This window comes from Mytilus edulis, chromosome 10 (assembly GCF_963676685.1).
Source record: "Mytilus edulis chromosome 10, xbMytEdul2.2, whole genome shotgun sequence".
In the NCBI taxonomy this organism is placed as follows: domain Eukaryota; kingdom Metazoa; phylum Mollusca; class Bivalvia; order Mytilida; family Mytilidae; genus Mytilus; species Mytilus edulis.
In genome coordinates, this window is record NC_092353.1 from 29,723,050 (window position 1) to 29,867,228 (window position 144,179).

At 32.1% G+C, this 144,179-nt stretch overlaps 7 protein-coding genes and 2 long non-coding RNA genes across 10 annotated transcripts; 3 read left to right on the plus strand and 6 right to left on the minus strand.

Moving 5' to 3' along the window:
- The first annotated feature begins 1,226 nt into the window (after nucleotides 1-1,226).
- LOC139490829 (mucin-2-like) lies at nucleotides 1,227-27,940 on the plus strand. The gene is made up of 17 exons (XM_071277867.1): nucleotides 1,227-1,328; nucleotides 4,173-4,259; nucleotides 5,721-5,831; nucleotides 6,805-6,930; nucleotides 10,470-10,520; nucleotides 11,012-11,113; nucleotides 11,678-11,788; nucleotides 12,125-12,250; nucleotides 14,078-14,128; nucleotides 15,621-15,680; nucleotides 16,431-16,541; nucleotides 16,984-17,106; nucleotides 17,768-17,953; nucleotides 18,876-18,986; nucleotides 19,273-19,392; nucleotides 24,427-26,781; nucleotides 27,425-27,940. Exons 1-17 carry the CDS (start codon nucleotides 1,307-1,309, stop codon nucleotides 27,778-27,780), a joined length of 4,209 nt encoding a protein of 1,402 aa, XP_071133968.1. The 5' UTR covers nucleotides 1,227-1,306; the 3' UTR covers nucleotides 27,781-27,940.
- LOC139490830 (uncharacterized) lies at nucleotides 20,024-22,013 on the plus strand. Its single transcript, XM_071277868.1, has 2 exons — nucleotides 20,024-20,178; nucleotides 20,580-22,013. Exon 2 carries the CDS (start codon nucleotides 20,614-20,616, stop codon nucleotides 21,997-21,999), a length of 1,386 nt encoding a protein of 461 aa, XP_071133969.1. The 5' UTR covers nucleotides 20,024-20,178; nucleotides 20,580-20,613; the 3' UTR covers nucleotides 22,000-22,013.
- Nucleotides 27,941-34,912: 6,972 nt separating the features above from the next.
- Nucleotides 34,913-66,251, minus strand: LOC139490831 (X-linked retinitis pigmentosa GTPase regulator-like). Of its 2 annotated transcripts, XM_071277869.1 has the most exons (23): nucleotides 66,140-66,251; nucleotides 64,510-64,635; nucleotides 63,232-63,324; nucleotides 59,774-59,836; nucleotides 57,956-58,111; nucleotides 57,360-57,509; nucleotides 56,672-56,824; nucleotides 55,294-55,446; nucleotides 54,356-54,480; nucleotides 53,233-53,439; nucleotides 52,670-52,802; nucleotides 51,802-51,923; nucleotides 48,306-48,386; nucleotides 47,213-47,290; nucleotides 46,790-46,882; nucleotides 46,114-46,200; nucleotides 43,705-43,807; nucleotides 42,041-42,256; nucleotides 41,526-41,629; nucleotides 40,745-40,864; nucleotides 39,478-39,651; nucleotides 37,375-38,353; nucleotides 34,913-37,117 (listed from the first exon to the last, which is right to left on the minus strand). In XM_071277869.1, the coding sequence occupies exons 1-22, from the start codon at nucleotides 66,168-66,170 to the stop codon at nucleotides 38,330-38,332; spliced, it is 2,592 nt and encodes an 863-aa protein (XP_071133970.1). In that variant the 5' UTR covers nucleotides 66,171-66,251; the 3' UTR covers nucleotides 34,913-37,117; nucleotides 37,375-38,329. The 2 variants fall into 2 exon arrangements, with proteins under 2 accessions (XP_071133970.1, XP_071133971.1); XM_071277870.1 differs by lacking the exon at nucleotides 48,306-48,386.
- A 16,277-nt stretch (nucleotides 66,252-82,528) lies between these two features.
- LOC139492693 (52 kDa repressor of the inhibitor of the protein kinase-like) lies at nucleotides 82,529-83,872 on the minus strand. Its single transcript, XM_071280844.1, has one exon. It carries the CDS (start codon nucleotides 83,870-83,872, stop codon nucleotides 82,529-82,531), a length of 1,344 nt encoding a protein of 447 aa, XP_071136945.1.
- Nucleotides 83,873-89,187: 5,315 nt separating this feature from the next.
- Nucleotides 89,188-98,716, minus strand: LOC139490853 (uncharacterized). Its single transcript, XM_071277931.1, has 4 exons — nucleotides 98,581-98,716; nucleotides 94,238-94,519; nucleotides 90,053-91,908; nucleotides 89,188-89,838 (listed from the first exon to the last, which is right to left on the minus strand). Exons 2-3 carry the CDS (start codon nucleotides 94,511-94,513, stop codon nucleotides 91,615-91,617), a joined length of 570 nt encoding a protein of 189 aa, XP_071134032.1. The 5' UTR covers nucleotides 94,514-94,519; nucleotides 98,581-98,716; the 3' UTR covers nucleotides 89,188-89,838; nucleotides 90,053-91,614.
- A 5,043-nt stretch (nucleotides 98,717-103,759) lies between these two features.
- LOC139492694 (uncharacterized) lies at nucleotides 103,760-105,932 on the minus strand. The gene is made up of 2 exons (XM_071280846.1): nucleotides 104,681-105,932; nucleotides 103,760-104,163 (listed from the first exon to the last, which is right to left on the minus strand). Exons 1-2 carry the CDS (start codon nucleotides 105,930-105,932, stop codon nucleotides 103,760-103,762), a joined length of 1,656 nt encoding a protein of 551 aa, XP_071136947.1.
- Nucleotides 105,933-108,361: 2,429 nt separating this feature from the next.
- LOC139490833 (protein toll-like) lies at nucleotides 108,362-110,813 on the minus strand. The gene has a single exon (XM_071277871.1). It carries the CDS (start codon nucleotides 110,759-110,761, stop codon nucleotides 108,464-108,466), a length of 2,298 nt encoding a protein of 765 aa, XP_071133972.1. The 5' UTR covers nucleotides 110,762-110,813; the 3' UTR covers nucleotides 108,362-108,463.
- Nucleotides 110,814-119,388: 8,575 nt separating this feature from the next.
- LOC139490854 (uncharacterized) lies at nucleotides 119,389-120,674 on the minus strand. The gene is made up of 2 exons (XR_011656427.1): nucleotides 120,528-120,674; nucleotides 119,389-119,497 (listed from the first exon to the last, which is right to left on the minus strand). It is a non-coding gene; the product is annotated as an uncharacterized lncRNA (long non-coding RNA).
- Nucleotides 120,675-135,675: 15,001 nt separating this feature from the next.
- On the plus strand, nucleotides 135,676-137,485 carry LOC139490855 (uncharacterized). The gene is made up of 2 exons (XR_011656428.1): nucleotides 135,676-136,795; nucleotides 137,332-137,485. It is a non-coding gene; the product is annotated as an uncharacterized lncRNA (long non-coding RNA).
- The last annotated feature ends 6,694 nt before the right edge of the window (nucleotides 137,486-144,179 follow it).

Consider the following 144,179-nt stretch of genomic DNA (forward strand, 5'->3'; position numbering starts at 1 on the left):
GTCGGTTGCAGCTTTGTTACATAATTGTTTTCCAGTAATTTTTTTGTTCATCTTTAGACCGTTGGTTTTCTCGTTTGAAATGTTTAACATTTTTTCATTTCGGTGCCTTTGACAGCTGACTTTACGTTATGTGCTTCGCTTATTGTAGGCCGTACGGTGACCTATTATTGTTAATTACTGTGTCATTTGGTCTCTTGTGAAGAGTTTTCTCATTGGCAATCATACCACGTCTTCTTTTTATACAACACACACACATTTAGACGTCTTGTAGAGGAAACGTTTCAAAAGGCAAAGTTAGGTATAAAACACAACGTGTCGTGTCTGGAGGGAAAATGGAAACCTTTTGCAAATATGCATATGATGAACTTAAAGATATAGACAGTTTGAAAATTGTGAATACCGGATATTGTTTTTTTTTAGAAGGAAATCGTATATTGAATTATGAAGAATATTTTTTTCGAAGAATGGTTGGTTTCATAACTTATTGAGACTTTAGAGTATTATTATAGATACAGGGACCAAATCAAAAAGTATAAATTGAAAGGTCTTCTTTGCTATTATAACAACTATGAGTTTCTGTCTTTGAAATTTAAATATATTGTCTATTGAAAAGGCAGGTCAATAAGATATGATAGTGCATACGAAGAGATGCAGCTAGAACTAAACTCTTTTCTACATGATGTGAATAATTTTTATAACAGAATTTGATTATACAAATCATGTTATCATCCCATTTTTTCATTCTCCTGTACATACATTTTTGATATTTTATTTGTATGTACATTGTATTGCAATGCCTTGATTTTCTGTCGTTGCTATATATGGTAAAGAGGCTTTTGACGCATGCGCATCTAGTTACCCTAAATTTCAAAAGTATTATGGGTTTGACATGTTAGTGTCGAGACGAAACTTTCCGGAAGAGGGTGTGTGTGTGCCACCGTTTATATGTATTCAAAATATTTCGCTCCATTCATTAAGAAATAAATGTCATTAGTGTTTTCAGTTTAATATGTTTCACATCATAATCATATTTCATATTCATATGCTTATTCCACTTGACAATTGAACGCACATAGTTTTGCGCTGCGTATTTAGAAACAGACTATAGCTTTGTATGTTATGTTTGGCCATTAGTACCGAACATTTAAATCAAATCATAGTATTTAAATCAGTACTATTGAAATTGAATTCGATACTAAATTAACATTTAAATGATATACATGTATATTCGAATGGCATGCGCTAAGCATGAACTCAAAGCGCGGCAATACTCACCATATACATTATATACTAATAAGCACGTTTTATGATGAGAGTCTCGGCTACAGGTACTTGTAAATCTATTTATTCTTTTGTTATATCTCTATGTTTCCATTAAAGGATATACCTATTTTCGTATTTCAAATATAGTATTCAGTTTGGCTCGAAAGCCGCATTTTCAAATTTGGTAAATATATATCAGGAAATGTCGGATTCAAGCACCGTTGCATGTGAATATTTAGTGACTCTATATCTTCACCCAGTTGGTAATAGATTTGGTGTCCAAATTTCCTGCGACAGTGAATATGGATCAAAATATTAACTTTGCAGGTCTCTCAGTGTCTATCTTGTCTACCGCATTTCTAAATTGACCATTGCTTGGTTTAACAAAGACTGACGGACAATCATTAATTTGTAGTGTTAAGTTTGATTTAACATTATCTGCAATTAATTCGGACTATTTTATGTTGCACCACTATATCATATTTTTGTAATGCCCCGCATCCCTAGCGATTTGATCCAAAAACAAATGAAAAAATAGTGCAAAAGTAGGCGATGACGCGGTATCTTGAATGGTTGGATATGGTTTCCTTCCTATAATTAACGACAAGATTAAATAGCAATCATTGTTTAAAGATAAGATGTATAGAGTCTTTTTAAATCATAAGGTTCTTATTTCTGAAACAAACAGTTTCATAAATAGACGATATTTTGTTGCGATGACAGATATGTTTGTCGATGCTTATCGGTCATTAGACCGTTGGTTTTCCCGTTTGAATGGTTTTACACTAGTAATTTTGGGGCCCTTTATAGCTTGTTGTTCGGTGTGAGCCAAGGCTCCGTGTTGAAGGCCGTACTTTAACCTATAATGGTTTACTTTTCAAATTGTTATTTGTATGGAGAGTTGTCTCATTGGCACTCACACCACATCTTCCTATATCTATTCAATTTGCATGTTCCATAACTTGTAGTAATGAAACACTGTAAATAAATATAATGTTTCAAGTAAAGTGGTCGTTATTTAAGAATAGAAGGCTTCTTTTTGTAAATGTATTAGGTGTAAAAGCATTGACCGAAGTACGTTTCATTCTAAGATGTGCGCACAGTTAACACTTTTACAACCATATAAAATTACTATAAGAAGCATGCAATACTAATAATAACATTTTTTTGTTAAGATCATGATTTTCAAAACACGATTTATATCAAGGTTTTCTTTTATTTACCTGTGCACTTTATTGTGGAAGTTTGTGTTATCACGAATGTTACATTTCATTTTGAAATGAAGGTCAATTTCTAAAAGACACGAGATTACTGTTAACCAATCAAAATAACGTATCATAATGAAACATACATGTAATGTAATTATATGGATATGATGACGAGATATAGATATAAACCCTGCTTTTGTACATAACAGACACACTGAACCGGACTTTAAACTTTCTATATAGTTCACAAGATATCTGTCTTTGACTCTGAGTTAACCAATCTTTTCTCCTACTCTATTTTACGCGTTCTAAGCGGAAGAGCAGATTTAAATTTTCCAATCTTTGTTTCGAACTAGCGACCTTACACTAAAACAAAGAACCCTACTATGAGATATAACAATGAGTCAACATCAAATGTCAAACTCTAAATCAGTCAATTCTAGAAAACAAAATAAAGGAATTTAGCATAGAAACTACCACAGGTCTTTTACTCAAAGACCACAACTTTGTTTCTCAACATATTCAACTACATGAAAAGGTACAGAAAATCCATTTATTTCATACGAAATCAGTAAATGGTAATAAGAATTTCTAAATTTCATAGGTCCGAAGCGGTTTCTGTGCTCACCTTCATCAAGAACGCTATAATATTAATCAAAAGTTTGAAAACCAGTCATGTTTAAAATTCGAAAAGCTTTAGGATCAAAAGTAACCTAAAAATGAAAGACGAAATCATCTATGATCAACTTTGCCTCTTAGTTTCTAAAAAACTACAACATTTCGCAATCAAAACTTTAAGAATATATATTTATACCATGACATTTGTTTTTCAATGAAAAAATGTGACAATTGTTAACCTTTTAGTTTTTGTATAAATACCTTAGCAATGGTCCTAAGATATAATTAAGGGTACAGGAACAAATGGAGTTCGGTGTAATTGTCAATAACACAGACAGTTCGTTTGAGTACAGTTCAGAATATGTTTCTGTACTTGCTGCTTATTATTGTATCTTACATATCAGCATTTCCCTTCACAAGTACGTCAGAATATTGGACTCCTACATGTACCTGTATGGTGTTCACGACCAGACCTATTGTTATACAAACAAACTTTACAATATATGTCAATATGTCTTGAGTTCAATAAAGGTAAAATTAGGGCATAATGATAACAATTCAATGTCACACCTCTTCTTCAATAATAATTCAGACAACGGTGAAATTCGTACGTTAAAATGGACGGATTGACACATAGGTCGTGTTTGTCATAGGTGATCTTGCTCGGTGAGGGTACTTCAGTTACAAATTTTATCAAAATATGACTTGTACTAATTCCACTACAATTCCATACCAAACGCATTTGATTGAATTAGAGGCCTTAAATGGGGGTTAACTGGATTAAATACTGTCCGATTAGTCGACGTTAAACATAAAACCCATTAGTTTATAATTGAATGAAATCAATTTACTTTAACTTCGATATGTTACTAATTTAAGACAACAGTAACGTTAATTCATGCACACAGACCCCTATGGTCACTATTTTCTTTAATCTTTGTTTATTGGTTATAAAAGATCGATGCACTATCTTTCACATTAATACAGTTCATGATCCCAATACAGAACAGTGCAGTTCCTCCAATATAAGGTCTCTGTAAGCAGCTCATGGTTCATGGTTTAAAATGTTTTCGATTATTTTAGTATTGCTTGCAGCGGTATCGTTAGTTAATGGAGCTACTATAGGTGTTTCGGATGCTACTACTGAAATGTATGCTAGTACTATGCCAGGTTTGTATAGATATGATTATATAGTGTGAACAGTTAATGACAGTCAGGCAACCAAATTATGTGGTTCATGTTTTACTATATTTTTTGGCTCACAAAGTCAAATATAAAACTTGTAATTTCACAGAACCAAATCCAAAAGTTGTAATCCCCTGTCGATAACTTGAGAAAATGTTTAGAAAAGTTTAACTAAAGTTTCATTTACCTCGGGAATAGATAACCTTACATTTTGACTATTATATATTGGACACTTTTTGTCATATAGCTCTCAACGTTTTTACGAAGTTTTACATCCTTGGCTTTCGAATGCTTAGGTCTGAGCGTTCAGATAAAGTACTACTTTAATCGTAAAACCTGCAATGGATTTAAATATCGAGAGTCTATATAATAAAATTAACATAAATTTGGGAGTTTTAGATACTTCAATTAAATACAAATGTTATTTAGCTAGAATCTTTTGGTAAAATTTTGCAACGACGGACATCTTTATTTCAAATAAATTTACCTATATTCGTTAAACAATAATATTTTAACTTCGAGTAGATTTTTGAATTTGGTAACAAATGTTTTCTTATAAACTCAAAATTTGGCAAAGTGGTGGTATTGGTCTGTCTTTGGGTTTTAATAAGTTCGCCATGAATCTGTGATACTGTAAATACTTCAGTAAAAGATAAAAAAAAAAAAAAAAAAAAAAACCTGGAAGCAGGTAAAAATACACCTTCCCGTACCGACCTGTTTGTGTTCAATATATTAAAGCTACAAGATATATGAAAAATTTAAATCATGATTTTTTTTTGTTTGTTCAGTCATTAATGAAAGTGAAATAAAGAAATAATAATTCGCTTTTAGCATCTAGTATGGTTCAATTTGATCAAAATAAGCTAAGAAACATCGATGATAAATTATTCACTCGCAAGCGAATAATCGACCTCATTGAATCTGTATTCATGCGAACTTCAATTTAACTACCCTTAGCTAGAGATGGATTACGCATGATTCTTGCGTGTTCGGTTAGTAAAAGAAAAGAACGTCAAAATTAAAAGTGAAACAAAGATAAATCATATTATTGACTGATTCATTCCACAAAAGAATCATCCTTATTCAGGTAAAATCGAAAATAAACTTATGATTTAACCTAAAACAGGGAATTAAACAGACATAGAAAAATCTAATTGCAAAAGGTTGCTATCTATTTGTATTAATGTTTATGTTTATCTCGATAGTTAACTAGATGACGTCTGGACTAGAACACACATGAAATTCTGATGTATTTTATATAGTATATGCAATTTGTGATTATCTAAAACTTATTATAATTTGGATCTGTGTTTTAGTAGGTTATAAATCAAATATGAGAATTTGAGTTAAATCGGTGAACACGATTTTGACAGCTAGTTTTATTAGTACTATGTCTTTAACCTTTCAACAGTTGCTATGAGATAATTTATGTTTTTTTGTCTTCAGAATGCAGCGACAAATTAGACAGCTGCTTTGATTTCAGCGATGGATCTTGTGTAGGAAGATATGCACCATGGGCCAGAGAAAATTGTGCTTACAGATGTGGTTATTGTCCAGGTATAAACTTACGTGAAAGAAAAATTTGTTTGTTCGATATAATTGTTGAATATTGGCCTTCTAGGCCTTTTTTTCTTTTTAATATTTAAGATAGTTAGGCAATGAAATCCTAACATAGGAATTTAGACAATGACATCCTAACATAGGAATTCCAGTTACAAGTATTTGCATTTTCTTTATTGTTCCACTTAGGTTACCACCCAGTAAGCCAACGTTTTTGTATCTTCTTTATTTAAAAGATTCTTTTTGTCTGCTTATTTGCAGATCATTAAGACACCAACAGGGATAGATGGTGGTTTTGAGAGCTTTTTTTAAATTTTTGTTTTTGTATTCTCCGTCGTTTATAATATATGTCCTTGTCCATAGTTTATGTCTCGAGCGTACTGGATGGGGCTAATTCCAGAGACGCAAATAATGCATAGGTTATCACGCTATATATTTGTAATACCAATGTTCATTGTTGATGCTAGATTGTCGTATAAGTATTCCAACATCATACTACAATGCTGTACGAATCTCAGAATTTATTGGATAATGATGGTGACAAACAAGTAACCAGTGATTTTTCAATCGATCTCTATGTCAAACTATAGCTTTTTTCTATTTGAATGGTTTTACACTAGTCATTTTGGGCCCCTTATAGCTTGATGTTCGGTGTGAGCCAAGGCTCCGTGTTGAAGGCCGTACTTTAAATGATGGTTTACTTTTTCTACAAATTGTAACGTGGATAGAGAGTTGTCTCATTAGCACTCATACCAAATCTTCTAATATCTGTTAAGTTAATAGGAGGTAAACTGCATCTGACATAGAAGAAGCTTGTCTGTATCCTCATATACTAAGCATCTACATTGAACATACAATCCAATTGTACCTGGCTACAACGCTCTTTATATTTTTTTTTATTTTTTCAAGTGCAAAGTTCATAACTAAATGAACACTATCAACGTTATAATTTTTTATATTTAAAATACAGACAATTATCCACCCTGCCAAGATCAGATAACTTATTGTAAAGAACTTGGCAGTGAAGTTTGTAACCAGAAGCAGTATGCTGGATACGTTCGTCTGAACTGCAGGGAAACTTGCAATAAATGTGAAAGTAAGTCTGACATACCGACGGTTCTACATATAAGACTAAAGTTTTACATAGAAAGAAATCATATCATCAACTGTTACAACACATATCAGCCATTATTATTAGAAAACTTTTCGTTAGTTGAAACAAATAGAATGAAATCGCAGTAAAAAGTTCTAGTAACAAAAACCTAAATACATCATATTCACTTACACAATATTACGAAAGGTAATTTGTAAAACTTGTACCTTGGTATAACCGGAGGATATATCTATTTTACAACATGGTATCTAATCTGATTTTGTTTTTTGTTTTAGTATTTGACCCTATTTTAAGATAATTCATGACAAAGTACATGTAATAACACCACGGTCTATGTTTTAAAAAAATATAGAAAATATAACATAATCAACTGTAACAAACTAAGGATAGAACAAAAAATATCAACATTAATTGTTTGGTCAGCTAGAACAGTTACAGCATCTACACTTGAGTGTGTGAAATGGACAATGAAATAAAGTTTGCTTGCTTGTTAAGTAAATCTTGAAATCCATATTACGTCTTTGGATAGATCTAATCACATTTTATAGCAAATAGAAGTATACTAAGAATAGTGCAGTGTTTTTGATATACCATTTAAACTGATATCATTTTTCAATTTAAGAACTGAATGCTTCTTTTTGTAAATTTATTGGGGTGTAAAAGCGTTGACCGAAGTACATTTTGTATCAAGATTCAAGATTCAAGATTCTTTATTTCTTAAACACCATAAAGATACAATGGTACAAAGAAGTTCATCAAAAGTCATATAACATAACACAAACACACATGACAAGATGAGATGAAAATATCAAATAATACATGATAAACAGTATAGTAAAGAAGAGTGGTGATTAACCAGGAAGACTCACTTGAAAAGTTATAACCCTGATAAATTTGCACAGCTTTTTCAACTTATTTTTAATTTTTAACTGAAATAGTTTTTCAAATTTTAGTATGTTACATCTGTGCAAGAAAAAAGTATCCAAATATTGTGCTCGAAAATTTGCCAAAGAACTACACTGCAAAGTGTAATGAAATTCATCACCAATCTCGTTACAATGACATAAGTTACAATATCTAAGGTTTCGCTCAATCTTATTCCATCTACCAGTTTCGATGGGTAACTTATGGTTACCCGTACGAAATCTACAATATGTTATTCTATCTTTATCATTTAAAATATTCAGATATTCCTCAAATTCAAAATTTTGTTTATACAATTTGTAGGCCAAACCTTTTGGCGAACAGTCAATATCAGCTCTCCATTTCTGTTGAAACTGATCAAATAACTTTTGTTTTAAACTAATACCCAACCACTTAGAATTAAAATTTCCTTGTGACAACCATATATTGCTGTATCCACATTTATCTAATATATCTTTAATGCATTTCAACCAATCTGACCTAAATTGGTTGTCCGAATTTTTCAAGAACACGTATTTGTATAGTATTTTAGCAATCCTGTTATCATCCCCATTAACCATTTTTGACCAAAAATTAACCATACGCAGCTGTATATATAAAGACATGGGATAAATACCAAGTTCACCATAAATCATAAAATTGGGTGTCGACTTCTTAAGGTTTAATAATAATTTACAAAATTTTAGGTGCACTTTTTCTATAATATCAGTATTACTGAAACCCCAAATCTCACACCCATACAGGAGAATTGGCTTCACAATTTTATCAAAAAGATCATATTGTGATTTCACTGACAAGTTGTGCAACCTCCCCTTTTTCAATACTTCATACATTGCTTTATTTGCTTTTCTAAAACTAAAATCTTCTTAGCACTCATAAAGCTACCTGTTCTTGAAAAATTCAACCCAAGATATGTCAATTCATTGACTATCTCCAATGCATTTCCGTCATATATAAAGTTAATATTTTGGGGTAATCTACCACCAGAAAAAATTATAATCTTAGTTTTACTTGTGTTAACTTTTAATTTCCAGGTACTGCAATATTCAAAGAATATATCTAATTGCAACTGCAGATCGGATGCATTATCCGAAAATAACACTGTATCATCTGCGTATAATAACACAAACAGTTTTAAGTAGATATCAAACTCATTCTCTATTTCATCAGTAATACAATTTAAGCCACATACATTTTTTTCTTCAATAAACTGTTGAAGGTCGTTCAAATACAATGAAAATAAAAAAGGAGATATATTTTCACCCTGTCTTACACCGATATTGCATGAAAAGTATTCTGACATTTCACCATTATACATAATACGAGATTTAATACCAGTGTACATATTAAAAATTACATTATACATTTTACCGTTAATATCATTCACAAGTAATTTATGCCAAAGACCCTTTCTCCAAACAGTATCAAAGGCTTTAGCAAAATCTACGAATGCACAGAATAGTTTCTTTTTCTTATTTTTCATGATACTAATAAGCATGTAGATAACAAATAAATTATCTGTAGTAGAATAACCTTCTCTGAAACCAGCTTGATTCTGACATAGTAAACAAAAATCATCAGAAAATTTATTCAAACGTGAATTCAAAATAGAAGTAAATAATTTCCCAAAGCAGCTTATAACTGTTATAGGTCTAAAATTGCTAGGATCATGTTTGTTACCTTTATTCTTAAATAAAGGTATAATATTTCCAGAAAGCCAATTTTCAGGGATAGTTCCACTGTCAAATATAATATTAAAAAGGTTCACAAACACCTGTGACATAACACTAAAAGAGTGTTTTAAATATTCATTTACAATCATATCATCACCAGAGGATTTATTATTTTTTAACTTTCTCAAAGATTTTTCAATTTCCTCTTCTGTAATAGGTGAATTTAATATAACATTTAAATCTTTTACATTGTTCTGATTTTCTAAAACAATCTCTTCATCTTCAGAATTTCCTAAATTTAAGTTCTTAAAATAATCAAACAAAATATTAATAGGTACACATGGATTGTTTCCCCTTTTACCACCGTTCAAAATCTTCCAGTATTCTTTCGGGTTAATCGATCTTAAGTTTTCTATCTTGTGTCTAATTTTCTTTCTACGTTTACGAATGCTCTTATCCATTACTCGCTTATAACTCTTTTCTAGTTTCTTTGTTTCATTCACTCTGTGGTCAGTATGGTTTCGCTTAAGTTTTCGTCTACTAGACCGAAACTTTTTTCTAGCTTCCTTACATTCGCTATCGAACCATGGTTTTGATTTTTTTATATTTTGTGTATGCAGCGCGGAAGTGCTTCATTCTAAAAATGTACGCACGGTCAACGCTTTTACAACCCTATAAAGTTACAAAAAGAAGCATTCAATACTTATAATTACATTTTTTAGCTATGATCATGAAAACACGAATTTTATATGTTTTATTATTTAATTCACCTGTGCACTTTATTGTTGGAGCACGTGTTATCATGAGTGAAAAGTTGTATTGAGCAATGCAACTGCTTACGGAATAACACGTGATGTGCAGTTAGCCAATAAGAATAAAATATTATAATGAAACATACATCTAATGTAATTATTTATCTTTTAGTTCCTGCTTTAACCTACGTGCCTGGAAACGATACTGATGTTTTACCAACAGGTTTGTTTAAAAAAACCATTTTAGAAATTGATTATCGAATGACATATATGACTTTGAAAAGTTCTAGATGCAAAATTTTCGATAACGCGACCTGTTAAAAACTGTGGTACTTAATTAAGTTACAGCTGTTGAACTGCCAACACTTTCGGAAGAGCTAGTAGTGCACAAAATTTATTATATCATAAACTATTGCGGTTGAAATCAGCTAGTTCTTGTTTTTGTCAATTTATATTCTATTCCATATAGAAATGTTAAACTTAGATATTGAATGCAACTGTCAATGCACTTAGAAAACAAGTTAATACTTTTTTTCTACAAAACGTAGAAGTATTTATTTATATTCAGTTATTACTATTGATGTATTTGTATTGCATTGTTATCTTGTATACGAAGATTAGAAAATTTGAATTGACTGATTCTAAATCAAATGTAGAACTTTGTTACAGTCAATCACACAAATGCATCATACATTTATATATAACGTTTTTCAGATCTGGTTCCTACAAAGCCAACAGGCATCAAGCCCACGGTTATTCTAACGAATGAAACCATGAATGAAACAACAGGGGAACAGACTACAGTAGGAACACCTGGTATGCATTTCGGTTACTTTAGTTACGCATATTTACGTCCTTTGGTATCTGTTAGATGGTTGTTTCTTTAGCAATCTTACCACTTTTTCTTATACTTATGTTCGTTATAGGTAGGTATAATGAAAGACAAAAAAACAGACAAACGGTAGACTTGGAACTATAAAAAAAACAACGAACTGTATTGAAGTATACAGAGGCGGATTAGGGAGGGCAGACCCCCCCCCCCCCCACCCTTTTTGGAAAAAAAATTGGTTGCTTATATAGGGAATCACTGAAGCGTGACTGGAACGGACCCACTCTTAGGTCAGTCAGTGGGCCCCCACTTATGAAAATTTCTGGATCCGCCACTGGTATAAACACTTGAATTACCGAACATCTGTCTCCGAATAACCTTCTAGCGGAATGCAGCAATAATCACTTTTTAGTTAACACGTTGATTATTTTAAATGGTCTATATAAATACAATATTGCATCACGATATTTTTCTTTTAACAGTTTATGGAGCAAGTTGATTGCTAATTGCTTGAATAATGAAAATGATTTACACGTCATTCTTTTCTTCAGAATGTGGTGATAATCGTGATAACTGTTTTAACTATGCTGATGAACAATGTATAGGGAGATATGCACCATGGGCCAAAGATAACTGTGCTTATAGATGTGGTTATTGCCCAGGTATGCATTAAAAATTAAAAAAAATCAGTTTGTTTGATATTTTACATACAGCTTTAATTAAATGAATTTAATGCAAAAGTTTAAAAGAAGGCTGACAAATGGAGTATAAGACTTATGACTATTGTGAATTTTTTATTTAATAACAGTGTTCTTTTCGTAATGAAAATGAATGCAGATAAGAGTTACATTATACAATTGTTAAGTTATACTTTTTCTTCTTCCTTGTCTCGTCTTAAAATAACATGTAGAGTATTAAATGCTTTAAACTGTGTAATTGTCAAAAGAGAGATCATGCGTTTCTGTAGTCGTACCTCACTTATTTTTTTTTTATGGCAGGACATTACCCACCTTGTGAAGACAAAATAGATTACTGTCAACAGCTTGGAAGTGATGCCTGTACCAATAACCAGTATGCTGGATTTGTCCGTCTTAATTGTAGAAAGACTTGTGATAAATGCACAGGTAGGTTGAGGTACCAGGTAGGACAACACCCAACTTACGATAACAAAAATATAAAGTGGGTGTATATTGAGCAAATAACTATATTGAATATGATCATTTATCGTCTTTAAACAAACATTTTTGATATATATTTTTTGTTTACTCCTAGTTGCAAAGATAGAAATACGGCATGTTTAAGGACTAATTTATTTTTAAAAAGCAGGTAAAATCATAAGTTACCCAACATGCCTGTACAGGAAAAAGACCGTCCTTGATTTGATACATTGTACTGTAATTCTTTTTTTTTTTTTTTAAGATTAAAGAATGTGTTTATCGTCTCATCTAATAAATCTATTCAAACATCGCTTTTTTTGTTATGACTAAGAGTACGCTACAGTATATCATTTTTTATTATTCTTTGCGGTTATAGTATGGTTACTGTCTCTTGACGTTTGCTGTTAATTAAGAATTGAAGGCTTCTTTTTGTTAGCTCATTGGGGTGTGAAGGCGTTGACAAAAGTACAGTTTACAAAAAGATTTATTCAATACTTATAATTACAATTTTTAGCAAGGATCATGAAAACACGATTTTTATCAAGTTATTATTTAATTTACTTGTGAAAAATTTGGGACCTCGTGTCATCATGGATGATAAATTTTATGCACTTTTATATAATACATCAATAACAAATAATTTAAAAACAGATCGTGTTTATCTTTTCAACCATAAAGTTATGTATTTCTATCGAAAGGAAAAATACGTCCACAAATCCGTATTTTGAGGAAACATCTGAAATTTGAACCTCAATTTACTCAAAAAGTAGCACATGAAGGTATATTATTGATTACATATTTGATTTAATCAGGGAAAAAATAGCCTACATGCAAATTTTCATAAAAATTTAAATACGGGACCAAAACTGTATCGTATACCCTGAAGGAATAACGCGAGATTGCAGTGTAGCCAATCAGAATAACGTAATACTAGAACACACCCGTGATATCGCGGGTCCGTGACTGAATTAAAGTATATAACTATGTGCAAGCCTTATCTTAGTATAAGTACTGTCATCTGATAAAGTCATGCCGATTATAAGATGCACAATTTTCTCTGCTTTCAAATCTTTCTGTTTGAACCCGTCGAACTGGAACTTATCAATTATTGGTAATATTAATGATTTGGAAAACAAAAGGTCCTGGAATGGAGTATTTTTTAATCAACAGCATTGTCCTATATTAGTTATAAATAAAGTTGAATTCTTTGATTCGCTGTTTTACGTCATGCCCGCTAACAAATTGAAACTTATTTTTAGTCCAGATTTTTAGTATTCGTATTGTTATCTTAGAAAGTCTTACGGATTAAAATACTACAATAGGTAACAATTTGACAATTTAGTAGTGTCAACTCTGTGATTATAACCCGTGTATATAGCATATTAATCCTGAAAACACCGTTTGGTGGTGCGCCTGTCAGATGCGGAACGTACAGATAAGGTAATAGGTAACAGGTGATTATACTATTGGTCTCGGTATCGGACTCGACCCGGAACTTCCTAATTATTGACAATATTAATTACGTGGAAAACAAAAGGGCCTGGAGTGGTGTTATTTTCAATCTACACCTTTGTACTATATTAGTTGTATATAAAGTTGAATTCTTTGATTCGTCGTTTTTACGTGATGACGGCTGATAAATTGGACCTCGTAATTTTAGTATTATAGATAATAAAACATAACATCTATAATTCAATTTTATCGGAATTTTCTCTTGTTAAAATTTTTTAAACTGATTTACTAATCAAGACAATATCTCCATATTTTTAATTTCATTGTCATATATTTTTTCAGTTCCTGCCTTGAATTATGTAACCCCAAACACCACAGCAGTTCAAACAACAGGTTTGTAATATACAGGATCAATGTAGCATATTCCATAGTTTGAGTTATCACATACCATTGAAAATGATAGCTAATAATAAAAAAGCACGACACAGTATCTTGATGAAATAACATTTATTATGAGTACACCGAACATAGAACATAGCGAATTTCGGACAATCAAATCCTTTCTACGTATTTTTTTTTATAGTGTTGTTGCCAGTGTTTTTTTTTCCATTGTCTTAAACACCACATCTCGTAGTATCCTATTTGATATTTAAATCATCTTTTGTCTAGTTGTTGCATTACCCAACTGTTCCATAAGCAGATAACTACGAAGAGCTGTCAAATGTCGTTATTATTATCAAGATAAAATAACTTTTTGTTGAAAACTTAAATTGAAACCCGCTACGATGATCAATTACAAGGAAAGTACGGATGCAGGATTTCAAATTGTTTCTATTAAAACATGTAAAATGATAACGTATATAAATTCCTTTAATAATCTTAATTTAACTAACGAGTGAAGGCTGTGTTAGTGAGCCTAGACAAGACTTTGGGGTTAAATTCGATCTGATAATTGTCCCAGATCATGAGTATTCGAACCTTACCCGTATGGTCATGACCATATGGGTACTCATAGGATGTGACCAAATGAGTATATACTCGTTTGGTTATTGACGGATTGCATCATATGAGTATGTACACCATATAATAGATTCAAACTTCCTTAGCATACACAGCTCGTTCTCTGGGCCAAAATCGGCACAAGTTATTAACGGAAATATTTTATCTTTTGCACATATTGTCTATATTTGGTATATTTTTTGTCTTGTCTTCGCTATCTAATGTCAATTTCAAGTACTTCTATCCTGTCAACAGTTTCGTTCGTACGTGAAACCACATGTGTTTTGGGCCATTGGAAATATTTTCTCCGACATTTGGATTTAAAAAAAATACAATTCTAATTTCCACTAATATTCACTGAACTGATGAGTTAATACTGATCACTTAACTCATACGATCTTACCATGGCAGTGGCTATTGCATAAGAGTGAGACAGCATGCATAAACCACTGCATGTCGTATACTGAGGAGCATGCATACATTAAATATTTAAAATAGTTTCAAAATTTAAAAGATTTAACCCCCCCCCCCCCCCAAAAAAAAAAAAAGAAACGCCAAAATAAAGAAAAAACACGCCTTCAATTATCTAATTGTTAATGAGTAAAACCGTTGATTTCTAGATTTATCAACAGTTCCCTCAGTTTTTTCTGAGTCGACATTTTGTGTTTTGTTAAAGCAAATCACTAATGACTGCAAACATTTTTCTACTATATTTTTTTATTAATTCATTTTATATTTGATCAATCACGTATCAAAGATTACCAAATCACTATCTTTAGTCAAAACTCCATTTAAAATGACTCTTAATTAATGACACCGGAAGGGCTTTTACGCAATTTGTATTGTCCGGAATAGAATCATTAGACAGAAACTTTAATCGTTACAGCATTGGTGCCAACAAAGCCAAATGAGACTAAACCACCAGTGGTACAGACTAATGAAACAGGTATAGTAATACTGTATGTAACAAAAGTCAGTTTCATAGATTCTTATTCAAAGATTTTATGCATAAAAAATAAGTAACTAAAAGCAGCTTAAATAAAACCACTGAAACGAAAAGAAACTGTCATTGCACCAATTCTTTTCACAGTTAAATGTTCATTTTGTATTCAAAAAGAGCCTTTTCATAGCGGATATTCCGACTCGTAACCGTAGCGAGATTCAAAATCCGAGGAGCAATTAATTATAAATGTGTAACGGTGGGAAAATAAAATCTTGATATGATCCCACGGAGAATTATGGGATCCGGATCCAGATTTTACTTATTCACTTTACATTTTTTTTTTCATTTTTTCTCGGGATTCGGATCCCTCCGCTAATTTTTAATTCGATCAAATTGTAAAGTGAATAGGTAAAATCTTTTTTCAACGAAGAATCATAATCCACAGTACATAAATTAGAATAAGTGAAGAAAATCAATAAAAAAAAATAGAAACATGTCAAACAAAGCATTCGTAAGTATATAATACTTTTATATTCTAGGATAGATTATATTATAAACAAAGTACATTTTATTGTCAAGACTATAAGGGCCCCATTGGAAATAACCTTGTTTGCTTTCCTGGGTCATCCTTGGGTTAAGGCATTAGTGGTACCTATGAAACAACCATTGATATATTTTAAGGTTGTATCATGTATTATGTAATATATTACCTTTACCTGAATAAATATTATTATTATTATACTCATATTTCAGGGTGTAGAGACCTAAAAGATAACTGTTGGAACTATGGTGACGAGAAATGCTTGGGAATCTATTCCCCTTGGGCAAAAGCTAACTGTCCATATAGATGCGGATATTGTCCTAGTATGTACACATTAACAACTTTTACCTTGAAATCCGAAAAACACCAAAAAAAAGTTTCTTCTTCATGTTATATGATTTTTATATATTTACATCAATACATGGTACGCATACTCTAAATATTCTAAAACAGTATTAAACGAGATTTCATTTTCGAGTGAACCAACCCATGTAAAGTATTTGTTGACAAATTTATAATCATCACCCATAATTTCCTTGACCATCGGTTTTTTACCTTTTTATGTTTAATCGTTTAATACACTTTTTTTTTTCGCGAAAGACGCCAATGACCAGCATGACGGTAATTTCGATTTCATGCTATATCAAGAATGTCACAATAAGAATCTATAAGATTTATGTAAAATGGTACCTGTCTTCAGTGAAGCATTAATTCATTGAAAATATGTTCGTTCCTTGAACAAAACCTTATATCTCTCTGTTTCAGATACACCACCATGTGTAGACAAGCTTCCTAATTGTGACGAATATGGAGACAATGTTTGTACCGACTCATTTTATGCTGGCTGGTCTAGGCTGAACTGTAGAAAATACTGTAATAAATGCGAAGGTATGTTGTATCCAAGGCGATATATAACTCTGGTTAATCGTGTAAATGTGGGGGTATGTATAATATCTGAAAATACGAGGATTTACTCTGATAATTGTCGAGGTATATTTAAAGAGTTTAATTTGATGAGGGATAGCTCTAATGAATGTGAGGCAAGGTATGTCTCGTTGAATGTGTATTAATTCAAAATGCCTGTACCAAGTGAGGAATATGACAATTGTTATCCATTCGTTTGATGTCCTTGAGCTTTTGATTTTACCATATTTGATAAGGGACTTTCCTTATTGAATTTTCCTCGGAGTTCAGTATTTTTGTGATTTTACTTTTTACACCAGTGATATTAATGATGAGAAATAATCTATGTTGTCCATTTGCTATTCACTCCTTTACAGTTCTTTTTATAGGGTATGCCCTATATACATGTAACATAAGACTACATAATATTACAGGTTATCTGTGTGGTACACAAATTGTAACATATATCTATTCTTACAATTTAACTAATTACTTAATTGAATGCGTATTGATTCAAAATCAGACATTTTGAAAATTTGACAAAAGCAAGGATTCAACAACATCTTATAGCTTTAATCTTACGACAGTAAAGATTGAACATTTACCAGTGGTAATGTCTATGAGCAATTGCTTTTTTATATTATAGTGCCTTACCATGCTAATATAACAGAGTCGACAGTAGCAACAACAAATGGAATGACTACACAGGGAACCGGAAATGCTACCATGACGTCACCGTTAACAACAAAACATATTACACCACCAACAGTCCACACAGAGGAGCCAAATAAACTCAATACCACAACGCCAGCAGTGCTTCCTACTGGTGATGGTAGGCATACATTATAATGTTCTTTTTTAATTTGTTTTATGCAGTTAAATGAATTACTAATGTTAAAAAAATGTATTAGAAACATATAATGATTTTGGAGGCAGGTGCTATATGAGTTGCTTGAACGTATGAAAAAAAAAGATTGAAAAACAATGTTGTTAAGATGAATTCGAGCTTATCAATCATGTTTTGAAACCATTTGCTACACTTGGCTTAATCAAAATTTGTATTTCTGTTCCTCCACTTGACATGTGGCATTTAAGGAAATTTAAGTCGGGGATCATAATAATGTTTTTGTGTAGATTGGCATGTCTTCCGTGGACTGTAACATTGAGAACTAGTATGTTCGTGTTGTTTATTCTTTAGTTTTCTATGTTGTGTCGTGTGTACTATTGTTTTTCTGTTTTTCTGTTTGTCTTTTTTATTTTTAGCCATGGCGTTGTCAGTTTGTTTTAGATTTATGAGTTTGACTGTCCCTTTGGTATCTTTCGTCCCTCTTTTAGAACAGTTCAGTGTATAGGACTAGTATAAAACACGGCATACATTCATGTTCTCGTCATAATCTGTATAACCAGGTTCAGACCACTATTTTTTTCTTAAAATGTCCTGTACCAAGTCAGGAATATGACAGTTGTTATCTAATAGTTAGTTTCTATGTATGTTGCATTGTTGTTTGTTTTTTGTTGCACATCAGTGTTCTGTTGTTTCGTTGTATTTCTATTATAGTTGATGTCTTTCCCTCGGTTTTAGTTTGTAACCCAGTTTTTTTTCTCGCAATCGATTTATAACTTTCGAACAGTGGTATACTACTGTTGCCTTTGTTTATCAATGGACGTTTAACACTAATCTATCTGTTTATCAATCCATCGAGCCAAATGATTTATTAACACTTATCATATTCTCATATTTCATATTAATACAGCATGTACAGATACAAGAGATGATTGTGCAAACTATGACGACGAGGCCTGTAATGGGGTTTTTGCAACCTGGGCAATGACCAACTGTGCCCGCAAATGTGGATACTGCACAAGTAAGCTTGCACATTTGAAAACTTTAGTGATACATCATAATAGTTTTTAACTGATTATATAAAAAAAAAATGCAATTTAAACGAAAAAGAAAAAATTGGAGGAAATGCTTTTAGTATTTTGAAATGACAATATACTTTTTGGATGACTTATATAATTTTAGGCTATACAATATTCAATAAAACATATTTTTGTCATTTTTACAATTGATTGAAGATTCAACTAGAACATTTGAACAGACTTATCATGCTACTGTTACAATTATGAAATAATTTAACTTAATTTCAGATGAGCTGCTGTGTAAAGATTTCGTAAAGTGCGGCAATCTACCAAACAATTTATGTACAGCTGAAGAATATAAATGCATAGCAGAAACATCCTGTCGTAAATTCTGTGGACTTTGTTCAGGTAGTATTTTCATTTTGATATTTTCAAAGTATGTTAAAAAAATGTACCCCAAAAAGTTTATATCTAATTTTAAGTTGTCTACAAGTGTGTTTTCTTCAGCAACAATATTTGTAGACTGAATCGACAAATTTAAAAGAAAATCACTTGAATCGATTATTACATTACTTTTTCAGTAGATATAAATTAGAAGGATACATTTTCCAAAATATATTACAAGCTTACTTCTTAATTATTTATCTGCAAGAAAATTTAGATAATTGTTTTAATTCCCGCTATTTTTCAGAAAGTTTAACATGAATTAGCTCCCAGGTATTTTTATGAAAAATTCTATTGTTAAATGGTCATAACATGTGCATGGATCTGCTGTCTTTTCCCGTAATTTTTATATGTCATACATTTTTTTAAATGAAAATGTTGGGTTTTTTTTTAATTTAGCAGCAAATACATCCCTATATACAAATAAAACATTGCGGAATCTTTATTTATATACATGTATGTTTTGATTGACTTCATTGTATTTATGTTATTTTCTTTACGTTCGAAAGAAATATTAATTCATAAAAATTACAACGAGCTATATACCTAAATATATATATATATCATGTTCAATCGAGACGTGATATTTCGTTGTAACAATTTTGTCATTTTGGGGTTGATAAAGAGGAAGTACATGTCCTAGGAATGCCATCCGTTACCTTAGGGCCTTAATCGTATCACTTCTACCGAATACGTAGGGAGTCGCAGGTGACATGGATAGAAATAAGAGCATCCTTTGAAATAAAAATGGTAAGATATTCTAGATTTTTTTATTATGATTTATTTTTTTTAAACTTTTATCTATGTATGCTTCTGTTAATTTATTTACTTATTGAAATGCTATTATAAAAATAATATTTCATTTTTACTTTTTATGATAATAATAATAATAATAATAATAATAATAATAATAATAATAATAATAATAATAATAATAATATGATAGTACTTATAATAATATAAAAATGATAAAAATGAAGAAGAAAAAAAATATAGTCATCCCAGTATTTAAAATATAATAATAATAAGAAATATCAGTAATGTGATAATACAAATAATTGTTATATTAGAACCAATAAACAATATTCATCACTGAAGAATGAATGGCCACTTATTTACATCTATATAATAAATATTCAATCTTTTTGCAGAACTACGAATCCAGAACATAAATGAAAAAGAGAAATGCTGTGTTTGTATCTTTCCATACTTGCAATATGGAAGGGCATTTTGTGCATTCGAAGAAGGAGGCGCTCAAAAAAAGATATCGAGATTGAAACTATCTGCGAAAAGGATGCCATTGAAAACGACGAAAAGCCAGACAAGAAAAAATGTTCAGGAAAACATTTGATACTTGGTCTTGTACAGTTCATCCTAATCACTGGAACAATGACATTTTTTATTTACATGGTGAACGAACGAACGGAAAAGTCATGTGGACAACTTGAAATACCAGATAAATGGAAGTGCCAGTTTAACCATTTTTTCAATACTAACCACGAAGTGAAAGTTTATCAACATTTTAACTGTCAAAGCGTGACCAATAAAACATTTGAAGAAAACTTGAATGTTATTCATGGATACGCTAGTAATATGTCCGACAAAATAACGAAAGTGTTAAATGTAAGGGTTTCCCATTCTCCTTTTCTTAATCTGTTCGAAAATAAAACTAAAACTAAATTAGAACTGAATTCTCAATTATCTAAAAACGAATCGCGCGAAGAGGACAATACACAGTTACCAAAACTGATCCAAAACGAGGTTAAAAGTTTCCTGTATATCATCCATAAAATTGGCAAATCTGCCCACAAACCAGATTATGGAAAACAACCGAATAAACCGGCATCACCAGCTATTATCACTGCCATGTCTGATGAAAACATTAACGAGGGGAAAGCATTTTTGAAGAACGTAGTACGTAAAATATATCCTTTGCAAGACATACAGAGATTAGTGATTTACGATTTTGGATTATCAAAAGACCACATTAATTATCTTGCAATCAGATGTTCCTTCTGTGAAATAAGGCCATTTCCTTTTGAAAAATTCGGAAATCTGACTATTCATTATGCGTTAAAGCCACTGATGATAGGACTTTCACTTGAGGAATTTAAGACCGTTATTTGGGCGGATCCCTATATTCGGTTCCAACCCGTGTATTTGAGTAATGTTGTAAAATCTGCACAGAAATATGGTATCCAAGCTGCTAAGAACTATGAAAATGTACGAATTACTAATAAAGATGTCCGACGGAACGTTATAAAATATTTGGGAGAGGAAACCTGCATGGATACTTTTGATGAGATACAGTCAAAATTCTTAGTTTTCAGTCGAGACAGCTCAGCGTATGATATAGTATTGCCATGGATACAATCTTCAGTTGGATATGGAGAAATGTTGAAAGGAAATTTTAATCAAAGTGTAACTTCTATTTATAATCCCGTGGAAGAAACTATTTTAGATATAATACTCAACCGTTTGTACAACAGAAATATGTCCAGTATCCTAATGGATATGAATGATTACGTTTATATTGATAAACATGTTATATACAATGCCATTAGTCATTAAAACAGTGTGTTTCATTTTGTCATTTGATTTGATTAAAGAAAAGAAGTTTTGTGATTTAAAAAATTGTCATAAGTTCAATAGATAATTTGTTTTCATATGTCAAAAAACTTTTAATTTTCGGTTCCTCTAACGAATCTTTTGTAAACAAAGCCCGTCTGGTGTGCAAATTTTAAACCTTGTATCTTTGGTTAGTTTATTTACTAAAAAAGTGATACTCATATTCGGGGCTTTCCTTTGCTTGTGTTTCAGGAAACAATAGAGACGCTTTTAATCCTATATTACACAAATTGATAATAACACTACTAAACGCATGTTCCATGAAACACTAGAGACGCTTAAACTTACTGTCTCTATTGTTTTACTTTTAGAAATACTAAGGGTTTTCTACCTCAGGAATATATTACCTAAGCTGATTTAGCAAAACTTTTAGGAATTTTTGGTCCTCAATGCTCTTCAAACTTCATACTTTATCTGGCCTTTTTAACCTTTTCTTTATTCGAGCGTCACTAATGAGTTGTTTTATAGACGAAATGCGCGTCTGACGCAAATACAAAATTCCAATCCTGGTATCTATGATGAGTTTATTTTCAATCGTTTAACGCACATAAATTCATTTCGTCGACATTTAGAATTCCAAGCAGCCATATTTTATAATGTACCATACGTCAAATAATAATATTTTTATCAATTGTCACAAATTTATCTAGATTCGCGCGAAGGCATGTTTTCGCCTATTTTCTTTGGATCACCTCGAGTTTTAAACGCGAAGACCAAAACAAACCTACAACCCCTTTTCTGTTAATACACATCAGTTCGTGGATCAAACATGAAATATATCAAAAATACCGAACTGCAAGGGAAATTAAAATCGGAATATCCCTATCAAATGGCAAAAGCACTAGGTCAAACACGATAAACATGTACTGTAATTACACTATTATACTTACATTTAACAAACATATTCTTTCAATTGGTCAAAATCATTAATTAGTTAAAGCTTATTTTATTTGCTTCAAATGAAATTGATTAGGTTTAATCATATAGAGCATCCAATATTTCGTATTTATACAATAACGTTGTTGATACGAAATAAAATTACAGCACTAGAAACAGACTAATAGAAAAACCCAAAAAAAATTGAAACTAATTCATGTTTTCACTTGCATATGTAAACTGAATATCAAAAGACACTTTCGATCTGTTTATAAAGTAAAACGTTAGACACTGACTGTTTGCACGTTATTACCATGTTAAAATGTCTTTTGTCCACTGGTCAATAGTAAAACCACCAGAAAGTACTGAGATAATTATATCTTGTTGACTGTTTATTAATGAGAAAAAGATCGACTCAAACAAAATTTCACTAATAGTCAGTATCCAATTCACATCGACAAGTTGACATATTTAATATTAGCCCCGAAGAAGTCATGGTTCAATAATGAACACAAAGTATCAACCTGAAATATGTTGACGGGATATATTTGGTAATATTTAATTAATCAATGTATTACACATGAACATTTGATATAAATATATATTTGGATAAATTTGGCAAATAGCAAAGTGTCCGTTGTGAGCATAACATCAAGCTGGGCGATTTGTCTCCAAATAATGCTCATTGAGTTTCAGTTTAATAAATAAATATCCTTTATGACAGTCCTGAATGAAGGTACAGAATGATGTTAGTTAATCTTAAATAGTCAAACACCAAACGTGCGTCTGGTGTATACATTTTTTATCTATTGCTGGTCGATATTTCCTCTCCGATTTTTTCACCGATCAGCAACCATCGCTTTTGTGTAAACATGAATAATCATTGATATGGTCATAATCACAAATTGATTTTTTACAGAATGTTATTTTTATTCAAATTCAAAGTATTTTTTACCCCATGAATAAATTACCACATATGTATTTGGCCAAAAACCTTAATAACTTTGGGTCCTCGGTGATCTTCAATGGCGATATCTCTCTTTGGTCTTTTCAGCAATCGTCACTGTTTCATCTTTTGTCGACAAAACGCGCGTCTGACGAACACATTTGTTATAGTATCTTTGATGATCTTATTTCCAGCAAATTCTATTAGTACGAACTGTACATGACTTATAATTCAATGTAGGCTCTAGGAAGGGTTAGGGCTTGATGTTTCTATAAAGCTTCAGCTCATAATTTATTGTATTATCGATTTTTTTATTATTATATTAGTTTCTGGTAAAAGAAAATTATTAATGGAAATGAGTTGTCTGCAAAATGTTTAAATATCGTTTTGGTAATAAATGTAGATATGAGTTTATTTCACTCATGTGATTTAAAATTGAACAGAGAGGGCTTAAGAAATAACACAAGACGAACTTAGACATGATATATGCGATGTTTATTAACACTAAACACAAATATGTATATAAAGATTTATATTTTTTTCTTTAGAAAAGACAACTAGTTATACAACAGTTGTAACAACCGAAGAACCGACTACCTCCATTCAAACTTCAACTGTTTCGGAATTACCAACTACAATGCAACCGAAGACCCCACAGCCAGTTATTTCAACAACGTTAGCAACCACTATGATAACACAAGTACCAACCAGCCAATCTACGACTTTTTCCACTCAAGCTGTTACAAAATCTGTTTCAACGACTGAATCGATCACTCTATCTACCGCTATGAGAATCCCAACTAAGCCTTCTACATCAGCTTCGTCATCTGTTCAAACGACAATTCTGAGAACAAATCCACCAACTAATCCCCAAACACCAGAATTAACCAGTGAACAAACAAAAGTACCTATAACTGAACAAAAAACATCAGAACCAACCAAACCATCTACACAAGTACCAACAAAACTATCTACACCAGAGCCTTCTAAGTTAACCACACCATCTACACCAGAACAAACCCAATCATCTACACAGGAAATAACTAAAACATCAACGGCAGCACCAACTAAGCCATCGACACCAGAACCAACCAAACTAACAACACCAGAACCTACTAAGTTGTCAACTTCACAACCTACAAAACCATCAACACCAGAACCAACTAAACCAACAACACCAGTGCCAACTAAATTAACTACTCCAGAACCTACAATACAATCCACAGCAGAACCAACAAAACTAACAACACCAGTACCAACTAAATCAACTACTCCAGAACCTACCAAACAATCCACACCAGAACCCACTAAACTAACCACACCAGTACCAACTAAATCAACTACTCCAGAACCTACCAAACAATCCACACCAGAACCCACTAAACTAACCACACCAGTACCAATTAAATCAACTACTCCAGAACCTACCAAACAATCCACACCAGAACCAACAAAACTAACCACACCAGTACCAATTAAATCAACTACTCCAGAACCTTCTAAACAATCCACACCAGAACCCACTAAACTATCGACACTGTTGCCAACACAATCATCCACGCTAGAACCAAAAAAACCTTCAACACCAGAACAAACACAATCATTTACATCAGAACAAACCACACCAGAACCAATCAATGTATCTACTCCTGAACCTACTAAACCATCAACACCAGAACCAACAAAACCATATACACCTGAACCAACCAAGGCATCTACTCCTGAACCTACTAGACCATCTACACCAGAACCAACAAAACCATCAACGCAAGAACCAAATATATCATCAACACCAGAACCAACTAAACCATCTACACCTGAGCCAACCAATGCATCTACTCCCGAACCTACCAGACAATCTACACCAGAACCAACAAAATCATCAACACCTGAACCAACTAAACCATCTACACTTGAACCAACAAAACCATCTACACCTGAGCCAACTAAACCATCAACAGCAGAACCAACTAAACCATCAACACCTGAACCAACAAAACCATCTACACCTGAACCAACCAATGCATCTACTCCTGAACCTACTAGACCATCTACACCAGAACCAAAAAAACCATCAACACCAGAACCAACAAAACCATCTACCCCTGAACCAACAAATGCATCTACCCCTGAACCTACTAGACCATCTACATCAGAACCAACAAAACCATTAACACCAGAACCAACCAAACCATCTACACCTGTACCAATGAATGCATCTACCCCTGAACCTACTAGACCATCAACACCAGAACCAACCAAACCATCTACACCTGAACCAATGAATGCATCTACCCCTGAACCGACTAGACCATCTACACCAGAACCAACAAAACCATCAACACCAGAACCAACAAAACCATCTACACCTGAACCAACCAATGCATCTACTCCTGAACCGACTAGACCATCTACACCAGAACCAACAAAACCATCAACACCAGAACCAACAAAACCATCAACACCAGAACCAACAAAACCATCTACACCTGAACCAACTAATGCATCTACTCCTGAACCTACTAGACCATCTACACCAGAGCCAACAAAACCATCAACACCAGAACCAACAAAACCATCAACACCAGAACCAACTAAATCATCTACACCTGAACCAACCAATTCATCTACACCTGAACCTACCAGACCATCAACACCAGAACCAACAAAACCATCAACACCAGAACCAACAAGACAGTCTACACCCGAACCAACCAAGCCATCTACACCAGAACCAACGAATGCATCTACTCCTGAACCTACTAGACCGTCTACACCTGAACCAACAACACCGAAACCAAAGAAACCCACGCCATCACCAATAAACCCAGATTACTCAAAAGAACAACCAACACCATCCCCAACACTTCCAACATTAAGTCTGTCATCGTCTGGTCCAAAAGGTAAACAGTTTTTTGATGTTATTTCAAAGTATTGCTCTATCTTTGTGTGACATGATATCAATCACAATACTGACAAAACAAACTATACTAAAATAACTAGATGTAACACAATATGTGCTAATAAAAAATGATTTGACATTGACATCATAGGATTCATAAGTGAAAAGAGACAGTTTCAAAGAAAAAAATAACATATAGGAATACTAGTACAATGAAGTAAAATAAACCAAATCTGCCAATGAATGTCTGCGGTAACAATAAAAAAAAGTCTTTTCAGTGAGGACACAAAATTCTAAGGAAAATGAAACAAAACAGATTTTTCATCTGACATAATATTTCTGCAAACTAGACATTTTTCGATGTATATGAACATCTACGGTAATAATAGAAAAATGTCTATCAAATTAGTGAGAACACAAAAGTACTGATAAAAGAGGACAGAAAACACTCACTTGTCAATGTGGGTGAGAAGTTATTAATCAAACGACTTTTGTCAATGTATGTTTTATATTCAAACAACAAATACATATGGTCATATTTGAATTATTTTTGTTCAGATCTTGTTGACGGTCAAACGGATAATCACTATGTTTGAATATAAACGTTCCTGTATACTTAATCTAATTTACTTGCTTCTTTACAGTATGTAGTACAAATTTTGTGGAACCTGTTCCAACGTGTTGTAAAGTGTGCGCATGTCCAGGTGCACAGGTGTTTGGACGAGTAATAAATGAACTCGGTGAACCCATTCCTAATGCTGAAATCTCGTTCTCGGGTTGTGAATGTGTACGATATTTAACAGATCCATCTGGAAATTATGAAATCCTTAACATTTGTGTTGAAGGACATGAAATGTTATATGAACATCCGGGTTATATGGCCTCAAAAGTTTTACCAGTGCCTGTAGTACCAGGTGGAAAATTCTGGAAAGCAGATAACATTCTAAGAACAAAACCGGTTGTTCCCGGACTTAATGTAACACAAACAGTTACTGGTTGAAATATATATGGACGGACAAGTTTATACGTGTAGTAAACAATTGATGTAGCGATATCTGTGATAACAAACTTAGTGAAAGTCGTTTTTTCATCTGTTTCATCATGTAGACATATTCATTTGATAATATTTCATTAGATTGAAAGTCTTTGACTTATAGAGACCTGTAGTTGTTACTATTTCCTTGTCCTATAAAGGATCGTTCTCCAATCAAAATCATACCTATGTCGTTTTTACTAAACTATACTAAAAAGACTATGGTTGACAATTACATCTATAAAATGACACGAAAGGTTATGGAATTTAAAATGTATTCCCCTATACTTTTATCCATATTAAATTTGATCCGGTAATAAATGTCAAGTATTATTGTGGGTTAGAAGCGATTATAAAAAAAATGTCAGCAAGAGCAAACGCAAAGATAGAGGTCACATAAATGTTTGCCATTCAACTATCGTGAGTTTGTCATTCTATTACTGTAACATGTTATGTGCAGTTGTTTGATTCCATCGAAAGTGTTATCATTATTTCCACCGAATATAACAATTAAATGTGTTTATTCTTTTCAAACATCTTGATTCAAGTTTTTAAGCAAATAACCGGCACTCTATGGAAACACATTGTGATCCTCTTCTTGTCTACATGTTTACGTATTCCATAATTCACACACACAGGAGCTTTCAATGAAAACTATCTAGCTTTTCACATTCCTCTACGTTATTGGTATCCATTTACCTCAATACTGTTTCAGTATCGGTGTCGGCTTATGGTGAACATAATTCAATAATTTCAACAATAAGTATATCGCTATAATTAGTTATCAAAGGTACCAGGATTATAATTTAGTACGCCGAAAGCGCGTTTCGTTTACATAAGACTCATCAATGACGCTCATATCAAAATATTTATAAAGCCAAACAAGTACAAAGTTGAAGAGCATTGAGGATTCCAAATTCCGAAAAGTTGTGCCAAATACGGCTAAGGTATATTCTATGCCTGGGCTAAGAAAATCTTTAGTTTTTCGAAAAATTCAAAGATTGTAAACAGGAAATTTATATATATAAAAAAAAACCACATAAATGATATTCATGTCAACACCGAAGTGCTGACTACTGTGCAGTAGATACCCTCGGGGACGAAACGTCCACCAGCAATGGTATCGACCAAGTGGTGTAAATAGTTATCAAAGGTACCAGGATTATAATTTAGTACGCCAGACGCGCGTTTCGTCTACATAAGACTCATCAGTGACGCTCATATCAAAATATTTATAAAGCCAAACAAGTACAAAGTTGAAGAACATTGAGAATCCAAAATTCCGAAAAGTTGTGCCAAATACGGCTAAGGTATTTTCTATGCCTGGGATAAGAAAATCCTTAGTTTTTCGAAAAATTCAAAGTTTTGTAAACAGAAAATTTATAAAAAAAAAAAATGCAACATGATATAATTTGAAATAACTCAAACAAAAAACTAACGACCAGGTATTTGACAAATCATAAATGGAAATCAAATATGATACATAAATTAGTATATTGACAAAATAGCTATAAAACTGAACCTGTATAAGGAGAAAGGCGGATAAACTGTATGATGTATATAAACCATGTTGAACGTACGGAAGACTACGCACTTTTTTGCCACGTGTATTGCTCTATCTGCCATTTGTATCAACACAATCCTGCTGTTAGCCATGTGTATTGCTCTATCTGCACAATCCCTATGCACATATATCGCTTGAATTATTTTGTTAATTAATTTCAAATATAGTTAATTTGTTTATAAAAATAATTTTTTAACATAGTTTTGATAAAATCATTGGCATTTCAGTACTACACAATTTCAAAAGATTTTCAAATTCACATTTACCAAGTACAAGTGTAAAATGAACCCCTTTTATTGGTTATACACACTTTCATGAGATGGGTATGATTGCAATTAGAAAACTGTATAAATTCTATTGTTTCTGAAGTAGTCTTTAGAACACAAAAAAGAGATCCTAGTATCTATAATGAGTTTATTTATAAATTAAAGGACAAAAATGTGATCAACTACAGGTCACCATCAGGTACTGTCTTTAAAGATGAGCAAAACCCAAACATTATAATAGTAAGCTTTAAAACGCCCCAGAATGAAAAACAGATGAAACCATTAATAGTAATCAAAATCATCTGGCGGTCAATATATAGTCTTCAAAAACACATTGGTTTTACATATGTTCTCCTTTCCGGTATGTTTATTTACCGGGATCGATTCGGAGGTGCTTGTCTTATAAAGTCTATACAAACAAATGCTAGTGTTCTGTGAGAATTGCACGCAATACATACTCCCTTATCGGTTACAAAACTTGACATTAGAAAACTATATAGCAAATATTAAATCAATATCTTCAAGAATGACAAAAAAAGGGTGGACAACTGATTATTTTAGTCAAAAGGACCATAACTCTGCACAAAATCATCAGACCACAACTTGGTCTTTTACTGGTAATGATGAAACAATACGCCAAATATCAAATCAATATCGTCATGCTTGAAGGAAAAAAGTGTGAAAAACGGATTTGCTGGACTGACGTATGGACAGACAGACGGAGTGCAAACCTAAAGTCCCCTACGACTTCGTCTGTAATAACTTGACAAAGAATTCCCCTCAATTCGGTACTAAAGACCGTCTTAATCTAGCAATGAAGTGATGTTGGTTTTTTTGTTGCTCTATGTTGAAGTCCTCACTGTCATGCACTTTGTGGTAAATCCTTTGATTTTTATTGTGGATGTACTGATTTTGTGTAATGGATGGATACCCCACATCATTTGTTTTTTCTATGATAGAAAAATGTGTATACAATGTATAAGAAAAACGTTCCCTTTTTGAAACTAATAGAGAGAGAGGTGATATTATTTAAATGAAATTTCTAAATCCAAGGACAATAACTCTGCACATAGTCATCAGACCTGAACAAAATTCGGAAACTATATACCAATTATTAAATCAATATCTTCAAGAATGACAACTAGAAGCTCTAAAGAGTCTGTGTCGCTCACCTTGGTCTATATACATAGTAACAAAGGACACTGATGGATTCTTGACAAAATTGTGTTTTAGTGTTGGTGATGTGTTTGTAGCTCTTACTATACTGAACACTCTTATTGCTTACAATAATCGTTATCTAAAATGAACTAGCCCAGAAGTGACAGAGGAAAACATTTTGAAAAAAATTATTAAATTTTACAAAATTTACAAAAATTGTTAAAAATTGACTATCAAGGGCAATAACTCCTTAAGGGGTTAATTGGACACTTTAGTCATGTTGACTTATTTGTAGCTCTTTACATTATTGCTGTTTAGTTTATCTCTATCTATCATAATATTCAAGATAATAACCAAAAGCTGCAAAATTTTCTTAAAATTACCAATTCAGGGGCAGCAACCCAACAAGTTGCCAGAATGGTCTGAAATTTTCAGAGCAGATAGATCTTGACCTAATGAACCATTTTATCCACAGCATATTTGCTCTCAATGCTTTTGTATCAGAAACATCAGCCAAAAACTGCATTTTACCCTATGTACTATTTCTAGCCATGGCGGCCATCTTGGTTCGTGGGCGGGGTCATCGGACAAATTGTTTAAACTAGATACACTAATGATAATTGTTGACAAGTTTGGTTAAATTTGTCTTAGTAGCTTGAGGGGAGAAGATTTTTGTAAAAGATTACAAAAATTTACAAAACTAGAGGCTCTAAAGAGCCTGTGTGGCTCACCTTGGTCTATGTGAATATGAAACAAAGGACACAGATGGATTCATGACAAAATTGTGTTTTGGTGATGGTGATGTGTTTGTACATCTTACTTTACTGAACATTCTTGCTGCTTACAATTATTTCTATCTTTAACAAACTTGGACCAGTAGTTTCAGTGGAAAATGTTAGTAAAAATTAACAAATTTTATGAAAATTGTTAAAAATTGACTATAAAGGACAATAACTCCTAAAGAGGTCAACTGACCATTTTGGTCATGTGACTTATTTGTAAATCTTACTTTGCTGAATATTATTGCTGTTTACAGTTTATCTCTATCTATAATAATCTTCAAGATAATGACAAAAAACAGCAAAATTTCCCTAAAATTACCAATTCAGAGGCAGCAACCTAACAACGGGTTGTCCGATCCATCTGAAAATTCCAGAGCAGATAGATCTTGACCTGATAAACAATTTTACATGATGTCAGATTTGCTCTAAATGCTTTCGTTTTTTAGTTTTAAGCCAAAAACTACATTTTACGCCTATGTTCTATGTTTAGCCATATCAGCCATCTTGGTTGGATGGCCGGGTCATCAGAAATATTTATAAACTAGATACCCCAAAGATGATCGTGGCCAAGTTTGGATTAATTTGGCCCAGTAGTTTCAGAGGAGAAGATTTTTGTAAAAGATTAATAAGATTTACGAAAAATTGTTAAAAATTGACTGTAAAGGGCAATAACTCCTAAAGAGGTCAACTGACCATTTTGGTCATGTGACTTATTTGTAAATCTTACTTTGCTGAATATTATTGCTGTTTAAAGTTTATCTCTATCTATAATAATCTTCAAGATAATGACAAAAAACAGCAAAATTTCCCTAAAATTACCAATTCAGAGGCAGCAACCTAACAACAGGTTGTCCGATCCATCTGAAAATTCCAGAGCAGATAGATCTTGACCTGATAAACAATTTTACATGATGTCAAATTTGCTCTTAATGCTTTCGTTTTTTAGTTATAAGCCAAAAACTACATTTTACTCCTATGTTCTATGTTTAGCCATATCAGCCATCTTGGTTGGATGGCCGGGTCATCAGACACATTTTTTAAACTAGATACCCCAAAGATGATCGTGGCCAAGTTTGGATTAATTTGGCCCAGTAGTTTCAGAGGAGAAGATTTTTGTAAAAGATTAATAAGATTTTCGAAAAATTGTTAAAAATTGACTATAAAGGGCAATAACTCCTAAAGAGGTCAACTGACCATTTTGGTCATGTGGCTTATTTGTAAATCTTACTTTGCTGAATATTATTGCTGTTTACAGTTCATCTCTATCTATAATAATCTTCAAGATAATGACCAAAAACAGCAAAATTTCCCTAAAATCACCTACTCAGGGACAGCAACCCAACAACGGGTCGTTAGATTCATCTGAAAATTACAGGGCAGATAGATCTTGACCTGATAAACAATTTTACTGATGTCAGATATGCTCTAAATGTTTTGGTTTTTGAGTTATAAGCCAAAAACTGCATTTTACCCCTATGTTGTATTTTTAGCCATGGCGGCCATCTTGGTTGGTAAACGGGGTCACCGGACACATTTTTTAAACTAAATACCCCAATAATGATTGTGGCCAAGTTTGGTTAAATTTGGCCCAGTAGTTTAAGAGGAGAAGATTTTTGTAAAAGTTATTGACAGATGACGACGACGGACGCCAAGTAATGAGAAAAGCTCACTTGGCCCTTTGGGCCAGGTGAGATTAAAATGTTAAAAATTGACCATTTTGGTCATGTCGACTTATTTGTAGATCTTACTTTGCTGAATAAAGGCAACAGTAGCATACCGCTGTTCAAAACTCATAAATCTATGGACAAAAAACAAAATCGGGGTAACAAACTTAAACTGAGGGAAACGCATTAAATATAAGAGGAGAACAACGACACAACATTAAAATGTAACACACACAGAAATGGACTAAGCAATAGACAAAATCCTAATAACAAATATAACATCAAAACCAAATACATGAATTTGGGATAGAAAAGTACTGTGACACGTCTTATAGTAATGTAAATTCACACTCAAATATAAGAGAAAACAAACGACACAACAGAAACACAACGTAAAAATGTCACAAACACAGAAACGAACTATTATATAACAATGGCCATTTGAACATTATAGCTGTTTACAGTTTTGCTCTAAATGCTTTGGTTTCAGAGATATACGCCAAAATCTACATTTTACTCCCGTGTTCTATTTTAAGCCATAGAGCCATATTGGTTTGTTGGCCGGGTCACCGGACACATTTTTTAAACAACATGCCCCAATGATGATAGTGGCAAAGTTTGGTTTAATTTGGCCCAGTAGTTTCAGAGGAGAAGATTTTTGTAAAGTTAACAACAACGACAGATGACTACAGACGCCCAAGTGATGAGAAAAGCTCACTTGGCTGTTGGTGTGGAAAACTGATTATTTTAGTGAAATTTTTAAGACCACAACTCTGTACAAAATCATCAGTCCAAAACAAAATTCAAACTTAAAAGATCTGTAACTTGTCATGATAAAACACCATACCAAATTTCAAATCAATTTCTTTAAGCATGAAGAAAAAAAGTATGGTATGGAAAACTGATTTGCCTGACTGACAGATGGACAGACAGACAGACAGAAGGACAGAGTACAAACCTAAAGACCCCTTCAACTTAGTTGGTAGGGGACTAAAAACAATTAAAGTAAATGTTATATCCGTGTATATCTTTGTCATTTATAGTTCCAGCATCATACTGTAATTAACTTAATGTCTAGCACTACTTAAAAAGATATTATCAATTATCAAGTATATTTCAACAAGGAAAACTATTCTGATGTAAAAATATTCGTTACTTATCATTAAAAAGAAATATATAATCAAATTTAAGCAAAACACTTTTAAGAATAGTGTAGTGACGGACAGGAAACCAACATAGTAGTGTGTGAGCTCTACTGACCACATCATTTAAGAGAGCAATATCAATGTAGTAACTATCAAAACAAGAATGTGTCCCAAGTACACGAATGCCCCACTCACACTATCATTTTCTATCTTCAGTTGACCGTGAAATTGGGTAAAAAAAACTTTAATTTGGCATTATGATTAGAAAGATTATATCATAGGGAACATGTGTACTAAATTTCAAGTTGATTAGACTACAACTTCATCAAAAACTACCTTGACCAAAATTTTTAACCTGAAACAGGAAAGAGGGAAGAAGGGGCAGACAAACAAACGCACAAACACGAAAACATAATGCCCCTCTACTATCGTAGGTGGGGCATAAAACCTCCCTGTAAATAATTCTACTTCAATTGCAGACCATTTCCTTGATATCATAAAGCATAAAATGAACAAAAAGTTATAAGTTTGCTTATAATTTATTATAAAAGGTAGCATTTGAATGTACTGTACATAATCTACATATTATACATTTGTACAATTATTTACATTTCATTCATACCTACATGTACTACTGATCCTTTTCCTCCCTTCTAATCTATACAGTAAAATCTAACTTTACTTGATTTATAAATATTATGTTTAAAAATGTCAATAAATAATCTGAATAACTCTACAAAAGAACAAATTGTTAAATATACTTTGATATGCATTATGTGGATTGGCTGATATTTTGGAGTACTAATTTTCATAGATTGAGGAAAATTTGTATTTTCATGGTTACTTTATCTTTTGTTGTTAATAACAAAGTCTGAATATCAGCCTAAAGAAACTTCTTTTTTTGTTGAAAACACGAATCTGTGGTTCACCTAAACCTTAAAAAAACCATGAAAATTGGTTCTTCACCAATAATGAGTTCTCACTATTCAGTTAATAAATTGCTATAAACTTTGATGTTTGAGGATAATTGTGTATAAAAGAGATGTGGTATACATGCCAATGAAACAACAACACAAATAACCAAATAAAATTAAGAGGTCATTATACTAGACAGTCTTGCAACAATTGAATAACATAGAAATAGCCCCTCAACAGCTGTGAATAAATTTAAGAGGCTATCTAAGCTATGCCAATCATTAATAATAAAATGCTAATTTTTAGGTAATATATCAACATGAAAAGAGAATGGATTGTGTTTACAGAAAATAATAGTTAAAATTTGTTAAACATATGAAAATGTTAACATCAAAATGATCCTGTGTAAATGATTTAAATTTTAAGTTAAGGTGACCATAACTTCATCCTCATCAACAATAAACCAAACCTTTAACCTGATATAGGAAAGATGAAGGGACGAACTAATGAATAGACAGACAAACAGACAAGAAAATATCAAAAGGGGGCATATAAACTTATTATATCTCTGATTAACTTATTTCAATGTGGAAATGTTACCTCTGTATTACAGGTACACAACTGGCCAGGTTTGAAAATATGATTGATCTAAATTTGATAAGATAATGTTTCTCAATTCATATATTCATTCACTGAAGAGTCTTCACAAATCTGCTTTAAACCTATTACCTTTTAGCAAATATTCCTACATTTCTTAAGTTTTTATAACAAATTAATAACAAGTATCTTTAACAAATGCTCATATATAATTAAACACCCCTTTTCATGTTTCCAATCGAACTAACATACATATAAAATGTATACTTCAAACATGTATTAGTTAGTAAGGATTAAATAATTCCAAAATAATAAAAGTATATTGGTAAAATTGCAAAAATTCAAATGACATAATTGCCAAGTTGTAATGAAAAAATCACTGATAAGATTTAACAAATAATTTGAGTAATATGAATTTGTCTTTTTGGTTTATTTGAATACACAAAACAATTAATTAATTCTTAAATAGTAGATATTAGTTAATACGTGATGATCTACAAAAAGCTTTATGTTTTTAAAAAAAAATTGGTAATTGTGCTTTTAAATTTCTAATCAAAAGAAGACTGAACTACATTTCAATAATTTCTTATTTTCGATTTGATATTCAAAAACAATATTATGAATGTTCTATTAATTGATTCAGACATTGATGAAAAAACACACATAATTTGCACCCTTGTATGTCTTAATACCTGAAAATGAATATCTTACAATATAATGACTAAATGCATTATCAACATCATGTACAGAGCTATAAACGTTGTATTTAATTTTACATAGAACTTATTTCTTCTATTGCCAAAGTATATGATGTTTTTATAGAATTTGTGAAGAACATAAAAAGGAGTATGTGTATGCAAAAAAACAGGATAATGTTGCTTCCATTTTTCAAAAATACAATTTATCTTATAAAGCTTTTAAAATTCTAAAGAAAAAACAATTGTCACTGAGTGTCTTTATAGGCAATAATATGCAAATTTTGACCTCAAAAGTGAAATATAGCTTTCGGTAAAATCAATTAATTTGATGGGACAAACTGGATTTCACCAATTAATTAAAGGACTCCATTATTTTAAAATAAGTTATTTGATCATTTAACTACAAATTATTTATTTATAAATTCAATTTTATATCTTCAGGGTTGAAAGAAGATTTGCTTTACATAAAAGTCAGTTTGGTTTAAAATGACAGATGATTGGCATGAGCAATAATACTATTAGGCAGCAACCATTTGATTTTCTGGGGGGGGCTATGGTTTTTTTTTCTGGACAAATTTTTTTTTTCGCGACAAGTCGAAAACAATTTTTTTCTTTCAATTTTAGCATTACATATAGTGGCAGCTGAGGGTGAAACAAACAATTTTTTTTTCTCAGAATCAAAAACAAATTATTTTTTTCTCCAAAAACTGGAAACAAACTTTTTTTTCCAAAAAAAACCATAGCCCCCCCCAGAAAATCAAATGGTTGCTGCCTTACCATGGCATAGAATTTTAACTAAAATATGTCACCGTGATAATTTTCTTCCTACATATTGAATTAGGCTGACCAATGTAAAATGAAATGAATTTATACATCTTCACATATAAAGCAATTTCTATACATATATTTTTTCAATGTTGCATTATACCAAGTTTTCTATACAAGTTAAAAACAAATTGAGGATAAAATAATACAATATCTAACAGTAAGCATAAACTTTTTAATCAATTTGCATGCAAACAATTATCACATTCCCATAAGAAAACATTCAGCTATACCTAGTTTACTGCAAAAAGGCTTATTTTTGTAAATATCTATAACAATCATTTGAGGGGGGAAATCACCACTACAAAAAGTGCATTTAAAAATGTCTAATATTATTAAATCATTCGAAAATCATAGAAAGAAAATTGAAAACAACACATTTAATAATTTCATGCGATGGAAGCATTTTTCTGGATTCACCTTCATCAGAAACGCCCAAAGCAAAAACATTTGAAATCCAAGGATGAAATAATAACTATTACATAACCTTAACTATCCTTCTTGGTATAAATTCTATATTCAATTAAAAGAATATTTCTTCTTACAATAAGGTGTACATAACATGGATATGAACTCATCTACTTTTAAAGCATGATTACAGAATACTGATCCTAATTATAATCACATTTGACACTTAACTATGCACTAAATATTGACCTTACAGTTACAAAACATAAATATCACATGAAATAAACAGTAACCAAGGTAACAGATTATAAATATTTAACAATATACTAAAATCTGGACGGAAAACAACAAGCACTAACAACAAACAATTAATCACAGATAAATAGGCTGCCATAGTTTTATAAAGGATTTCTAGTCTCTTCTCCTTAGTAATTATCCTCTAGTCTCTGGAGAGCGGCAACGGTTCTTCATTTGCAAGACATTCTCTCCTTGTATCATAATATCGTACATGAAAATGACTGAAAAATATAGACATGTTTAGCTGATTCATATGTAAAGGCATTTCCTTACCATTTTATTTTGAATACATTCATATTTGTACACACCTTTAACATTTTCATATTATATAAAACATTAAAAAGAGGAAGTGGTTGGTCTTTGAAAAAGAACTAGTTTAATCCCATTATGTTCATGTACCTAGTCTTATACCTGATTCTGTTACTGTTTTTTTGTTTGTTATGGTCTTTATTTCATTTTTTTTTTAATTTGGGAATTAAGCCAATCTTTGTTAGTGTTAACTTGTATATGGAGAGTTGTCTCATTAGCAATCATACCACATCTTCTTATATCTGTTTGTTAAATTTATTCAAAACTTTTTTGTAGCAATTAATAGTTTGAACTGTTTTTGGGATTCCTGCTTGTTTTTAAAAACCATGTGTTGCCCTCTGAATGTCTTTACTTATTTGTACTGTTGTGTTTTTGTCTCATTCATGTGTATACAACACATACCTTATTTATGTTATTTTATAACAGACATTTATCAAATATATTTCTTATGCAGCATACTGACATCTAAAAGTAACTCAATTTAAAGTGTTAGGTGTTAAATCTCAATCTATGAAACAACTATTTTTTATATGCTTGTATTGCCATGCAAGGATTTACATTCACAATGCTATGTATATATTTAAACACCTTAAATATCTAAGTGAATCCTATTATATATTGATTTTCTTTTGAAAATTTATCCTTTCTCTTTTACTTTGCAGTATCAATCACTTACAAGAATGTGTACAAAGTACATGGATGTCCCACTCACACTATCATTTTCTATGTTCAGTGAACCTTAAAATTGGGGTAAAAACTCAAATTTGGCATTAAAATTAGAAAGATCACACCATGGGGAACATGTGTACTAAGTTTTGAGTTGATTGTACTTTAACTTCATCAACAACTATTGACTAAAAACTTTAACCCAAAGCTGGACAAACAGATGGATGAACAGATGGATGGATGCACAAACCGAAAAAAAACTTAATGCCAATTATAGTTATCAAAGGTACCAGGATTATAATTTAGTACCCCAGACCCATAAATGGGGCATAAAAAGAAATCAAATTATTTGGCTATCAAGTTAAAATACCTTTTTCTGATTTGTGGCCTTTGGTTCCTCTTTTTTGTCTTCTTTCTTCTCTCCCTCTTTTTCACTGTCCTTTCCATCTTCCTTTTCATCTTCTTTGTCACCCTTCTTGTCTTTATCCTTCTTTTTATCTTTTTTGTCCTTTTCTTTCTTCTTATCTTTTTTCTTGCCTTTGTTCTGAAATCCAAATAAGTAAAAACATGAAAAAGTGCAGCCAAAATATAGTTTACCTGTTCCTTATTGTAACTGAAAAGATGAGGTGGCCATTGTACTACAAAAACAAGGACAAGAATAAGGAATATTTGACAGGAGAAAATGCAAGAGCATGAGGCATGTGTTATCACAAATTTTTCTTTAGCAATTTTAAGAGTTTGACCTGTTGTAGAGAGATCCCTGCATTATGTTGAAAACTATAAGTTGACCTCTGATATCTAAGATATTGATCAGCAAGCCTTCTTCAGCCTTTTGATATTTCAAACTTCTTACAAGTATAAAGGATAAGATAACAATCTTTTGTGTCGTGCAATCTGCGAAATGCATCCAAAGTGAGACAAACAAGAATGTGTCTATATAGTACACAGATGCACCACCCACACTATCATGTTCAGTGGTTCATGAAATTGGGGACAAAACTTTAATCTGTTTTAAGATTAGAAAAATCATATCATTGGGAACATGTGTACTAATATTCAAGTTCAACTTCATCAAAAACTACTTTGACCAAAAACTTTAACCTGAAGCAAGACAGACTGACAAACTAATGGAAGATAGGAAGCACAAACCGAAAAACATAACCCCCCAAAGTGAGGGGGGGTTGGACCTTTCTCAGAACTCCAGGGTCAGGTGTTTTTAAGCTCGGGATTTCATTTTCTTTCGGATCTGGGCATTCTTTTTCGATTTTCAGGATTTTGGGATTTAAATTTTTTTAAGCTTGGGATTTTGAGATTAAGACCCCTACAACCCCCCTCACCCTTCCTAAGTGGAACCTCTGGATTTCATGTTTTTAAGCTTGGGATTTTAGGATCAAGACCCCTACAACCCCCCTCACCCTTCCTAAGTGGGACCTCTGGATTTCATGTTTTTAAGCTTGGGATTTTAGGATCAAGACCCCTACAACCCCCCTCACACTATCTAAGTGGGACCTCTGGATTTCATATTTTTTAAGCTTGGGATTTTGGGATCAAGACCCCTACAACCCCCCCCCCCCCCCCCCCCCCCCCCTTCACCCTTCCTGATTGGGGCATTTAAATTAAATCTTTCATTCATTTACCTCATCATCATCTTCTTCCTCATCATCTTTTTCATCTTCATCTTCATTCTTATCTTTTTTCTTGTCTTTCTTTTTATCTTTTTTATCTTTCTTCTTGTTCTTGTCTTTTTTGTCTTTTTCCTAACATTTTTAACATTTAAAACATTATTCTAAATTTCATTAAGACTTGTGTAAAATGATATTACAAATTTAGTTGGTAAACTGATCCTAAGCCAATTTTAAGCCAGAATATTATCCCCTTTTATGAATCCCTATAAAACTTTACAATTTTAAAACTTAAGAATTTCTTTTTTTAAAGTTATCAACCTGTAGACATGATAGAATAGAAAATTCAAATGCTATTAATGCTTTAGCATACCATTTATCGATGGTGTTATATAAATAATTCAGTAAAATTTTTAAAAATTAGTCACTGAAGTGTAACCAAATGAAATAAATCCTTAACAGCCTTGACACCATTGTTGATAATGATAAACTAACAACTAGCTGCATGACAAAAGTGGTTACAGTTTAAATTTGAAGAGTAAAATTGAGAATGGAAATGCGGAATGTGTCAAAGAGACAATAACTTGACAAAAGATCTAATAACAGCCCAAGGTCACCATTGGGTAAGTTAGTTTCCATACAAATATAAATCTCTTACAGTAAAAATAAAATAACTTATAACTATCAATTAAAATGAAATCTGTACTTAGGGTTTTGCTTCATTATCTGATTAGGCAGTGAAGAAAATTTCATGCAATATTGAATCAACTTTCTAAATTTAATGAACAATAAAAACCTTTTCTTCTTTTTCAGATTTTACTCCTTCCTCTTCTTCTTTGTCCTCATCCTCTTCTTCATCTTCATCTTTCTTCCCTTTTTTCTTCTTTTTATCTTTTTTATCTAAAAAAAAAAAATCTATAAAATACTCAGCATCAAAAGAAAGAATTTAAATTTACTGAATTATAAAATTTAATTTTAAATAATTCATTTCGGTCTCTTAAAAACAAATGGACTTATATTTATTAGCATAGTTTCTACTAATGACTTACACAAAGCAAAAACATTTTAATTACCTTGAAAAAATGAAGAAAAAAAAATGTATTAAACAGAATTGTGTAAAGATTCAAGCTGTCGATAGGCCCAAAACAATTTGTAAATTGGTAATTTTATGTTAAATGTAAATTTTACCAAGCTTATCAAATAACAATTGTAGCAATACCTCCTCCCCTAAATTAACTTAATACCGAACTATTCAACCAAAAAACCTGAACATTCAACAAAACTATTTCCCACACAGTTTCAGATGGCTACCTTTCTTTTTATCTTTTTTTCCCTTCTTGTCTTCTTTATCTTTTCCTTTCTTTTTGTCTTTCTTTTTCTTTCCATCATCTTCTTCTTCCTCTGACATTTCTTTTTTCTTTGTTTCTTCATCTTCTTCTTCTTCATCGTCTCCTTCATCTTCATCTGACAAACCAGTTGATGTACCAAATATCTTAGTTTTAGAGGATTTCTTTCCTTTCTTTTTATCTATAACAGAATTCGAATATTACAATGAAGCAACATGCCTATTTTTCACTTCAGAATCATTACCTGTGAAAGTTTTCATTAGTGAAGAAATTTCTTCAATCCATAAACATAAGAAAGAATGTATATATTAATGTCTAAATTCATCTATAAAGGAGTAGGGGCAATAAAACCCTTATTTGGCCCAAAAATTACTGCAAATTTTAAAGTTATCATACATATTCATAAATTACTGAAAACTTGTCTAAGGTATAAGGTACTAAAAATTAAAAAAAATTGACATAGAGCAAGTAAAAACATATGGCAAGAAATCATAACCTAATTTGCATATTTTGTTAAATTTCGTGATTTTCCTTGTTCTTTCATCAAATTTTAAGTATATTTTAGACTGAAAAAGTATGTTCGCACCCAAGAAACAACTTTATATTTGGTGAGATAATGCAAATAGTTATAATAAAGCTTTTGTTAAATTATTTGGTATTTTCTCGGCTGCGCAGGATGTTTCCACAACGGAAATAAAGTCAGAAAATTGCATAAATTCTGTATTTTTCATTGTTTTTGTGAAAACAGTACATATTATGACGTAGTTGTGACGTCATCAGATAAAAATCTTAATGTTTTTCATTTATATTTCTTAATCCTATGCATTTCTAAACATAATGTGCCAATTTGAATTAGTTATCAAACATTTCATTTTCTTAAGCCCAAACTAGGCCTTAATGCCCCTACTCCTTTATCATATACATAAGATGACAAGTTTTCCAAGTTCTGTTGACATTTACTTTGAAAAGAAAAGAAGATTCTAAACACCTTTCTCAATCTCTGTCTGGTGTCATAAAAATTCTTCATATCTGATTTCAATGTTATTATTTTTGTGTTTTTTTTTAAATGATTTAATTAATTTTATAATGATGAACCTCTTTTCATTTAAAAACACCCAAGGACTGTATATTTGACAATGACCAAAAAGAGGAATGAATAAAAAGCTACGACAGAGACTTTGAAGACAAGATGTATATTAAATAGAAAATATGTTAAAGAAAAATTACAAAATTAAACCTGTGAAAATTCTGCCTAAAATGATTGATAAATCTGGATATTTTTCTTCTCACAACTAGGTTCCTAGCATTGTCCATGAATTTACATAAGACAAACTTTAGTCAGAGTGCAGTTATGAAAATTGTACATATGGAAGGAAGGTCGAGGGTAAAACTAATACCCTTGTAGCCTATGGCATGAGGATAAAAATATATAACATGAAAGAATCATTTAAACACAATCCACTCTTACTACCCTCAAGTTTTATTCATAAAATTCTTACAAAACTGTATATGAAACTTTAAACATAACTGAATGTTTGAATCTCAATTTACATTTTTATACAGCAACACTTGCAACTTCTGTACAGGATATGTTGAATCAGGTCAAATTGTAAATAATATCAATCTAACCTTTCTTCTTTTTATCATCTTTCTCTTCATCTGTTTCTTCGTCCTCCTCATCTTTCTCATGTTTACCTTTTCTTGGTTGAGGAACAGGTACTGTTGGCAAGGTCTGTAAAAATACTTTCTTAATAAATAAACTTTTTTTTCTATTTTGTCAAATAATTTACAAAACATTATCAAAAAAATATTAACTTTAAGATATCTACTTCTTTAGAAACTTAGCTAGTTGCAATCCTTTTGTAATTTACATTAAATCTTTTTGTATATTTGCACAATGTGAAAATTCTAGAATTACTGGGATTCCTAATGTACAGCCTGGTTCATGAAATACATAAATGGTAATGTTACTAATGTAACAATTTACCGTATATTTTCGAATTTAAAGCGCATCGTTTTATAAGCCGCACGGCCGTTTTTTGGGGGGAAGATTGTTTTTGTCCTTACATAAAACGCACCTGAATATTAAGCGCACACTGAAGAAAACGTATATTTATTCTACTGACCTGATAGTGTCATGAATATTTTCTCCTTTTGTAACTCACACCGTAATTTGTTTCATTTCTATTTTCAGATTGGTGAGAAAGTTGAGAGTATTTTTGAATATATTTATTTGTGTCATATTAAAATAAAAAATCGTAATAAAATAATTATACTTTTCTCATTGTTTTAATTATGCCAGTTTCGTTTGATGTTTTTTGTCAACAATGGCCATGTGTTGACAGCTTGGGTGTCCATTGAACCTTGTTGTTTTGATTAAAATTAGTATGGTATTGATTGCTTGTTTATTGTTTGAATTGGCATTAAGGATTTAAATTAATCTTAAAAATGTATGCATGAAAGGTCACCCAAGCCATAAAACTGCCATTGTTTACCTTGATTATGACCTACTTACCTGTACCCACGTGTGAAAACTGTTCACCCAAAAGTCAAGATTTTTTTTTAATTAAATCAATCTAAAGAATTTTATTGTTGTCTATAAAATAAAAGTTGAAGTTCTGAACGTAACAAACATTTTTCAATTTTAATTTTGTGGATAAATACAACAAACAAAACAATTTACTTTTTGCAAGTCATTGTCTATTTTGAAATGAAAGTGTTATGAGCAATGACAAGGGGGATTAAAAGAAGACGGCAATAAATAAATGTTTTAACAGATTAAATTATAAAAATTAGTATTCTTTTTTTTTTAGTTAAACATCCAATAATATTTCGTAAAGATATTTCGTTTTGAAACACAATAAAACGACAAACAGTTACTCTTCAGTATTTTATCCTGTTTGGTACCTCTTCTCAAACACGATTATCTCTCTTTGTTTATGAAGCACTTTAAAGTGTCGATTTAAGCACATGCATCACCATCGTCATTTAAAGAAACTTGTAATATTGGCAAGACACACAATCACTTTCTTTATTATTTCATTAGAAAATTTTATATTAAAACACATTAAATCAACTAACAACTACATATTTATGATAAATACACAATTAATATCCTGTATGGACACAGTTATCTTTCTTTGTTTACGAAATGAACACTAAACACATGGTTATCGACTTCCTGTAAACCAACAATGATTGAATGAAATAAAAACAAACGATTTAGTTAATATATTTATTTATTCATAACAAAATATGCAACATTAACAATTTATCAAGTCACTGCAAGCACTTGACAATCTGACTGTCTCCAGAAAACAAATCCAGATATTTTTTTCTTTCACCGTCGTCCTGAAAACAGAAAATAATACTTACATAACACGCACCCGAGTATAACACGCAGGGACAAAGACAGAGAAAAAAACCTGCGGCTTATTTAACGATTTATACGGTACCCAAAATGCAACGTTTTAGAGGAATGTTGTGTGTATATACACTTTTGTCTTGTAAAACTTATTGTTAACTTTCTGTGGATTGGTTCATTTTGTATTTAGTACCAATTTTAATGGATTGAGGAAAAAAGTTAATTTGGGGGTATATTTGATTTCATGGATTTTTAAAGTCTTCATACAAGCCATTAGGAGACGGTGGTAAAGGGTTATTTTCGTGCAACGTGTTTTTCCATTTTTATTTCAAATGCAGCCGTGAAAAAGGTTCGTTATTCGCCGTGTTTCATAAAATCCGTATAAAGATCAACGTGCAAGACGTTTTCAATTGTTCGTTCATCGTAAAATGGTAATGTTATTTCGCGTTCTTACATGTACGTGCATATACCCCCCTTCACGCCCCTCTTAGAACATAATTACCTTGTTGAAAAATCTAAAGGTTCACCTTTCCCCAAGAACCCCACAAATAATAATTAACCCACACTACTTTTAAATTAATTTTTATATCTTTCCCATAACATTGATGATCATTAATTTAAAACTAAGATGGCTGTTGAACATTATAAAAATCTTCCTAACAAACAATAATTACCCGTAATGTTGATGATGTCGATGCTTTAACTTCTTCCTCCTCAGAGTCTACATGCTTGTCTTCGCCCATCTTTGGTAATGATCTTTTCTGTAAAATAGAAAACAAACTATGAATTTTGTTATAAAAACTGTGTTTGCACAAATTTCGAAATGTAAGGGAAATTCAAAATGGAAAAATGGAAAAATTCAAATCTCATCCCCATCAAATGAATGGAAAACAACTGCCATATTTCTGAATTGGTAACTGCATTTTCTTATGTAGAAGATGGTGGATTAAACCACGTTTTATAGCTAATAAAACCTCTCACTTGATTGACAATCACATTGAATTTGTAAACACAAAATATATATAACAGATACACTTTTTCCCTCTATAAAATTGAAATAATACTTATGGTATATGACTTTTAACCTGATACATTATCTTCACTGAATAAAATACAAACATTGAAAGTCAGTAAAAGTATATTCAACTTCATATGTGAAATACCATTCCCTTATCCGGTTGATATGACCTAATGACAAGCATTTAATATTTAATAAAATGGCTTTCAACAGTAAAACCAACACATGCATTATCTCTATCAGGAGTAGTATTTATATATGCAGGTCCAAGGAAAACTATTTTAGAAGACTGATAAATTCCAATTGAAACACATAAGGTAAAATCCTAATACCGTTGGTGTAGGTTTAGATTTTGACTCCTCCTCCTCAGAGTCATCTTCATCTTCTGATTCTGTTGGTTTGGATAATTTGGATTCAGACTGTTCCTGAAATAAAATATTGACATTCTCAAGGTATACTCTGCAGAACAATCTAGTGTCAAATTAATCAATTTATTATGCAAGTCAAATATTTTCTACAAAACTTAAGAATTTCATTTTGACAAAATGCTTAGAATTGATAATGTTTTAACATGGAACATTATAAAATGATAAAAAGAATTCAAAAGAGCATGACTGACGAACAGAGATATACCATAATACGCCTTGGAAACAGGCGTATAAAATCTTGTCCATATAAGTTTTTGATTTAGCACAACTTGTAATCAATAGTTGGAAATATACCCTTAATTTTAAACAAAACATAGAAATACATACTATGTGAGATGGTTTATCTTCTTCTTCTTCTGTCTCTTCATCTGATTCATCTTCTTTTTCCTTCTTGTCTTCTTTTTTCTATTTTTAAAGTTAATAATAATTTTTCACACATGTTTATTAAATTTACAGTAACAAGTATTTTTTCTAAATACCGGTACTCACTTTTAAGAAAACAACACTATTTGATCAGAAGCTTGACAAAAATTTTGGACCAAAATTTTTTTGCACTACTCTGGTTTGATAGCATTCTATTTGGTCATTTATATTGAGGAATATTTCAATAGCTCTCTTGTTTTATCCACATTCATTCTGATGATTATTTTTATCAGATTGTTTCATTCAAGTTTAGTTTTTTTCTTCCTATTCTTTCTCAATTATATAATCAGTCTTTAAAAGTTCTAATATAATGTCATATACAATGGCTAAAGATTGTTACAAAATAGCTTCATAGAAAATCTGTAAAATTAAATTTAAAGTTTGAAAGAGTGGAAGAGATTTTACGAACTTCAAAAGCTTTCAGAAGAGTTTTGTGACAAAGCTCACAGTAAATACTGTAAATTCAGAAATTATTGTGAGGTTTTTATTTTTGCAAAAAAATGTGACAGGGTTATAATCGCAATAATTTGAACTCGCATTTTGAATTTTTTTTTATATGAATAAAACTGGCTTTTTTTCAATATCACAAAAATTAAAATTGCATTTTAGTCTAAAATGACAAATTCACAATAATAAATGCAAGCAATTATTTCTGAATTTACAGTATACAGCCAACTTTATGAAAAGATCAACTTTAACATGCAAATAATCTAGTGCATATACCAGATTTGTCAGAACTAAAAATGATCCGACCAGCAGCAAATAAGATGTAGACTTAACAATATTTCTTAGAACGAACTGATTGAAACATCATGAGCTGATGACTATGTCCTTTTTGCAGCAAAGAATGTTAGAAATGAAAGAAAATTTAGAAATGTATATAATGCCATGAAAAAAAAATTATTTCTTTGCAAACACACAAATGTGATATTAGAGTAAATATCAGACACCCAACAAATTCATGCATTGCAATAAACATTAATTCATGCAGAAATACCTGTACATCTTCTAATGGTTTCTGCGTAGAGGGGCGGGGCATTGGGCGTGGTACTGACTGAACCCTGTTTGTTTTTACTTCCTGTGTATATAGGCATAGTGTACATTTATTGCAGTAAAAAGTCCATTAGCATTTGTTTACAATAGTTGCACGAGTTTAAACATGTCCAAATACACAACAAACATAAATATCTATGGAAATACATCTGTTTACCCTCAACACAAAATGTTATTGATAAAGTTTTGATAAGTTTATGCTGTTCATCCCACAACCAAAGCAGCATATTTGTCATGTAAGATAGAAATGGTGCACATCTGCCTTTTAAACTGTAATTATAAACTTCACTCAAATGTTTCCAAAAAAATTTCAGAACTTCTTGAAAGGTGTTTCTTTAGCTTTCCTTTCATGTTCTATAAACTTTGTACTACAATAAAACTTATTGCGAACCCTATGATAGTTTTCCATAGATTCACCTGCAAGTTACCTGTCAATTTAAACTTTTGTAAGTTCTATTGTCCCATCTTACAAATACAACAGGTATTATTATACCTTACATATATTTTAAACAATTCTATTGGGTGAAACGTTATCACGTGACATGGAATAATTCAGTTGTTTTTCATTCAATTGCAAGGAAGGACGAATAACCCTAAAAATTTGCACCAGCGGTGAATAACCCTATTATTCACCGGTGAATAACCCTATTATTCACCGGTGAATACCGTATAAATCGTTAAATAAGCCGCAGGTTTTTTTCTCTGTCTTTGTCCCTGCGTGTTATACTCGGGTGCGTGTTATGTAAGTATTATTTTCTGTTTTCAGGACGACGGTGAAAGAAAAAAATATCTGGATTTGTTTTCTGGAGACAGTCAGATTGTCAAGTGCTTGCAGTGACTTGATAAATTGTTAATGTTGCATATTTTGTTATGAATAAATAAATATATTAACTAAATCGTTTGTTTTTATTTCATTCAATCATTGTTGGTTTACAGGAAGTCGATAACCATGTGTTTAGTGTTCATTTCGTAAACAAAGAAAGATAACTGTGTCCATACAGGATATTAATTGTGTATTTATCATAAATATGTAGTTGTTAGTTGATTTAATGTGTTTTAATATAAAATTTTCTAATGAAATAATAAAGAAAGTGATTGTGTGTCTTGCCAATATTACAAGTTTCTTTAAATGACGATGGTGATGCATGTGCTTAAATCGACACTTTAAAGTGCTTCATAAACAAAGAGAGATAATCGTGTTTGAGAAGAGGTACCAAACAGGATAAAATACTGAAGAGTAACTGTTTGTCGTTTTATTGTGTTTCAAAACGAAATATCTTTACGAAATATTATTGGATGTTTAACTAAAAAAAAAAGAATACTAATTTTTATAATTTAATCTGTTAAAACATTTATTTATTGCCGTCTTCTTTTAATCCCCCTTGTCATTGCTCATAACACTTTCATTTCAAAATAGACAATGACTTGCAAAAAGTAAATTGTTTTGTTTGTTGTATTTATCCACAAAATTAAAATTGAAAAATGTTTGTTACGTTCAGAACTTCAACTTTTATTTTATAGACAACAATAAAATTCTTTAGATTGATTTAATTAAAAAAAAATCTTGACTTTTGGGTGAACAGTTTTCACACGTGGGTACAGGTAAGTAGGTCATAATCAAGGTAAACAATGGCAGTTTTATGGCTTGGGTGACCTTTCATGCATACATTTTTAAGATTAATTTAAATCCTTAATGCCAATTCAAACAATAAACAAGCAATCAATACCATACTAATTTTAATCAAAACAACAAGGTTCAATGGACACCCAAGCTGTCAACACATGGCCATTGTTGACAAAAAACATCAAACGAAACTGGCATAATTAAAACAATGAGAAAAGTATAATTATTTTATTACGATTTTTTATTTTAATATGACACAAATAAATATATTCAAAAATACTCTCAACTTTCTCACCAATCTGAAAATAGAAATGAAACAAATTACGGTGTGAGTTACAAAAGGAGAAAATATTCATGACACTATCAGGTCAGTAGAATAAATATACGTTTTCTTCAGTGTGCGCTTAATATTCAGGTGCGTTTTATGTAAGGACAAAAACAATCTTCCCCCCAAAAAACGGCCGTGCGGCTTATAAAACGATGCGCTTTAAATTCGAAAATATACGGTAACCTTTTCAGTTTGTTGATTTGTACTTGAGTTACCTCCCATGAAAATGACGTCACAGACGTAAATAAACAAAATGGCACCGTTCATGTTACACTGGAAGCCCACCGAGAGAAATGGAAATAAGGCAGTGGTCATGAAAAGAGTGCCAGCAGCCGTGTCTCTTATAAACGGTCCTTTTCAGGGCCATCTATATTTTACAAAAAGATTCTACCTTTGTTGTACATTCGAGAAATTCCAGAACACAAAGCCGTTAAATGTATTTTCAGCTTGTGTGTTTGTGTTGACTGTTGTGTAAAGTCCAAAGAAGTGTTCGAAAGGCCTTTCCAATTTTAGTTCGGTATAATAAAACAATTGTGGCCCCTTAGAGTCGATGAATATCCAAAATTGTCAACCCTTAAAAGTTATTTCACTTCGGGCTGCGCCCTCAATGAAATAACCTTCTCGTGTTGACAATTTTGGATATTCACCTCTTCAACGGGCCATAATTGTATATTGTTCTCTGTATAGTTTATTTGATGGGACCTTTAAATTTCTTCTAGGAGAAATATATCACTCATTGATTAATTTACCTGACCAAAAAATTATCTTATTGAAATACTTCTATAAACTCACATAAACTGTATGCAATATTGTATTTATTCAATATATCATTAATATATTTTCAATCTGTTCAATATAAAATCTGGTTTAATAACAAAAAGTTTATTTCAGACACATTTTTTAGTATTTTCCAATGAGTTTGCATGTTTTTGTTGTTTTTCATTTATAGACTTATGTTTATGAAGACCTAGTTAATTTAAAAATAATAATATTCAAATTTTTATTTATCAAACACACAAAAATATTGAATATTTGATCAGAAATCAACTTTCAATTTTTGAATCAGTATTAATATTGAACACATTAAAAACGAGTTATTGGTATTGAATAAATACTACACCACATGCAGTTTTGTGAGTCCTTACTTAGTATTGGTATAAGTATAATTTCATCATTGACAGTTCAATTTTTTGTTCAGGTAAATTAATCAATGAGTGATATATTTCTCTTGGAAGAAATTTAAAGGTCCCAGTGAATAAACTACACAGAGAACAATACCTGTTGTATTTGTTAGATGGGACAATAGAACTGCCAAAAGTTCAAATCGACAGGTAACCTGCAGGTGAATCTATAGAAAACTATCATAGGGTTTGCAATAAACAATATTCACTTTTAAATTATTTGAAAAGATAAATTTTTCATTTGTTACACACTGAAAAATCCCAAAGTGAAAATTTCCTATCAGACTAAAACAATAGTTATATATACCTCTATATTTTTATTCACATTTGAATCCGCCTCCTCCTCCTCATCTGTCTCAGATTCTTCATCACTGTCCTCATCTTTTTTGTGTTTAGATTTATCTCCTTGGTCGACTGTGTTGTGTAGTACTGTTAAAATTAATCAGTTTAAATAAACATCTTAAAGATATAAGCTTGTTGTTACTTTGGATTCATGATTATTAGTTGGATACCAATTTTCATTGATTTTGTGGGTAAGATAAACCACAGAATTAAAAGTTCAACGAATGATAAACTTTCTTAAGGCTTGTATGAATACCTCCCCAAAACCACGAAAGTAAGTATCCATGAACATACAAGTTTGCCTTTATACACAAAAATTGGTACCCACGAAAATAAATGAATCCACAGTATATAGATGTGTGTTTTTTGTCCTTGCTTTATAATCAATAACCTATAGTTGCTGTCATGTAAAATTGGCAGTGTTTTTTGTCCTTGCTTTATAATCAATAACCTATAGTTGCTGTCATGTAAAATTGGCACTGGTTTTTTTGTAGAATTTTTTTAAATTACCAGCTGGGTTCACTCAAGATAATATTAATCAATTAGTGAAATCAAAAATCATTCCAAAACACCACTACTGTACTACATTTTATTGTGTTTGCATAATTTATATTCACTGTTGCTGATGTTTATTGTAGTGAACAAGATATCTGTTTAGTTGTGCAACTATTAGATAAAAATAAATATTAAATAAAAAGAAAATCACAAGAAGATATGACTGCAACAAATAACTTTAAAACAGAACAATACAGCGCAGTGTTTTGATTGAGAAATGAGTTTTCACTAACAGTATATAACCACATGATTTCATATTGTTTTACTCAATTTATTACCTTTATTTTCACTGTGTACACCATGTATTCTTTCTTTAGCAAGAGGAGTTTCATTAGGTGGCATTGTGGCACTTAATGGTGGTGGCTTGTTGTTATTTAATTCTGGTAACTGTCTCTTGATAATAGATGGACTCTGAAATGATAATTAATATTAATGTCATGATGATAGTTATACATGTAGTTTTTATAACAAGTGAGAATCCAATATTGCTTGTTATCAACTTGATTTACTTACTTTCAATATAATAATAAATCTCTCAAGTTACTGGATAAGCAAATCAAATTAATGTAGATTTTGGTACCACTTTTTTGTATCACACTCCATGCAGTGTGGTACAAGAAATATTTCTTCATGCAAGAAATAGAAAACAAACCACAACCATAATTTTTACATATGAGACAAGATTTCACATGTGGCAGAATCCAGGATTTTTGAGAGGAGCCTGAGGAGGATTGTAATTTCATAAAACTGTATATATAATATTGCCAAGTGTACTGAAGATTTAATGCTAAAAGAGGGGCAGGGGTGTGATTTCTACCTGATATAACATAAAATTACTTACTTTACTTAATGTGTTTTGTCTACGTTTTTCTCTTGCTGTAAAGCTGTTATTGAGATCTAATGACCCGTCAGCTTTCAAGGATGCGTTCAGTAGATTCTTGTTGACAATTTCTGGAGATTCTTCAGCCTCCTCTTCAGAACTTTCCTCGATCTCTGTTTGTAACCTCTTATGACCTACTGTCAACATGTGACAACCTCCACAAGATACCTGTAATTAAATATGTAAATTTCAAATATTTGTTTTGTGTTTCTGTAGCATTATAATTCAAATACTGGGATTCATTTATTTTCTGGGTACCAATTTGTGTGGATTGACGAAAACTTGCATATTTGTGGATATTTAAATTCATGATTTTATGTAAAGTCTGCATACAATTCTTTAGAAAATCTGTAATTTGTTGAACATTTAAAATTGTGGTCAATTTACTACCATCAATATCAATAAAACCAAAATGCAGTGTATTTGAAGATATCAGTTAATTAATGATGTTAAATAAAAGGTATAACAAGCATTCTGTGAGTATTGCCTGGCAATACATAGTCCCCTACCGTTTAAAAATTCATTGTACTAGAACTCTAACTTGATCTATAACTTGTCATGGTGTAAACAAACTATTTAACACATATCAAGTCAATATCCTCAAACGTGATGAAAATGTGGAAAATTGATTATATGAGTGAATTTTTTAAGTCCAAGGACCATAACTCTGCACAAAATCATCAGACCAGGACTAAATCTGAAATTATCTGTTACTTGTTAAGATAAAACTATATATACCATTTATCAAGTCAATATCTTCAAGCATGAGGGAAAAATGGTGAGGAAAAGTGATTATTTGAGTGAATTTTCTAAGTTCAAGGACCATAACTCTGCACAAAATTGTCAGACCAGAACAAAATTTGAACTTAATTTGGACCTTATCATGATAAAACAATACACCAAATATCAAATCAATATCTTCAAGCACAAAGAAAAAAGTGTGGAAAACTGATGGATGCACAGACAGAGAGTCCCCTTTGACTTCCTCAATAGAGGACTAACAAACTTCAAAATATCAAGTAAATGTACTGATAAATATACAGCGTCTGATCTCCTAATGAACATGTATAAGCAATATTTGTACCTGAGTTACATGAAAGTTTTTAAATCTTTCAATTAGCGTAGGAACATAAATATTGCAGTAGCTTTCTTGACCTTGACCTAGTTTACCATGTCTTCCATCTCCAAATGTGTATAACTGGTCTTTTTCTGAAAAAGATATGCAAAATGCAAATGGACTTGTAAATTAACTTGTATGATAAGATTGTTTTGGTAGGTGAAACCAATCAAAGAAAAATTTCCTTTACTTCAAACTCAAAATTAATTTGTTTTTTTAATCCCACTTTTTACATGTTTTATGGGATATCAATTGCTATAGCATCAGCTTTCTTTCCAATTTTTACCATTGTAAATATAAATTCAAAACAAAAGAAAATTTGAAAACAACTAAACAATACAAGTTCACAAAATTGACAATATTAATGACAAGGACAGCCACAAATAATAGTCCTATTTGGGATGACTCAATCATCTCCTCTTTATCATAAAGATAAGTGAAATAACAGGATTGCCTATTTCAGCATTATTTCTATTAAATAGTAAAATATAAATCTCCTAGCATTTACTAGAACATTTGAAATTCTGAAAATGTTTTGAAAAACATACCAATGTGAAATTTATCTTCCTATTTACATTTTGTGATCATCTTGCAATGTTTGAAAATCAAATTCAACAAATAATAAGATTTGATTTTTGTGTTTTAGTGCCACTTTTAAGCACCACATTTAGGCTATTTCATGGCTGCCAGTTTTTATTGGTGGAGGAATCTGGAGTGCCTGAAAAAAACCATGACCTTCAATAGAAAAACTGACAATCCTAGTCTATTAAGATTGGAGTCGAGTGCACCTGCATGAGCCGGGGTTTGAACTCACAACCTCAATGTTGACTGGCTAGTTATTACAGTCAAAACTACTCAGACCACTCGGCCACCAAAGCCCCAAATAATAAGAAATAGAGTATTACCTGATATAAGAGCTGTATGACTATCTCCACATGAGACTTGTTTGATTTTTGGTTTACAAAATATTTGTTTAGGTGATGGAGTTTCCAGAGTTCTGTTTCCATGTCCCAGCTGACCATTGTTACCATCACCGAAGGAATAAGCTTTACCAGATTCTGAAAAAATTTACAATACTTTGTAACTTTCTATATATACTTATCTTGTAAAAAACAAAAATGTGTTTTCAGTACACAGATGCCCAACTTGCACTATCATTTTCTATGTTCAGTGGTGTGAAGTTGTGGTAATAAATTTGGTAATAAAATTAGAAAGATCATATCATAGGGAACATGTGTACGAAGTTTCAAGTTGTTCGGACTTCAACATCATCAAAAACTTTAACCTGAAACAGGACAGATGGAGGAACAGACGAACGTACGGACGCACAGACCAGAAAACATAATGCCCCTCTACTATCATAGGTAAGGCATAAAAATAGCACGTAAATTCAAACAGAATATTTTTTAATGCACTGATTATCTTAACTTACCAATGCAACTTTTTCTTAATTTTTTTTAAACCAGAAGTTTATAATTCGTCTTCTTAAATTATATGTAACACATCAAAATGGCACATATTACTTTTATTTAAACATTTTTTAGGATGATATGACTGCTAGAAGACTATTAGAGACAGACAGACAAACAGATGTAAATCTATAAATTTAGCACATAACAGCAAGTTTGGTTTACTTTGTTTACAATAGGTCAATACAATTAATATTTTGTGGCTTAACTATAACTGTCTTAAAGATCACTGACACTGCAGAGGTATAAGGAACATCTTTTACATCACATTTTACAGCGGATTCCAAGGAGTATGTAACTAAAGGTAATATCTCTGGTTAGCTTGCTTGCTAGCTGAACTGTGAAGTCATTGTTAGGTAAGGTAAACTACCCTTCTTTCGAAGTAGCCTCGTCCTAAAGACAGATAGATGCGTTATCTGTGGGACTTTTCTACTCTTAAAGGAGGATAGTTTACCTAACCTAACAATGACTTCACGGTTCAGCTAGCAAGCAAGCTAACCAAAGATATTACCGTTAGCTACATACTCATTGAAATCTGCTGTAATGATGATTTGTTCATCATACAAGAAGGCATACATTTTGTTTTTGGTAGTAATTTTTACATTTGTCAAATTAATTTGTTTGACTGCAATTAATTCTTTTATCTGTTAACTACCTAAAAGAAATTAGTACAATTGCCTAACATTTTTACATAATATCATTTTAGAACACATTTACCCAAATTTGGATGTACAAAAATAAATGGAAATGGAAAACTTTTTATTTAAATTTAAAATGATTTGTTTAATATTGCAAGAACAAGAACTAGTCTTACCTAATAAAACAACTGTATGAGTATTCCCACAAGATACTTGTTTGGCTTTTTCTGGAAGTTCCACTTTTGTAGGTACAAAGGCTTTGATATCTGCATCCCCTAGTCCTAACTTGCCTCCATCACTCTCACCAAAGGTATATAATTCACCAGATTCTGCAATTGAAAAAAAAGGATTACTGTTAATGCTTATTCAAATCAAATTTGCTATAGATAAAAGTTTAGCATCTTTTCAATTCATCTCGGCATGGTCAGTTTTAACTAATAGAAAAATAAATTCAATCTAAATGAATCAAATTTGATCTACAACACAATGCCCATACATGAATAGAGTAATAGATAATTAAAAAAAAAAAATTCAATATCATAATATAAATCCAAACTATCATTTGTAAAAAACAAGATGAAACAAGAATGTGTCCATAGTACAAATATGCCCCACTCGCACTATCATTTGCTATGTTTGGAGGACTGTAAAATTTAGGTCGATACTCTAACTTGGCATTAAAACTAAAAAGATCATACTATAGGGAACTAGTTTTATTTTTTTGGACTTCAAATTCATCAAAAGCTACCTGGACTTAAAACTTGAAACCTGAAGCAGGACAGAAGAACGAACTAATGAATGCACAGACTGAAAAACATAATGCCTCTAGGTAGGGCATAATAAAACATGTGACTTTATTCTTACCTGTCACGAAAGCTGTATGGTAATAACCACATGACAGACATGTGACTTTGCCTTCTATATCTAACAGTTGTGGCTGTGGACATTCTGTTTCGTCCCCAAGACCAAGTTGTCCTTCACTTCCACCTCCCCAAACATACACTTCACCATCCTCTGTAACAAAAAACATTCAGCTATTCTATTGTTTACAGCTAATATTAACAAAGAGCTTAATTTACAAAAAATAAATAAAACTTTTCTAATAGAATATCAAAAACCTTCACTTTCTAGAAAGCTTATACAGGCACAGAAATGTAAAACTTACTTTATTTACAAACTGGTGAAAGAGTTTGAAGTAAATTTTCAAAAATATTTTACAAAGGGTGTTTCTATTTTGTGTGATCAACTTCTAATCAACTTTCAATTCACAGAATTGATAAAGCTTCAGTATAATGTATAGCCTAACTTGTACATAACAAAAATATATTGCAAAATAGAACTATTTTGTGAAGTTGGCACAGTTGGCTTGATGTATTATTGACATTTACTCAAACCGGCTTGAAAGTATATGAACAACAAAGATAATAATATTCCAATTCCTCTCCATCATATTGTTTTACCTGTTAATGCAGCAGAGTGATCTGCCCCTGCTGACAACTGTTTATATTTATGTGTAGATATTCCTGTTATTTCTCTAGGTTCATTACTACTAGAACAATCTTCTATACCAAGCTGGCCTTCAGAATTAGCACCAAAGGAATAAAGTTTACCAGATTCTGAAATAAAGACAAAAATTCAAATTTGACAGATTATAAAGTCTGGTAATTATATAATGTGATCAATAAATTGTTTGATATATTCATCTGAGGATTTGTCATAAAACAAAACGTGTTATAAGTAAAACATTGTCTTTGTCTTTATATTGTGTTGGTTAATACTGGTCAATAGGTGTCTGAAATGCAAGAATATCCTGACATTTTTTCCATAAATAAATCATTGATGCTATATACTACTATCATGGTTCTATTTTCAGTTTTGTTTTTATTTCTTATGTTTTTTACAATTTTCTTTAGTGCATCAATGCTGTTCATTCCTTTATGCTCTCTACTACTTTTGTCACTGTGATGCAATAAAACAAGAGTTGAAGTGAAAAAAACATTACAAATGCCTGCTGCATGCTCTCAAACTTAGGTTTACTCACTGGTCAAATGCCTCTGGCATTATCAAATGTTTATTTACAGGTACAATTTGTTAATCAAATCACATTAATATCTGTTTACCCTTTCAGTCATAACCTTTGTAATATGTTTTAAATCTAAAGACTTAGATGACCACTTAAAATGAGATCAAGAACATATGAAATAATTAAGAGAGACACAATCTGATACTCCTCACACCCATCCAAATAGCAAATATTGTTGACACATAATGCAGAGATAAATAAAGGCAACAGTAGTATACCGCTGTTCAAAACTCATAAATCCATGGACAAAAAACAAAATCGGGTTAACAAACTAAAACCGAGGGAAACGCATTAAATATTAGAGGAGAACAACGACATAACACCGAAACGTAACACACACAGAAACGGACCAAGCATCAGACAAAACACCACGAGAATAACAAATATAACATGAAAACCAAATACATGAATTTGGGATAGACAAGTACCGTGCCACGTCTTATCTCAATTTCTCAAAAATAAGAGAAAACACAAACGACTCAACGTTAAAATGCAACACACACAGAAACGAACAATAATATAACAATGGCCATCTTCCTGACTTGGTACAGGACACTTTTAAAGGGGAATAAAAGTGGTGGGTTGAACCTGGTTTTGTGGCATGCCAAACCTCGCACTTTAATGGCAAAGTTAAATATAACATTGAAATGGCAACATAATATTACAGGACTACAATACAAATTAAAAGAACATATTAGACAAAGAAAAACATGATTAATAGAAAAACACTATGGTTGAACATTTTTCTAGGCAGGTATAAGTCAAAGACAGTATTGATCTAGATTAAGGTGAAAATTAAACTTCAGATGCAATTCATGGTAGATAGTAAAGCTGTTAAGTTATAACACCTACTCCCAAGAAACATGATTTCAATCTTAAAACTGGTTTGTAGTTTTTACTTTTTTCTTAAGTAATTCAAGTGGAACAATATATTGTATTTCACCAGCATTTCATGGTTTATAGCAATGTTTCAAAAGTCAAGTATTTCTCTTTAATAAACTGAATTCATCAGCTGATCACCAAGAAATTATGTTTCAAGTCTGACATCAGTTCAGACAATCATTCAGTGTAGTCATTTTACATTTTTGATTCAGTTATGCCTTACTAGGACAAAACTGCAAAAAATGGCAATTTCCAAGACTAATTCTTCTTGTTCTAATCATTCCTGGTGTAAAACATGAAATGTCATAATTACCTGTAGCTACTATTGTATGGACTCTACCACATGCCACTAAATAACTTTTTTCTTGTTTTAATTCTGTAAAATTAAGGAAAAAAGTACAATATGATAATTATTATATACAGTTAAGTGACAGACGTAAATCAAACAAACCTCTATAATACACAAGGTTAAAAAAGAAGAGGTTCTTCATGTTCTAAGGTGTGAAAGACATTGACTAACAAGAGGCTCTCAAGAGCCTGAATCGCTCACCTGAATTTTTTTGGTTTAATCTCTCATCAATGATTATTTTGGCTTTTCAATTTATTTAAATGTTCTTTGAATCGTCCTATTTTCTTCAAAAGCAAAAAAAAATCATTTTCTCCTATGTTCTATTTTAGCCATAGGAGCTATGTTTCTTGACATACAAGGAAATGAAATATAAAATTTATACTAGATACTCTGAAACTCTGAAACTCATTTAGCCTAAGTTTGGCTGAAATTGATACAGCAGTTTCATAAGAGAAGATTTTTTAGAGTAAGTCAACATGATGAACAAATTGTGAAAAAAGTCTTTAAAGGGCAATAACTCCTAAAGAGGTCAATTGACAATTTTGGTCAAATTGACTTATTTGTAGATCTTACTTTGCTGATCATATTTGCTGTTTACAGTTTATCTTTATCTATAATAATATTCAAGATAATGACCAAAAACTGCAAAATTTCCTTAAAATTACCAATTAAGTGGCAGCAACCCAACAATTGGATGTTTGATTCATCTGAAAATTTCAGGGCTGATAGATATTGACCTAATGAACATTTTTACTCCATGTCAGATTTGCTCTTAATGCTTTCGTTTTTGAGATATAAGCCAAAAACTGCATTTGACCCCTATGTTCTATTTTAAGTAACGGCGGCCATGTTTTTTGACGGATCAAAAATCAAAGCACACACTTTGTGCAGGATAATCTAAGGAACAACCATGCTAAGTTTTAACCAAATCCATTCAGTAGTTTCAGAGGAGAAGATTTTTTAAAGTTAGCAAATATGATGAACAAATTGTGAAAAATTGTCATTAAAGGACAATAACCCCTTAAGGGGTCAATTGACAATTTTGGTCATATTAACTTATTTGTAGATCTTACTTTGCTGATCTTTTATGCTGTTTACAGTTTATCTTTATCTATAATAATATTCAAGATGACCAAAAACTGCAAAATTTCCTTAAAATTACCAATTAAGTGGCAGCAACCCAACAATTGGATGTTTGATTCATCTGAAAATTTCAGGGCTGATAGATATTGACCTAATGAACATTTTTACTCCATGTCAGATTTGCTCTTAATGCTTTCGTTTTTGAGATATAAGCCAAAAACTGCATTTGACCCCTATGTTCTATTTTAAGGAACGGCGGCCACGTTTTTTGACGGATCAAAAATCAAAGCACACACTTTGTGCAGGATAATCTAAGGAACAACCATGCTAAGTTTTAACCAAATCCATTCAATAGTTTCAGAGGAGAAGATTTTTTAAAGTTAGCAAATATGATGAACAAATTGTGAAAAATTGTCATTAAAGGACAATAACCCCTTAAGGGGTCAATTGACAATTTTGGTCATATTAACTTATTTGTAGGTCTTACTTTGCTGATCTTTTATGCTGTTTACAGTTTATCTTTATCTATAATAATATTCAAGATAATGACCAAAAACTGCAAAATTTCCTTAAAATTACCAATTAAGTGGCAGCAACCCAACAATTGGATGTTTGATTCATCTGAAAATTTCAGGGCTGATAGATATTGACCTAATGAACATTTTTACTCCATGTCAGATTTGCTCTTAATGCTTTCGTTTTTGAGATATAAGCCAAAAACTGCATTTGACCCCTATGTTCTATTTTAAGTAACGGCGGCCATGTTTTTTGACGGATCAAAAATCAAAGCACACACTTTGTGCAGGATAATCTAAGGAACAACCATGCTAAGTTTTAACCAAATCCATTCAGTAGTTTCAGAGGAGAAGATTTTTTAAAGTTAGCAAATATGATGAACAAATTGTGAAAAATTGTCATTAAAGGACAATAACCCCTTAAGGGGTTAATTGACAATTTTGGTCATATTAACTTATTTGTAGATCTTACTTTGCTGATCTTTTTTGCTGTTTACAGTTTATCTTTATCTATAATAATATTCAAGATAATGACCAAAAACTGCAAAATTTCCTTAAAATTACCAATTAAGTGGCAGCAACCCAACAATGGTTTGTTTGATTCATCTGAAAATTTCAGGGCTGATAGATATTGACCTAATGAACATTTTTACTCCATGTCAGATTTGCTCTTAATGCTTTCGTTTTTGAGATATAAGCCAAAAACTGCATTTGACCCCTATGTTCTATTTTAAGTAATGGCGGCCATGTTTTTTGACGGATCAAAAATCGAAGCGCACATTTTGTGCAGGATATACTAAGGAACAATCATCTTAAGTTTCATTCAAATCCATTCAGTAGTTTCAGAGGAGAAGATGTTTGAAAAATTGTTAACGACGACGACGACGGACGCCAAGTGATGAGAAAAGCTCACATGGCCAGGTGAGCTAATAATACAATACTATGTACGAAAAATGTAGCTTATCTTTTGAATTCAAATAACTGTATCAGTACAAAAAAATGCACAATATTTCAATTAATTTTTATAATTTACACATAAAAAATACTGATTAACAACTCTAAAATAAAACCAATAGGGTAAACATGAAACAGAAAAAATATAGGTTAACTAAATTAGGCAAAACATAGCAATTTTCAATCGATAACTACCTAACATATATATTACAACCAAGAAAATGTATGTAAAATAGCAGTATTCTCCAAAATGCCTTACTGTCCCTTGGTATCCTCAAAATATTCCAGTAATTTTTACAATACTAAGAATGTATTATAGGTGGTAGGCTAAATTTTAGGGAAACGAAAGAGTGATATTTCAAAGCTCAGTGTTTTCCCTAGGTTATTTAAGAGAAGCAGTCTTGATTTGCATTATTTTTTGACTGCCATGCTATGTGAAAAAAATTTATCACTGAATATTGTAAACATGAAGTGAGCAGAGACAAAACTCAACAGTTAATCACTGGTGTTACGGGACTGATAATTTGAAACACATATAGTGCTGGTCATTTAAATGAATCTGCTAAGGAGAGTACTGTATTGCTCTTAATTAAATAAAATAAGAATGTGGCTGAGATCATGAATGCCCCCGCTTAAGCTTTGCAATAAACAAGTTAAAAAAGGGACATAACTCACGGTTCTAATTTGAACTCTGTCTGTGGTTCTTAATAATATGTATGAGTTTCCTAAAATTTGGATGAGACAAACTTAAGTTAGAGTGAGGAAACAAAAATGAAACGGATAGACAATGGAAGGAAGGATGGAAGAACAGTTAAGGTCACTTAATGCCCCTATTGCCTATGGAGGGTCATAACTAGCTGATTGACTTACTTTTAACACAGGTTGGTTTGTATGCAGGCTTTGTATGATCTAAACCTAACTGTCCCCAGTCATTAGCACCAAAGGTAAAAACTCTTCCTGTTTCTACAAAACAAAGAAACAATTAGCTCTTATAATCAATTAAGTGTATTGTATGTTCTGTAAACAAATGGCATGGTAATAAAAAGTACATGTCTAAGATCACATCTTTTTTACTGGTGAAAGCAGATTCAGACTTAAGTAATCAGTATTGGTACATTGTAGTTGTATTTTAAAAGTTAGGCTCACTATAGATGTTTCCTACATGTATCTGGTACAAATGTATAAATAATTTAAAATGAATTATTCTAACATTTCAAGACTATTGATTTTTATTCTATATTTTCAAATTCAACTTGCAGTGTCAAATTATATACAAATAAATCATTTGGATTCTGAGTCACAGTAGTTCATGTCTTTAATAAATAAATCTTTTGAAGTTAAGTTGATTCAACATATTGGTGTTCTGGAAAGTTGATTTAAGAAGAACCTATAAATTTTTACATGGTACATGTAATCTATATTTTCTCATAATGTTGCCTAAAATCAATAAGTATACAGTTACTGTACCTGTATGGAAACATTTACTAAAGGTGATACACAACACATTGACTAAAATTAATTTGGCTTGTTTAATTTTTACATAATTTTTTACAAAATATTAACTTTGAGTCTTTGACCCTTTGACAAAAATATGAAAATTAAAATTGAACCTACCATTTCATCAGAAAAATTTCATAGGTTATTTAGCAGTTTGCAATTTTATTATCAAATCAAAACATAACTATTCATTGAAACCATTCTGGTGCTATTGCTAATACATTTGTGTATGTACTGTATCCTGCATGCTTGTTCATAAATTCTCTTCTTTTATTAAGCATGTTAATTGTATATTTGTATATTTAGAAAAAAAATAAATGAAATAATCACTTTAAAGGGTTGAAACCAGTTATCTTTTTAAAGGAAAATTAGACTTTCTTAAGATATTTGATTAACTCAATAAATATTGATTACATGTATATGACTGACTATGGACTCAGTATCACAAAAGGGAAGCATCGATCATGATCTGTGAAGGAAAGGCTTATACTATACATAATCTTGCATATATATATACTTAATGTTTCTGCTACAATGTACATGTATGCTGGGTTGGTTAACACTGATTTTCTTTTTGTTTCATTTAAAGATTTTTTTTTAATGGCCACATAAAAGTTTAAGAGTGCCCTTCATGTACATTTATATACTAACCATTAACTATAGCTGTATGTTCATCACCACAAGCAACATGTAAAACCTTATCATTTTTTACCCAAAATTTGCTAGGTAAATTGTCTGCAAACTTGCTTTTTCCAAAGGTAAACACGCCCCCTGTTTCTGCAATATAAAGCATGGAAAGTGTTATAATGTAATTATCAATAAACATGTTTGTTGTTGTACATGTTATAGACACTTACATGTATGTACAATGTATTTAAAAGCTGTTCAAATTACAGGTACTTTATGTATCTTACCCAGCAAGATTCACCACATGTGGTCTGAATAAAAATTCCAATATAATCTTTATGTAACAATTACCTTCATTGAAATCTCTAAATTATGTATTTAAATTACCATATTAGTGTATAAAAAATGCTAACATTGTTAAATTTAATCATATATTCAGCATGTTCAGTAATTCTCATCTAAAAATGTGTAGATTTATATGATATACAACAATGAAAGTCCGACTTAGTATGTCATTTATATGTCCTCCTGGCTAGAGGAACTTCAATACTTTTATATTGTTATTTATTTTCACACATGCAAAACAAAATATGCATTCCCCATTTTATTATATGAACCATGATGAACTGTAGTTATATATTAGTTCATGAAAATAAAATCATTCATTCATTCAGTTTAATAAAAACTTTTAAATCCATAATATTGTAGCTTTAATAGTCATGATAGTACAAAAATGTAATAGATTAAAGAGGTGTCAAAAATGTTAAGGACAATTAATTATGATTTGACAGCTTTATCAATACATGTAAGCAATATTTAACATGATTGAAAAGATGGCTTTAATCTTAATTAATTATATTAAATTAATAGATCATATGTTGATGTGTTTATTTTTCAGACATTGCTCAGCTTGCAGAAATATTACAAAGTACAAAATGTATCACTATATTTATATGTTGGTAACACAAATAAAAAAAAAAAATTGCGTATATATATGTCAAACATTGAAGAGGGGGGCAGGACCTTTTTCGGGAAGTCATGATCAGGTGTTTTTAAGCTAAGGATTTCGGGATTGACCCTTTTGGGATTGACCAGGATTTCTTTTTTTTTTGAATTTCAGGATTTCAGGATTTAATTCTTTTTAAATTCAGGACATCAGGATTTCATGTATTTAAGCCTGAGAGTTCGGGATCAGGACCCCTCCGAACCCCCTCATTGAAGTAATAGCATGCAGAGATTTGGTAATCATATTACATTTAAGGTTTATTATACATTATTCCTGGATAAAAAAAAAAACATGTATTCATAAATTCGTGACTACTAAACAACCCGGTGCGAAACGACCAGGTCACGCGAGGAATTATCGACGGTTCTTGTGCCAATTCCGAAATTTATGATAGCTTCCAAAGTGTCATAATCTTTTCGACTAATAATGGGTTCACATGCAATTGTTGATCATTCTTGTGCTGAAGTGAGTGAAAAGGTGAACAACATGCAAGATGAGACATGAACGGATGATTATTTTTTTTAAATACGACGGAATCCTTTAACAATTGGGGGATCTTTTCGGTGTATTTTGTTAATTTTTTTACGAATGCTATTGAGCATTTGTCAAAAATACAAACAATGAAAGATAGAACGCAAATATTTCTACCTGGAACATCGGAATCATCTTCGGCGGCCATGTTTGTATCCTAAACAACATTTCAAATTACCCGTATGTTGTAAACAGTGCGATGAAAACACGTGGTATCTTTACACTAAATTTAATGTGGCCACGCCCACTAATCTACTTTCGATTTGTTCTTCTACTTAATCCATCCGGTTTTTTATGATAATTAACAGCTGTATTATAGTTTACTACAGTTTAGATTGATAAGAAGTTGTCCATTGAAAAAAACAATTAAGAAACTGACAAAAAACATTTTAATCAGTATTATCAGAAGTCAATGGCATTAGTACACACTTCTGGTACATCATTATAGATTATATATACAGAGAACGAAATACAGATAAACATGATAAAAGTACAAACACCCACTCAGATATGTCACACCCAGATATGAATCATGAAGTCATTGTCAAATCTTAACCCCGCATGTTATCCTGATAACTTTTGAAATGACAGAGTATACAGAAAAATTAGAATAGCAACTGTTACTTAAAGTACAATAATATTTTACAAGTATGTCGATAATTGATCATAATTAAAACCTTGAGAAATACCCACCGGCATAAAGATTTGAACTCGAGAATTTGAAACGTGAAGTCTACATAAACATAAGTGAAATGTAAATCTTTCAATTATAGAAATATATTCTGATACAATATGATGTTATATCAGGGTTTGTTTTCAGGGCACTGTTTTGGGTTCTACATGTTCTCACATGATGTATCATTCCTAATGGTTGACTTAATAGATAAGATGAAGACTCTTTATTGATGACAACATTGCATACAGATAAATCAAATTACAAGAAGACATGAATTGAAGAAGATCAAGATGTTACATCTCAGTGAGAGGCAGATTTTCCCCCATCCGGATCATTATAAAAGTACTTAATGTACAATGTCACATTAAACATCTTTAATTTTTTTTTACTCGACTTGCACTATAACATTTAAGAAACCATAAACATGCAGTAAAACATTCTACTAATTACCATGTGTATTTTTTTAATCTTTTTATTCTGTTAAATTAATACTTACCATGCTTACCGCAATGGCCGGTTGCTTACAACGCAGTATACATTAGAAGTTATATTTTGACAACATTGTATCGAACCGAAATTTATATAGATGCTTGGTATTCCTTAAAAGAAACTTTGATGCATGTTTCACAGACACCAAATCAAGAGCATATCAAAGCAATAGTTTGACGGACACGTGAATATAGCTGCAGTGCATATGAATCTCAAACATAAATTGTTAGGCCAATTCAAACCACAATTGTACAGAGACATACAGCTAGAAATGTGTACTTTGTAATCAGCTGATTTAGCATATATAAAACTCATAAATAATTCGTTTTTCATTCATGCTTTTTCATTTCGTTCTCCATTAGTTGCTATTGGTAGATCATTCATAAAATGTAAGTTACATCAGTCTTTAAATTTCTTATAGTGCATTTTACTGGCCTTCATGTCAGCATTAAAGACCGCTGGACTTGGATGTTCGCCGGACTAATTCATACCTTTTACATTAATCATAATCAAGATGAGTTCCGTCAAGGATATTTGTAATACTGCAATACACATTCCTCATGAATTAATTTTTTTTTTTACGAACACTTTAAAACTGTGGATTCATTTATTTTCGTGGGTACCAATTTTTGTGGATTCGAAGAAAACGTGCATTTTCGTTGATATTTGATTTCGTGGTTTCCTAAAAGTTTGCAATACATCAAACAGCAAATTTGAAATTCGTTGAACATTTAAAATTCGCGGTTTCCATGTACCCACGAAATCAACGAAAATTGGTATCCAACGAATAATACTGAATCCACAGAGATTATAGAGAGTTTTCCTTAGTCAAGCGACCTCAAACCGCTATCATTTAACAACTGCAATTTTTGAACATTTTGTTCACCAATTCAACAAGTCGCAAATTGAAATTTACACATTACAAGTTTACAAGTTTACTGACTATATGTGTAGGCCGAGATAGCTTTTTGAGCGACTCGTCGGAGCCCTTTACACTAATCCTCAATAGAAGCTAGGCTGTTCCTGTTTTAATAGTTCGAGGCAATAATGATTGTTGACGTAAAGTGTTCGACAGAATGAAATTTGGCACGAAAGTAAGTGCCCAATTTTGACTGCTGTACCCCAATTATTGACATGTTACCTTTCACATCTGTTTGTTGTGCTGACACATTGTTGTCAATATAATGGATAGCTATAAAACCAGGTTTAATCCACCATTTTATACATAAGGAATACGGCCGTCGTTTTCTATTCGGTTGATAACTGTGAGCTTTTGATTTTGCCAATTTTATAAGGGACTTTTCGTTTGGAATTTTCCTTTGTGTTCGATATTTTTGGCTATTTTACTTTTTCGTGGCTGTCTGAGTGGTTGAGTTATGTCTGTTATCATCAATTGCAACCAGTTTGGTGTTATTTAGAAGAAGATAAAACACAACAAGCTAGGCGTGCATAATTACGTCCTGCTGTATATGAGACTAACCTGTCACTTAAACTTGAGCTGTGTCTTTGTCAGTTTGGGACTGGCAAACCAATCAGCTCTTCTTTGTACTTTTTCCATTTTGTTTATTTTCTTCTTACAATAAGGGTCCAAAATGAACAGGCATAATTTAGTGATGGTCTTATTAAAGATTTATATGTCTGTTCTCTTACTGGGGATCGACCTGATTTGTGCTGTTAACCTTGTTGCATTTATAACGGTTATATGATGTGATATTGTGTTTAAACGCCTAGGAATGTTCCTTGGCATCATTTCAAAGTATGTTGCCATTTAAGTTTAATTGTATATGACCTTTTTATAATTTTTTATCTCTGAAATTAACTTTTGCGTAAATCACTTTGATCGTCTCCTTTTAAAATTATATATCTGATGATATCATACTTATAGAAACTGATCAGTTTATCATATATTATTATACTTTATACTTTTAGAATTATAAGTTGATAGTTCAATTCTAATACGGACATCTTGCAAAAAGTAAAATCACACAAATACCGAACTCCGAGGAAAATTCAAAACGGAAAGTTCCTTATGAAATGGCAAAATCAAATGATAAAACACATCAAACGAATGGATAACAACTGTCATTTCCTGACGTGGTACGGCACTTTTTTGTTTAGAAACTTGTGGAGTAAAGCTGGTTTTATAGCTAGCTAAACCTCTCACTTGAGTGTAAGTTTTTCTTATTCAACAATATCATATGAAGAACATAACTAATTTAATTTAAGAGTATTTGCACTTTTTTTTCACAATATAGTGGTAATAGGTTTTTCCTTTGTCTTAATTAAAAAGTCCCCGAGGATATCACTAGGCCAGTAGCCAGTACTTTGGTACTGGCATGAAAATACGGATTTTTTGTGTTATTAAAATTTGCTGTTACAAAATGATAGAAATGATTATAAATTAAGGGATGTATCTCCCTCATGCAAAGCTCTGATTCCTTTCACGGATTTGGCTATACTTTTTGGACCTTTTGGATTATAGCTCTTTATCTTTTATATAAGCTTTGGATTTCAAATATTTTGGCCACGAGCATCACTGAAGAGACATGTATTGTCGAAATGCGCATCTGGTGCAAGAAAATTGGTACCGTCAATTTTATTACATATATAATATAATGGTACTCATCACCTATTTTCATTTGAGTCACATACATTACAGGTTCTTTCGTCTCCATCTGTGATCTGCCCGATTTAATAGGCAAACGACGAAAGCCACATCTGATTTTACATAAAACATACTTTTGGTATGAGAGTAGTATGATAAATAATGCTCAAAACAGAACTCACTCTTGAATATTCTATTACAAATTGTTTTATTCGAATCTGGGACTATAAAACTAAAATATATTATATCCCATTTTGAATTAAAAATGTAAGACAATCTTTCATGCAAAAATTGGCCTTTAAGTCTAAGTTCTACATAGTTTTATATCCAATCAAGGGAAAATGACACTGGGATCTTCATAATTTAATAGACGACAATTATCAATTTACAAAAATCAACCATTTGCTGTCAAATATACAAAGAATTGAAGCGAACTTTTCCTCCTCACCATTTGATAATCTACACCAGAATTTTATCATTCTCATTTTCCCCATAAATAATGATATTTGTTGTTGTCTGCTTTAGATTCAATATGATCATGAAAATCGCAAGTGTGCTTTTTCAAAAATATCCAGATTTTCCAAACCCCACAATCTCTGAACTATAAAGTTATACTGGTAAATTTGCTTATCGAACATATCTACTTGACATCCAATTGAAAGATCATATCTATTCAATCTTTCTTTAATAAACTATGCATTGCTTTGTTCCCTGGTCTCTCCAATATTTTCGAGTTTCGATACAACCTTGACGTACCAGATAAAACACTAAATCATTTGATTATTGAATGGAAATTAGCTGTTATGAATGAAGGTTTGATTGACGAACCAGCATTTAAAACACAATTCAAAGAAAAGAAAATATATGATATGTCAAAGTTACCAATGGATGTCTGGAATTCGAAAGATGGTGTAAAAAGAATCAGCGAAACTGTCAATCGCATTGAAAATGACCTTTCGACAATTAGATACATCTTTGAAGCATATGAAGCTTTCGTCAAATAATTGATGAACGAGATGGAACTGGCCGGCCTTACAGGGACCAATTCGAACACATATGAACATAAATCGAATCACGGTGATGCTAAGACATTGGTTTAGTCTTACTGGAGTGACGTATTACAGCATACAAAATGGAAGGAATGTTGCTAACCTGTAATGAATGACCATACAAACATTAAATGTAAATTAAAACATTTGTGTTGCCCGAAATGACTTTGACAATTATTTATGGAAAGCAAAACGAGATTTTCAAAATAGACATCAATGCTGAGTGAAATTGAAAAACCAAACTCTAGAGACTTTTGGAAACAAATTGGCAATCTTGTAATACCGTGGTATTGATGATAACAGCGTAGTAATTACGAACAAAGACTGTGTTAAAAAGTGGAGTAAGGGCTATCAAAACATTGTTCAATGATCAGGCCGGCAACATGATGAATGTCACCTAGATAAAATAAATCAGGGAAATTTTAATTAGACTTTTGCGATAATCCTGAACAAAAATGTATTGTGACATTTGTAAGTAAAGACTGGATAGAAGACTATGATGTACTGGTTGATAAACAATGTAGATTTCGTAGAAAACGAAGCTGCCTTGATCAAGTATATATAGTTTGAGCTTTTTCTTATATAATCTAATATGACGTTCTTTTTTCGCTTGGTTTGGAAACAAAACCATGTCCTTATTCCAATAAAACATGGGTTGCACGTGTTTGACGTCACAACCACGCTGGAAATAAAAAAAAGTTTATTTGTTTTTTTAGTTTCCTACCGAGCAACACCAACACAAATGTCGATTTTAATCTCTGGTGTTGTTCAAAATGCAACTGACATTGTAATTTTAATTGTGACATCAATCACGTGCAGCCCATGTTTTATTGAAATTATAACATGGCTTTGTTTCCAAAGCGAAAGAAGAACGTCATATTATAATTCTTAATTATCAATGACCGTAAATTGTCACGTACGTCTTCCAAACTTTGCCTGTTTTATTGACACGTAGAAGTCGTTCGACAATGTCGGGATTGTTCATGATTTAAAATAAAAATTATTATTGTAATTTTCATTGTTATTAATTAATGTTATAGAATGAAATTCAAAACAGTGTGGCTGTGGCCATTGATTGACACATTAAATTCATCCATTGACTGGGACAATTTACGTGAACGTTTGTCTGTAACGACCACTGTTCACGACGTACCTACGATATACATTTAAACTGGGGGGTCACCAAAGGTTTCTTAACGCCTTTAATTATAAAATAATTCGAAAAATTAATCAAGAATAACCTTTATGTTTTGATTTATATAATTAGTATAAATCAAAACATCGTGTTATTTCTGATTAATTTTTCGAATTACTTTATTAAGGTGTTGTGAACCTTTGGTGATCCCATAGTTTAAGTGTCTTTAAAAAGTACATAGTGAGCAATGGTCGTTACATACAAACGTTCACCTAAATTGTCCCAGCCAATGGTTGAATTTAATGTGTCAATCAATAGCCACAGCCACACTGTTTTGAATTTCATTCTATTAGCATTACAAACTTAATCTTGAATTCTATCCTAATTCTATCCTATTTTTTTGGGAAATTTTTAAAAATTCAAATGTGACGTCACTTAAATTTGATCGTTTACCGATATGTCTAACGCGGCTGTGAATTTTTATATGCTGGTTTAGGTTATTTATCTATCCGTTTTTATTTTGTCGTTATTATATAGTCATTTTATAAAAAAAAAATACTGTTTGCTGCATGCAAAAGTAGGAATTATTCTAAATAATAAGGATGTTCTTATCTCAGGCAGAAAACCCTAGCCGTATTCTGCACAACTTTTTGGAAATTTTGGTCCTCAATACTCTTTAACTTTGTACAATTTTTTGGCTTTAGAACTTTTTTCATCAGAGTTCACTGGTTAGTCGTGTGTGGACGAAACGTGAGTCTGGCGTATTAAATTTTAAATCCTGGCACCTTTTGTTAGCAATTATTCGTGTATTTCTCTGTCCTCTATGTTCTCCCATTTATTTGTATTGTAATCCTATCATGTAATGTTGTTATTTTAATGTTATATTTAACATTGTCATAAAAGCGGGAGGTTTGGCATGCCACAAAACCAGTTCAACCCACCAATTTTTTTTTATTAAAATGCGCTGTACCAAGTCAGGAAAATGGCCATTGCTATATTATAGTTCGTTTATTTGTGTGTTACATTTTAACGGTTGTATTTCTGTTGTGTCGTAGTTCTCCTCTTATATTTGATGTGTTTCCCTCAGTTTTAGTTTGTAACCCGGATTTTGTAACAAGGAGACGGATCAATATTAGGGAAACCTTGTTTCCGAATCTCTTAGTATTATTGTATCACTGTATTTATATGTGTATGTCATGTACATGATTTTTTTTTAAAAAGAAAGTATGTTTAAAGTAACCCGGATTTGTTTTTTTTCTCAATCGATTTATGAATTTCGAACAGCGGTATGCTACTGTTGCCTTTATTTAAAATACAAACGTTTCGTGTAAACGGCAAATCTTAAAGGGCTGTCAAATCTATGTATAATAATACCCCATATTCTGTACGTGTTAATAACGTCTTAAGCCTAAGTAACTTGTATAGCCTATATTTTCATAAATTGTCATCCTGCTTTTTTTTAATCAAAATTCCTGTCCGTCCCTTTTTTCAAATTTGATCCTAGCTTGAAAATTTTAAAACCAATTCACTTCGTTTTTGTAAACGAATTTTAAAACTAAGCCCTAAAAAACTTATAATATGGTTTATGGAGAATAAGGTAGATTTCGATTAGAAATAAATGTTAAAATAAGAATGGCATCATTGTTTTGAAAAATATTGAAGGCTGAAAAATTAGGGAAAATGTGACTACTAGTATTACTTGGTTAAAAGAAAAATAGAAGCCAGTCTTCCAAATGGTTGAATTTTATTTAATACATATTTAATGATACAGGATTAGGATATGTTTTTGTCAATCAAGATAGTTCTGACTATAAATATTTGAAAAAAACAAGTTTTATAGGACCAATATATTAAAACATGGCATTAAGTTTTTTTTATTTTCTTTCTATTTTATTAAAGTTTTAAAGAAATGTTTTAGTTTTGTAAATTCTAAACCCCAATTTTCACAATGTATCTCTGGCTTATCTAATGCATTCTGTAAGCCTTTTTATTTAGAAAGCAGTACAACCCGACCAAAGAGCATAAAACGCCAATGGGTCTTCAACACAGCATACATTTTATGTTATTATATGATAGAAAAGGGTTTCTACTCAATTTTACAAAGTTTATAGAACAATCCTGTATGATTAACAGTATCGAAAGTTTCGACCTTTTTGTATGTGTTTGTATGTTAATCGTAGTTTTCTAGACCAAAAAATGACCACTTGGCATTTTTACCTTTATAGAAATAATTTGTTCTTTTGGATATAATGCCGCGTTTTCCTAAATATTTTTTCAAGTCTGTTATTTATAAATAAAGGCAACAGTCAGTAGTATACCGCTGTTCGAAATTCATAAATCGATTGAGAAAATAAAACAAATCCGGGTTACAAACTAAAACTAAGGAAAACGCATCAAATATAAGAGGAAAACTACGACACAACAGAAACACAACATTAAAATGTAACACACACAGAAACGATAATATAAACAATGGCCATTTTCAATGAATATTTAATATTCTAGTTAACAACTTACCAATATTACTACTTATAGCAATCCTTCTTAATTACTAGGTTCTTTTGTATCACTTGACGTATGTATAGAAGTTTTAAAAAAACAAACGTTTACGCTGTCAATTCAGTGGGCTTTTGATTTTTTTCAAAGATTTCAGTGCATCAAAAGCTCTTTTTTTTAGAAATTTTATAATTGAGTTCATTAAATTGTTTTCATTTCTCTACTTCGTATAGTAATTTATCTAGATCATGGTTAATGTTTTAAAAAAGAAAATAATGTTTGAAATAAAATAAAATAATATTTACAATGAAAAGCACACACGTGGTTACATTAACATGATTAAGTGATGTATTTTAAAAACAATGCAAAAAATGCATGACTGAACGCATATTAATAAATGTATGTTTTGAACATACTAGTGTAAATATATAGTAATGATTCATTGTCCTTATTGTACATTGTTGTAATGCATTGAAATTACTTAACTATTATAACAGATGCAGACCGATATAATCGCGTCTAATGATGTGTAGTATTTGTATTGGTTTATCAGTTGTATTAAAACCACGAAACTGTGCAGACGACTTTATTCTATCCGTGCAGATGACTTTATTCTATCTGTGCAATATAATTTCCATATCATTTACTAAGATAGTTATAAATGTGGTGAAATTAAAACAGAAATTAGGTAAACAATGAAACGTTTACTTTAATTTTTCATCCTCTTTTCAACCCATGATAAGCTAAAGAATGCAATTATGTCCGTTATTTTCAAACGAGTGGTGGTGGGGGTAATACCAACGGTGTTTTGGAAGTCACTTGATTTATTACATTCGATAACGAAGCAATTATTTCAAAATATGTTTTGAAGTAGTGTGGTTAAATGATAAGGTGTTTTGATAATTTATTGTCTGAAACATTAGCTGCCTGTTTGTTTACAAGCTGATTACAGCGCCACCACGACATGTTTAAATTATGTCCCTTTTTGCGCGTGATCACCGGAAGAAATTTCTTCAATGTCACTGGCATATCCCACTGCAATTGTACGAGTTGACTTGCTTCTTGCTTCATATACTATAGAACATGAGTTCCGTATGTTATAGAAATTTAAAGTTAAAACACAACAGGACATAAATATCAAAGAAATTGGATTTTGAAGACGTGTTTACGAGTACATCACCTGGTGTTACAGTTACGAAATGAAAGATCAGAACAATTCAGTGAGTGAGTTCCAATTGTTGACAGACAACAAAGATCCGGACGAAGTCGTGAAATTGTCCTTTTCTCAACGACGAAAATTGATTCTGACGATTGTTATTTTAGTGGTCGTCATCGTTCTTCTGTGTATTGGTCTGCTGTCGGTCTTTTTCACTATCAACAAGAAATGTAATGAAAATGAGCCAAAAGGAAAGATAGTTGATCCGATAGGGATTGAAGGTAAATTAGAACAATTACCTGAATGTCAGATCGAGACAAATGGTGAATGTCCCGACAAAATTTCTCATCCAATCTCGACTATCAGTTGTCGTACAAAGTTGGACAAAAAGTGTATGTACATATGTCATGCAATTTGCAATAGTGACATTTTTCATGAACTTGAGAATTCTCCATGGATTTTGAAATTCGACAATGCGTTGAAGACAGAAAAGATCGTGCTTTCTCAAACGTGGAATGCAGTCATATTTCAGATGAAACTAGATTCTACCAAAACAATTGAAATGGCTGTAGGGCCGGAAGTGGATTGCACCGGATTTTTGAGTCCTCTCGGATTCCGATTGTCGTTGACAGGTGCTGCCAAATCCTGCCCAATCAAGTTGACTAACACGACTTTACACAAGCGAGTCAAATGGGAAAACTGCAGCAGAATGATTTTTAACGGAAGGTGCAACTACGAAATAACCGTTGTTAATAATTTTTTCAATTACTCCCCATATATCATAACCGTAAATCGTTCCCGTGAGCTCTTTCATCCAAGTTGGTTGACCATGTACAACACCTATAATTTGAACGCGTCTGACATCAAAGTTGGGCGAATGTTTGTTCCTCATATGACAGATCTACATTACAATAATTTTACATTGTATGATGTCATGGTTCCAGTCAGAAATGACCACTACACTCCAATCGGCTCCAAGATGGTCTGGGTTGTTAACGATCTGGTTAAATCTGCCTATTACCACGACAAGAACTTGGAAGTTTGCTACATATTCAACTTGAACTTCACGTCGCAAGATCTTTTCGGTGGAACATAAAGTAGAAATGGTCACACATTCCACACAAAGACGAATTTCAAAACGTATTTTAGAGTGTTCATAGTCAGTTTTGATTATTGTATTAAGATATTATTTTTCTGTAAATATTTTTAGAAGTATAGATGAGGGAACGTGCATTATTTTTCCTCTGGGGAAGGGGTTAAAATATTTCACAAACATAATTTGTAAGGCCATCCCCTCCCTCCCCTATCATTCTAATGATCCCTTTTAGAATATAATTTCAAAAGATTCACACCTTGTTCCCCTGTAGTGAGATGATGATTGTGAGCTACATAAGTAAAAAAATTGTCTTAGTATTCTAACTGACTAACAGTATCAAGAAATAATAAACAAGCTAATTGATAAGTTCGAGAATAACTTAAAAATTGAAAATCTCCTTACTCAGTAGGACTTGGATGCAAAAAACACTACAAATCAATACTGCAAATCTAAAGCCAAAGAAAGTAAAACAAAATCAATGTTTGGAAAACAGAATTTAAAGTTAAATGAAAGGCTAAATACATTCTACATCAACACAAATAATAATCTGTCTTTCGAAATAAAACATTTAGAAAGAGAACTTGATGAGATACATTTGTTAAAGGCAAAAAAATGGCTTCTGGAAGGTGAAAAAATTACAAAATTTTTTTCATATTTAGAAACACACAAGCAATAAAAATAATCTAATAATAATATTTATACTTATTGTCCCAAAATGGAGAGGTTACTGTAGATCAACGTGAAATTATAAGTATGAGTTAAGAGTATTACAAAGTTATGTATAAAAGCTATTACCATAAAACTGAAATTGTAAAGACCTATATTGAAAATACAAAAAGATAAGATAAGATAAGATATTTTATTGGTCTAAAATCCAACATTACAGGATTGATACCAAGACAATACACATTGGTTTACACAAACATACAAACATATAGATCTGATCACATTTATAAACATTGATTATAAATATGATGAGGTGGTACCACAAAGTTTTTTAGCACTCAATAAAGCATTTCTAGAATTGTACATGTCACTTATGAATTTAACAATAATTGTAATCATATCAGTCTCACCACACGTATACACAAATTTAAATCTTGTTTCATTAGTCATACAAATATCATTCTTTGACAGGTTCTGAAAGCAAGTAGATGGTAAATTAACACAAGAATAGTTAATATCTTCCATTTTTGATATTAACAAAACACTTAGAAATATGGTTAAACAGTTGAGTTTTATCGACAATTTTGGCCAATACTATAGAACATAGTTTTGAAGTTCTTTAACATTTGTTATAATAAAAAAATCTTAAGCTGACATCCAAAAGGTTGGAACTATGTTTTTAACGTATAGGAAAATTTTTCCTTTGTCCCTGGATAATAACAACACAATAACTTTATTAAATACTGTACGCGGAATTTGACAAAGATGTCCTGTCAGCACTCTATTGTTTGTTTTATTAGTTGAATTACTTTCTTGCAGAATAAAAGACTCTAATGATATGAATGTAATAGGGTTCTTGGACAGAATAAAGGGAATCGTCATGTTTAAGATGTTTTATTCATACGACATAAATAAATTAACCCTGAAAGTACACAAATAACAAAACGTAAATACATAGACAGTACAGTGTACAAAGGGATACAACTCTAAATCATAAAACGGAAAGTACATGTATAAAATACGATAAACTAGCTCTTTTCTGTAAGAATACAACCAATACAGTTTAAGTGTATATATTATAAATATATGAATTCAATCAAACTCAATTATCAACCAAGTCGGGATTAAGTGCTACATTATGTCCAATTATGTTACGCTACTCATTCATAGATTTATGAATGAACTATTTCTTACTATAATGTTTACATGTAATATATATATTGACATATAGGTAACTACTATTTAGAGGCACAAACAATACATATACTGAACTAAAATTAAATAGACAAACAAAGACAATACAGTAAACTAAAAATACATGTAACACTGATCTTACCATGTATATGGTACAAAGGTCTATCTCCTGTTTGGAAATATCACCAGATTAATATAATATGAAGATATTCTGGTCCTGTTAAAATACAAATATAACCTACATAAGTCTAATGAACTAACTATATCAGCATAACATTTATAAACAATAAGTAAGATGTTCAGTAGACATTGCTTTAGTCCTTTTATAATAATAAAAATAACTGCACCAATACATGTATCATTAATATATCAATATATATTATTTCTCTGAGTTCATGAAAATACTTCTTTAAAATAAAATATCTATCATTCATGCACAATCATTCTGACTTATTCAAAATACATTTTCTCTCAGATTCAAACTAAAGGAATACTGTGCAAATATTAAAGACTTAGAAATATTAGTAACTGACCTGATTAATATGGAATAAGTGTCCAGAATATTAAACTATATAACTATTTAAAATATGGCTGCTATATGTAAAGCTTTCTCTCAAGGTATATCAAAAAGTAAAATCACAAAAATACTGAACTTAGAGGAAAATGAATTCGGAGAGTCCATAATCACATGGCAAAATCAAATAACAAAACGCATCAAAAACGAATGGACAAGAACTGTCATATTCCTGACTTGGGCCAGGCATTTTCATATGTAAAAAATGGTGGATAAACCTGGTTTTATAGCGCTAACCCTCTCACTTTGATGACAGTCTCATCAAATTCCGTTATATTTACATTGATGCGTAAACTAAACAGACACAATTAATAAAATAGTCAAAATATGGGTACATCAGTCATCATCGTATAACAATTTTAAAAGGAACAATTTAAAAGAACACACAAACACATTCATTGATTTGTGTGTCTGACGTCAGAAAATTTTATACGTCACATAGATTTGTCGTACAAACAATTTTTAAATTTACATAGGCAATGTTAGCATATAGGGTTAAAATATCAAAAGTATGTAAGAATAAATTTCAGAAATAGACCGAGATTAAAAATAGTCCAAAAGTTATATATAGAATTTATAAGAATCCACAAAGAGTTAATTCCACAACGCGATTGAATAATTTTGACGTTTATGGTTCAACGTATTTTGTAATTCATAATAGAAATATATCATAATGACATAAAATAGAACAATATCATACTGACGGGATCTTTTAAAGTACAGAGTCACGTTATAAGAACCAAAGAAATACAAAAAGTCGCATATACAAAACACGCCACCAAAAAAGGAAAGATAATACAAACACATTGACGAGATGTATAAGTACCGAGCCACGTCAAACGGATATCATATAAAACCATTCAACAGTAAAAGTAATATTAATAATTGAACAAAGACAAATGAAAGAACTATAAAACACGTTGTTTAGATGATAAACAAAAAGAGTGGCAAAAAACTATGAACTTAATGACTGTGACCAATAGTAGAAAAGATAATATGACACATGACTGACTGACTAATGAACCACAAAAATAGAGTAGAACTGTACTAAGAAGATATAAGAAATAAAAAATTGATGAACTCTTAATAAACATTTAATAAAAATACTAATTAATATTAATTATTTTAAAAGAAAATAAATTTTAATGCTAAACACTCTACCACATGAAAGGAATACAAATCAAAATCGATAAAAAAAAAAATAAAAAAAACTCATAGTCTAAAAATCTCACTACTAGCAGACGACACAACTATTTTTTTTTTCAAATTCTGAAGATAAAATAAAGCATGCACTTACCATAATTGATACCTTTGGATCTTTCTCTGGACTTAAACTCAATAGAGAGAAAAAAACCAGAAGGCATATGGCTAGGTAAAAGTGAAGAGCAGAGACAAATGAAAACATTAATTGGAAAGATAACGTAAAACGCCTTAATATCTATTTTGGCTTTCTGAAACAAGAGAGAATGTCATACACCTAATATAAAGAAACAGTTGGAAAAATCAAGTTCAGTTTCCTAACAAGGACAGGTGCAAACAAATCCAGCGGGTTTCTTACATTTCAAAGAAATATATAATATTATAATTAAATACAAGAAAGAGCTTCCAGAAGGATTCTGCGTTTGAAATTTGAAAATGTTCACCTATGTTATAAAGAAGAACCGTTCTTTTACATTCCGTTTTTATTTTAAAGGTAATGGAATGAAAATGTTCAGATGGAAACTACTGCATATCATTATAGCAATTTATCATAATTTGTATCGTTGAAAAGTATCCAATAATCCAAACTGTGAGATTTGTCTCAAACGTGATAACTATAACCATTTTTTCTTTGAATGCAAATTGGTTAAAATTATTAGTCTATAATTTTATTTATTAGAAAAGAGAACTATATTTGTGAATTTGTCAGTACTACAAATTGAAATTGAAACAGGAATTTCATATCATCCAGTCTTTTTTTTTCAGAAAATGTTAGAGAAAAATATTTTCTGTCCTATATGTTCTCCCATTTATTTGTATTGTAGTCCTGTCATGTAATGTTGTCATTTTAATGTTATATTTAACATTACCATACAAGCTGGGGGTTTGTCATGCCTCAAAAATGTCCTGTACCAAGTCAGGAAAATGGCCATTGTTATATTATAGCTCGTTTCTGTGTGTGTTACATTTTACTGTTGTGTTTTTGTTGTGTCGTAGGTCTCCTCTTATATTTGATGCGTGCGTTTCCCTCAGTTTTAGTTTGTAACCCAGATTTTTTTTTTCTCAATCGATTTATGAATCTCGAACAGCGGTATATCACTGTTTATTTAGAACTGATTATATTTATCTTTTAAACGAGAGTTCTAATACTATAAATAATTGCTAGTATTTAAGCAAGAAATGTTCGATCATATTATGTTTACAAATATACACATTTCTTTCAACTTTCATTTTGTACAAATTATAATTTTTACAAAACAAATTGTACATTGTCGATCAAAAGAAGAAACGTGTGCAAAACGCTCTGAACCTAACAGGGAATGATAGACAAAAGAACAATTCTGTGTACCCAAAAGACAGGCATAATTGGCTCATAGTTGAATTGAAAACGATACTGATCTTGAAATACTGATCTTTCTTGGAAGGAATTGTGCACTGTGTCGATAATAGATCCAAGACTAATATATTACCAAGAAAACAACCAGTAACTATCATAACTTGTTGTTTGGGGTTAATGTCATTATACATATTCCTCAGTATGCTCGTGTCCAAACCTGTCCTCGATATATTTAAGGCGTAATTGTTGAATCTTGAGATTTTTATTACCAAATCAGAAAAACTGTACAAATTTAAACAGGATGTTTATGTCTTATAGTTAAATTGAAGCTCACAAAGACATATTTTATTCACATCAACTGTTCTTGTTCTTGAAAGGTGAAGCAGTTAAGTTAAACAGCCTTTAAAAAACAGGTTGTCAGGGTCAGGGGTTTCTTTCATGTAAATGCATAGGTGTCTCTCTCTCTCTCTCTCTCTCTCTCTCTCTCTCTCTCTCTCTCTCTCTCTCTCTCTCTCTCTCTCTCTCTCTCTCTCTCTCTCTCTCTCTCTCTCTCTCTCTCTCTCTCTCTCTCTCTCTCTCTCTCTCTCTCTCTCTCTCTCTCTCTCTCTCTCTCTCTCTCTATCTATCTATCTATCTATCTTCTATCTATCTATCTATCTATCTATATATATATCTATCTATAATGATAAAAACATTTTTTTTTTGGTTTTCGGTCAAAGGAGGGCGAAAAGAGTTGCTACATAAACAACGGACTTATAGACAATTCAAGAATGCACAGGCAAATTATGGTAACATGAATAAAAAAGCAATAATTTTTTGTTAGACAGAATATATTCAGAATTGTCCAAAATCTGCTCTTTGGGTCTTTTCAGAAACGAAATTTTCCATTACCTTGTCAATATCAACATTGAAATCCCGATGGATGTGCATTAATGCCAGCGATGCTAATCTGTCGTTACTCATGGTTGATCTTACATACGTTTTCAACCGACGAAGTACACTAAAAGATCTCTCCGCGGTAGCACTTGTTACCGGCATTGTCAACATGATACTTAAAATAGTATCTATAGTTGGATACAGCACTTGGCTTACCGCATCGAGTGTCTCACACAGTGAGGTTGGCATCTGATCGCGAGGTGTGATACACCATCGTGTTCGCCATCGAGCGACCTCCCGTTTAAATTCATCTAGATTACATGTCAGGTCGTCCTCGTATGTTTCAAACAGTGTTGTGATTTGATCGTTTGTTACGTTTTCTACAACACGAGGAAGTAGGTACTGTGCGAAAAATCGATTTTCGGACGATATTAGACGCGACTCGAGTTCCATTATCATGTGGTCTATGAATGGAAAATACAATGACACTTTCCAATACTGTTTTGACGTGTTTGCCGGGTGATTGGCTCTGGTTGTCTTTCGACCGCATCGCCTCGGCATATTTTCCACAATATCAAATGGTTCCGATAAATCTAACGCTGATTGGTAAATTTCATTCCAAACAGCTTCATCGCTGCGTTCGGCCCGTAACATCTCTATAACTGTTCTACATTCTTTCGTAGCCTCCAACAGATCACATTCTATACCTTGCAGATATTTCGATAGATATACCGTACTCTGTAAAATGTGCTCCGAAACTACTAGTGCAATTACAAATTCAAATCTGGTAATAGAGGCCAGGTACTGTCCGGCTTTGTCATCTCCATTTTCTCGCAATCGTTCCAATGCATGAACCACCACCGGAAACGATGTTTTAAAAGTGTAAAGCGCGTCGGCTCGACTGGTCCATCGTGTTTCGCAAAGGGTTCGCAATTTGGTCCGCTTGTCCATATTTTCTTTTGTAGTTGCATCGGAGTCCAACTCTTGGTAAAATGCTTGAAGTTTTTTCGATGAATAATCGAACGAAAAGGCAACTTCCTGTACGGTCGACATTACATTTCTAACCGATGTATCTTTACAACTATGGACTATGGCCAAATTCAAGCAGTGAGATTTACAATGAACATACAGAGCACCCGGAACCATTTCACATATTCTTGCTTGAACCCTTTTATATTTACCAGACATATTGGCGGTCCCATCATAGCCTTGTGCCCTCATATTCATGGTAATGATGTCTGCACTGATCAGAGTTTCTATCAAAAGTTCCGCCAAATGTTTACCTGTAGTGCTGGTGGCCATCACGAAATCTAGAAAGTCTTCCTTAATAGATATTTTGTTTGTGATAGTGTCTCTCTCCAAGTAGCGTAGACATACAGATACCTGTTCACGGGTTGATGTGTCAGTTGTTTCGTCTGCGATTAATGTGAAAAATTTACTATTGTTGCAGTTTTCAACTATCGATGTGCGAATTTGATTTCCGATTATGTTTATTATTTCGTTTTGAATATCAGGGGACGTACATTTTGCCCTGCGACTACGGTTTGCTAAGTGGTCCCTTAAAATGTCGTCGCCCTGTGCCTTTGAGTTTAATATTGCCAAAAAGTTACTAAGCTCTGGTGTGTGTCCACGTATTGCAATATTTTGTTTCCCGCATAACAAAAGTGTCTCAATAATTTTCAACAGAACATGACGATTTTTAAGAACTTGTGTCTTTTTGAATTCAGAAAGTTTGTATATGCTTGCTTCATCAGCAGAATCTTTTGAATGTATGTGCTCAAAGTTATCTGCCATTGCCTGGTATTAAAAGTGTTGAGAACCTTCCCTGGTATGGCGCATTATGAAGCAAGACAAATTGGACCAATCTGTAACTTTATTAATAAAAAGTTTCTCTTTTGCTTCTTTTCGACCAAAAATCACACAAGGGCCACAGTATAACGCATCCTCAGAGACTGAATAGCGCATCCAGCTATTTTCCAACAACCATTTAGCCGAAAGGCGACGACTGTTTTTACCTATTTCCCTGTAAAGAATGACGATTATTAAGTTATTAAACTATGTAAATTTATTATATAGGGTCTATTATATATATCTGCGCAAAGTAAGCCAACATACTCTCCCTTTTTTTTTTAAAATTTAAATCCCTGTATAAATATACGGTTTGCCGGAAATAAGACTCGTTTCTCATGTTGAGTTATTTTTTACCCGGGGAACGAAGAACTAAGATAGATTCGGGTTGAAACGCGGGTTCAAACGTTACAATTTACACAGACTATCTCATTCTGGGTCTGTTATCAATTTAATTTACGACGTGTGAACCTTTTGAAATTGACTGTTTTTCGGACAGTTGATGGATTTTCATAACCACTAAAAAATTTGCCGGCATACTATTGGACACAATTTGAAAGTCATTTCGCATACCCCATATAATTTGAAGGGTTACACCTTGCATATGATATAATTCCATTTTTTTGGAAAGGTTTTACACAATTAAAGTGATTTTGAACAATAAAAACGCAACATACCTCGCCGGGAAGTCATAATCATTTACATCATTCCAGTTGGATGTTAGTCATTGCATCTTAACTTCTGTCATCTGCAAGTTAGAATCGTGCAGACTTGACATGTCTGGGTACGGAGGTGTGTTGGCTTTGCCTTTGGAGGTGACGGCCAAAACTGAGCTGCAGCTTGCAGTTGCATTGTCACTCTCAAACTCTGGCAAGGATTGTTGGGATATGGGTTCATCTGAAGAATCTTTCGTTTCTGTTGAAACGGGTTTGGTAAAAAAACTGTCAATAGTTTTCCATTTAGACTTTCCACCTTTTTCGTTAGGTTTCGACGCCATGCCGTGTTCAACGCAGGAAATGTAACGTTCGTATATACCAGAAACAATAACGGATAATGATGATAAGTCCGGAATGTACTTCATGATTTATAGAAAACTGTCAGTTTGAAACCAAATGCCGTTATTTAATGATGTTTCATCAAGTAAAAAAAAACATAATAAAATTGAGAATGGAAATGGGGAATGTGCCAAAGAGACAACAACCCGACCATAGAGCAGACAACATCAGGAGGTCACCAACAGGTCTTCAATGCAACGAGAAATATTCCCGCACCCGGAGGCGTCCTTCAGCTGGCCCCTAAACAAATATATACTAGTTCAGTGGTAATGAATATCTGCTATTTTTTTTATTTTTTTTTTGCACGACGAAACGATGTGAACGCAACTGCGTGTTGGCGTATAGGGAGCTACGCGCCTGAGTCCATATAATTGATATTCATGTCAACACCGAAGTGCTGACTACTCATTCTACTGGGCTGGTGATACCCTCGGGGACGAAACGTCCACAAACAGTAGCATCGACCCAGTGGTGTAATGAACCAGACACAGTAGTGTTGGTAAATAGTAATTGAAATTTCGCAATGGGAATGTTGAAACCATTTCTTTTATCGTAATGTTAAGTTCTCGTGATCAATCTTCAATTGTCAATTTAGGAGTGAGCCGAGATGTGCACCATACCTGTCGGTCTCTATGGAATCATATTCCTTCCAAGGTTGTTGGGAAAGATGCACTCAATAATGACAATCCAAAATGTCAAATTAAATGGGAGGAAATATTTGGAAACAATATACTTTGGGAGAATATATGTGGTCGGGATTAAAACAGTTGACAATTGAAAATAAAGTAAACGAATTTCAATGGAGATCCATGCACAATATTTTATAAACTGAAGAACGATTAAATAAATAAAAAAAGATATCAAATGGAAAAAGCCACATTTGTCACAAAGACAATAATATAGAAACCCTGCAACACTCAAAGAAATACTTATCAAATCAAACATAGGAATAAATAATCCTATTGTTGAAAAGGACATTCTGTTAGTTAAAAACACGGGAACACTAAAATATGATTATTTTCTTTACATTATCGTCAGTATCATATATTCTAAATGTACTCTATGGAAAATTAGGAATTCAATAAAATTTACAAAACGCATGACGCACCTCAAGATATTTATACTATCTGGAAACATAACTTGAAAAATAATCTTAAATTTGTTCTTCTGTTGAAAGGCATTGACGTCATCAATAAGACAAAATTGGAGTCTGTGATAATGAAAATTTAGACAGTAAATATAGTATAAGTTTGAGTCAAAGTTCATTTGTTTATGGTTTATTGTATAATAATATCGATTCTATCAATTTATACAAACTTAACACAAAAAGATAAAAAAAAAAGTTATAGCCTCTCATGTTCATTGTAGTAAATGAACATCTTTTTATGGGTATAGTATTACTTGCTAACTATTTTGAAATTAAGGTATAGAACTGAACGATGCTTCTAACATTATATGGATATATTTTTTACACTAATGGTAAATCCAAGGTAAAAAGTGAACTATATTTTTATTGCCTTCAATTACCCCTGGAAAGATGGTTCATTTTCAGCATGCTCCTGGACGACTAAGGTAATGTTATACTGGAAATATTTAGGAATAAAACGTTTATATGTCTTAAAAACCAATCAAAAACCTTTGAATTATTCAGTGAGATGACATCATTTTTATAACAACGTAAAGTTAAGTTATTATGCTTGCACCCATTCGTTCTTCATCACGTGCTTTTGAAAATTCATTCATAAAATGTAAGTTACATGAGGCTTTCCGAGAGAGCAGTTGTACTGGCCTTATTGTTAGCAGTAAAGCCCGCTGGGATTGGACGTTCGCCGGAATAATTTATACATTTCTCGTTATTTATAAGATGAGTTCTGTCAAGAATATTTGTAATACTGCAATACATATTCCTGGTGAATTAATTTCTTTTTTGTTTTGTATAAACACTTTACAAGAAGGATTTTTCATAGCCAAGTTTCCTTAAATCGCTTTAATGTTAACAACTGCATTTTTTAAAACTCAACAAGTTTCGGACAATTTGATTGAAAAGTAGTTGAATGGACAGTTGGTTTGTTTCAGGAGAAAATATCAAAATATGAGAAAAGAAAGGGAACACACGACATTTTCCACGAATTTAACAAAGAAGTTGACATTATCCCAATAGAGATTCGATTGCCACGTACAGCTGTTGTACACATCCAATCTTTCCATCGGAATGAAAATTCACATACCCCTAATCCTATTTATTTATCGATAAAATCGTCCTGTTTTTTTACGATAAATAAACTATCATTCATCAATGTTATTATTCTAAAAACAAATCAGTAAATCAGTCAAGCGATAAAACAATCAATCAATCAACAAACCAATCATCCGACCTGCCTATCATCGAAACAATTAATCAATCAATCAATCGATCTTTTTTTCAAATATGAAGATCGTCTTGAATAACATTAACGGTACCAATTTTTCTGCACCAGATGCGCATTTCGACAATACATGTCTCTTCAGTGATGCTCGTGGCCAAAATATTTGAAATCCAAAGCTTATATAAAAGATGAAGAGCTATTATCCAAAAGGTCCAAAAAGTATTGCCAAATCCGTGAAAGGAATCAGAGCTTTGCATGAGGGAGATAAATTCCTTAATTCAAAATAATTTCTAACATTTTGTAACAGCAAATTTTTAATAACTGGCCATTTATTGTATGTCACATTCCAATATCAATGTTAGAATGTTTTTTCTTTTCGGACTAAACGGGTGAAATCTTGACTAATAAATGCCAGTATGGGTACGTTTTTTTCCTTCGGGGTAACGAATTCTTCTCTGTCGATCTGAATTCCGTTTATGATTTTTTCACGATCGATGAAAAAATTTACTAGCATTCATCAAGGATTTGTATAGTAATACAACATAAAGATAAGTGTGTTGTATCAATATAATAATTCATTTAGTGATTCAAAATAAACTCATCATATATACCAGGATTAAATTCAAACGATGACGAGATCTACCATTTCGGTCTTTAAATCAACAGCCCTATCTAGAGGTTACTAAAATATTTAAGATAACAGTTGTCTAGTTCATAGTTTCTTGTTATGTCGAAAATACACTTTTTTTTTCGAAAACTCACATATATCCCTTTAAATCAACAGCATAGCATAATATAACATGTACAACCATTGATATCGGTTTGGCAAACGACACCAGGCAGGTGTCTTAATCTTGTGATCGTTAAAGTGATAATTACTGGTCAAATTACATAAAAGAAATTTCTAATTTAATATAACTTAATATAACTTAGCACACAGCTACTGATGTTAGGGATTAAGGAATTTACGAAAATGTCGAGCATTTTGCGCATCTTTTTCTTCCTTCACGAAATGTAAAACATTTAGAAATTTTCTAAACATTACTGATGTTTCTTTAACTGCCTGATGCCTTTAAAGATCTTTAAATGTGTTAGACACATGAAACAATTAAAGCAGTAATGACTTTTTAAGAATTGTTTACATTTTCTGAAATTTTGCTCATATTACTTTATCAGTTAAGATATAAAGGATCCTCGAACACCGACGATACAGCATTATATAAAATAATAAATGGCATGTTATCGTGAAATGCTTAAAGTGAATTTGGGAGCAGGCATTAAAGAATTTATGAAGGAATTGTTTGTTCTAGAAAAAAACCATTACCAAAAGTAGTACAAGTACAACACACACAGCAAAATTCTTTTAATAAACGAAACTGTAACAATCATAACAATTAAAATGACATAATTCAAATAACACTTTAATTTTATTACAGAACACAAGCTCTTCTAACAAATGATAATAAAAATATTAAAACAACAATAATTAATAAAAAATAAAATTTGTGACCATACTACAAAATAAATTGCATTGATTGTGATATTCTACATCATTATCTCTACTAAAATGTCTTTCTATTATATTGAAATTACAATATATGACTAGACATCAAGATAATTCAAAAACATAATAATTGCCTTTCAATCAAATTTATTTAGTCAATGTTTGGAAGTAAGTGTGTCATGGATAAGCATCAGCATAATCAATTTTTCTCTAGCAGTGTAAATGTAAAATCAAAATTACAAGATACTTTTCTGAACATATTTTAAAGTCAACTAGAGAAAACACACATAAGATCAATATGCACCTTCTTTTATAATCAATATGTATAACTTCATTTGTATCACAAGTATATAGGATATTAAAATAGCTAATATATAAATAATACTTTGGTGTTAAAATATGGTGATCCACAGCAGGAAACATTTGACTAATATCAAAATGGCTAATGCTAAATAAACATGATTTTTCAAACACTTATGACATTTGTTTTCTCTCCTCATTTAAGGAGGTAGACCTAGGTTAAGGGAAATAACTCTTAAAATCATCAGTACGTTTGTGTCAACCATTTTCAAAAATATATAATTAAGCTTCTAGGTTACATAGATTATTTTCAATCTGTTTCATGTAAATGCTTAAAATACATTGATGAACTTGACTTTTACAAACGCTTAACTGATTTAAAGAGTTATCTCCCTGAATCAAGGTCTACCCCTTAACAATACTATTAAATTTAAATTGTTAAAGGTATCCAAGTAGACAACACAAACACACGTGTAGAATTGGTGAGACACAATATTGTGGTAGAACTTATCATCAACATAGTAGGGGTTTGTATATATGGATGAATAAAATTTGCTCAATAAATTTATACAAAAGTTTAAATATTCCAAAGATAGGCAAAACATTTCGGAAGAATTGCATGAAGTAAAAATATTCTGAATAATGGCTTTAAGTCAAACAGTTTGAGAATGTAATAAAATCAAAATATTCTGAAGAATCGCATAAAGTTAAAACATTCTGAAGAAATGCATAAGTTTTTTTTTTTTTAAAAAGGCATAAAGCTTAAATTTTTGTCTTGCTATCAAGTCCATGAACAGATATGTGCAGTAGATGTTAACATTTCAAAACCTTGGCTTAATTTAATTTGGAGAATATATTAAGTAGCTGTAGCTTTGTCACTTTTAAAGGAGTTATAAAAACAAGAAAACTGACTCTGTTTTAAAATGTCTCTTATCTATTGTAAATAATAAAGCATAAACTATAACGATAAAACTAATAGTAACAAAAAGAAACATTAGAAAAGTCAATTCTAACAATACATATCCATAATCACCGGATTGACAAAAAATATAAAAAAAAAATTTCAATAACATTTCTGATCAGATCAAACAAACAATTTATGTTAAATTTTACAGCAAATAAAATACTACAACAAGAAAAGCAAGAAGTGATTGCATTTAAAGTCAGCATGGGTCTTATTTCAAACAAATTTTCAAAAGAACCACAAACAACTTATTGTAACAGTGCAAATTTAAAAGTATGTTTAAAGGTTTTGTATCTTTCAAACTTTAGACTATTTGGTCCTTTGTAACATTGGTCCTTTGTAACATAACTCAAAAAGGATTTTAAAGGAAAACTTGACCCCTTGAAGCTTTTTAATGTAAAAAGAAAAAGTTAGATGATGGTCCTGTCGATCATTTAATTTTCGGAAACCAAAAGACAAAACTTAAATGACAGACACTTGGCTTATGACAGGCAAGTAAAGAATGTGACAGGGTTGAACATTAATTCTGCTCGTCTTTGTGCTTTGTACTTTCACAGAAACATACGCCATGATGTGGTCGGCTTTTGAAACTATTATCACGTGATTTTATCAGATGTTTGTAATAGAGTTTCGTTCTGGGCCGATGGCATAGGAAAATTATTAATGGACAGACGAACCTCTATACTATTAATCTGTTGGTCAATGGAACTAAATAAACTAATGGTAAGAATAATGATACTTAATTGATTAAAAATTATACTTTGTATTTTACGCTCAAAAGTGAACATTTATTTTAGTTCGTTTTAAGGTTTTCAGAGACATACAACATCATCCATCCCCTACTACACTATTACAATATATGAAATAATTGTTCTTGGTTTATTACTTTTGTTCTGATATGGGCACATTATTATTTGCATAGCTAAATCGTATTCTTATATCATTTCATAACAGTAAATGAATCTCTAAAATGAAACTAAATGTTTAAACTATTAATATAATTTTCATCAATCTTGTGATGAAGAGTAATAGGTCTGGAGAGGTTTGATCCGTTTTTCAATCCATTTTGGGGTATCCCAAGGGTTACTCCAGGCTAGCCATGGTCCATTTAAGATGGTGAAGGATGAACACTGTACCACAACGAGGCCAATTATAACTTGAACTGTTGTCATGCGCTGGCCAAGCATGAATGCCATTAGAATATGGACACCAACATCGAACGCTGTTCCCAGGATGGAGTCAAGATGCCATTCTTTATAGAACTTACTCTTGGTCCAATCTATCGAACTCCAACTAATTATCTATAAAAGAAATGTACCCTTGACTCATTAATATAAGATTGTAATTCGTTTAGTACATACTGGTACTCCCAATCAACATTAGTTCTCTTGACGAAATATCGCCATTAAACTTCTGTTTTGATAAAATCGAATCATATACACACGCATGCGATGATTTGTCTGTCTTAAATGCAGGATCTAATGATGTAAATTTTAAAAATGAAAGTGACAAAGGATTTTATATACAAGTTAGCATATTTTACATACATCGACAAAAAAATATTTATTAAAAATTAAGTGTATGTGTAACAGTAAATTTGGTCCGGTAGTAAAATTTGTCCGCCAGACATTTTATCCTAGTTAATCAAGTCCATGTCCATGATTTTACTAGGAATATAAGTCCTAGGACAAATGTTCCTAGGAAAATAAGTCCATAGCTAGTAAAATATGTCTGGCACTTATTTTCCTAGGAAAAATTGTCCCAAGACTTGTTTTTCTAATAGTTTTATTTAATGAATGGCTATTATTTATTTTGAATTTATTGAACCATAAAACTAATTTTTGACTCTTCACATTGAATAATCCGCGACGCGGATTATGTAAAATGTGAAGAGTCAAAAATTAGTTTTATGGTTCAATAAAATCAAAATGAATTATTGCCATTCATTATAAATAAATTTCTATCAAAAATAAGGCTCAAAGAACTTTTTATATTATATATATTAACAATAACAACGTACACATATGTTGGCGTATGAATACACAACGTCAGAGTGGGCGTGTCGTCTTCAAAATTGACAACATTGAAAATAAAACTAATAATTTTAACCAATCAGAAGACAGTAAATACACCAAATTTATTTATTACATCATAAAAAAAACCCAGTCAAAATAGAAAAAAAACCTATTAAAACAAAGGACATTTCCTTTATAACCTTATTAAAACATGAATATTGAGTTTCCATTGCTTATAACATTTTCCTTTTATAATAAAACACATGGACATTTTTACCTAGGAATACTCATGACATGGACATGATTTCCTAGGAAAATAAGTCTGGGAACATAAATAATATTTAAAAAATTGATACACAACTCTTTAACAATATTAAAATATAACATTTATATTCACCTTTTAAAATTAAGGGCATGCACATTTTAACCAAGAACTATTATTAATGACATGGACATGATTTCCTAGGAAAATTGGTCTGGAGACAAATTTTATTAAAAATATTGATACACAACTCTTTCATTTTGTCTTTAACAATTTTAAAACATACATTTATTAGCTGGGGACATAAATTTTATTAAAAATATAACTATGGAACTTTTAAAACATTACTAAAACATAACATGAAACATAAAATTTCCATGGTTTAAATTATTTGACTTTATTTTGGATTATAGGACATGATTACCTAGGAAAATTAGTCTGGGGACATATATTACTAACATCGGACTAAATTTACTAGTAAATTCTGTAACCTTGGACTTTTTATACTAGTAATATTTTTCCGCCCAGACATATTTTACCAGGACAGATTTATCACTTACATATGTGTGTGCATTTCTATAAATTTGTTTTTATATAGTCATAACCAATTTCAAAACAACCAATCATTTATCAAGACAACTATTCTGATTAAGACCATGTTAAACTCTATCGCCAAGATATATATAGCCTTTTTGCACTGATGCATCGTAGAGCAAACACCAGTCAACCAACCAATCAATCAATCGGTTGCTCTGGGTTATGGTAGCAAAGCGGTGTCCGACACAATCCGACTGACAATAAGTAAGCATCAATGTCAAAACTGTCATAAACATCATTAGCTTCTAGAATGGTAACCGTTTGACTTCATAGAGTAAAAATCGATGCTCAGACACTTTGATCTTGTTGTAAACGTTACTTCGCAAGGACACAATTGGAGGGTTCTAATATCAAGATGAACAAAAGCCAAAAAACAAGAATACTTTGATAAATGAATATTTTATCTATTTCCAGGGAAAAGTGTGTCATAAAAACCAGCATACAGATTTAACCTGATGTTCAGCAGAGGAAAATAGCAGCCTGATTGATGTTCAGTTCAGTAGTTGTCGTTTGTTAATGTGGTTCGTAAGGGTTTCTTGTTTCTCGTTTTTTATATTTATTAGACCTCTTGTTTTTCCATTTGAATGGTTTTACACTTGGGGCCCTTCATAGCTTGCTTTCGGTGTGAGACAAGGCTCCTTGTTGAAGACCGTACTTGACTTATAATGGTTTACTGTTACAAATTGTGACTTGGATGGAGAGTTGTCTCATTGGCACTCATACCACATCTTCTTATAACTATATAAATATAATTACCTTTTTTGCAGGACCTGTCTGTTCCCAGTATAGGAAATAATACATATGTTGGCACATCTGAATTACAGCTAGCCACTGTAACTTTCCAAGAACCACAAACGATGATACAAAAACTGTCATAAGATCTATCAAGAAGTAATACCTAATCCGTACTAAGTCTTTTCGAGGTAAAAGTCGCACTCTAAACAAGACAGCACAATGTCCAACAATGTGGTATGCTTCCATACAAAAACAAATGATTGTGAGAACATTCGAGAAACTCTCTAAGGAAAACATGATTACCTGAAAATATAAGACAAATTTATACATTGTTATACACTCTTTGATTTTAACATCACATGAACTTGGTTCAAAACGACCAACCCTCAGCATATTTTTATGTACTTATGCTCAATTTTTCGACCCCCACCCCTGAATGTCTTGTTGGATAAATATTGGATGCTTTGATATTAGTATAAGGTATTTTGTATGTAAGTTTACTTATCTTACCTCCTATACATTTCCAGGAATATGATTGGTTAAAAGCGTCCGTGTGGAGACCGTGTATATTCCATATTAGGTTACTTAGAAGTAGGGAGGCGGGCTTATTTCATACACGGTTAGTTACGTCTCTTTATAAAAACAAAACGGTACTGAGAAAACATTTTAAAAGTTTCAACAGACGAAGAAATTGATGATGAAGATTGAAATAAATTCATTAAACATTTTTAAACTTAACAAGTTGTTATTGTTGGCATCTGTTTTTGTTGGACCAATGAAGTAGTTTCTTAATGCTAACGGTATTGAAGACTTGCTCGTTTTGGTAGGTATCTAGAGTCTAAATTTCACACGTTAAGATAGTAGGTAAGATTAATTCGTTACATAGTGTTCTAGTGACGTAATACGGTATATATGGGGTCAGTAAGGCAGCAACCATTTGATTTTCTGGGGGGGGGGGGCTATGGTTTTTTTTTCTGTGCAAACTTTTTTTTTCGCCTGCGGCGAAAAACAATCTATTTTTTTCGCGACAAGTCGAAAACAATTTTTTTCTTTCAATTTTAGCATTACATATAGTGGCAGCTGAGGGTGAAACAAACAATTTTTTTTTCTCAGAATCAAAAACAAATTATTTTTTTCTCCAAAAACTGGAAACAAACTTTTTTTTCCAGAAAAAACCATAGCCCCCCCCAGAAAATCAAATGGTTGCTGCCTAAATTACATGGAAATGTGCCGACCCCATATATACCGTATTAGGTCACTAGCACACTATGTAACTAATAAAGTTCAGAAACTTTATATGAATAATTAATGTTTTCGATACGTAACGATATGGAACACATTCATTCCCCCGCCAGCATTAAAATCTTTTAAAAAAAGTGGTCAACTGGAACATAACGCTAACTCGACCAGCAAGTTACATATCAGAATGCACCAAAAACCAGTTCCAGATAAGCAGCCATTACAACAATAATTCCGGACAAGTACTTTTTTTTTATTTAATTTTTTAAGCCCATGTCATAAAGGCAAAAGTTGGTCAAAAGGATCGAAAAATACTCTCGATCTTTATTCAAATCATCTCCCCGAGATGCTGCGAGAAGATTATAATAAAAATTTCAAAACGGATCAACAGAGCGTATCATATTACCAGTTATCGGTACTGCAAATAGGTATAAACACAGTTCGAAGTATGTTGTACACGATTGCAACGTCCTTTAATTTGTATCAATATTGCAATCGAACAGCAGATGAAAATCTACATACTGCAAACGATCTAGTAAAAACAATTGTAATGCCCATCGGGAATACAAATCTTTTATCGCCCCCCCCTCCCCAGTGATAGCAGGTATAGGGTATAGTAGATAGTGTGCATAATTCGTAATTGGCACGATAAAGGTGGTCGAACTCCCATAACCCAGTACTTGTATACAAGTGCTATCAAATAGAACAACTGGTACAATTAATGTCACCATTAAACAACTTTAAAAAAAAAAAATATTGTGACAATGGCCATTTTAACTTTTAAATATAAAAATGTATTTTATGAATGTATTTTGTGGAAATCCTTTAACAAACTGTATGCTCTTGACTAAGACTATTTGAAAGACGTTTGACAACATGAAATCATAGCTACTTGAACAGCTTAAACCATATATGATCAACGTTTTGGTGAATTGGTAATTTTAGAGGTTGCGCGATAATTTAAAAGTCAAGCTGGATGGAACATGATGAACATTGCCTAAAACCTTGACGTATTTGACAGTATTTGATTGAAGTCCTGTGGCAAATATTTATTGCCATTCCTATACGAGAAAAAAATCCAACAATACGCGAATAAGGTAAGTTTTACGAAAATTGGGCTACCACTAAAAATAGGATAATTTTTATGTTTGGTGGGAACAGTAATCATGTCTTCCAATAGGTCACCTACGGACCATTGCAAAAAATCTTTCTCAGTGTTTTTCCCCCAGGAGTTTTGATTGCGAAATTGAATATATAGTTTCCGGAGAAGCAATATCATGCCAAGATATTGCCTACGTTAAAATTTAATAAAAACTCCCAAAAATCAAATTACACAGATGAATGATTAATATTGACCATTTGGTACATGGTCGTGTTCTTAGCGACACGTACATGCAGGTCACACATTAATTCTTTGAATAAAATAAAATCTTAAAACTACTAATGGAAGCCGTAGGAGGTCCACCAGAGTTTTGAGCGAGGATTTCTTGGCATGTTGTATACATTAGTAGTAGAGGTTCTATGGGTCTGTTATCCATTGTTCACTAAAGTGCATAAAGGCGGCGTTACTGTTACAAGTATCAAATGTTATTGTAATTCGATGTTTAATTCGAGGACCACATTCATATCATTGCGTCAAACTCTCTCTGTTGGTTTCTAATTGTCAGAAAAGATCGAATCTATTATAGATTATCATATCATTAAAGTTTTAATATACTTATTTGAGCGACGGTTATATATCTAACAGTATGTAATAATGAATCATAGAACAGGACCTATCCGTAGGGAACACGCGTTGAAACTATTGAGAGTTAAATAACCATGACCAAGTCAAATACATAACAAATGCCATGAACATTTATTGGACATGTATAAATTAGTTAGTTGGGGTGTCAACGTCCTACATTACAAATATGTAATGGTTTTAAAATAAGTGTGATCTTTTGATTTGTTGCTGTGGTAACTATATTACAAGAGGCGTTTGTAACTATAAAGAACATAATTAATTATTTATTCTACTACATGTTTACATGCTCAATATAATCAAATTAGTCGATAAAGAAGACGATCGATCATTACAACACGGTTAATTCCTGATACATTTGTATTTATACATCTGTATTTACACCAACAGTTACATGACATTGCATTTACCATGCTTTACCATAAAGTCACACCACATTGCTGAAAGATTCGAAATCTATGATCTTGTTTGCCTTAATCATCTAAAAAATATCGTGGTGTAAATAAAATACAACCAATCGTTCGAACGCCCTCATGGGTGTATCCATTATTTTTTTTACTTTTTTTTAAATACATCTAGTGAATTAATTTTAGGTGAATGAGCATCATATGCCCCAAAAATTAATGAAGAAAACTAATACACAGTGGCGGATCAAGAACTTTTTATAAGGGGAGCCCGCTGAATGACCTAAAAAAAAGGGGGGGCTCCAGTCATGCTTCAGTGATTCCCTACAGGGGCGGATCCAGCCATTTTTAAAAGGTGGGGTTCCCAACACAGGATAAAGGGGGGGGGGGGGGTCCAACTATATGTCCCCATTCAAATGCATTGATCGGCCAAAAAAGGGGGTTCCAACCCCCGGACCCCCCCCCTTTTTGAATCCGCCACTGCCCTATATAATCAACCAAATGTTTCCAAGAAAGGGAGGGCCCGTTCCCCCTAGGTCCCTCCTAGATCTGCCTATGATACACCTCACACTACACTCCCAACCACTGAGGCAATTAGGATTTTGCAGTTTCTCTTGAAACATTATTATGACTCAACTTCCGTTTTACTTTACACAAATTCAAATCAGCACAAGAAAAAAATATACTAGTTTTATACCTCTCAAACCTATTCCAGCTTGTTTGTTTGGTGTGTATTGAGGAAATGATGATGGTGGTCCAATGTTATACATGATAAATAATTTCACACCTAAAATACTGTATTTTCATTACAAAAGGATGAAATTCAATATTAATGTCAGGGGTGTACGATAATGTGGTGATCGATCAATTCATTCATACATATTATAGTGATATAAAACGTACAGTAATAGGATTATATACATTGTCCTTTACTAAAAATGACAAACCAAAATAATAACAATTTCATGTATGCTTACCTCTTCTTTCGAGTGCGTGTTGATTATTGACACAATTCAACCGAAAACTCTCTTAGCTACACATCAACAAAGAAATCCCTTAATATTTGACCTAATTATTAGCCAATATCGACCAGGAAAAGGTCACGTACACCAGATCAATGGATTTGTCCTGTAAACGTCATTTGAGGTCACATACTATCTTACATCTAGGTCAAAAATGTATGGAATACAAATCTTGTCATAAATGATCACATTTTAATTGAGGATTTTTATATCAGTTGAAGAACATTACTAATGGACCTAACATTTCAAAAAGATCAGGTTTTACTTTTTAAAAAATCTGCAAGTGTCATGCTTTAAAGGTATTAGATTTAAATGGTATTAAAAATTAAATAACGATATATATTATATTGTTTTATATGATATAATTGACTTCTGTCTGCATTCCTCTACATCAGTCGACATGGAAGAAAAAATCACCGACTACCGTATTTCTTTTCTTTTCTTTTCTTTTTTTTTTCTTCTTTTAAATTTTAAATGCATTAGGCCTATATACTTTTTATATACTAGATTTTTATATGATTTTTTTTTACAAATATAAATAAAAACAAGAAGATGTGGTATAATTACAAATGAGACAATTACTATGTTCTCCACAAGAGACCAAATTTTGTATAAGTTAGCAACTATATGTCACCAAACGGCTTTCAACAATGAGAGAAAAAAATACCACATAGCAAGTTACAAAAAAGACCGCGAAATGACAAACGTGAAAAAAAATCAAATGAGAAAACTAAGGGCCTGATATATTTACAAACAACGAATGAAATACAGCAACAAAACGAAAACCTCTTTTTGAAAAGTCCTGACTTGGGACAGAAACATGCAGTATATATATAGCGGGGCTAATCATGTTAGCAAACAGCGAGACAACAGCACAACGCCAGAACAAACCAATACACATGTAATAAACAAAACACCAATATGAAAACAGCAAAGGGAAGCATATACGTTAAACGTTTTCTTATTTTTTACCGAGAAACATGATCTGGTTTTTTTGCGTTTATTTTTGTTAACATGAAAATAAGCATTTGGAACTTTGAAAAGTAAATTTGCTTGTTCAGCATAATCTTTTCTAATTGCGTGACACAATTTCAGTCAAGGTTTATTAACCTTCCATTGTTATCAAAGGTGAGATGATAATGATCATAACATGCTGATAGATATAAAACATGTCTCCTAAATGTAAGTCAAAACCGATAACAAATATATTTAATTTATCTTATTTTGACGACTATAAATACTCGAGGAGTCATCAGACTGATTTCTTTTTTTGCATTATGAAATAATCCCCTGATCCTTTAACTGTATTTGAACATGATTGATAAAAAAACAGTGACTTGATTGTCAAAATCTTATGAAGAATATACACACATAGATAATGTTACATGTAGTAGAAATATTTATTCTTCAAAAATGCCAAAATTTGACTTTCTTATCAGATAATCAATGTGTAACATCTGTGGTCAGTTTATTGGGAAGAGTGATATATAAATTACAAGGACTTCAAACTGTGAAGGTAATCAGTTGTGAAATTTGAGATTCCCTCAAATCTGAGGACATTCTTCGGGCTGTACTATAAAGTAGATCCTGCAAAGTTGACATCACTAAACTTCCTTAATGAACAAGAAAAACTATATATAACTAGAAAAGTTTATAACGTAGAAAATTATGATCTTTTTATGTCATTAGAAAGACTGTTTGTCTACAGGGGTGTCGATGTTAATTTGTTTTTTCTGTAGAGAACGTAGACGGGAGTTTTACAGGTGATATCAAGGGGATTTATAAAATTCTTTGTAGAGAACGTAGACCGGATTTTTACAGGTGATATGAAGGGGATTTATAAAATTCCCTGTAGATGACGGGAAGGTATTATTTTCGTTAGAGGATGGAGTCTAGATATTCTGACATCGGACATGTGTATTTGTTTTTATACCCCCTTTTATTGGCATAATGTTTTTCGGTCTATGCGTCCGTTCGTCCGACCGTCTGCCCCGCTTCAGGTTAAAGTTTTTGGTCAAGGTAGTTTTTTTTATAAGGTCTCCATTATCAGTGAACTATAAAATTGAGAATGGAAATGGGGAATGTGTCAAAGAGACAACAACCCAACTAAAGAGCAGACAACAGCCGAAGGCTACCAATTGTTCTTCAATGCAGCGAAACAAACTCCCACACCTGGATGCGTGCTTCAGCTTGCCCCCAATAGTACACTTTTTTAGGGGCCAGCTGAATTACGCCTTCGGGTGCAAGTTTTATTCGTTGTATTGAAGACCCATTGGTGGCCTTCGGCTGTTTTTTGCTTTTTGGTCGGGTTGTTGCCTCTTTGACAAATTCCCCATTTCCATTCTCAATTTTATAAGTAATAGAAAAGAAAGGAAACGTGGTATTCATCCATGACACAATATGAGTACATGCACAGCAAACAATACTAAAAGCAAAGGTACAGCGCTTTTGTTATTGTTCCAGTGGGACCTTAAACTCAGAGCCATATCTCTCACGCCACTGCAAGATATGTCTTTTTGCCGAACCAAAATAGATAGACAAATAGTAAAATAGTACCAATGTTTGCATTCCATTTGAGTTCTATGATTTTTTTTTATTTTACATGTGGTTGCTAATTTAACTTTCTTTTAATTTCTTACTGTTATACATTTCTGGCAATTTTTATTTTAAAAACTTTTAATTGAATACTTATAATATACACTTGCCCAAGGTGAATCTCTACTGAAATTATTGAACACATAATATGACAATGTGGTTGCTAATTTAACTTTCTTTTCTTACTGTTATACATTTCTGGCAATATTTTTAAAAAACTTTTAATTGAATACTTATAATATGCACTTGCCCAATGTGAATCTCTACTTAAATTATTGAACACATAATATGACAAGATCACCTAGTCAGTTGCTGTCACAGAAAAAAATCGTTTATTTTTGTTAACTTGAATATAAGCATTTGGTAAAGAAAATCTACTTGTTCAGCATAAAGTTTTCTAATTGCGTGACACAATTTCAGTCAAGGTTTATTAACCTTCCATTGTTATCAAATGTGAGATGATTATGATCATACCATGCTGATAGATATAAAACATGTCTTCTAAATATAAGTCAAAACCGATAACAAATTAATTATCTTATTTTAACGACTATAAATACTCAAGTTTTTGAAGGTTGTTGTTGGTTGTTGTTGTTGTTTTTTGTGATAATAAATTTAAAGATTCCCACAACCTGCTATGTTTACACCCCATACTAACTTGATGTGAAGGTAATATTATCTGTAGAAGATGTGAAGAGTCTTTTTTATATTTGCTTTTTCAATAGTAGTTGTAGTCTTGATATTATGAAACCGAATCGGACCTCTTTTAAACTGAGTTTCACTATACGTATTGTTGTATGCGCCTTTGCTAGTCTATAATGGTTTATTTTTAATTTACGTTCATTTATACGTTTTGGAGTTTAGTATGGCCTGTATTATCACTGAACTAGTACACATTTTTGTTTAGGGGCCAGATGAAGCACGCCTTCGGATGCTGGATTTTCTCGCTGAGTTGAAGACCCACTGGTGGCCTTCGGTTGTGTTTTGCTTTTTGATCAGGTTGTTGTCTCTTTGACACAGTTCCCATTTCCATTCTCAATTTTATAAGTTATAGAAAAGAAAGGATACGTGGTATCCATAAATGACACAATATCAGTACACGCACAGCAAAAAACACCAAAAAGCAAAGGTACACTGCATTTATTGATGTTCTTTTGGCCAAACCAGTAAGACTCATACAATTTTCCTAAGTAGAAAATGTGTGAAAGATATTAATACCATCGTATTGTCATTTGGTTCAAATGTGCATGATATAGTCAAAGGCGAACTTTGTTTTACAATATAGGATAATACAATTGCCTTGTCAGTACCAATTCAATTCAATTCTTTATTTACACTCAGACACAAAATATGTGTTACATGAGGACAAATTACAAATCAAATACAATAAATGACAGAATAGACAGGTAACTATTAACAGAAGTGTAATTTCTAAAGATAATAAAACTTGTAAGATACATGCATCTTTCTAAATGAAGGTAGATAGTTTCTTAATAAATATAGCTAGATTATACAATAACTGACAGTGACACAATGACAGCATATTTTGCATTTTCAGTACAGATGGGTATGTTGTATAATATTTCGGTATATATTTCTTCCGAAGTTCAGTAATAGAACTATTATTACATACATATAAATAACGATATTCATCACCAATACATGATTCATTACATAAGGTACATATGCGATCTGTTCTAGCGATGTTGTACCATCTGCCAGTTTCCATAGGAATTTTTAGGTTACATGCTCTCAGTTTTGAAATCCAGATTCTGTTATCCTCTGGAAGACGTAATAGATAATTTTCCAGACCAAACTGAGATTTAAATAACTTATCATATTCGCCACGAGACGAGTTATCAATATTACTGGACCACTTTTGAAGAAACTGATCTTGAAGAATCTGTTTTATAACGGGTTTGAAAGTTGAATAATCAATGTATTGGTTGAAAAACATATAACCTAATCCTGAGTTGTCAAATATAGATTTTACAAATGACACCCATTTTAATTCACAAATACCATCAGCATGTAATTTGAAAATAAGCTTATACATAGAACTACTAAGTTTGTTTTCATTTTTAGCCATTCTACTCCAAAACGATAACATTCTTAATTATGCCCCACCTACGATAGTAGAGGGGCATTATGTTTTCTGGTCTGTGGCTCCGTTCGTTCGTTCGTTCGTTCGTTCGTTCGTCCGTCCGTTCGTTCGTCCCGCTTCAGGTTAAAGTTTTTGGTCGAGGTAGTTTTTGATGAAGTTGAAGTCCAATCAACTTGAAACTTAGTATATATGTTCCTTATTATATGATCTTTCTAATTTTAATGTCAAATTAGAGTTCTGACCCCAATTTCACGGTCCACTGAACATAGAAAATGATAGTGCGAGTGGGGCATCCGTGTACTGGGGACACATTCTTGTTTTACTTTAATTTCTAGTGGAAACCTTCCTAATTCTCCATATACCATAACATTTGGAGTACTTGATCTCACATTTAAAATTCTCTTGCAAAATTGTAGATGAACTTTTTCAATTATATCAATGTTTTTCAAATCCCCATATTTCTGATCCATACAATAAAATAGGTTCGACAAGATAATCAAACAATTTAAGTTGTAGGTCAATAGGTAAATGTAAATTTCTAATCTTTGTATAAACAGCAAAAAGTGCTTTTTGCGACTGTTCTACAAGCTTTTTCTTTGCACAAACAAATGACCCATTATAATTAAGCAAAAGACCAAGATATGTATAGCTATCTACAATTTCAAGAGATGTACCATCAAGTATAAAATCAAAATCCATTTTCGATTTTCTTTTGCTAAAAACCATCACTTTAGTTTTACCAATATTCACACTAAGTTTCCACATTTTACAATAGTTTTCAAAAACTTTGAGAGCATTTTGCATTTCATCATAATTATCAGCAAAAATAACAGTGTCATCTGCATACAACAAAACAAAAATTTCTAAAAATACATGTAATTCATTATAACATTTTTCTTTAATTAATTCTAAAGGTAAAACATGAAGTTCTCTAAAGTAATCTTCTAAGTCATTTAAGAATATGGAAAACAAAAAAGGGGAAAGATTTTCACCCTGACGAACTCCAATCATACAAGGGAAGAAATCTGATTTCGTATTGTTGTACTGAACACATGATTTGATATTAGTATACATATTATATATAACTTGGAAACATTTTCCTTTTATCTGGCTTTTTTGTAATTTAAACCAAAGTCCAGTTCTCCAAATGGTATCAAAAGCCTTTCTAAAATCTATAAATGTACAAAACAATTTTTTACCAAAGGACAAATACAATGAAACAAGTACATGTATGACAAATATATTGTCTGTAGTTGAATGCCCTTTCCTAAAACCGGCTTGATTTTTTAGAGATCAATTCCAGTTCATTAGAAAAGAAATTCCGTCTTTCGTTTATAATCGAAGTGAAAAGTTTACCCAGACAACTAATGAGTGTTATTGCTCGAAAGTTGTCAGGATCTTGTGGATTTCCTTTATTCTTAAACACCGGCTTAATTATACCCAGGAGCCAACTATCTGGGATAATACCTGTGTCTAGCACAATGTTAAAAAGTTTACAATACATTGAGATAAACTCAGGTGGGGTGTTTTTAAGATATTCGTTTAGAATGCTGTCAATCCCAGGTGCTTTACTATTTTTCAATTTTTTAATAGCTTCAGCAACTTCTGTCTGGGTAATAATCCCATTTAATATTTCATCATATATAGGATTTTCTTGAATGACAGCATCTATATCGATAGTAATATCCCCAGGTTTCATATCGTCTTGCATTTCATCCTCCGAATTATCAGAGTTAAGATTTTTGAAATATTCTGAAAAAGTTTCGATAGATATATCCGGACTATCTTTTTTAGAGTTACTAAATTTATTCAACAACTTCCAAAATTGCTTCGAGTCGGATTTTGAAAAATTTCGCAGCTCATTTGCGCACTTATCTTTATATTTATTAAAACTGTTGCTCATCTGCTTTTTAAACTCTCTGGATCTCTCATTAAGCAATAATCTGACATTATCGGATTTGTCATGCTTAAATTTTGCCTTTACCTGATGAAATGCATCCCTTTTCCCTCGACAAGCTCTATCAAACCAAGGTTTATTACTATTACTCGATTTATATGAACGAATATTCGAGTTGCCCAATACACTACTGGCTGTCTGGGTCAACACATTGCCAAGGTCATTGACAACAATATTTACCTGTTCAGTTGTAATGTTTTGGTTACTATCTAGGTCATCTAGCGCGCTGTCAATTTCACCTAAGCGATTTGATAACACCTGCTGAAATTGGTTAGCATGAACAGGATTCCACTTAATTTTAGTATGATCTAGGTCATTTATGTTTTTGGGATTTACTTGTTTCAAAGTCTGGAAACTCAAGGTAAAATGTATTCTGTTGTGTACATCTGAGATCATCGGATCAAAATCTAATACATTAAAGTTTGTAATATAATTAAATAAATCAGGAGAAATAATCAAATAATCAATGAGACTCACATTTTTACACGTGGTTTTACCAATTGTATCATCAAATAATCTACCGTTAGCAATATACAATGAGCACTTTTTACACATGTCAATTAATTTTGAACCAAACCCATTAGACTTTTTATCCTCTGAAGATCTTTGCAAAGGGATATTGCAGTCTAATAAAAAATTGTAAGAATACATATTTTTAAGAGTATCTACATCCTGATTATCAGTTAAATCTAAAATATCAAATAGTGTATTATCAGGAACTATAAACTAGGCATTGTTGCAGTTCTAGCATTAAAATCACCCAGCAATATTGTAGAACTAGCATTTTCCGAAAATTGCATCATTTCTGTTTCAATTTCAGAAAACGCATTATCAGTTGAATACTTAGAGTACTCAGGGGGAATATAAACTCCTCCAACTAAAATATTGGCCCGTTACCCAGTTAATTCCGGGGAAATTGCAAACCACTGATCATAATCGGAATCAGTATCTAAAAATTTCAAATGTTTGTCAAAAATTTTCTTAAATGCTATTACAATGCCGCCTGACTTTCTTTCGAATTTTTTTCTGTGTTTTGCATAATAAGAATAATTTACAGGTAAGTCGAGTACATCATATTTATCAGTTTTTGTTTCGCAAAATGACAAAAAGTCATATTGACTGATTATATCACAAAAGTCATTGTTCAGTAACTTGGATTTTAATCCACACACGTTTACAAAGGAGAATCGTAATGACTGTTCATGTGTGTCTGATGTGTTGTCCTAACTTCCGTGTACATGTTGATCAGGGGGTGCACCACGGGGTGGGGCTCATACGGCTGGCCATCGACAATGAGTTGATCATATACAATTTTAGCGTTTCTACGGGCCCTTTGGAACTCTTTTAACTTCGGTACTAATGCCCGTCTACGATCATTAATTTCAGCGGGGTACTGCTGCTGGACTGAATAACGTGACTTATGCCTTAGTTTTGCTGGGACGACTCGAATCACACGTTGGTGGTCATCGTATTTACCGACACTTACTTAAATCTATAGTGCTTTCGTATCTTTAATGTGATTCAATTTTCCTATAGGTTTGGCCTTGTAATTATTTGAGCGCAACCGACAAATCGCTAAATGGCACGACTATTATCATATGGATCCTTTTCTTGAACTTGCAATCGAGCTTTCCTTCATAATAATGGACAGGATCGTTTTTACAAGAATGTCATTGTATTAACGCACCTGATCGTTGCTACAACGAAGTAAATCAGTTCAACGAATGTAATCTTTATTTTCTATTCTAGGGCACAAAAGGTCGGGTACTATGCATAGTTTATAACAGATAAACGGGCATATATCCAGACGGGTAGACGAATTTATCTACAGGTTATCTATATGTTGCGACATTAACACGATCACAAACATTGAAAAAAGATATCAATGATCGATTGAATTTGTCATGATTGATTTCGTTTGCTGTGTCATTTTATCATATTATTTATCCAAAAATAATCACATTAAAGCATATAATAAAAACCTTTAAATTACCACACCCCCTTGTATTTGACAACTCAAATCTTTGAAGTACTATAACAAATCAATATCTATATATGACCGATAAAGGAATAAGTGGTTTGCACATTCATTATGGGCACTGTGGAAAAGATCAGCACCAAAATGCACATTATACTATATTTCAGAGTTATACTGAAACATACTGACATTGCAAAGATCAGCACCAAAATGCACATTATAAATTTCAGAGTTATACCCAAACATACTGACATTGAAAAGATCAGCACCAAAAAGCACATTATAAATTTCAGAGTTATACCCAAACATACTGACATTGAAAAGATCAGCACCAAAATGCAAATTATAAATTTCAGAGTTATACCCAAACATACTGACATTGAAAAGATTAGCACCAAAATGCATATTATATATTTCAGACTTATACCCAAACATACTGACATTGAAAAGATCAGCACCAAAATGCACATTATATATTTCATATTACCCAAACATATTAGCATTGAAGAGATCATAACCACAATGAACATTACTCATCAGTCGGTAAAACTTTATAACTGTTAGAAAGGTTACTCCCAAAATATATATCAACGCAAAAGCTATTTTTTCGACATTGATACAAATTTTGTTAACGATTGTAAAAGGTTTCCGTTTGGATGTGAGAGGCGTACATTTGTGTGTTAGAGGCCTTTGTTGGGATGTAAAAGGCTCTCGTTGGAACATGAGAGGTTTCTATTGGGGTTTGAAGGATGTTAGTAGGGTGTGCTAGAAATATTGATGCACAGTCAAGGTCGATTGCGGTGTTAATAAAATTCAAACGTTTTGTTGCACTTCGGTGTTCCTGTTGTTTCCTTGTTTTCATCTTATAGTTGATGTGTTTCCCTCGGTTTTGGTTTGTAGCCCGATTTTTTTTTCTCAATCGATTTATTACTTTTGATCACCGGTTTACTATTGTTGTCTATATTTAAAAGAAAAACATTACTAAGGGTCAGTGCTAGTGCAACGGCCGCTAATATTTTTAACCCAGTATCTCAAAATTTGAAGTGGCTTCTGTTTTACTGCCTTCATGTACATTTCATTTTGATTTGAATTGAATACAACATTGCAAATAACACTAGCATTATTATCTAAATAAATCTTGGATATTTAGTATGATAAAAATATGTACAAAAAAGTTTACCTCAAACATTGTTCAAATATCCTTTTATAGTTCAAGTTTAATTTTGGTGCTGTCGACAAGAGTAAAAGGATCAAACAATCCTTTATTAGTTATCAGATTGTGGGCCATGAATTTGGTCTTTTTATTTCCATGAAAAAATAAACTTTTAAGTGGAGCCCCTAGTCGACTTTTCACTGTGACAAATAAATCATGTTTTCGGTTAGAAAAGTCAATGTCATACCCAAGACGTACAAATGCTCGTAGTTTTGGATCCGTTTGCTCAGATGTTTCAAGCTGGTCAAAGTTTATGACTATTATATTTCTTTCCATGTATTGTCTAAAGTGACACCAGATATACTTCCATTCAATTTGTGTCCAGGTTATATCGTTTTGTTGGTAATAATCACATAATATTATCAAGTATTTTCTGCTGTTGATAATCTGTTCTAAAATTTCTTCTTCTTTGATAGAACCTGGCGGTAAATCACGACACGGTACGAACAGTCGATATCCAGATGCCTCAAGATGTCTTACTAATACATTCAAAACCCAGATACGCAACTCATCATTTTCATCGTTGAAAGAAACAAAAGCATCGTATTTTAGAAGAAATCCTACTTTGGAAGCTGAGTTTCGGAGAAAATATTTCCTTTGCAACAAATATATTTCATACCTAAAAAGGTAGGCTATACCAAAAATAATCATAATGAGTGTAGATAGAATGCTTAAAATAATAGATATGGTAATCATTATGTTTTCTTGTTTACAAATATCATCGACTGAGATTTCATCAACTGGAATAAGACCACTATCTGTCTCACAAACTAAGGAACTCATATTACTGCATTGCTTTAACCCTCTGTTGTTAGCCCAGGTTTTCATCCACTCTGTATCACAACCACAATCTATTGTTACATCTCCAAACTTTGATTTGCACGGATTAAGTGTCTGAAAGGCGCGTGGAACTTTCTTAAAATCATTATCAGCAAAATTAAGTTCTATATCGTCTGGTAACATCTCAATCGCTTCATGAGAAAAGGTCGAAACCTTATTCCCTGACATATCAAGCACGGTTGCATCCGTTAGATAACTCCTATTACCAAAATGAGTGATGTTATTATCTTTAAAAATCAATGTAAGATTATTGCTGAATCGGTTTCCCGACGGTACATAAGGAGGCAATTCTGTAAGACCTACACCGCTACAGTCAACAACAGTTCGTCTTTCTTTGGGTTGGAAAAAACACTTACACTTTGGTGGACATTTTTGTTCAACGGTTAAATTACATATAAAGATATCAAGACGACCTTCCTTCACTATATCTGGAATAGTTTTTCCTCTATATTCTAGAGGAAGCCAGCAGGATATGTTAAAATAATCTCTCCAAATCCTTTTAATGACGTCTTCCGCTAGTTCAAGGTATGGTTCCATATGACAATCACAGGTCCATTTCACATCAGGCATAACAAAACCGTAAGATAATACCTTACCAAGAATAGCAATGTCGGTTATACCAAGTTTTTCAAAATCAATAAACGTTGTAAAACTGTTACCAACTAGGTCAACTATTCCACCACGGTAATTCTTATCAGGATCTATTTCAAAATTATTTGTATTAACGATGTTTGAAATATTGTTAGATGCAAATGTTATTTCACAGAAATCTGATTCCGAAATCATGTTGCTAAATTCGATTGAACTCATATTATTATGAGAAAAATCCGCCCTAAATAATGGAAGTGAAGTAAGAGTTGAAGGCCCTAATGTCTGTAACCCATTATGAGTTACCCGTAGCTCCCGTAAGTTTGTAAGACTTAGGAAGGAATCATTTCCTATAAACTGAATTTTGTTATAACTGAGGTCCAAAATATCTAACATGGACAAACATGATAAATTTCCAACTTCAGTCAGTTCATTCGACTGCAAATCAATGCGAACTATATTCGGAAAATCACAAATGTTGACAGGTAGTTTCGAAAGGTATCCTTGTGAGTGGTATACACTGTAGTATTGACTTTTATTTTGTTCTTCAGAAAATACCTCCGCAATTCCATTTCTGCGTACGTACTCGAGCTGGAGGCGTACTGTTGAATCGACTGGTACCTCCCATAATGGTTTAGCTCTACACACGCAACAATCTTCCCTGGTCCATTGGTGTTTTAGCGGATCTGGTGTGCATGTTTTGTTTGGACATTTCATATTTGTCAGATTAGAATACTTAGGAATCCATGGTACGAACTCATCATTCCAATACATATAGGGGTATGAAAGAACGGAGGAAATTCCAGCAAGAACCAAAACAGTTAATAAAGTGTATTTCATAATTAAGACGGTTCCGTACATTTAATGAATGCTATTGCATCAAAACGTTTGTAAGCGAATGGAAATATTACAAAACAGGTAGTTTACCTTGGACGAGATAAGAAACCTAAATCAGGTTTCTATAATAAATAATCTTTTATTTTTATCAACAAACATTATTATTGATCCATTTTAAGGTACTTGTTCATACACATGCATAACAAATTTATGCTTTTGGATAAACATTATTGTCGTATATACTGAGTATGTGTAGATTATCACAACCTGGGAATGATTTACATTAATGACGAGTTACTTAAAAAGAGTGAAATGGATTCAATGTGTCGCAAAAAACAAAAATATTTTATTTATCACTGAACTTAGTTAGAATTCCAGTTATTTATTACTCCTTTGTATATAAAACTTAATAGTTAAATCGCTGAACTTGATAAGTTAATTTTTCGACCGATAAAATTTATATATGTATCAACTCTCTAGCGACATTTCATAGTCTAGGATCTTAGACACCCGAATATACCTCGATTTTCCTTATTTTCTTGCATTCTAATCGTCTTCGAAGAAACATACAACTCTGTTCTTTCGTCTTCGTTAGAGTCAATTAAACTATACATGCTATAATTATTTAGTACTTTTTCGTCCGTAATTGAAACCACCGGCGTTTTGGAAATGAACCTTTTTTTCATTGTTCACCGGAGTTTAGATGATTTTTTTTTTAAATCAATTCTTTTTCTAATTTTACGTATTTTCACCTAATTAGAGTGTGCTTGTTTAATTTTATATGACATTGACTGACAATAACAGAAGTTACTACATGCTGCCCTCTATTCTTCCATTTTTTTTCTATCAATAGAGGAACATCACGTATTAATTACTGATGTTGTAACATCGTACCCCTATTTTGACGTTTTCATCTTTTATGTCTGTTTGTCTTGTTACACACCGTTGTCAATATAATGAAATTGTATGTGAATGTCCTACAAGTGAGAGGTTTAGCTAGCTATACAACCAGCTTAAATCCACCAATTTCTACATAAGAAAATGCTTGTTCCAAGCCAGGAATATGACAGTTGTTATTCATTCGTTTGATGTGTTTGGGCGTTTGGTTTTGACATTTGATTACGGACTTTCTCGAAGTTCAGGATTTTTTGTTATTTTACTTTTTATCGTATGAATATGATCGTATCATAAGGTCCGGAACATATACACAAATATCCAGCTAGTTCAACAACATTAACATTAGGAAGAGGAATAAAACAGTTTGATAATTATAAATAGGATTACAGGAAAAGAATAACCGACAAATTTCTCAATCGTACAGAATGGACATATACATTTCTTAGGTTAATAGACTTGACTGAATAAATTTTAGCTGTAACCATTTCCCTCTTTGGTTGATTAAGCAAATCTTGGTAGCAATTCTTTGGCTAGCAACAAAACCAGCTTCAACCCACCATTTTTTTTCTACAAATGTCCTATAACAAGTCCGGAAAATGGCTATTGTTATCTTATAGTTTGTTTCTGTGTGTGTGTGTCATTTTAGTGTTTCTGTTGTGTCGTTGTTCTCCTCTTCTATTTGATGTGTTTCCCTCAGTTTTAGTTTATTACACGGATTTGTTTTTTTCTAAATCGATTTATGAATTCGGAACAGCGGTATACTACTATTACCTTTATTTATTCTCGAGTTGTGGAATAACAACGCAAACAATTGATTTCCATGTCGAAAAACCAAATGTACAAAACGAATCAGACTGGTCGATCGAACCATAAATTTTAGTTCCAGTATAGTAATAACAAAATGGGTCTAGAATCGTTGTTTGTTTTAAGAAATCAAATGGTAGACTTTTTACTATAACGCAATCAGCTATTGACAATAGTATTATTTATGCCTCATGTAAACTCCCTGGTTAAGTGGATGTTATTGTCATGTGATATAAAGAAGACAATTGAAACTACTATTAAGACCACGCGTTTGTAGTTCTTTAATACGAAAAGGTCACTATTTGCTCTTATATGTTAGGTAAACATGTTAACGTAAAATTAGAGATGCAGTAACACATTCAGATACATCATTCATAGTCGCGGATAAGATCATGGTGGGAAACAAGAGAAAACTACAAAATTTGTTACAGTGGAGCAAAAAAATATTTTAAATTTGAAAAAAAGACATTCGAATTATATGAATGAATTTTCATGTGGCGAATAAAACTCATTTAAGTTTTAAAGTAGACAGTGCTCATGTAAGGACCAAACAAGAAATCAAGTCCGAAATACATTTCGTGCGTCAGAACATAATGTGGTACTATTGTGCAGAATGGAGTTTTAAACGTTGCAATATTCACAAAAAATAGGAATAATTGTTCATAAAGTCGAATTATTATTAATTCATAAAATACAAATACTCTTATGATTAGCGGTAAAAACAAAAATAAGAAATATGTTGACTTCCGTGAAAACATAAAAATACAAAACGAGAATTCTAATATCAGATTTTTATCATATTGATATCGTTATGAATATCTCATGCTCAACATAAATGTGTTTGCTTTGTTCTCTGTGATAACCCTACTGAACGCTTTTCAGCGGGGATATTCAAAAATATCTATATGCAGAAAAATGGATAATTTGGATACGTTTAGTGCTTTTCGAAATTATAGCTGAATTAATAATTAAATTCATCTGTGCAAAATTATTCGTCTCCAACAGCTCCTGGTAAAACGAATTGTTCCATGTTTGTTTTGTTACTAGTGTTACCATTATTAAGACCTAAGCGACGATGCACAAATTCTAAATTTGTAAAATTTATAAAGCTGCTGGTGTCAAGGGGTGATATTAACGGCGACCCTAAACGTTTCTTTAATTTTCTAATAAACTTATTGTTTCTGTTCGAGAAATCGATATCATAACCGAGACGTACAAAAGCTCGTAGTCTTGGATCGATATTAACATATGTGTTAACATAGTCATAATTAATAACGAGAATATTACGATCCAAATTAGTTTTAAAATGATGCCAAATATATTTCCATTCCATGTCTATCCATTGATCGCCACCTATCTTATATCTGTCACATAGAAAAATAATGTACGATCTGCTTTTCGTTATATTTTTCAAAAGTTGTTCTTCTTTGATTGTCCCTGGAATTAAATCGCGACACGGTACAAAAATGCGATATCCGGCTACCTCGAGCTCATGTGTTAGGAATTTTAAAATCCATTGACGTAGTTTATCATTTTCTTCATTAAAAGATATAAAAGCATCATAAGTTGGAGTACACAGATCATCACCCGATTTTTTAGCAAACCATTTTCTTTTTAGTAGAAGACATTCATACCTAAACACGAATAAAAAACTTAAAACAACAACGATCAATGTCGATAAAACGCTTAAAACTATAAGTAAAGTATATGAAGTTTGTGTTTTACACATATTATCAAATGATACTTCCTCGGCTGGTATTATGTCATTATTTATTCTACATAAGTACTCGCTTATGTTTCTACACTGCTGTAATTTTCTATTCGTGATCCAGTCCTTAATCCATATATTTTCACAATTACAATATATGGTCACTCTTCCGAATCGTGTTCTACAAGGATTTAATGTTTGAACTTCCCGCGGTAAAGTTGTTAATTTATTTCCCGCCAGATTAAGGGAGATGTCTTGATGTAAATTAGATAAGGAACCAGGTTTGATTCTTTGTAACTTGTTATTAGACATATCCAGTATTGATATGTTTCCAAAATACGTTCTATTTTCAAAATTTTCAATACTGTTGTTTTTCAATATGAGTGTGAGATTTTTACCTTCTGGTACATATAATGGAAGCTGTATCAATTCAGCACTTGTGCAATTTACAACAGTTCGTTTTTCTTTGGGTTGATAAAAACAGTAACAGTTTTTCGGACATTTGTCTTTATTTGTCAAATTGCAAATTAATATGTCGAGTTCGTCATCTTTAACAATATCGGTGATTATCTTCCCGCGATATTCTGGAGGATTCCAGCATGACATATTGAAATAGTCCTTCCAGACGTTTTTAATTACCTTCTTTGCAAGTTCTAGAAATGGTTCAATATGACAGTCACAATCCCATTTTGTATCAGGCATAATGAAACCGTAGTCAAACACTTTACCTAGAATTGAAATTTCTGAAATTCCTAACTTTTCGAAGTCTATGAACTTTGAGAAACTATTTCCGGTTAGTTTAACAGAACCGCCATGATAAATCTTGTTTCGGTCAATTTTGAAATTATTTGTGTTTATAATTTCTTTAATTTTATTAGATGTGAAATCAATTGTACAAAAATCTGTTTCAGAAATCATGTTGCTGAATTCAACTGTCTTCAAGTTGTTATGGGAAAGGTCAACATGGAATATCTGCAGATCAGCTCTAGTAATGGCAGCCGGTTCCAATGTTTTCAAGCCATTGTGAGCTACATTTAAAACCCGCAAATATGACAATCCGTGAAAAGTATCGTTTCCTATGTTATGAATCCTATTATAGCTAAGGTTTAGAGTATCCATAAAAAGTAAACAAGAAATGTTGCCTATTTCGCTTATTTCATTATATTTCATATCAATTGTAACTATATTTGAAAACTTGCAAATATTTATCGGAAGTTTTGTCAGAAATCCATGGCTATGGTGTACACTCAAGAAATCGTTTTTAATATTATTGTCTATTATTTCTGCTTTCCCATTTCTTCGGATATATTCAACTTGTAACTTTACAGTACTATCCGATGGTACCTCCCACTTTGGCTTTGCATTACAGACACAGCATTCCTCCCTAGTCCAGGTAGTTATCAATGGATCTATTGTACACAAACTCTTTGGACATCTCATATAATTTGACCGATTAGCATGCTTTGGTTCCCACATCTCATAATTTTCAGATCGCATCACGTGCAATATCCCAAAGAAGAAAAGAAATAACTGGTTAAATTTCATGAAATTCATCATTTCCAATTAAAACAATAAAAATAAAATTGGTCCATAGAAATGTCAATATATCAACATCATTTAAGTTTCTGGTATCTGCTACTGTTTGGATGCGTTTATTGCTGTGATTTGTATAGTTCATAATGTGGTTTCTATGTGTTGAATGTTTTGACAGAGTTTATCTTAAGGCTTTCAATAAGACTCAATTTGATTGGTCAACAAACCTCATTACGATTCTCCTCTAGTTTAAGATAAGACTACAAAGTTATTCAAATGTGGCATATCCGTTTGTCCTATTGAATAAATGAGATTAACATGATAAACAAATTAAATTAATCCGTACATAGATAAAATGTTTAAGAAAAATCCCCTTGCACTTCACATATGCTCTGATTTATCATATCTTAGGTATGTGGCATATCTTATACAGGTTTTGTTTACATCATAACAATAACATAAACTTCAATAAGGACAAATACGTGAATTTGCATACTTATTTAACACAAACTTGTTTAGACAGTAATAAAAAATTAATCAAACTTGCATTTTACGAGTAGGTTTTGATTTAATTTCATTCTGGGCTAAAATTTGTGAAAGTTAAATGGTGAGCCTTAAGATATTTGTTTTAGATAAATATCAAAAATAGGATTGCTCAAATGATTACACGTTTTAATTGGTTATGCTTAGATGAATGGTTATGTCATCCTCCGGACATTTTTCATGTCAAATATCTTAAAACGGTAGACTTCATACCTCTTCAAATGACAATTAGCTGGTCTTCTCTGGACTTCAAAACCCATTCATAAATGTTGATGTGTCGTTCTTTCATTTTCTGATTCGATATTTTTTTGTTGTGTTATATGACATTGTTTCCATTATTGCTTAGGAATATAATTACCTTGTTTTCAGTATTGCCTAAGAATTAAGGTTCTTGCTTTCAGTTTTGCCTAGAAATTTAATTGTTCGTTTTTGATATAACCATAGAATTAAAGGAACAATTACTTAAACAAACCAGATCATGAATACAATACCACAAATCACCAGTTTTACAAAATGATATCCAAAATATAAAGACTTCCTCGTTGATTTCCACACCTGCTTTTTAAAAGTTCATGTAAAACTATATTATTCAATGAAAAATTTGTTATCAAAATGTCGTTCTCCTTGTCAACCAAGTATTTTTGCTACCAAAATCCTGGTGTTATAGTCATGTTTGATGTCGGAATGCTAACACAGATATTTGTGCACATATGTTGCACAGGCGTTTTCCAGTGAATATTGTTTTGTTGATTAATAGACTAAGGTAGTCTTTTCTCGAATCGTTACCCCTTTTTTAGCCAATTTGTTGTCATTATAACCTTATTAACTCATTAAGTGAATTATTAGTATTTCTTTGGAATTCTTTTTATTTTTTCACGATTGACTAGTTATGATATCGAAAATAGAAATGTATTTGCTACGATTATTACTATATACTCATTCTTTTGCTATTTCTGTTTCCTTATCTACTAAGACGACAAATAAAAAGGTAAAATAAAATGAATAGTTGGCTTTACAAATAGAGGTATCTTCGTCATGTCTTCCTAGCTATTTTTGTCGTCCAATTATCAATTCCTGGATCTGGGTTTGATAGCAACATCATACAAAACAATTGTGTTTGAATTCGTCTAAGAGATCAATGTTTCTAAAAAGCTGCAATTAGTTATATATTCTTCTTTTATTATAGCTCTTGGGAGATTTTTCACAAATCATCTTTGAAACAACTCATTTGGTTAATTTGTTAAAGATTGATGGACATTCCAAGACCGTTGCAATTATGATAGACTTATCAGAAGTGCATCCTACCAAATGTATGTAAAGAGCTCTATTTTGTTGTTTAGACTAGTATGACATTTTTTTACAATATAAAAAAAAATAATTATTTAGCAATATCATTTAATGTAGTAAATCAATAGTTACAACTGTTTATCTTGTATATTTGCCAAATATTGGTAATTTCAATTTGTTATGCTAATTCAAAAAATGAAAATACGATAAACTTTGGACTCGAAATAAGGTATTCTCCACATGGCATACACAGTTGTAAGTCTGGTATATTTGATGAGTAAATTTACAACCCACTGGGTTGATGCCACTGCTTTTGGAGGTTTCCTCCCCGAGGGCATCTGTAATCAAGTAGTCAGCAATTCTTATGTTGACATGAATATCATTTATATGGTTATGATAATACAGTCACTGGTAACAATAATTTTGAATTTTTCGAAATACTAAGGATTTTCTCTCTACCCCATGAATTTATTACTTTGGCTGTTTTGGCCATCACCTAACAGAATTTTTATTGGGATCCTACAAGCTCTTTGACTTTCTTATTCGTGTTTCACTGATGAGACTATTGCAGACGAAACCCACGCCTGGTATCTTTGATGATATCATTTACAACCACTTGATCGATGTGACTACCGGTGGAAGTTTCTACCCCGAAGGTATTACCAGCCAAGTAAGCAACACTTCTTATGTTGACATGAATTATCATCGATATAGTAATAATAATGAATAAACAGTTTACAATACCTTTCTACCCTAGGAATAAATAACCGTATCTGTTTTGGGCAATACATAAAGAAATGGTTGTGGTGCCCTTAATGCTCTTTAACTTCGATCTTTATTTGACCTTTTTAATTTTTTTAATTCAATCATCACTATTGAGTCTTTTGGAGAACAAACGTGTGTCTGGTGTATTTAATGTTAGTCCTGGTAAATAAGATGAGTTCATTTCATACAAATACATACTCATTGCGCAAATAATATAACGCTTTATTGGTATTATCATCTAATGACAAAATGATTTCATTTATTTCATGTACTTTACTTGCCTGTACCAAGTCAGGAATATGACACAGTTCTTGTCCATTCCTTTTGTATGTGTTTTGTCATTTGAGTTTTCCATGTGATTAGGGACTTTCCGATTTGATTTTCTTCTGAGTTCAGTATTTTTGTAATTTTACTTTTTAAGCATTCTTTGAAGCGGCATAGTATAGTTCATTATACGATATTGTATAAAATAGCCATTGTGACTATAATTTATTCGTTTTAATTGTTTTTACTCTTTTTATTTTATATTTTTTACGTTGTTGAATTTTTTTAATTAATCCCTTCTCGTGTGCTGATTTTCAATATCTATTTATTAGTGTGTCTTTTGGTTTATTGTATATTTCTAAGTACATTTTGGTTCATTGTAATATTTATAAGTGTACCTTTTGGCTCATTTATATATGTCCTATTGTACTGTTCATTGTTTAATTTTGTTGTTCCAATCATTAATAAGAATATGAAGATGACGATTTAAAATTGCACAACTTATCCATGTGTCTGTCACAAGTCCAAACTTTATAAATGGTTGTGTTATGTCATACCTGTCTTTCTTTTATGTTATATTTGTTATTCTCGTGGGATTTTGTCTGATGCTTGATCCGTTTCTGTGTGTGTACATTGTAGTGTTGTGTCGTTGTTCTCCTCTTATATTTAATGCGTTTCCCTCAGTTTTAGTTTGTTACCCCGATTTTGTTTTTTTGTCCATGGACATATGAGTTTGAACAGCAGTATACTACTGTTGCTTTTATTTCTCTATGTTATTTTATTTTGTTATTCGGAGAATTTGAAGTTGATGGTAAATGCCAAACATAACATTGTATTTAAAGTAAACAAATTGGTTTGTCAAATTTATTACGTATCTGTGTTTTCTCTCTCATTTGTTGACTGCTATACACTTACTACCACAGTTCATAAATGCTGTGGTTACAATATACTAGTGTTCCCTTAAAAATAAAAAGTAAAAGATATGTGAATAAAACTTTACAAAAATGTTTCTTAAAGGTAATTTCACTGTATCCGTTTACACAGTAAATGTTTCCTCACTTAATTTTTTGGCAATGTTTTTACACATTTTCACTACAATCAAATGTATCTAGTGTTTTAATTCTTACTTATATTTGCGTCAATATCTTAATTTAATATTTAGTAAAGGTGAAATTCAATAGAGAAACTTTGAAAGAATTCTGTGATTTTATCAAATGGTGGCGGTAATGTGCTTTATAGTGGTTGAGTAAGAGAACATTATCCAAGCGGTTGCGAGAAATGCTATTCTGGTCGTAGTGTGAGATAACAGTATGTTCTATCCAAGTAGTGACGGAAAGATGCGGTTAGTTATCGGTTGAGAAAACCTTGTTTTATCCAAGTTCAGCCGTGCAGAAGATTTTAGAGTGCAACAAATATCCAAGTTGTTGCAGGAAAATGTTGTAAGAATGGTTCGGTGAATGAACTAGATGTTCTATCAAGGTGGCCACGGGAAAATGATGCCAGAGTGAGGGTGGTTGTGTGAGAGAACTTTGTGTTCTATCCAAGGTGGCCACGGGAAAATGATGCCAGAGTGAGGGTGGTTGTGTGAGAGAACTTTGTGTTCTATCCAAGTTGCAGTGGAAAGGTGCTTTAAGTGTATTTGGGTGAGATAATTTTGTGTTATACACAAGTGTTGTTGAGAAGATGCATTATTCTTAATAAAATCTTTTAGAAAAAATAAGTCTATTCATTGTTACACATATGTATCTGAAGTATATGCCTAGATTGTTTTTAATCATCTTTATTTAGTTGTCATTTTTCTTACTTTGAAAATATTGTTCTTCGAGACTAAAAAGAAAAGAATAATTTCACCGGAAATCGATTACTAGTAACCTGCCGTCTTATTCAAGAAGTAATTGGTTATCATTAATAGAACGTTTAAAAATAATACTTATCACAATTTGTAACAAGTAATGAGTTTTTTGTTAGTTAATACATATATAAACATACCATGCTTCCTTTTACGGAGCAAATTGCAACTTAATCTGGTCTTTTTACCAATGATACATATCCCTTTACAATGGCTATGTCTACATTTTATCCGACACTCCTTCAGGGAGGACCCAAAGCATTTTGATGACTTTGCTGTATTTGTTACTGAAAAAAATGTGTGCTACCTTTAATTATAGCTCTAAAGGCAACAGTAGTAATACTATATCGGTGTTCAAAAGTCATAAATCGATTGAGAGCAAACAAATCCGGGTTACAAACTAAAACCTAGAGAAACACATTAAAAATAGGAGTAAAACAAAGGAACAACAGGAAAACGATATGTTGTTCTTTTAAAAGTTTTATTTAGGAAATCAAACGTGAATTTGTAGAAAATGTTAATTGTCGACTTGTCTATCATCAGCTTTTCTGTTTCCTGTGGTATTAATGGGTTACGCTTAATCTAATAGCCACTTTTAGTAATATATACAATGGGAAAGTGTTGTTAATTAATTAACATACACTATAACAATATATCTTAACATACACTATAACAATATATCATTTTATCAAACCACGGTTTGCGGAAGTAGTCAAGAAGACAATATTATGTTTTTCAGGGGTTGACAGGATACACGTGATCGTTGTTAGTTTCAACTTCAATATTATTATGCAAGCAGATGTAATAAACAATGATTTCATGCATTATAATTTTTTGGTTTACACTTTATATAGGGATTTATTTATGATCTTATTCCAGAGTGCACAATTCTTATTCTACATATTTCACCTTTATCAAAATTAGGAATCTGTTTGGTCGTCCCATTTTGTTGTAGGGATGTTTAGATTAAGTGTCGAGTTAATATGTATATCATTTTGTGTTGTCTGCGAGAAACAAATCATTTTTCTGATCTAGTAACTAAATTCAAAACCAAAATAGATAATGTTAACATATATATTTTATTGAACTGTGTAAATTAATCGGAATGCGAATGACAACATACACCTACAATTCTTTTGTGTGTTTCCCGTTTCTGTAACACATGACATTTGCGCGGGAACTTTTACATAAACATCGTTTTTGGATTATTGAAACATGTGAAATGTACTGTAACAGTTATTTATTTTTGGAGGTAATGTGATATTATTTATTATTCAATAGTACATAATTTTACGTCAGGTTTGTACACATTAAGTCTCTGGTCAGTGGCGGATCTAGGGGAGGGGGGATTCCGGAGGTTGAACCTCCCTTTTTTGTTGACGATCAATTCATTTGCATAGGGATATCAGTTGGAACTGACCCTTTATTCTGGGTTAGGATCCATGTTCCCATTCAAATGCATTGATCACCCCACAAAAGGGGCGATGCCAATCGGGAACCCTCCTGCTGGATCCGCCTCTGCACACTACTCGGACCTGTTATTTAGTGAGTGATGCGAAAAAACTCAATTTACATTAGGTCTCCCTTTTTGAAAAATGACTAAATCCGACTCTGCTTATCCTGGGTGAGGTCCCCCTTTTAAAAAATGGTAAGGTTGGATCTGTCTCAGTTAGTCTAATCTAAACTGAAACACATCAGGGTCGGATCCAGCCATTTTGTGAAAAGGGGGGGGGGTCCAACCATGTGCCCATTCAAATGCATTGATCACCCCAAAAAAGGGGCGGTTCCAACTGAAAACCCTCCCCTGGACAGTGATGTCACTAAGTTTTGAAGAAGCAGGCTGAATTTCTAAAATAGGCTGCAAGTACATGCGGACGGCAAAGCCGTTCTCGTCGCTACTACGGCGGGGGGTCTGGGGCCCGCTCAAGGGCCCCAGGATTTTTTTTTAAAATGGTGCAAAATCCTGCATTCTGGGGGTGTCTTAGACCCTTATTCAGACCTCTGAAAACATCATTTTTTACTGAAGATAATGTAAATGATTAACTAAAATTAGCAACATGATGGGTAAATTTTCTGTACATGTGATCACATCATTGATCATCTTGATGGACCAATATACATTTTTGTGCATTTTCCTGCAGGTTGACTGCTAGTAAATATTTTTGAACTGAAAGAATCCAAAAATCTTAGTTTGAATAGAAACATATTGTCTCTGGTTTGAATTATCACTTGAATAATTTAGTTTTAAATGAAAATTGTAATTGTAACATTGAGAACATTATGTTTTAATTTTATATTAAAAAAGTGTTGGTTTTGTTTTTACAAAATTAAAAACAATATTCACTGACTAGTAGTCAGCTGGAGCTTCGATTTCAAAGTTAAAACTGTTACAGACACATGACAGAGGTGCTATATTTTATAAAATCGTATGCTATCCCAAGGACGTATAACTAACATAATATACGTCCTTGGCTATCCCCAAAAAGATTTGAAAATTTAGACTAAAATTCCTGCATTCTGAGCATACCTGAGAGTGATTTAGATGCTTGGGAAAATGTTAATTTTGTCTTATTTTTGTTGTTGACTTCAATCACATTGATTTTTTTTTTTAAATGAGAATCCGTAGTCCTGGCAAGGCTAATCTATATTATATTTTTTTCTGGGAAGGTGTCTTTTGTAAGACAACTAAGGAAGTCTGTTCTTGAATATATGTAAATAATTCACAGGCAAGTGCCTGTGAAATAATAGGTGAAATATTATAATTTTATTTCAAAAATAATCGAATTTATTAAATATCTTGATCGATTTATTTGCGTACGTACTTAGTGACAAATGACCCCCTTTTTAGCTCACCTGGCCTAAAAGGCCAAGTGAGCTTTTCTCATCACTTGGCGTCCGTCGTCGTCCGTCGTCCGTCGTCGTCCGTCGTCGTCGTTAACTTTTACAAAAATCTTCTCCTCTGAAACTACTGGGCCAAATTAAACCAAACTTGGCCACAATCATCATTGGGGTATCTAGTTTAAAAAATGTGTCCGGTGACCCGGCCAACCATCCAAGATGGCCGCCATGGCTAAAAATAGAACATAGGGGTAAAATGCAGTTTTTGGCTAATAACTCAAAAACCAAAGCATTTAGAGCAAATCTGACATGGGGTAGAATTGTTAAACAGGTGAAGATCTATCTGCCCTGAAATTTTCAGATGAATCGGATAACCCGTTGTTGGGTTGCTGCCCCTGAATTAGTAATTTTAAGGAAATTTTGCTGTTTTTGGTTATTATCTTGAATATTATTATAGATAGAGATAAACAGTAAACAGCAATAATGTTCAGCAAAGTAAGATTTACAAATAAGTCAACATGACTGAAATGGTCAGTTGACCCCTTTAGGAGTTATTGCCCTTTATAGTCAATTTTTAACCATTTTTCGTAAATCTTAGTAATATTTTACAAAAATCTTCTCCTCTGAAACTACTGGGCCAAATTAATCCAAACTTGGCCACAATCATCTTTTGGGTTAGTAGTTTGAAAAATGTGTCTGGTGACCCGGCCATCAAACCAAGATGGCCGCCATGGCTAAAAATAGAACATGGGGTAAAATGCAGTTTTTGGCTTATAACTCAAAACCCAAAGCATTTAGAGCAAATCTGACATGGGGTAAAATTGTTTATCAGTTCAAGATCTATCTGCCCTGAAATTTTCAGATGAATCGGACAGCCCGTTGTTGGGTTGCTGGCCCTGAATTAGTAATTTTAAGGAAATTTTGCTCTTTTTGGTTATTATCTTGAATATTATTATAGATAGAGATAAACCATAAACAGCATTAATGTTCAGCAAAGTAAGATTTACAAATAAGTCAACATGACTGAAATGGTCAGTTGACCTTCTTAGGAGTTATTGTTCTTTATAGTCAATTTTTAACCATTTTTGGTAAATCTTAGTAATATTTTACAAAAATCTTCTCCTCTGAAACTACTGGGCCAAATTAATCCAAACTTGGCCACAATCATCTTTTGGGTTAGTAGTTTGAAAAATGTGTCCGGTGACCCGGCCATCCAACCAAGATGGCCACCATGGCTAAAAATAGAACATGGGGTAAAATGCAGTTTTTGGCTTATAACTCAAAACCCAAAGCATTTAAAGCAAATCTGACAGGGGGTAAAATTGTTTATCAGGTCAACATTTATCTGCCCTGAAATTTTTAGATGAATCGGACAACCCGTTGTTGGGTTGCTGACCCAATTGTTAGTTTTAAGGAAATTTTGCTGTTTTTGGTCATTATCTTGAATATTATTATTGATAGAGATAAACTGTAAACAACAATAATGTTCAGCAAAGTAAGATTTACAAATAAGCCGAAATGGTCAATTGACCCCCTTAGGAGTTATTGTTCTTTATAGTCAATTTTTAACAATTTTCATAAAATTTGTAAATTTTTACTAACATTTTCCACTGAAACTAATGGGCCAAGTTCATTATAGATAGAGATAATTTTAAGCAGCAAGAATGTTCAGTAAAGTAAGATGTACAAACACATCACCATCAGCAAAACACAATTTTGTCATGAAGCCATCTGCTTCCTTTAATATTCACATAGACCAAGGTGAGCGACACAGGTTCTTTAGAGCCTCTAGTTTCTGATATAAGACTTGTACACGTATTTCAAACATGTTGTCAAGCTATGTCGTTTTATTTTCTCTTATTTGTTAACTGTTCAGTTATCAGTAAACTAAAATCCTTTTGAACTATAAAAGATATTTTTAAAAATTATTTGTGGTCGACAATATAAATATTCTACTTTCGTTCTCTGGACACCACGTGGTCGTGGGCTTTGAAATGTGAACTTCAAAAGGTGCTGTTTTCCAGATTCTTGACAACATTATATATATTATACTTTCTTTTATTTGACTGATATATTAATTTCCATAACATGCTATTGTCATCTTTGGCTTATTCCTTCTCTTGAAGCAAAAACCAAACAGGGTCATAATGTCCATCGGAATGTCTCTCTTTTTATCCTTGCAAACATTACAATACTTACCGACTTTAAATAGACGACCAATCAGCGGACTGCATTTACGTGAACTATATTTAGTCAAAGGTAAACACTGATTTACATCCTTGTTTATCGCGACTTTAATCGTGGAAGCTGATGCATTGAACAATTATTTTTTAATATTAACCTGATTATCTTTTTTATCTTATTAATTTTTTTTACTCATGCAAAAATAGCCGGCGGGAAAAGGACAATAACCGGCGAAAATCGCCGGCTGCCGGCTTCTAACGACATCACTGCTGGATCAGCCACTGCACATTACTTGGACCTATGTTAGTTCGTTACATGTAATTACTTAAGTGATGCAAAAACAACTCAATTTACTAATAAACTTCCTTATTAAAGAAACTTTATATAAAAGTAAACATGTTCATTATATTTTGCTGTGTGAAATTGCTTATGCGGGAAAGACCCATTACAACCCGACCATAGAGGAGACAACAGCTGAAGGCCACCAATGGGTCTTCAATGCAGCGAGAAGCTCCCACATCCGGAGGCATCACAACAAACCTGTTCTAGAAATAATTTGTGAATGAAATTGGTAAATACAGTTATTCTTGATCTTCATACAATTTAAGGGCATTTCCAAATAGTCCTAAATATAATGCTTTATGCATCTGAAAAGGGTTGGAAATAACACTGAAAAATCATTGTTTTTCCTCTAGCATAGTTTGTACGTGCAGTATAGGTGTATTTTAAAGACAGTGAAGCCGCCATATAATACTTCAATCGAACTGATTTACCTTTTGAAGTTTAATTACTATACTATATATAATAATATTAATTTTCGCGAACCATTTAGGTCACGGAAATTCCAAAATATGGCACCAGTAAGGAGAGTTGTACAAATAACGTGAATACACAGAACCCCATCCAATTCATGTTTAACTAAAAGTATTCATCATTTTCTATTTTATATGTACTAACAATATTCCATTTTTCTATAATTTGGATTAAAATGTGCAAAAATCTGAGTTAGAATAGGTCGAATGCCCCAAATAAACATTCCCTGATTGGTTGAAGCACTGTGGCGTCGATGTAAAGCATAGCAAGCCTCGATGTAAAGCACACGCTTCACAGGAATAATTAAGGAGAGTTTTACAAATAATGTGAATACACAGACCCTCAATCCAATTTATGTATTGCTAAAAATAATCAAGTGTTCATCACTTTCTGTTTTGATTCTGCTAACAACATTCTATTTTTTCTATAATTCCATTTGAAATACATTGTATGTGAAACCCATAATGAAAATAGATGGCCTCAATGATGTAAAAGCAACCCAAAAAATTTCTGTTAATATGTTAACATCTTGAACTTCGACCCTGGGTTCAAAGGGTTAATAAACCGATTCACAAATAGAGATATCCTTTCGCTCAAGTGAAGTATACAGGCAACTTCGTTTACAGAAATATATTTACACTTTATCTGACAGTAATATATTGTCATGCTTCTGCATATCAACGTTTGTTTGTATGCTGAACTTCAGTCAAATTCAATTCTATACAAACTTTATTACGTAAAGCAATAGGAGTAAGAATATTTTTTGCACCAATTTAACCGTGACCAGCATCATCGTCAGTATCAAAATTGTTTATCGTAATCATATTAATATAGAGTAATTTTGGTAAGTATGGCTTATTTATGTTAAAGTTCTCCAGATGTGCTTCTCTAGACATCTTTGACGGTCAGTTTAATCCCATTTATCTCAATATTATCCCAGATGACAGAAATGTCAACCCGACCTATTCGTGTCAAAAGTGAAAACTAATCTATTTGATGAACTAATTTCTTCTAAAACTGTACATGCATTATTTCTGTATTATTTGATAACCGATCACATTTGCGTTGCATGATAATGGGTTGCAATCAATCTTTCAATCGCTATTTTATGATATTTTTGTGTCTGTTTTTTGGTTTGCATATCAGTAGTCGAAGTAAACTCGAGGTTATTATATAAAATTATTTGTCTCTTTTCGTCTGTAGTACATGCGTTTGAGGTCCGGTTTAATTTGTACGCATGAAAAAAGCTAGTGATAGAACCTTAACCAGATAAGCAACTGTCTAGGGCCAAGTAAGGAAGGTGAAAAAAACCAGTATTGGTACTATTACGCAGAACCATAAACAGATGCATAGACAGACCCAGGGGGTGGCAGTGGCGGATCCAGAACTTTTCATAAGGTGGGGCCCGCTCCAGTCATGCTTCAGTGATTCCCTATATAATCAACAACATTTTTCCAACGAAAAGGGGGGAGGGGTCTGCCCCCTAGATCCTCCTATTGGTGGGGAAAATTTAGTTGATTATATAGGAAATCATCAAAGCTTGACAGGAGTGGGCAGCCCTTTGGAAAGTCAGAGACCACCCCTTTATGAAAAGTGCTGAATTGCCACTGAGATTTGCAGGTTTTCTTTGTAAAGATACCTTTAAATATCAACAACTCTGACTGAGTACACAATTTGATTCATTTTAGCTCATTAGATGGGCTCACTCGCTTAAAATATTATTTGCGGCTCACTGGCAAATATCTTACGATACTCATGTGTAGAAAAACTGATTATCTATACATGTGTGTGAGGAGTAGTTAGCACAAATATAGCTAAATTTGGAAAATTTGAAAGTGACTTGGGGAATGAAGATGTAGTAAAGACCGAATATCAGTTTTGGTCTTATATATGTAGTACTTTAAAATTTTAGTCTTACATGTATATATGTGTACAAATATATCACTGTTTCAGTGGCAATGGTAAATAGACACTGAAAAGTCTTGGATAACATTTTATAGTTTTGAATGTTTCTTCATCAGTTGACTTAAATTAGGTGGAGCCAGGAGGTGTGTTCTTATTTCCAACAGAGGAGTGCTCAACCTATATCAATTTGTGCATGAAACAAATTGATAGTTGCTAGATACTGAATGATTATACCACAAGAAAGTTTTAACCTGTGCATATATACTTAAAATACGATAAAAAAAAAAATGTCTTTTTCAGGACTTCTGATCCAACCATGTAGTATGGCATTTTATTGAGATATGGTTTTGGTCAATGGATGTTCATGAAGAACCTGCAGTACAAAGTATATCACTGGATTTAGCTCTTTGTCTAAGTGTATTATTAAAGTACTTTGCTTTGAGCTCAGTTCATTGTTATGCAATTCATTCTTTGTGAAATAAAGATTTGACAGACAACTCTCATGTACAAGGATTTGTCAAAGTAGTATCACCTCTTTCTTCAATGTAAGTAATAGGGAGATAAAAAGCATATATATATATATATCGATTTGAACCAAACATTATATGTCCTTTGACCAAATTTTATAAAAAGAACAAATTTACCCGACAATGCTACTCCCGCTACTAGCAATATGATGCTAGGTTGTTTTAATACATCTGTACTGCCTACTGATGACTTGGTCCTGAGTGTAAATGGTCATTCGATTATGTTTTAAATAAATTATAAGGCCTATCTGGCCTAATTGATTTCTAAAACTATGTTTCATTGTACATGTTCAACATTTTTCATTCAATTGTTTATTTCTAATAAATTTGTGTGAATTAACATTGTAACAGTAAATGTTTTAATTACTACACTTTCATACCACAACAAATACTGTATTTGTGGTACATGTATCACTTATATTTGTATCTATACTAGTATAACAAACAAAAATGAAAAGAGAATAATTTTGCAATACCTTTTGAATACTATAACTTTTTAGATATTTAGACATATTAAGACTAATTAAGTAGATGTTGATAATATCCACTTGACATGCTTGAAATTCTATTAGATTACTTTTGGAGCAGTTTTGAGTCTTTGAAGCATGCTCAAAAAAGTTCTTTTGGTGAAATCATTTTCATATTTGTCAATTTTTTTTGCTTTGACCATTTTTGGAGGAAATATTATCAAAGAATTGATAAAAATCAGCACAGAAGTTTACTTCCTAGCTCATCTAGCCCCTAGCATCTTGTCAGGCATTGTCATTACTAAAAACCAATAAATGTATTCTAATCTGAAGAACAATTCGACCTTTTAACAATTTTGTTTACTAATGATACTGACGATTCTCCACAAAGTAATATAAATAGAACCATACAAATAGTAAGCAAATACATATAAAAAAAGATGTGGTATGATTGCCAATGAGATAGTTCTCCACAAGAGACCAAAATGACACAGAAATTAACAACTACAGGTCACCGTAAGGCCATCAACAATGAGCAAAGCCAATTCCGCATAATCATCTATAAAAGGCCCTGAAATGATAATGTAAAACAATTTAAACGGGAAGACTAACGGCCTTATTTATGTACAAAAAATAAATGAAAACGAATATGTAACACATAAACAAACGACAACCACTGAATTACAGGCTCCTGATATCATGTTCTCAAATCTAGATATCATCTCCCATTTAGAAAAAAAAACACATGAAAAAATGAACCTAGAAAAATGTATTATGTGTTGCTCTTCTAGCTACAAAATGTATCCAAAATCAAAGATGTGGAACATATTCTATCATAATCATTTGGTAACTAATGCAATTAATGTCTCTTCCATGCCCGTCTTGAACATAAAAACTAAATAATAATTAAACAACACTCCTAATGCTCAGATTGTTTGTCATCGTGCAACACAACTAATAACACCATATAGGAAAAAACATAGAACTCCTTTTGTCATAAGACACTGTCAAACATCCAAACATACTATCCACACTCATATGTGTCCACACTTGTAGTGTAAACAAAATATTATGAGCCCGGACGATGCTTGTTTTACGATCTCCCGTCTTTCTTTTGTAACTCTAAAACGATTTATTTACGTGTATTCGCAATGATAAAAATATTTAATAGGAGACAACAGCAGGTCGTAATTCGTATAAACTAGAAGACAGGTTTTATAAACAGCCTAATCCATGAGTGTCTGTTAAACTGTATAAATATCAGATAACTTGAAACGATTGCTGTTAGACGTTCACCCTTGTGAATGGTGTCCATAAAGTGTGTAAATAATCGTACACAGTTTATTAATTAAAACACTTACACGCCTTTATTATGCAGAGTGTATGTGACTACTTAGACAAGGGAAGTTGACAATTGGAAATTTGAAATCGTCACGTTTGTCATATATTTATTGTATTTAATGAGGTCCTGAAATATTTCCGTATCTTCGACTACTTGATTTCTAGGCATCCACATTTCGATTAAAGGATATTCTCAAATATTCTTCATTAATAGAAAATTTTACTGAAATAAACAAGCTATGGTTTAGCATTTTCTATTCGGCGTCTTTTCCGCTGCTAGATATTATATAAATGTATGTATTATCAATATTTTCTTTGCAAACCAGGTATAAAAAGACTTACCATTTGTAAGGAAAAACAGGAAAGCAATTATAAATATGACAGTATTCATGGTTTCCTTGTTTTCCAAAATACTAGATTGAAGTATATTAAAAATATGTAAATAATAGAAGAACATGCCATCCTATACATGACCTTATAGTACAATTTAATAAATGAAATCAACTTTGATCTGAGTAAATATACAAGTATTTAGTTTGGTTGAATTGCCTAATCCTTTTTGTGATGGCATGTGTTACTGTTGTATTCTTCACTCGTATTGTTATTATTTGTTGTTTTGACGGAAATACCTCCATTGTTTTTACTGTTATTATTTGGTTTTTTTTACGGAAATACCTTCATTTTTTGTACTTAATCTCAATATGTAGAAAACAAATGCACTGAACTACGGTTGAGGTTTTGAAAGCGTTTAAAAATCTCAATTATATATCTTGTGAATTTACACTCATCCCATATCAATTTTCATCCAACAGTTAAAAGCAGGAACTAATAAAAAATCAAACAGCAATAAGATTTATACACTGTGCGAACGAAATACAAAATTAACGATTATTCGGAAAACATTGGAGTTTTAAACGGCGTTTTGCATTTGCACCGATCTTCTTTTTATTTGCGCCGATTTTTTCTTATACTTGCGCCGATTTTTTCTTTTACTTGCGCCGATTTCTACAGGTTATTTTTATTTATTATTTATCATCATAAACCTCTTCAGTTAGACAGTTGTTCACAAGTTATAAATTGTATTTTTGGATGGTGCGAATAGAACTGATTATTGAAAAGCGAATGAAACTATTCTTGACTTTTTTTCGTCCTCTTACAATTTTCAACTGGTGCAGCTGCCCAGAAATAAAGTTAGGCATATATAAGTTCTTAATACTTGGTCAACAGGAATGCATGACAATGGTCACCAGAAGGAGCGTTAATCATAATGTCAAACGTGACTAGGTCATTGATTTCATCTAGGGGAAGGAATGGTAGCCCGAAAAATTGCGATAGCCCTTAACCAGTGTCACGTGATTTGTATTTATACTACTAAGCTCAACATAGCATTTTTTGCTCCATCAGTTCTGAGCCAGATGAAAACGACAATTCAATTGATACAAACATTGCAATGAATTCATACATCCTAGGATCTCAAATGCTTAGAATAAGTGTTTCTGATTTTTTTTAGTGTTTATTTAATTTGAACCATAAATTTTTGATGAATAAAAATATAGAACTAAATAAGCGGCCTTATATAGGGAACTATCAAACATTGAAATAGTCCCAACACGAATTCTAGAAACACAAAAAAGGAGGAAATGTAATTAAATGAACCTAACCTAACTGCAAAATATTCTGTTAGACAGACATTTCATGATATTTTGTTCGTGTAACAAACATTGATTAAATCAATAAACAGTATGGTATTGTCATTGTTTTGAACGAGTTCAGGTGCTATATTCATGTCTAAATGTTTAATACTGATTAAAAACAAATGCCATCTTTGCTTCCTACTAAGCGGTCGTGATTAATTCTTAAGCGCCTTTGATTCAGTTGTGTTTGAGATATGAATATTTTACGTATGCACGTTGCTCATAAAGATATACTATCAACCTTAAAATCAATTTCTTTAAGGTAAGCTCGAAAGTTTATTATTTAGTTAGTGTAATTGAAACAGCTGACACCTGTAACATTTTAACACTGACATTTCTACAAAAGAAATACAATCTTTGATGTTTGATAATAGAAGTTCAATATCATATTGCTCCTCTTGTTTTAAACGGTATTAACATCATACATCATTTATTGACATATCTTCTATAATGTTTGTGCTATTTTCACATTTCCTGACCGGTGTGAGAAAAATAGTTCTCTAATTTTTGTGCTATTTTCACATTTCCTGACCGGTGTGAGAAAAATATTTCTCCTCACTAGTGAAAAATCTGTTCTCGGCAAATGATTAGTCGAAATTTGATTATGACGTCAAAATGTTTTGTTTTCTTCTCAATTTTCCTATTGTGACGTCATGAAAAAAGGCGACCTTGCCTGATGACGTCGCATATAAAGAGCACAATTTTCTGAAAATTTTTGAAAAAGAACGATAAAAAGCATTAGAGAAACAGATTCCGACACTATAACTCGTGTATTACGATATTTCTCCACTCTCGACAGTTAAATTTTATTATTTAAAGGGCTCGGCAGGCTATTGGTACTTTACGGAACGGAACGGAACGGAACGGAACGGAAAAGAATTTCATTTAAGGTATCCAAAGGGGGCATTTATCAAAATTTCGAAAAATCTTTAAAACAAAACAAACTTTAAAATTTCTGTGTTTTACGGTTTTCCATATACAAATAACACAAATGTATACTTAATCTCATCTTCACAGGTGAAATGTGTAATAATGTATAACATCGGAAAATATTCTGTAGATGAATATGTCGGATTGTCCTGATAAATTATCATGAAATTAACGCATTTGCAAGTCATGCATTATGATATCTAGACTGACCTCACGTCGTCCTTGATTAGAGACAGTGATCAAAATGAATCTGATTTAAACTTTTTAATTTATTTTTCCGTTCCGTTCCGTTCCGCAAAGTACCAATTGCTCTGAGGAATTGGTATTTAACGGAAAAAACGGAAACAGACATCTTTAATGTAATTAAAGCAGTATGATAAAAAAAATTGTCTGACACCTCTTTTTGCATGAGTGGTATGTGTTTTAGATAGCATTTTCGACTTGATCAATAATAAAAAATTTAACACAAAGGCAGGTTACACAAAAAGTCTTTCTCCTTCCATCGGTAATTATATTTAAAAAAAGAGGCCTTCAACAGCCCGTTCCGACGATGATTAGAGACAGTGATCAAGTTGAATCTGATTTAAACTTTTTAATTTATTTTTCCGTTCCGTTCCGTTCCGCAAAGTACCAATTGCTCTGAGGAATTGGTATTTAACGGAAAAAACGGAAACAGACATCTTTAATGTAATAAAAGCAGTATGATAACAAAAATTGTCTGACACTCTTTTTGCATGAGTGGTATGTGTTTTAGATAGCATTTTCGACTTGATCAATAATAAAAAATTTAACACAGAGGCAGGTTACACAAAAAGTCTTTCTCCTTCCATCGGTAATTATATTTTAAAAAAGAGGCCTTCAACAGCCCGTTCCGACGATGATTAGAGACAGTGATCAAGTTGAATCTGATTTAAACTTTTTAATTTATTTTTCCGTTCCGTTCCGTTCCGCAAAGTACCAATTGCTCTGAGGAATTGGTATTTAACGGAAAAAACGGAAACAGACATCTTTAATGTAATTAAAGCAGTATGATAACAAAAATTGTCTGACACCTCTTTTTGCATGAGTGGTATGTGTTTTAGATAGCATTTTCGACTTGATCAATAATACAAAATTTAACACAAAGGCAGGTTACACAAAAAGTCTTTCTCCTTCCATCGGTAATTATATTTTAAAAAAGAGGCCTTCAACAGCCCGTTCCGACGATGATTAGAGACAGTGATCAAGTTGAATCTGATTTAAACTTTTAAATTTATTTTTCCGTTCCGTTCCGTTCCGCAAAGTACCAATTGCTCTGAGGAATTGGTATTTAACGGAATCAACGGAAACAGACATCTATAATGTAATAAAAGCAGTATGATAAAAACAAGTCAGACCCTTCTTTTTTGAATGAGTGGTAAGTGTTTTAGATAGCATTTCGACTGGATCAATATTTAAATAAACAGCTGCGCCATGAGCGCATGATACGCCCGTCGTCTTGTGAAAAAACATTTTAATGTAAGTGTGGTTCTACCCACACATCAACCTATCTTAGAATGAAAATGACCTTTATCTTACACATGAGGAATGTCAGGGAATGAAACTGTACGTGTATTGCTTGGCCGCTCAAGTCCTCTTGATTTATAACGGATTAAGAAACAAATTGAAAACATGTAAGATTATTTGCAAAAGTAATTGCATACATTTAATTCACTGTCCGTGTCACTGCTAGTCATGATAGCCCTACGATACAAACATTTCACTAGATTTTTTCGGGACAAACTAACATGTAAATCAAAGAATTTCAAAGAAAACGTTGTCGGATAAGTCCGAAAATTAATAAGTGCGCTTAGACTAAGAATGTTTTAAGGGTTTTATCAAACGAAGTTATGGGAAAGAAAAGAACGAAAATAGAATGCTTTTTGATACACTCTTAAAAGGACCCTTAATGCATTCTTTGTGTAATCGTAAACTATGACTTACGAAGACTTTAAGAGAAGTTTCTTGTTACCGCGGGCCCCTGTATCATGAAAACCTATCTTAAGTTTCATTTAAGAGAAAACGCTTTACAAGAAGATTACGATGGTGATAAGAGAGTATCTGCAATCCCCTCGTGGGTTATCTTAACAATTTAACGGCTATCTTAGTATACACTTACGATAACTATAGTTAAGATAGCCCTATTATCGACTTCGAAGTAACCGTCTTTGATTTCTAAGAGAATATTAGTATTTGCGGCAAAATCGGTATTAAAACTAAAGTCGTCTACTGTATGTGTTTAAAAGAATGCTAAAAATATACTATGATTCGTTTTTTGTTGCAGACTCTACATCCACTGTCAAGTAAAGCCCTGTTTAATGCTCCTTTCTGGCATAGATAATAAACGAATATTCAAGTTAATAAATTCTATTCTTCAAAAACACATCTACATGGAATGGTAACAATAAATCAAGAGAACAAATCAACTAACATATCATACAAATACGGAATGCAATCCGCAATACGAAAAACCCCATAACTGGTTAAGGCGAGATAACTCTCTTAAAAGGATGTTATCTTTACCAAACGTCTTGACCATACCAAACTGACATATAACACCTATTCATTGATAATTTGTATTATTCTATGTATTTTTTGTGATTTTGTCCCATGTACATTTTACTTCATAACTCTTTATTAACATACTGTTTGTAGATTTTTTTTACTGATATGTAATAATACGTATCAGTATTACCACCGTAGGTATAGTGTCCGGTTGAGATCGGGTTTTTTCGAGAGCGTCCAGTTTTTTTCGAGAGATTATGACTAAAAATGTAAACAAACAGACATGTTTTCCTGTAACACGTAAAATAAATGCTTAAACTAAATTTACAAGATCAAACAAGTTAAGTAAGTATTTGTGATGAAAGGATGTTGCCAACCATACATACTTTGCAGTTAAAAAAGTTTGATTTGGCCTAATAATGCTTTTATGCCAAAATATAGAAAAAAGCAATTTCTATACACATACCAATGCAAATTTCAAAGAGCATGCACACATGATGTCTTTATATCCTTACATTTACATATGCTATAACAAAAGTTTTAGTTATTGTAATTAAAAGGCAATTTTAAGGGTATATTCATTTCCATCTGTTCAAGTTTTTTCGAGAGCAGTTCGGGTTTTTTCGAGAACAGTTCAGGTTTTTTCGAGAGATAAACCAATTTCTTACGGTTTAAAATGTGCTATTTAAGTACATTTGAGTTTAAAAACGAATGAAAAGTCATCGGTTCTTTCAAAGTTTATAACTAATGCATTACAGCAGTTTGATAATGTTGCATAAGCACATACATTTCATAAAAAAAACATAATTTATTTCTATATATTGTTGTATTGCATTATGAATTGCATGGACACCGGTATGCTTTATACCTATATTATTTGGATTAATCAAATCTACCTATGTCTATAGAAAAAAATGTTCACATCATGCATGATCACTGTATTCAAAGGACACTGGTTAACGTATGGTTAGATCAATCAAACATATTGCCATCCATGTTATTGAAATGACGGAACTAAGCTAGTGTACTGACTCGTCCGTAATTATTTCATGATGTTTCCGAAAGTTGACTTACATTTACTATCTTCTTTGTTACTTTCCCCTCTTTTGTAATTTCCCCTTATTTACATGCTCACGTTGATGATTCAGCATCATTTATTGATATATCTGCCAGATTCCGGCACAGTGTACGTTTATAGCATATTGACAATTTGAAGAACTGTTTATTGTAAACATATATAACATGTATTGTGTTTTGATGACGTATAAAACGTTGGATAAATGACAATGATGACAAATATGCCACTTCACCAGATTATTTGTTTTATTGTTTCACAACCGTTTGTTATTACTTGTAAACACACAGATACAACATTTACACTATAAAAATGTTCTATAAACATTCAAATACCCTTTTTGGTAATTTTTGTATGATTCATAGCACCCCCCTCATTTCGTTATTTTTAAAGTATGGAAAGCAATTCGTGTCATAATTTGCATACATAATGTTTGATACTTGTCGAGTTTTCAACACATTAAAAGCTGAACACACCAGTTTTGACTCACAGTTATGTTACAAACTTGATATATTGTTAATACTTGTATTTTTTATGTGAATGTATGGAACACAATTAGTGTCATAAGCCAACTTTGTATTTTTGTATGTTTTGGCAAATCTTTTTGATTGATAGGTTTTATATTGAGTTTTTATTTGTTCTTTCAGCTTTTTACCGTTTGATGTTCACGTTCAGTTTGGAGTTATACTTACCTGTCATCATTTGTAATCATTCATTGAACACCAGCATACCTTTGTTATTCATGCTACATTGTGTTAATAGAGTGGATTATATGACAATAAATAAAACGGTTATCTTTAATGAAGTCCATTATTTAATGCCCGCAAAGAATAGATGGGAGTCATTACAGCTAGCATGCTGATGTCCAGATAAACATATTGCATAGATCCAAATATACGTATATCGATATGGAATTTATGTGATTTAAAAAATCTACATTTTAGAGTGCCATGGATTTTAAGCTGAAACTATTCGTAATTTGAACAATCGTTTTGTGGGCACGGTCGATTGATATTTAAGTACGCATTGCTTTTGCGCCAATTCTTAAAAGTTGTAGTTTTTCATTTGCGCCAAAAAATAAATATTGCTTCTGCGCCATTGTGCAGGTAAACTAATTAAAAAGTGAAAATATAGAAAATTTAAACAATATCTACGGACACACCAGCTGTCATCAGGAGATAGGAGAAAAAAAAACAGATTCAGTGGCGGATCCAGGGGGGGGGTTCCGGGGGTGCGCACCCCCCCTTTATTTTTGCCGATCAATGCATTTGTATCGGGACATATGTTTTGCACCCCCCCCCCCCCCCCCTTTGCCCTGGGTTACCTGGGTTAGCACCCCCTCTTTCGAAAATTCCTGCATCCGCCCATGCAGATTAAATACGGAATGCACCTCTAGAACCGAAATTTCCCGCTGATATTATAGTAAGACCTTTGCCTATAGGTTTTGTAACAGAACAGACTTTTAGTTTTTATAAATACTTTGATTAACAGCAGTTATTATTGTGGTTTTATGACTTTTAAGGAGTTACCATTTTTTATGGTGCTTTGATAAATCCGAAAATGTTTTAACAATTTGCAAACATTTTTTTATTATAGTGTAAACCAGTGTTTAGTGCTCATATTTTTATGAAGATATATTTTAAACATATGTTTTAATATTTATGAGACCTTGTTTCTAATAAAAAATGGAGAATGGAAATGGGGATCACTGTTTCTTATCATCTTCGGAAGGCCCCTTTTTTAATTTATAATTACCAATGGAAGTAGAAAGACCTTTTGTCTAACCTGTCTTTGTGTTATTTTTTATACGTCCGTCAATTTTGACGGGACGTATTATGGTATACAAATGTCCAGTGTCCGTCCGTCCGTCCGTCCGTCTGTCTGGTGTAAACATGTTGCACCGTAACTTGAGAACGACTTATCCAAATTTTTTGAAACTTAACATAGTTGTTTCTTATGATGGTCAAATGATCTGTATACTTTTTTGTGAAAATAAGATTACAACTTTTTGAGTTATGGCACTTTGTAACTAAAACAGGGGTGTGTTTTTTTCACATGTCGCACCGCATCTCAAAAACGATTCTTGATTATGGCTTAAAACTTCAAAGGCTTCTTAGTTATATTAATCTTAATATATCTGTATACTTTTTGGTGATGATTCAAAATGTCATTTTTGAGTTATTGAGTATTTTGTAAAAAAAAAAAGGGGGGGGGGGTTTACATGTCGCACCATATCTCAAAAACGATTTATGATTATTGCTTAAAACTTTACACACTTCTTTGTTATATTAATCTAAAGATCTGTATACTTTTTGGTGATGATTCATTTTTATATTTTCGAGTTATTGAGATTTTGTAAAAAAAGAGGTTTTTTTTCACATGTTGCGCTGTATCTCTATTGCTTAAAACTTAACAGGCTAATGTTGCGTCGGGTTTCCAAATACATCTTGTACAATCTTCCTATTGGGCGGGAATAAGGAATGAGTCAGGATATACTAAGCATGACATCCTGTACAACCCTGTGTTATTCAAAAAAGATTTATGTTTTTTTCACAAGACGACGGGCGTATCATGCGCTCATGGCGCAGCTGTTTATTTAAATATTGATCCAGTCGAAATGCTATCTAAAACACTTACCACTCATTCAAAAAAGAAGGGTCTGACTTGTTTTTATCATACTGCTTTTATTACATTATAGATGTCTGTTTCCGTTGATTCCGTTAAATACCAATTCCTCCGAGCAATTGGTACTTTGCGGAACGGAACGGAACGGAAAAATAAATTAAAAAGTTTAAATCAGATTCAACTTGATCACTGTCTCTAATCATCGTCGGAACGGGCTGTTGAAGGCCTCTTTTTTAAAATATAATTACCGATGGAAGGAGAAAGACTTTTTGTGTAACCTGCCTTTGTGTTAAATTTTGTATTATTGATCAAGTCGAAAATGCTATCTAAAACACATACCACTCATGCAAAAAGAGGTGTCAGACAATTTTTGTTATCATACTGCTTTTATTACATTAAAGATGTCTGTTTCCGTTTTTTCCGTTAAATACCAATTCCTCAGAGCAATTGGTACTTTGCGGAACGGAACGGAACGGAAAAATAAATTAAAAAGTTTAAATCAGATTCAACTTGATCACTGTCTCTAATCATCGTCGGAACGGGCTGTTGAAGGCCTCTTTTTAAAATATAATTACCGATGGAAGGAGAAAGACTTTTTGTGTAACCTGCCTTTGTGTTAAATTTTGTATTATTGATCAAGTCGAAAATGCTATCTAAAACACATACCACTCATGCAAAAAGAGGTGCCAGACAATTTTTGTTATCATACTGCTTTAATTACATTAAAGATGTCTGTTTCCGTTTTTTCCGTTAAATACCAATTCCTCAGAGCAATTGGTACTTTGCGGAACGGAACGGAACGGAAAAATAAATTAAAAAGTTTAAATCAGATTCAACTTGATCACTGTCTCTAATCATCGTCGGAACGGGCTGTTGAAGGCCTCTTTTTTTTAAATATAATTACCGATGGAAGGAGAAAGACTTTTTGTGTAACCTGCCTCTGTGTTAAATTTTTTATTATTGATCAAGTCGAAAATGCTATCTAAAACACATACCACTCATGCAAAAAGAGTGTCAGACAATTTTTGTTATCATACTGCTTTTATTACATTAAAGATGTCTGTTTCCGTTTTTTCCGTTAAATACCAATTCCTCAGAGCAATTGGTACTTTGCGGAACGGAACGGAACGGAAAAATAAATTAAAAAGTTTAAATCAGATTCAACTTGATCACTGTCTCTAATCATCGTCGGAACGGGCTGTTGAAGGCCTCTTTTTTAAAATATAATTACCGATGGAAGGAGAAAGACTTTTTGTGTAACCTGCCTTTGTGTTAAATTTTGTATTATTGATCAAGTCGAAAATGCTATCTAAAACACATACCACTCATGCAAAAAGAGGTGTCAGACAATTTTTGTTATCATACTGCTTTAATTACATTAGAGATGTCTGTTTCCGTTTTTTCCGTTAAATACCAATTCCTCAGAGCAATTGGTACTTTGCGGAACGGAACGGAACGGAAAAATAAATTAAAAAGTTTAAATCAGATTCAACTTGATCACTGTCTCTAATCATCGTCGGAACGGGCTGTTGAAGGCCTCTTTTTTAAAATATAATTACCGATGGAAGGAGAAAGACTTTTTGTGTAACCTGCCTCTGTGTTAAATTTTTTATTATTGATCAAGTCGAAAATGCTATCTAAAACACATACCACTCATGCAAAAAGAGTGTCAGACAATTTTTGTTATCATACTGCTTTTATTACATTAAAGATGTCTGTTTCCGTTTTTTCCGTTAAATACCAATTCCTCAGAGCAATTGGTACTTTGCGGAACGGAACGGAACGGAAAAATAAATTAAAAAGTTTAAATCAGATTCAACTTGATCACTGTCTCTAATCATCGTCGGAACGGGCTGTTGAAGGCCTCTTTTTTAAAATATAATTACCGATGGAAGGAGAAAGACTTTTTGTGTAACCTGCCTCTGTGTTAAATTTTTTATTATTGATCAAGTCGAAAATGCTATCTAAAACACATACCACTCATGCAAAAAGAGTGTCAGACAATTTTTGTTATCATACTGCTTTTATTACATTAAAGATGTCTGTTTCCGTTTTTTCCGTTAAATACCAATTCCTCAGAGCAATTGGTACTTTGCGGAACGGAACGGAACGGAAAAATAAATTAAAAAGTTTAAATCAGATTCAACTTGATCACTGTCTCTAATCATCGTCGGAACGGGCTGTTGAAGGCCTCTTTTTTAAAATATAATTACCGATGGAAGGAGAAAGACTTTTTGTGTAACCTGCCTTTGTGTTAAATTTTGTATTATTGATCAAGTCGAAAATGCTATCTAAAACACATACCACTCATGCAAAAAGAGGTGTCAGACAATTTTTGTTATCATACTGCTTTAATTACATTAAAGATGTCTGTTTCCGTTTTTTCCGTTAAATACCAATTCCTCAGAGCAATTGGTACTTTGCGGAACGGAACGGAACGGAAAAATAAATTAAAAAGTTTAAATCAGATTCAACTTGATCACTGTCTCTAATCATCGTCGGAACGGGCTGTTGAAGGCCTCTTTTTTAAAATATAATTACCGATGGAAGGAGAAAGACTTTTTGTGTAACCTGCCTCTGTGTTAAATTTTTTATTATTGATCAAGTCGAAAATGCTATCTAAAACACATACCACTCATGCAAAAAGAGTGTCAGACAATTTTTGTTATCATACTGCTTTAATTACATTAAAGATGTCTGTTTCCGTTTTTTCCGTTAAATACCAATTCCTCAGAGCAATTGGTACTTTGCGGAACGGAACGGAACGGAAAAATAAATTAAAAAGTTTAAATCAGATTCAACTTGATCACTGTCTCTAATCATCGTCGGAACGGGCTGTTGAAGGCCTCTTTTTTAAAATATAATTACCGATGGAAGGAGAAAGACTTTTTGTGTAACCTGCCTCTGTGTTAAATTTTTTATTATTGATCAAGTCGAAAATGCTATCTAAAACACATACCACTCATGCAAAAAGAGTGTCAGACAATTTTTGTTATCATACTGCTTTTATTACATTAAAGATGTCTGTTTCCGTTTTTTCCGTTAAATACCAATTCCTCAGAGCAATTGGTACTTTGCGGAACGGAACGGAACGGAAAAATAAATTAAAAAGTTTAAATCAGATTCAACTTGATCACTGTCTCTAATCATCGTCGGAACGGGCTGTTGAAGGCCTCTTTTTTAAAATATAATTACCGATGGAAGGAGAAAGACTTTTTGTGTAACCTGCCTTTGTGTTAAATTTTGTATTATTGATCAAGTCGAAAATGCTATCTAAAACACATACCACTCATGCAAAAAGAGGTGTCAGACAATTTTTGTTATCATACTGCTTTAATTACATTAAAGATGTCTGTTTCCGTTTTTTCCGTTAAATACCAATTCCTCAGAGCAATTGGTACTTTGCGGAACGGAACGGAACGGAAAAATAAATTAAAAAGTTTAAATCAGATTCAACTTGATCACTGTCTCTAATCATCGTCGGAACGGGCTGTTGAAGGCCTCTTTTTTAAAATATAATTACCGATGGAAGGAGAAAGACTTTTTGTGTAACCTGCCTCTGTGTTAAATTTTTTATTATTGATCAAGTCGAAAATGCTATCTAAAACACATACCACTCATGCAAAAAGAGTGTCAGACAATTTTTGTTATCATACTGCTTTAATTACATTAAAGATGTCTGTTTCCGTTTTTTCCGTTAAATACCAATTCCTCAGAGCAATTGGTACTTTGCGGAACGGAACGGAACGGAAAAATAAATTAAAAAGTTTAAATCAGATTCAACTTGATCACTGTCTCTAATCATCGTCGGAACGGGCTGTTGAAGGCCTCTTTTTTAAAATATAATTACCGATGGAAGGAGAAAGACTTTTTGTGTAACCTGCCTCTGTGTTAAATTTTTTATTATTGATCAAGTCGAAAATGCTATCTAAAACACATACCACTCATGCAAAAAGAGTGTCAGACAATTTTTGTTATCATACTGCTTTTATTACATTAAAGATGTCTGTTTCCGTTTTTTCCGTTAAATACCAATTCCTCAGAGCAATTGGTACTTTGCGGAACGGAACGGAACGGAAAAATAAATTAAAAAGTTTAAATCAGATTCAACTTGATCACTGTCTCTAATCATCGTCGGAACGGGCTGTTGAAGGCCTCTTTTTTAAAATATAATTACCGATGGAAGGAGAAAGACTTTTTGTGTAACCTGCCTTTGTGTTAAATTTTGTATTATTGATCAAGTCGAAAATGCTATCTAAAACACATACCACTCATGCAAAAAGAGGTGTCAGACAATTTTTGTTATCATACTGCTTTAATTACATTAAAGATGTCTGTTTCCGTTTTTTCCGTTAAATACCAATTCCTCAGAGCAATTGGTACTTTGCGGAACGGAACGGAACGGAAAAATAAATTAAAAAGTTTAAATCAGATTCAACTTGATCACTGTCTCTAATCATCGTCGGAACGGGCTGTTGAAGGCCTCTTTTTTAAAATATAATTACCGATGGAAGGAGAAAGACTTTTTGTGTAACCTGCCTTTGTGTTAAATTTTGTATTATTGATCAAGTCGAAAATGCTATCTAAAACACATACCACTCATGCAAAAAGAGGTGTCAGACAATTTTTGTTATCATACTGCTTTAATTACATTAAAGATGTCTGTTTCCGTTTTTTCCGTTAAATACCAATTCCTCAGAGCAATTGGTACTTTGCGGAACGGAACGGAACGGAAAAATAAATTAAAAAGTTTAAATCAGATTCAACTTGATCACTGTCTCTAATCATCGTCGGAACGGGCTGTTGAAGGCCTCTTTTTTAAAATATAATTACCGATGGAAGGAGAAAGACTTTTTGTGTAACCTGCCTC

Coding starts and splice junctions, on each gene's coding strand:
- LOC139490829 (XM_071277867.1), top strand. CDS start 1,307: ATGATGAGAGTCTCGGCTACAG. Junction 15,681..16,430: donor GGTACAGACTAATGAAACAG/GTATAGTAATAC, acceptor CTCATATTTCAG/GGTGTAGAGACCTAAAAGAT. Junction 19,393..24,426: donor ATTCTGTGGACTTTGTTCAG/GTAGTATTTTCA, acceptor TTTTTTCTTTAG/AAAAGACAACTAGTTATACA.
- LOC139490830 (XM_071277868.1), top strand. CDS start 20,614: ATGCTGTGTTTGTATCTTTCCATACTTGCAATATGGAAGGGCATTTTG.
- LOC139490831 (XM_071277869.1), bottom strand. CDS start 66,170: ATGGCCGCCGAAGATGATTCCGATGTTCCAG. Junction 64,636..66,139: donor AGATGATTCCGATGTTCCAG/GTAGAAATATTT, acceptor TTTATATTGCAG/AAACAGGGGGCGTGTTTACC. Junction 53,440..54,355: donor AAAACTTTCATGTAACTCAG/GTACAAATATTG, acceptor ATTTAATTACAG/GTATCTTGTGGAGGTTGTCA.
- LOC139492693 (XM_071280844.1), bottom strand. CDS start 83,872: ATGGCCACCAGCACTACAGGTAAACATTTGGCGGAACTTTTGATAGAA.
- LOC139490853 (XM_071277931.1), bottom strand. CDS start 94,513: ATGTTTTCCTTAGAGAGTTTCTCGAATGTTCTCACAATCATTTGTTTT. Junction 91,909..94,237: donor AGACAGGTCCTGCAAAAAAG/GTAATTATATTT, acceptor TTTCTTTTATAG/ATAATTAGTTGGAGTTCGAT.
- LOC139492694 (XM_071280846.1), bottom strand. CDS start 105,932: ATGTATTCTTACAATTTTTTATTAGACTGCAATATCCCTTTGCAAAGA. Junction 104,164..104,680: donor AACACTCATTAGTTGTCTGG/GTAAACTTTTCA, acceptor TGTTGTATGCAG/ATGACACTGTTATTTTTGCT.
- LOC139490833 (XM_071277871.1), bottom strand. CDS start 110,761: ATGTACGGAACCGTCTTAATTATGAAATACACTTTATTAACTGTTTTG.